A 144179-nucleotide genomic window follows, 5' to 3' on the forward strand; every position below is an offset into this window, starting at 1 on the left:
CCCCAGTGTAAGCAGCGAGGGTTGCCTGGACACAGTTCACCGCTGGGGGAAGTCATAGTGCATCCCTCGGTGACATCAGAAGCCCTTGCTTGGCACATCACGACGGGCCATCCCCTCCCACGGCGCTTGCCCCGGCAGCAAGCGCTGTGGCCCCGGCATACGCGCCTGGCGTTACCGCTGCGCCGGTGCCCACTCCAGTCCCCCACCTCTTGTCTCGTGCTGGGCACCGGCGTTTCGCGCCACTCCCCGAGGCCTTGGCTGCGTCTTCCCGGGACCACGTGCTCCAATCTATGCAGATGCCTCCGTAAGGGCTCCTGTTGCTCAAGAGAGTCCACAGCACCTCCCGCTTTAGCGTCACCGGCAAACTTGCTAGCAGTGCATTCAACCCCTGCTTCTGCATTACTAATAAAAACAGTGAAGAGAACTGGTCCTCGGATTGAACTGGCCCTGAGGAACAGCACTAGGGACCGGCCGCCGCCCAGATGCAGCCCCCTTCGCTACAGCCTCTTGAACCCTGCCGTTCAGGGCTATTCTTTGAACTTAATGTTTTAACAAGACCACAAAACTCATCTCTCTCTCCCGTCTTCTCCCATGTCCACTTAACCAAGTTTCCTCTAACTCTCAGCGAGAGGACATAAAAGTAGCAAACTTCCGGTAAAGGAAACAATATATAACTAATGTAAAATAAGCAAGGAGCTGAGAAACATGACAGGCAATTAATAATTATATCACAAATACAAATAAGCCTAATAATGTTGACAGAAACCCCTTTATTTTTTCCATAGCTATTGCTTGAGCAAGACACTACACATTTCTTGCCCATTAGTTTTTATTCCTTCTGTCTTATATATATTGTTTTAATTGATCACTCACTCTTGTGAATGTTTTATTTTTTTCTATTATTATTTGTATTATTATTCAGCCATCACCAGTCTTAACGGACAGTCTGTTTGATGAGTAACTATAAAGTAGAATGCGTTAAGATGTAGTCAGCTGCCTACACTTGGGTGGTGTCCTTGCTGAAAGCCGTAAGGCTTACTTTGCGAATGGTGTGAGGCCTCACTGAACCCAGGAAAGCAACTCTATCTCCTGAAGAATATCGTCCTCTTATTTGCTAGTACCCTTTTAAAATATTTCGTTTCTCCCGCCTTTCTTCCTGGATCCTGAATGTATTAATGGAGAGAATCAAAGGATTCTAAAGGCCACTACTCAAGAGCAGGTACCATGGGGGTGTATCGTGGCAGAGGGGGCTAGCCTCTGCTCTGCCCATACGGTATTTCCGGTTCCTTACACACAGCCACTACCATGTACAGGAAGGAAATATTTAGAATAGAACAGTCCCAGTTGGAAGGCACCTACAACACTCCTCTGGTCCAACCGCCAGACGAGTCCAGGGCTGACCAAGAGTGAAAGCGTATTAAGCGTGGATGTCATCTACCTCGACTTTAGCAAAGCTTTTGACACCATCTCCCATAATATCCTCCTCGGGAAGCTGGCAGCTTACGGCTTAGACAGGCATACTCTTCGCTGGGTAAAGAACTGGTTGGGTGGCCGAGCCCAGAGAGTAGTGATAAATGGAGTTAAGTCCAGTTGGCGGCCGGTCACGAGCGGTGTTCCCCAGGGCTCTGTTTTAGGGCCAGTCTTGTTCAATATCTTTATCAATGATCTGGATGAGGGGATCGAGTGCACCCTCAGTAAGTTTGCAGACGACACCAAATTGGGTGGGAGTGTCGATCTGCTGGAGGGTAGGATGGCCCTGCAGAGGGACCTGGACAGGCTGGATCGATGGGCCGTGGCCAACTGTATGAGGTTCAACAAGGCCAAGTGCCGGGTCCTGCACTTCGGTCACAACAACCCCATGCAACGCTACAGGCTTGGGGAGGAGTGGCTGGAAAGCTGCCTGGCCGAAAAGGACCTGGGGGTGTTAGTAGATAGCCGGCTGAACATGAGCCAGCAGTGTGCCCAGGTGGCCAAGAAGGCCAACAGCATCCTGGCTTGTATCAGGAATGCTGTGGCCAGCAGGAGCAGGGAGGTGATTGTCCCCCTGTACTCGGCGCTGGTGAGGCCGCACCTGGAATACTGTGTCCAGTTTTGGGCCCCTCAGTACAAGAAAGACATTGAGGTGCTGGAGCGTGTTCAGAGGCGGGCAACGAAGCTGGTGAAGGGTTTGGAGAACAAGTCTTATGAGGAGCGGCTGAGGGAACTGGGGTTGTTTAGCCTGGAAAAGAGGAGGCTGAGGGGAGACCTTATCGCTCTCTACAACTACCTGAAAGGAGGTTGTAGTGAGGTGGGTGTTGGTCTCTTCTCCCAAGTAGCTAGCGATAGGACAAGAGGAAATGGGCTTAAGCTGCGCCAGGGGAGGTTTAGACTGGAAATTAGGAAAAATTTCTTTACGGAAAGGGTGGTCAGGCATTGGAACAGGCTGCCCAGAGAGGTGGTGGAGTCACCATCCCTGGAGGCGTTTAAAAAACGGGTAGATGTGGCACTTCGGGACATGGTTTAGTCTGGTCTACCCTAGATTAGTCTAGAGTGGGCTTGGTAGTGTAGGTTAATGGTTGGACTGGATGATCTTAAAGGTCTTTTCCAACCTAGATGATTCTATGATTCTATGATTCTAAGGGCATGGTGCAAATGCCTCTGGGACGCTGACAGGCGTGAGGCGTGGACCAGCTTCTCCAGGAAGCCTGTCACAGTGTTTGACCACCACGAAAATGGTGGGCATAGCCCCAGGAAAAGGGGGAGAAAGCAGCACTGGTGGGCACAGCAACCAGTTCGTGCACTGTTAGGAACACCGAGACGTTTCCTCCAGGTTTCAGGCTTTTATTTTCTTTTCGTGCGTGACAATTAGAGGGCTGGGAGCCCTTGAGGGCTGGTGCAGGCCCCAGCTGCTGGCCCAGCCCCGGTTTTGGCAGCGCCCGGGGCATCCTTCTAGCGCTGCCGTCGCGGTGGCCTCTTCTTGGCTGGAGACGAGGCCTTGGGGCTGCCAGCCCTCCTCTTTGGGGGTCGCTGTGGCCCCTGAGGGGAGCACTCCCTGCCGCGGCTGGGAGCAGACGGAGGTGCCGCGGCTTCCTGGGGCTCCTGCTGGGGCTCTTCCTGCTCCCTGGGGAGAGGAACGCGGGCAGAGGGGGGGCTGCCGGGACCCCCACGAAGGGCAGCCGCTGAGGTGCTGGGCAGGGCGTCCGCGTCGGCTCCTTCCGGGCTGCCGGAGGGGGCTGAGCCCGCTGTGGGAGACCCCCCTCGGGCGGCGGCGGGGCCGGGGGCAGCGGCAGGGCTGCCCTCCCGCCCGCCGGCAGCATGGCCGTCCCCCAGGCCCAGCAGGCGGCGGGCCTCCCCGCTGCACCGTTGCACGGCGACATCGATAAGCTGGTGCACGAATGTCGCCGCGCGGTTTTGGAGGGTGGCCCCCAGCAGCTGGACCAGGAGGTCTTCGTCCAGCCCAAAGAGGACCAGGAGGGGCACGAGGAGGTCCTCCACGACGGCTGCCCGCGACGAGCGGCTGCCAAAGATCTCTCCCAGCTCCTGACGCACCCAGGGCAGAAGGCTCTGCAGGAGAGCTGGGTGGTCCCGGAAAAGGGACGCCCAGGTGCTGGGGCGGAGGCCGCCCGGAGGAGCCCCGGGCGCCAGCCCTGCAGGCTGTCGCTCCCTTGCCGCGGGGCTGTGGGCAGCTGGACGGCCAGGAGCTCCACCTGCCTGCCGGCCGCCGACTGGTGACGCCGTAGGTGGTGTGAGGACGTGCTCCTCAAAGTCGTCGTCTGCCCGGACCGAGTGCACTATGGAGAGGATCCTCCTCTTGCAGAGGGGGCACTCGGGCTTGCTCTCAGCCCACCGCAGGATGCACGGGTAGCAGAACTGGTGGAGGCACGGCATCACGTAGCTGGCCTCCTCCCAGCTGTCCAGGCAGATGGGACAGCGGTTGTCCAGCTCGGTGGCCATGCCGTGCGCGGGCTGGGGTGGGCTGGGGGGAGCTGGGGGTGTCGAGCCGCTCCCTCTCGCCGGCGCTGCGGCAGCGGGCGTCACGCTGGAAAAGGAGGAGAGGCCACGGTCACTGGCTGGCCTGGGGAGGGCTGGAAGAAATGCCCACGTCCCTCCAGGAAGGCAACCCTCCCAGCTGCCCAGGCTGAGGTGTCCCCGCACAGCTCACCTCTGCTGCTGCGAGCGCGCCTCCGGCGTGCCCCGGCTGCCGGAGGCTGGCAGGGCCGGGGAAAATCCTGCAACGGCTCTGGGGTCGGGCACTGGGAGCTGCAACAAGCAAGCCCCCGAGCACGACACCAGCACCAAAGGCCTCGCTCAGCGCTCCAAACTGCGCGACCTCGCTCAGCTGGAGTGCAGGCGCGAACTGCCTGGGTGAGGCTCAGCACCCCAGTGTAAGCAGCGAGGGTTGCCTGGACACAGTTCACCGCTGGGGGAAGTCATAGTGCATCCCTCGGTGACATCAGAAGCCCTTGCTTGGCACATCACGACGGGCCATCCCCTCCCACGGCGCTTGCCCCGGCAGCAAGCGCTGTGGCCCCGGCATACGCGCCTGGCGTTACCGCTGCGCCGGTGCCCACTCCAGTCCCCCACCTCTTGTCTCGTGCTGGGCACCGGCGTTTCGCGCCACTCCCCGAGGCCTTGGCTGCGTCTTCCCGGGACCACGTGCTCCAATCTATGCAGATGCCTCCGTAAGGGCTCCTGTTGCTCAAGAGAGTCCACAGCACCTCCCGCTTTAGCGTCACCGGCAAACTTGCTAGCAGTGCATTCAACCCCTGCTTCTGCATTACTAATAAAAACAGTGAAGAGAACTGGTCCTCGGATTGAACTGGCCCTGAGGAACAGCACTAGGGACCGGCCGCCGCCCAGATGCAGCCCCCTTCGCTACAGCCTCTTGAACCCTGCCGTTCAGGGCTATTCTTTGAACTTAATGTTTTAACAAGACCACAAAACTCATCTCTCTCTCCCGTCTTCTCCCATGTCCACTTAACCAAGTTTCCTCTAACTCTCAGCGAGAGGACATAAAAGTAGCAAACTTCCGGTAAAGGAAACAATATATAACTAATGTAAAATAAGCAAGGAGCTGAGAAACATGACAGGCAATTAATAATTATATCACAAATACAAATAAGCCTAATAATGTTGACAGAAACCCCTTTATTTTTTCCATAGCTATTGCTTGAGCAAGACACTACACATTTCTTGCCCATTAGTTTTTATTCCTTCTGTCTTATATATATTGTTTTAATTGATCACTCACTCTTGTGAATGTTTTATTTTTTTCTATTATTATTTGTATTATTATTCAGCCATCACCAGTCTTAACGGACAGTCTGTTTGATGAGTAACTATAAAGTAGAATGCGTTAAGATGTAGTCAGCTGCCTACACTTGGGTGGTGTCCTTGCTGAAAGCCGTAAGGCTTACTTTGCGAATGGTGTGAGGCCTCACTGAACCCAGGAAAGCAACTCTATCTCCTGAAGAATATCGTCCTCTTATTTGCTAGTACCCTTTTAAAATATTTCGTTTCTCCCGCCTTTCTTCCTGGATCCTGAATGTATTAATGGAGAGAATCAAAGGATTCTAAAGGCCACTACTCAAGAGCAGGTACCATGGGGGTGTATCGTGGCAGAGGGGGCTAGCCTCTGCTCTGCCCATACGGTATTTCCGGTTCCTTACACACAGCCACTACCATGTACAGGAAGGAAATATTTAGAATAGAACAGTCCCAGTTGGAAGGCACCTACAACACTCCTCTGGTCCAACCGCCAGACGAGTCCAGGGCTGACCAAGAGTGAAAGCGTATTAAGCGTGGATGTCATCTACCTCGACTTTAGCAAAGCTTTTGACACCGTCTCCCATAATATCCTCCTCGGGAAGCTGGCAGCTTACGGCTTAGACAGGCATACTCTTCACTGGGTAAAGAACTGGTTGGGTGGCCGAGCCCAGAGAGTAGTGATAAATGGAGTTAAGTCCAGTTGGCGGCCGGTCACGAGCGGTGTTCCCCAGGGCTCTGTTTTAGGGCCAGTCTTGTTCAATATCTTTATCAATGATCTGGATGAGGGGATCGAGTGCACCCTCAGTAAGTTTGCAGACGACACCAAATTGGGTGGGAGTGTCGATCTGCTGGAGGGTAGGATGGCCCTGCAGAGGGACCTGGACAGGCTGGATCGATGGGCCGTGGCCAACTGTATGAGGTTCAACAAGGCCAAGTGCCGGGTCCTGCACTTCGGTCACAACAACCCCATGCAACGCTACAGGCTTGGGGAGGAGTGGCTGGAAAGCTGCCTGGCCGAAAAGGACCTGGGGGTGTTAGTAGATAGCCGGCTGAACATGAGCCAGCAGTGTGCCCAGGTGGCCAAGAAGGCCAACAGCATCCTGGCTTGTATCAGGAATGCTGTGGCCAGCAGGAGCAGGGAGGTGATTGTCCCCCTGTACTCGGCGCTGGTGAGGCCGCACCTGGAACACTGTGTCCAGTTTTGGGCCCCTCAGTACAAGAAAGACATTGAGGTGCTGGAGCGTGTTCAGAGGCGGGCAACGAAGCTGGTGAAGGGTTTGGAGAACAAGTCTTATGAGGAGCGGCTGAGGGAACTGGGGTTGTTTAGCCTGGAAAAGAGGAGGCTGAGGGGAGACCTTATCGCTCTCTACAACTACCTGAAAGGAGGTTGTAGTGAGGTGGGTGTTGGTCTCTTCTCCCAAGTAGCTAGCGATAGGACAAGAGGAAATGGGCTTAAGCTGCGCCAGGGGAGGTTTAGACTGGAAATTAGGAAAAATTTCTTTACGGAAAGGGTGGTCAGGCATTGGAACAGGCTGCCCAGAGAGGTGGTGGAGTCACCATCCCTGGAGGCGTTTAAAAAACAGGTAGATGTGGCACTTCGGGACATGGTTTAGTCTGGTCTACCCTTGATTAGTCTAGAGTGGGCTTGGTAGTGTAGGTTAATGGTTGGACTGGATGATCTTAAAGGTCTTTTCCAACCTAGATGATTCTATGATTCTATGATTCTAAGGGCATGGTGCAAATGCCTCTGGGACGCTGACAGGCGTGAGGCGTGGACCAGCTTCTCCAGGAAGCCTGTCACAGTGTTTGACCACCACGAAAATGGTGGGCATAGCCCCAGGAAAAGGGGGAGAAAGCAGCACTGGTGGGCACAGCAACCAGTTCGTGCACTGTTAGGAACACCGAGACGTTTCCTCCAGGTTTCAGGCTTTTATTTTCTTTTCGTGCGTGACAATTAGAGGGCTGGGAGCCCTTGAGGGCTGGTGCAGGCCCCAGCTGCTGGCCCAGCCCCGGTTTTGGCAGCGCCCGGGGCATCCTTCTAGCGCTGCCGTCGCGGTGGCCTCTTCTTGGCTGGAGACGAGGCCTTGGGGCTGCCAGCCCTCCTCTTTGGGGGTCGCTGCGGCCCCTGAGGGGAGCACTCCCTGCCGCGGCTGGGAGCAGACGGAGGTGCCGCGGCTTCCTGGGGCTCCTGCTGGGGCTCTTCCTGCTCCCTGGGGAGAGGAACGCGGGCAGAGGGGGGGCTGCCGGGACCCCCACGAAGGGCAGCCGCTGAGGTGCTGGGCAGGGCGTCCGCGTCGGCTCCTTCCGGGCTGCCGGAGGGGGCTGAGCCCGCTGTGGGAGACCCCCCTCGGGCGGCGGCGGGGCCGGGGGCAGCGGCAGGGCTGCCCTCCCGCCCGCCGGCAGCATGGCCGTCCCCCAGGCCCAGCAGGCGGCGGGCCTCCCCGCTGCACCGTTGCACGGCGACATCGATAAGCTGGTGCACGAATGTCGCCGCGCGGTTTTGGAGGGTGGCCCCCAGCAGCTGGACCAGGAGGTCTTCGTCCAGCCCAAAGAGGACCAGGAGGGGCACGAGGAGGTCCTCCACGACGGCTGCCCGCGACGAGCGGCTGCCAAAGATCTCTCCCAGCTCCTGACGCACCCAGGGCAGAAGGCTCTGCAGGAGAGCTGGGTGGTCCCGGAAAAGGGACGCCCAGGTGCTGGGGCGGAGGCCGCCCGGAGGAGCCCCGGGCGCCAGCCCTGCAGGCTGTCGCTCCCTTGCCGCGGGGCTGTGGGCAGCTGGACGGCCAGGAGCTCCACCTGCCTGCCGGCCGCCGACTGGTGACGCCGTAGGTGGTGTGAGGACGTGCTCCTCAAAGTCGTCGTCTGCCCGGACCGAGTGCACTATGGAGAGGATCCTCCTCTTGCAGAGGGGGCACTCGGGCTTGCTCTCAGCCCACCGCAGGATGCACGGGTAGCAGAACTGGTGGAGGCACGGCATCACGTAGCTGGCCTCCTCCCAGCTGTCCAGGCAGATGGGACAGCGGTTGTCCAGCTCGGTGGCCATGCCGTGCGCGGGCTGGGGTGGGCTGGGGGGAGCTGGGGGTGTCGAGCCGCTCCCTCTCGCCGGCGCTGCGGCAGCGGGCGTCACGCTGGAAAAGGAGGAGAGGCCACGGTCACTGGCTGGCCTGGGGAGGGCTGGAAGAAATGCCCACGTCCCTCCAGGAAGGCAACCCTCCCAGCTGCCCAGGCTGAGGTGTCCCCGCACAGCTCACCTCTGCTGCTGCGAGCGCGCCTCCGGCGTGCCCCGGCTGCCGGAGGCTGGCAGGGCCGGGGAAAATCCTGCAACGGCTCTGGGGTCGGGCACTGGGAGCTGCAACAAGCAAGCCCCCGAGCACGACACCAGCACCAAAGGCCTCGCTCAGCGCTCCACACTGCGCGACCTCGCTCAGCTGGAGTGCAGGCGCGAACTGCCTGGGTGAGGCTCAGCACCCCAGTGTAAGCAGCGAGGGTTGCCTGGACACAGTTCACCGCTGGGGGAAGTCATAGTGCATCCCTCGGTGACATCAGAAGCCCTTGCTTGGCACATCACGACGGGCCATCCCCTCCCACGGCGCTTGCCCCGGCAGCAAGCGCTGTGGCCCCGGCATACGCGCCTGGCGTTACCGCTGCGCCGGTGCCCACTCCAGTCCCCCACCTCTTGTCTCGTGCTGGGCACCGGCGTTTCGCGCCACTCCCCGAGGCCTTGGCTGCGTCTTCCCGGGACCACGTGCTCCAATCTATGCAGATGCCTCCGTAAGGGCTCCTGTTGCTCAAGAGAGTCCACAGCACCTCCCGCTTTAGCGTCACCGGCAAACTTGCTAGCAGTGCATTCAACCCCTGCTTCTGCATTACTAATAAAAACAGTGAAGAGAACTGGTCCTCGGATTGAACTGGCCCTGAGGAACAGCACTAGGGACCGGCCGCCGCCCAGATGCAGCCCCCTTCGCTACAGCCTCTTGAACCCTGCCGTTCAGGGCTATTCTTTGAACTTAATGTTTTAACAAGACCACAAAACTCATCTCTCTCTCCCGTCTTCTCCCATGTCCACTTAACCAAGTTTCCTCTAACTCTCAGCGAGAGGACATAAAAGTAGCAAACTTCCGGTAAAGGAAACAATATATAACTAATGTAAAATAAGCAAGGAGCTGAGAAACATGACAGGCAATTAATAATTATATCACAAATACAAATAAGCCTAATAATGTTGACAGAAACCCCTTTATTTTTTCCATAGCTATTGCTTGAGCAAGACACTACACATTTCTTGCCCATTAGTTTTTATTCCTTCTGTCTTATATATATTGTTTTAATTGATCACTCACTCTTGTGAATGTTTTATTTTTTTCTATTATTATTTGTATTATTATTCAGCCATCACCAGTCTTAACGGACAGTCTGTTTGATGAGTAACTATAAAGTAGAATGCGTTAAGATGTAGTCAGCTGCCTACACTTGGGTGGTGTCCTTGCTGAAAGCCGTAAGGCTTACTTTGCGAATGGTGTGAGGCCTCACTGAACCCAGGAAAGCAACTCTATCTCCTGAAGAATATCGTCCTCTTATTTGCTAGTACCCTTTTAAAATATTTCGTTTCTCCCGCCTTTCTTCCTGGATCCTGAATGTATTAATGGAGAGAATCAAAGGATTCTAAAGGCCACTACTCAAGAGCAGGTACCATGGGGGTGTATCGTGGCAGAGGGGGCTAGCCTCTGCTCTGCCCATACGGTATTTCCGGTTCCTTACACACAGCCACTACCATGTACAGGAAGGAAATATTTAGAATAGAACAGTCCCAGTTGGAAGGCACCTACAACACTCCTCTGGTCCAACCGCCAGACGAGTCCAGGGCTGACCAAGAGTGAAAGCGTATTAAGCGTGGATGTCATCTACCTCGACTTTAGCAAAGCTTTTGACACCGTCTCCCATAATATCCTCCTCGGGAAGCTGGCAGCTTACGGCTTAGACAGGCATACTCTTCGCTGGGTAAAGAACTGGTTGGGTGGCCGAGCCCAGAGAGTAGTGATAAATGGAGTTAAGTCCAGTTGGCGGCCGGTCACGAGCGGTGTTCCCCAGGGCTCTGTTTTAGGGCCAGTCTTGTTCAATATCTTTATCAATGATCTGGATGAGGGGATCGAGTGCACCCTCAGTAAGTTTGCAGACGACACCAAATTGGGTGGGAGTGTCGATCTGCTGGAGGGTAGGATGGCCCTGCAGAGGGACCTGGACAGGCTGGATCGATGGGCCGTGGCCAACTGTATGAGGTTCAACAAGGCCAAGTGCCGGGTCCTGCACTTCGGTCACAACAACCCCATGCAACGCTACAGGCTTGGGGAGGAGTGGCTGGAAAGCTGCCTGGCCGAAAAGGACCTGGGGGTGTTAGTAGATAGCCGGCTGAACATGAGCCAGCAGTGTGCCCAGGTGGCCAAGAAGGCCAACAGCATCCTGGCTTGTATCAGGAATGCTGTGGCCAGCAGGAGCAGGGAGGTGATTGTCCCCCTGTACTCGGCGCTGGTGAGGCCGCACCTGGAATACTGTGTCCAGTTTTGGGCCCCTCAGTACAAGAAAGACATTGAGGTGCTGGAGCGTGTTCAGAGGCGGGCAACGAAGCTGGTGAAGGGTTTGGAGAACAAGTCTTATGAGGAGCGGCTGAGGGAACTGGGGTTGTTTAGCCTGGAAAAGAGGAGGCTGAGGGGAGACCTTATCGCTCTCTACAACTACCTGAAAGGAGGTTGTAGTGAGGTGGGTGTTGGTCTCTTCTCCCAAGTAGCTAGCGATAGGACAAGAGGAAATGGGCTTAAGCTGCGCCAGGGGAGGTTTAGACTGGAAATTAGGAAAAATTTCTTTACGGAAAGGGTGGTCAGGCATTGGAACAGGCTGCCCAGAGAGGTGGTGGAGTCACCATCCCTGGAGGCGTTTAAAAAACGGGTAGATGTGGCACTTCGGGACATGGTTTAGTCTGGTCTACCCTAGATTAGTCTAGAGTGGGCTTGGTAGTGTAGGTTAATGGTTGGACTGGATGATCTTAAAGGTCTTTTCCAACCTAGATGATTCTATGATTCTATGATTCTAAGGGCATGGTGCAAATGCCTCTGGGACGCTGACAGGCGTGAGGCGTGGACCAGCTTCTCCAGGAAGCCTGTCACAGTGTTTGACCACCACGAAAATGGTGGGCATAGCCCCAGGAAAAGGGGGAGAAAGCAGCACTGGTGGGCACAGCAACCAGTTCGTGCACTGTTAGGAACACCGAGACGTTTCCTCCAGGTTTCAGGCTTTTATTTTCTTTTCGTGCGTGACAATTAGAGGGCTGGGAGCCCTTGAGGGCTGGTGCAGGCCCCAGCTGCTGGCCCAGCCCCGGTTTTGGCAGCGCCCGGGGCATCCTTCTAGCGCTGCCGTCGCGGTGGCCTCTTCTTGGCTGGAGACGAGGCCTTGGGGCTGCCAGCCCTCCTCTTTGGGGGTCGCTGCGGCCCCTGAGGGGAGCACTCCCTGCCGCGGCTGGGAGCAGACGGAGGTGCCGCGGCTTCCTGGGGCTCCTGCTGGGGCTCTTCCTGCTCCCTGGGGAGAGGAACGCGGGCAGAGGGGGGGCTGCCGGGACCCCCACGAAGGGCAGCCGCTGAGGTGCTGGGCAGGGCGTCCGCGTCGGCTCCTTCCGGGCTGCCGGAGGGGGCTGAGCCCGGTGTGGGAGACCCCCCTCGGGCGGCGGCGGGGCCGGGGGCAGCGGCAGGGCTGCCCTCCCGCCCGCCGGCAGCATGGCCGTCCCCCAGGCCCAGCAGGCGGCGGGCCTCCCCGCTGCACCGTTGCACGGCGACATCGATAAGCTGGTGCACGAATGTCGCCGCGCGGTTTTGGAGGGTGGCCCCCAGCAGCTGGACCAGGAGGTCTTCGTCCAGCCCAAAGAGGACCAGGAGGGGCACGAGGAGGTCCTCCACGACGGCTGCCCGCGACGAGCGGCTGCCAAAGATCTCTCCCAGCTCCTGACGCACCCAGGGCAGAAGGCTCTGCAGGAGAGCTGGGTGGTCCCGGAAAAGGGACGCCCAGGTGCTGGGGCGGAGGCCGCCCGGAGGAGCCCCGGGCGCCAGCCCTGCAGGCTGTCGCTCCCTTGCCGCGGGGCTGTGGGCAGCTGGACGGCCAGGAGCTCCACCTGCCTGCCGGCCGCCGACTGGTGACGCCGTAGGTGGTGTGAGGACGTGCTCCTCAAAGTCGTCGTCTGCCCGGACCGAGTGCACTATGGAGAGGATCCTCCTCTTGCAGAGGGGGCACTCGGGCTTGCTCTCAGCCCACCGCAGGATGCACGGGTAGCAGAACTGGTGGAGGCACGGCATCACGTAGCTGGCCTCCTCCCAGCTGTCCAGGCAGATGGGACAGCGGTTGTCCAGCTCGGTGGCCATGCCGTGCGCGGGCTGGGGTGGGCTGGGGGGAGCTGGGGGTGTCGAGCCGCTCCCTCTCGCCGGCGCTGCGGCAGCGGGCGTCACGCTGGAAAAGGAGGAGAGGCCACGGTCACTGGCTGGCCTGGGGAGGGCTGGAAGAAATGCCCACGTCCCTCCAGGAAGGCAACCCTCCCAGCTGCCCAGGCTGAGGTGTCCCCGCACAGCTCACCTCTGCTGCTGCGAGCGCGCCTCCGGCGTGCCCCGGCTGCCGGAGGCTGGCAGGGCCGGGGAAAATCCTGCAACGGCTCTGGGGTCGGGCACTGGGAGCTGCAACAAGCAAGCCCCCGAGCACGACACCAGCACCAAAGGCCTCGCTCAGCGCTCCACACTGCGCGACCTCGCTCAGCTGGAGTGCAGGCGCGAACTGCCTGGGTGAGGCTCAGCACCCCAGTGTAAGCAGCGAGGGTTGCCTGGACACAGTTCACCGCTGGGGGAAGTCATAGTGCATCCCTCGGTGACATCAGAAGCCCTTGCTTGGCACATCACGACGGGCCATCCCCTCCCACGGCGCTTGCCCCGGCAGCAAGCGCTGTGGCCCCGGCATACGCGCCTGGCGTTACCGCTGCGCCGGTGCCCACTCCAGTCCCCCACCTCTTGTCTCGTGCTGGGCACCGGCGTTTCGCGCCACTCCCCGAGGCCTTGGCTGCGTCTTCCCGGGACCACGTGCTCCAATCTATGCAGATGCCTCCGTAAGGGCTCCTGTTGCTCAAGAGAGTCCACAGCACCTCCCGCTTTAGCGTCACCGGCAAACTTGCTAGCAGTGCATTCAACCCCTGCTTCTGCATTACTAATAAAAACAGTGAAGAGAACTGGTCCTCGGATTGAACTGGCCCTGAGGAACAGCACTAGGGACCGGCCGCCGCCCAGATGCAGCCCCCTTCGCTACAGCCTCTTGAACCCTGCCGTTCAGGGCTATTCTTTGAACTTAATGTTTTAACAAGACCACAAAACTCATCTCTCTCTCCCGTCTTCTCCCATGTCCACTTAACCAAGTTTCCTCTAACTCTCAGCGAGAGGACATAAAAGTAGCAAACTTCCGGTAAAGGAAACAATATATAACTAATGTAAAATAAGCAAGGAGCTGAGAAACATGACAGGCAATTAATAATTATATCACAAATACAAATAAGCCTAATAATGTTGACAGAAACCCCTTTATTTTTTCCATAGCTATTGCTTGAGCAAGACACTACACATTTCTTGCCCATTAGTTTTTATTCCTTCTGTCTTATATATATTGTTTTAATTGATCACTCACTCTTGTGAATGTTTTATTTTTTTCTATTATTATTTGTATTATTATTCAGCCATCACCAGTCTTAACGGACAGTCTGTTTGATGAGTAACTATAAAGTAGAATGCGTTAAGATGTAGTCAGCTGCCTACACTTGGGTGGTGTCCTTGCTGAAAGCCGTAAGGCTTACTTTGCGAATGGTGTGAGGCCTCACTGAACCCAGGAAAGCAACTCTATCTCCTGAAGAATATCGTCCTCTTATTTGCTAGTACCCTTTTAAAATATTTCGTTTCTCCCGCCTTTCTTCCTGGATCCTGAATGTATTAATGGAGAGAATCAAAGGATTCTAAAGGCCACTACTCAAGAGCAGGTACCATGGGGGTGTATCGTGGCAGAGGGGGCTAGCCTCTGCTCTGCCCATACGGTATTTCCGGTTCCTTACACACAGCCACTACCATGTACAGGAAGGAAATATTTAGAATAGAACAGTCCCAGTTGGAAGGCACCTACAACACTCCTCTGGTCCAACCGCCAGACGAGTCCAGGGCTGACCAAGAGTGAAAGCGTATTAAGCGTGGATGTCATCTACCTCGACTTTAGCAAAGCTTTTGACACCGTCTCCCATAATATCCTCCTCGGGAAGCTGGCAGCTTACGGCTTAGACAGGCATACTCTTCGCTGGGTAAAGAACTGGTTGGGTGGCCGAGCCCAGAGAGTAGTGATAAATGGAGTTAAGTCCAGTTGGCGGCCGGTCACGAGCGGTGTTCCCCAGGGCTCTGTTTTAGGGCCAGTCTTGTTCAATATCTTTATCAATGATCTGGATGAGGGGATCGAGTGCACCCTCAGTAAGTTTGCAGACGACACCAAATTGGGTGGGAGTGTCGATCTGCTGGAGGGTAGGATGGCCCTGCAGAGGGACCTGGACAGGCTGGATCGATGGGCCGTGGCCAACTGTATGAGGTTCAACAAGGCCAAGTGCCGGGTCCTGCACTTCGGTCACAACAACCCCATGCAACGCTACAGGCTTGGGGAGGAGTGGCTGGAAAGCTGCCTGGCCGAAAAGGACCTGGGGGTGTTAGTAGATAGCCGGCTGAACATGAGCCAGCAGTGTGCCCAGGTGGCCAAGAAGGCCAACAGCATCCTGGCTTGTATCAGGAATGCTGTGGCCAGCAGGAGCAGGGAGGTGATTGTCCCCCTGTACTCGGCGCTGGTGAGGCCGCACCTGGAATACTGTGTCCAGTTTTGGGCCCCTCAGTACAAGAAAGACATTGAGGTGCTGGAGCGTGTTCAGAGGCGGGCAACGAAGCTGGTGAAGGGTTTGGAGAACAAGTCTTATGAGGAGCGGCTGAGGGAACTGGGGTTGTTTAGCCTGGAAAAGAGGAGGCTGAGGGGAGACCTTATCGCTCTCTACAACTACCTGAAAGGAGGTTGTAGTGAGGTGGGTGTTGGTCTCTTCTCCCAAGTAGCTAGCGATAGGACAAGAGGAAATGGGCTTAAGCTGCGCCAGGGGAGGTTTAGACTGGAAATTAGGAAAAATTTCTTTACGGAAAGGGTGGTCAGGCATTGGAACAGGCTGCCCAGAGAGGTGGTGGAGTCACCATCCCTGGAGGCGTTTAAAAAACGGGTAGATGTGGCACTTCGGGACATGGTTTAGTCTGGTCTACCCTAGATTAGTCTAGAGTGGGCTTGGTAGTGTAGGTTAATGGTTGGACTGGATGATCTTAAAGGTCTTTTCCAACCTAGATGATTCTATGATTCTATGATTCTAAGGGCATGGTGCAAATGCCTCTGGGACGCTGACAGGCGTGAGGCGTGGACCAGCTTCTCCAGGAAGCCTGTCACAGTGTTTGACCACCACGAAAATGGTGGGCATAGCCCCAGGAAAAGGGGGAGAAAGCAGCACTGGTGGGCACAGCAACCAGTTCGTGCACTGTTAGGAACACCGAGACGTTTCCTCCAGGTTTCAGGCTTTTATTTTCTTTTCGTGCGTGACAATTAGAGGGCTGGGAGCCCTTGAGGGCTGGTGCAGGCCCCAGCTGCTGGCCCAGCCCCGGTTTTGGCAGCGCCCGGGGCATCCTTCTAGCGCTGCCGTCGCGGTGGCCTCTTCTTGGCTGGAGACGAGGCCTTGGGGCTGCCAGCCCTCCTCTTTGGGGGTCGCTGCGGCCCCTGAGGGGAGCACTCCCTGCCGCGGCTGGGAGCAGACGGAGGTGCCGCGGCTTCCTGGGGCTCCTGCTGGGGCTCTTCCTGCTCCCTGGGGAGAGGAACGCGGGCAGAGGGGGGGCTGCCGGGACCCCCACGAAGGGCAGCCGCTGAGGTGCTGGGCAGGGCGTCCGCGTCGGCTCCTTCCGGGCTGCCGGAGGGGGCTGAGCCCGCTGTGGGAGACCCCCCTCGGGCGGCGGCGGGGCCGGGGGCAGCGGCAGGGCTGCCCTCCCGCCCGCCGGCAGCATGGCCGTCCCCCAGGCCCAGCAGGCGGCGGGCCTCCCCGCTGCACCGTTGCACGGCGACATCGATAAGCTGGTGCACGAATGTCGCCGCGCGGTTTTGGAGGGTGGCCCCCAGCAGCTGGACCAGGAGGTCTTCGTCCAGCCCAAAGAGGACCAGGAGGGGCACGAGGAGGTCCTCCACGACGGCTGCCCGCGACGAGCGGCTGCCAAAGATCTCTCCCAGCTCCTGACGCACCCAGGGCAGAAGGCTCTGCAGGAGAGCTGGGTGGTCCCGGAAAAGGGACGCCCAGGTGCTGGGGCGGAGGCCGCCCGGAGGAGCCCCGGGCGCCAGCCCTGCAGGCTGTCGCTCCCTTGCCGCGGGGCTGTGGGCAGCTGGACGGCCAGGAGCTCCACCTGCCTGCCGGCCGCCGACTGGTGACGCCGTAGGTGGTGTGAGGACGTGCTCCTCAAAGTCGTCGTCTGCCCGGACCGAGTGCACTATGGAGAGGATCCTCCTCTTGCAGAGGGGGCACTCGGGCTTGCTCTCAGCCCACCGCAGGATGCACGGGTAGCAGAACTGGTGGAGGCACGGCATCACGTAGCTGGCCTCCTCCCAGCTGTCCAGGCAGATGGGACAGCGGTTGTCCAGCTCGGTGGCCATGCCGTGCGCGGGCTGGGGTGGGCTGGGGGGAGCTGGGGGTGTCGAGCCGCTCCCTCTCGCCGGCGCTGCGGCAGCGGGCGTCACGCTGGAAAAGGAGGAGAGGCCACGGTCACTGGCTGGCCTGGGGAGGGCTGGAAGAAATGCCCACGTCCCTCCAGGAAGGCAACCCTCCCAGCTGCCCAGGCTGAGGTGTCCCCGCACAGCTCACCTCTGCTGCTGCGAGCGCGCCTCCGGCGTGCCCCGGCTGCCGGAGGCTGGCAGGGCCGGGGAAAATCCTGCAACGGCTCTGGGGTCGGGCACTGGGAGCTGCAACAAGCAAGCCCCCGAGCACGACACCAGCACCAAAGGCCTCGCTCAGCGCTCCACACTGCGCGACCTCGCTCAGCTGGAGTGCAGGCGCGAACTGCCTGGGTGAGGCTCAGCACCCCAGTGTAAGCAGCGAGGGTTGCCTGGACACAGTTCACCGCTGGGGGAAGTCATAGTGCATCCCTCGGTGACATCAGAAGCCCTTGCTTGGCACATCACGACGGGCCATCCCCTCCCACGGCGCTTGCCCCGGCAGCAAGCGCTGTGGCCCCGGCATACGCGCCTGGCGTTACCGCTGCGCCGGTGCCCACTCCAGTCCCCCACCTCTTGTCTCGTGCTGGGCACCGGCGTTTCGCGCCACTCCCCGAGGCCTTGGCTGCGTCTTCCCGGGACCACGTGCTCCAATCTATGCAGATGCCTCCGTAAGGGCTCCTGTTGCTCAAGAGAGTCCACAGCACCTCCCGCTTTAGCGTCACCGGCAAACTTGCTAGCAGTGCATTCAACCCCTGCTTCTGCATTACTAATAAAAACAGTGAAGAGAACTGGTCCTCGGATTGAACTGGCCCTGAGGAACAGCACTAGGGACCGGCCGCCGCCCAGATGCAGCCCCCTTCGCTACAGCCTCTTGAACCCTGCCGTTCAGGGCTATTCTTTGAACTTAATGTTTTAACAAGACCACAAAACTCATCTCTCTCTCCCGTCTTCTCCCATGTCCACTTAACCAAGTTTCCTCTAACTCTCAGCGAGAGGACATAAAAGTAGCAAACTTCCGGTAAAGGAAACAATATATAACTAATGTAAAATAAGCAAGGAGCTGAGAAACATGACAGGCAATTAATAATTATATCACAAATACAAATAAGCCTAATAATGTTGACAGAAACCCCTTTATTTTTTCCATAGCTATTGCTTGAGCAAGACACTACACATTTCTTGCCCATTAGTTTTTATTCCTTCTGTCTTATATATATTGTTTTAATTGATCACTCACTCTTGTGAATGTTTTATTTTTTTCTATTATTATTTGTATTATTATTCAGCCATCACCAGTCTTAACGGACAGTCTGTTTGATGAGTAACTATAAAGTAGAATGCGTTAAGATGTAGTCAGCTGCCTACACTTGGGTGGTGTCCTTGCTGAAAGCCGTAAGGCTTACTTTGCGAATGGTGTGAGGCCTCACTGAACCCAGGAAAGCAACTCTATCTCCTGAAGAATATCGTCCTCTTATTTGCTAGTACCCTTTTAAAATATTTCGTTTCTCCCGCCTTTCTTCCTGGATCCTGAATGTATTAATGGAGAGAATCAAAGGATTCTAAAGGCCACTACTCAAGAGCAGGTACCATGGGGGTGTATCGTGGCAGAGGGGGCTAGCCTCTGCTCTGCCCATACGGTATTTCCGGTTCCTTACACACAGCCACTACCATGTACAGGAAGGAAATATTTAGAATAGAACAGTCCCAGTTGGAAGGCACCTACAACACTCCTCTGGTCCAACCGCCAGACGAGTCCAGGGCTGACCAAGAGTGAAAGCGTATTAAGCGTGGATGTCATCTACCTCGACTTTAGCAAAGCTTTTGACACCGTCTCCCATAATATCCTCCTCGGGAAGCTGGCAGCTTACGGCTTAGACAGGCATACTCTTCACTGGGTAAAGAACTGGTTGGGTGGCCGAGCCCAGAGAGTAGTGATAAATGGAGTTAAGTCCAGTTGGCGGCCGGTCACGAGCGGTGTTCCCCAGGGCTCTGTTTTAGGGCCAGTCTTGTTCAATATCTTTATCAATGATCTGGATGAGGGGATCGAGTGCACCCTCAGTAAGTTTGCAGACGACACCAAATTGGGTGGGAGTGTCGATCTGCTGGAGGGTAGGATGGCCCTGCAGAGGGACCTGGACAGGCTGGATCGATGGGCCGTGGCCAACTGTATGAGGTTCAACAAGGCCAAGTGCCGGGTCCTGCACTTCGGTCACAACAACCCCATGCAACGCTACAGGCTTGGGGAGGAGTGGCTGGAAAGCTGCCTGGCCGAAAAGGACCTGGGGGTGTTAGTAGATAGCCGGCTGAACATGAGCCAGCAGTGTGCCCAGGTGGCCAAGAAGGCCAACAGCATCCTGGCTTGTATCAGGAATGCTGTGGCCAGCAGGAGCAGGGAGGTGATTGTCCCCCTGTACTCGGCGCTGGTGAGGCCGCACCTGGAACACTGTGTCCAGTTTTGGGCCCCTCAGTACAAGAAAGACATTGAGGTGCTGGAGCGTGTTCAGAGGCGGGCAACGAAGCTGGTGAAGGGTTTGGAGAACAAGTCTTATGAGGAGCGGCTGAGGGAACTGGGGTTGTTTAGCCTGGAAAAGAGGAGGCTGAGGGGAGACCTTATCGCTCTCTACAACTACCTGAAAGGAGGTTGTAGTGAGGTGGGTGTTGGTCTCTTCTCCCAAGTAGCTAGCGATAGGACAAGAGGAAATGGGCTTAAGCTGCGCCAGGGGAGGTTTAGACTGGAAATTAGGAAAAATTTCTTTACGGAAAGGGTGGTCAGGCATTGGAACAGGCTGCCCAGAGAGGTGGTGGAGTCACCATCCCTGGAGGCGTTTAAAAAACAGGTAGATGTGGCACTTCGGGACATGGTTTAGTCTGGTCTACCCTTGATTAGTCTAGAGTGGGCTTGGTAGTGTAGGTTAATGGTTGGACTGGATGATCTTAAAGGTCTTTTCCAACCTAGATGATTCTATGATTCTATGATTCTAAGGGCATGGTGCAAATGCCTCTGGGACGCTGACAGGCGTGAGGCGTGGACCAGCTTCTCCAGGAAGCCTGTCACAGTGTTTGACCACCACGAAAATGGTGGGCATAGCCCCAGGAAAAGGGGGAGAAAGCAGCACTGGTGGGCACAGCAACCAGTTCGTGCACTGTTAGGAACACCGAGACGTTTCCTCCAGGTTTCAGGCTTTTATTTTCTTTTCGTGCGTGACAATTAGAGGGCTGGGAGCCCTTGAGGGCTGGTGCAGGCCCCAGCTGCTGGCCCAGCCCCGGTTTTGGCAGCGCCCGGGGCATCCTTCTAGCGCTGCCGTCGCGGTGGCCTCTTCTTGGCTGGAGACGAGGCCTTGGGGCTGCCAGCCCTCCTCTTTGGGGGTCGCTGCGGCCCCTGAGGGGAGCACTCCCTGCCGCGGCTGGGAGCAGACGGAGGTGCCGCGGCTTCCTGGGGCTCCTGCTGGGGCTCTTCCTGCTCCCTGGGGAGAGGAACGCGGGCAGAGGGGGGGCTGCCGGGACCCCCACGAAGGGCAGCCGCTGAGGTGCTGGGCAGGGCGTCCGCGTCGGCTCCTTCCGGGCTGCCGGAGGGGGCTGAGCCCGCTGTGGGAGACCCCCCTCGGGCGGCGGCGGGGCCGGGGGCAGCGGCAGGGCTGCCCTCCCGCCCGCCGGCAGCATGGCCGTCCCCCAGGCCCAGCAGGCGGCGGGCCTCCCCGCTGCACCGTTGCACGGCGACATCGATAAGCTGGTGCACGAATGTCGCCGCGCGGTTTTGGAGGGTGGCCCCCAGCAGCTGGACCAGGAGGTCTTCGTCCAGCCCAAAGAGGACCAGGAGGGGCACGAGGAGGTCCTCCACGACGGCTGCCCGCGACGAGCGGCTGCCAAAGATCTCTCCCAGCTCCTGACGCACCCAGGGCAGAAGGCTCTGCAGGAGAGCTGGGTGGTCCCGGAAAAGGGACGCCCAGGTGCTGGGGCGGAGGCCGCCCGGAGGAGCCCCGGGCGCCAGCCCTGCAGGCTGTCGCTCCCTTGCCGCGGGGCTGTGGGCAGCTGGACGGCCAGGAGCTCCACCTGCCTGCCGGCCGCCGACTGGTGACGCCGTAGGTGGTGTGAGGACGTGCTCCTCAAAGTCGTCGTCTGCCCGGACCGAGTGCACTATGGAGAGGATCCTCCTCTTGCAGAGGGGGCACTCGGGCTTGCTCTCAGCCCACCGCAGGATGCACGGGTAGCAGAACTGGTGGAGGCACGGCATCACGTAGCTGGCCTCCTCCCAGCTGTCCAGGCAGATGGGACAGCGGTTGTCCAGCTCGGTGGCCATGCCGTGCGCGGGCTGGGGTGGGCTGGGGGGAGCTGGGGGTGTCGAGCCGCTCCCTCTCGCCGGCGCTGCGGCAGCGGGCGTCACGCTGGAAAAGGAGGAGAGGCCACGGTCACTGGCTGGCCTGGGGAGGGCTGGAAGAAATGCCCACGTCCCTCCAGGAAGGCAACCCTCCCAGCTGCCCAGGCTGAGGTGTCCCCGCACAGCTCACCTCTGCTGCTGCGAGCGCGCCTCCGGCGTGCCCCGGCTGCCGGAGGCTGGCAGGGCCGGGGAAAATCCTGCAACGGCTCTGGGGTCGGGCACTGGGAGCTGCAACAAGCAAGCCCCCGAGCACGACACCAGCACCAAAGGCCTCGCTCAGCGCTCCACACTGCGCGACCTCGCTCAGCTGGAGTGCAGGCGCGAACTGCCTGGGTGAGGCTCAGCACCCCAGTGTAAGCAGCGAGGGTTGCCTGGACACAGTTCACCGCTGGGGGAAGTCATAGTGCATCCCTCGGTGACATCAGAAGCCCTTGCTTGGCACATCACGACGGGCCATCCCCTCCCACGGCGCTTGCCCCGGCAGCAAGCGCTGTGGCCCCGGCATACGCGCCTGGCGTTACCGCTGCGCCGGTGCCCACTCCAGTCCCCCACCTCTTGTCTCGTGCTGGGCACCGGCGTTTCGCGCCACTCCCCGAGGCCTTGGCTGCGTCTTCCCGGGACCACGTGCTCCAATCTATGCAGATGCCTCCGTAAGGGCTCCTGTTGCTCAAGAGAGTCCACAGCACCTCCCGCTTTAGCGTCACCGGCAAACTTGCTAGCAGTGCATTCAACCCCTGCTTCTGCATTACTAATAAAAACAGTGAAGAGAACTGGTCCTCGGATTGAACTGGCCCTGAGGAACAGCACTAGGGACCGGCCGCCGCCCAGATGCAGCCCCCTTCGCTACAGCCTCTTGAACCCTGCCGTTCAGGGCTATTCTTTGAACTTAATGTTTTAACAAGACCACAAAACTCATCTCTCTCTCCCGTCTTCTCCCATGTCCACTTAACCAAGTTTCCTCTAACTCTCAGCGAGAGGACATAAAAGTAGCAAACTTCCGGTAAAGGAAACAATATATAACTAATGTAAAATAAGCAAGGAGCTGAGAAACATGACAGGCAATTAATAATTATATCACAAATACAAATAAGCCTAATAATGTTGACAGAAACCCCTTTATTTTTTCCATAGCTATTGCTTGAGCAAGACACTACACATTTCTTGCCCATTAGTTTTTATTCCTTCTGTCTTATATATATTGTTTTAATTGATCACTCACTCTTGTGAATGTTTTATTTTTTTCTATTATTATTTGTATTATTATTCAGCCATCACCAGTCTTAACGGACAGTCTGTTTGATGAGTAACTATAAAGTAGAATGCGTTAAGATGTAGTCAGCTGCCTACACTTGGGTGGTGTCCTTGCTGAAAGCCGTAAGGCTTACTTTGCGAATGGTGTGAGGCCTCACTGAACCCAGGAAAGCAACTCTATCTCCTGAAGAATATCGTCCTCTTATTTGCTAGTACCCTTTTAAAATATTTCGTTTCTCCCGCCTTTCTTCCTGGATCCTGAATGTATTAATGGAGAGAATCAAAGGATTCTAAAGGCCACTACTCAAGAGCAGGTACCATGGGGGTGTATCGTGGCAGAGGGGGCTAGCCTCTGCTCTGCCCATACGGTATTTCCGGTTCCTTACACACAGCCACTACCATGTACAGGAAGGAAATATTTAGAATAGAACAGTCCCAGTTGGAAGGCACCTACAACACTCCTCTGGTCCAACCGCCAGACGAGTCCAGGGCTGACCAAGAGTGAAAGCGTATTAAGCGTGGATGTCATCTACCTCGACTTTAGCAAAGCTTTTGACACCATCTCCCATAATATCCTCCTCGGGAAGCTGGCAGCTTACGGCTTAGACAGGCATACTCTTCGCTGGGTAAAGAACTGGTTGGGTGGCCGAGCCCAGAGAGTAGTGATAAATGGAGTTAAGTCCAGTTGGCGGCCGGTCACGAGCGGTGTTCCCCAGGGCTCTGTTTTAGGGCCAGTCTTGTTCAATATCTTTATCAATGATCTGGATGAGGGGATCGAGTGCACCCTCAGTAAGTTTGCAGACGACACCAAATTGGGTGGGAGTGTCGATCTGCTGGAGGGTAGGATGGCCCTGCAGAGGGACCTGGACAGGCTGGATCGATGGGCCGTGGCCAACTGTATGAGGTTCAACAAGGCCAAGTGCTGGGTCCTGCACTTCGGTCACAACAACCCCATGCAACGCTACAGGCTTGGGGAGGAGTGGCTGGAAAGCTGCCTGGCCGAAAAGGACCTGGGGGTGTTAGTAGATAGCCGGCTGAACATGAGCCAGCAGTGTGCCCAGGTGGCCAAGAAGGCCAACAGCATCCTGGCTTGTATCAGGAATGCTGTGGCCAGCAGGAGCAGGGAGGTGATTGTCCCCCTGTACTCGGCGCTGGTGAGGCCGCACCTGGAATACTGTGTCCAGTTTTGGGCCCCTCAGTACAAGAAAGACATTGAGGTGCTGGAGCGTGTTCAGAGGCGGGCAACGAAGCTGGTGAAGGGTTTGGAGAACAAGTCTTATGAGGAGCGGCTGAGGGAACTGGGGTTGTTTAGCCTGGAAAAGAGGAGGCTGAGGGGAGACCTTATCGCTCTCTACAACTACCTGAAAGGAGGTTGTAGTGAGGTGGGTGTTGGTCTCTTCTCCCAAGTAGCTAGCGATAGGACAAGAGGAAATGGGCTTAAGCTGCGCCAGGGGAGGTTTAGACTGGAAATTAGGAAAAATTTCTTTACGGAAAGGGTGGTCAGGCATTGGAACAGGCTGCCCAGAGAGGTGGTGGAGTCACCATCCCTGGAGGCGTTTAAAAAACGGGTAGATGTGGCACTTCGGGACATGGTTTAGTCTGGTCTACCCTAGATTAGTCTAGAGTGGGCTTGGTAGTGTAGGTTAATGGTTGGACTGGATGATCTTAAAGGTCTTTTCCAACCTAGATGATTCTATGATTCTATGATTCTAAGGGCATGGTGCAAATGCCTCTGGGACGCTGACAGGCGTGAGGCGTGGACCAGCTTCTCCAGGAAGCCTGTCACAGTGTTTGACCACCACGAAAATGGTGGGCATAGCCCCAGGAAAAGGGGGAGAAAGCAGCACTGGTGGGCACAGCAACCAGTTCGTGCACTGTTAGGAACACCGAGACGTTTCCTCCAGGTTTCAGGCTTTTATTTTCTTTTCGTGCGTGACAATTAGAGGGCTGGGAGCCCTTGAGGGCTGGTGCAGGCCCCAGCTGCTGGCCCAGCCCCGGTTTTGGCAGCGCCCGGGGCATCCTTCTAGCGCTGCCGTCGCGGTGGCCTCTTCTTGGCTGGAGACGAGGCCTTGGGGCTGCCAGCCCTCCTCTTTGGGGGTCGCTGCGGCCCCTGAGGGGAGCACTCCCTGCCGCGGCTGGGAGCAGACGGAGGTGCCGCGGCTTCCTGGGGCTCCTGCTGGGGCTCTTCCTGCTCCCTGGGGAGAGGAACGCGGGCAGAGGGGGGGCTGCCGGGACCCCCACGAAGGGCAGCCGCTGAGGTGCTGGGCAGGGCGTCCGCGTCGGCTCCTTCCGGGCTGCCGGAGGGGGCTGAGCCCGCTGTGGGAGACCCCCCTCGGGCGGCGGCGGGGCCGGGGGCAGCGGCAGGGCTGCCCTCCCGCCCGCCGGCAGCATGGCCGTCCCCCAGGCCCAGCAGGCGGCGGGCCTCCCCGCTGCACCGTTGCACGGCGACATCGATAAGCTGGTGCACGAATGTCGCCGCGCGGTTTTGGAGGGTGGCCCCCAGCAGCTGGACCAGGAGGTCTTCATCCAGGCCAAAGAGGACCAGGAGGGGCACGAGGAGGTCCTCCACGACGGCTGCCCGCGACGAGCGGCTGCCAAAGATCTCTCCCAGCTCCTGACGCACCCAGGGCAGAAGGCTCTGCAGGAGAGCTGGGTGGTCCCGGAAAAGGGACGCCCAGGTGCTGGGGCGGAGGCCGCCCGGAGGAGCCCCGGGCGCCAGCCCTGCAGGCTGTCGCTCCCTTGCCGCGGGGCTGTGGGCAGCTGGACGGCCAGGAGCTCCTCCTGCCTGCCGGCCGCCGACTGGTGACGCCGTAGGTGGTGTGAGGACGTGCTCCTCAAAGTCGTCATCTGCCCGGACCGAGTGCACTATGGAGAGGATCCTCCTCTTGCAGAGGGGGCACTCGGGCTTGCTCTCAGCCCACCGCAGGATGCACGGGTAGCAGAACTGGTGGAGGCACGGCATCACGTAGCTGGCCTCCTCCCAGCTGTCCAGGCAGATGGGACAGCGGTTGTCCAGCTCGGTGGCCATGCCGTGCGCGGGCTGGGGTGGGCTGGGGGGAGCTGGGGGTGTCGAGCCGCTCCCTCTCGCCGGCGCTGCGGCAGCGGGCGTCACGCTGGAAAAGGAGGAGAGGCCACGGTCACTGGCTGGCCTGGGGAGGGCTGGAAGAAATGCCCACGTCCCTCCAGGAAGGCAACCCTCCCAGCTGCCCAGGCTGAGGTGTCCCCGCACAGCTCACCTCTGCTGCTGCGAGCGCGCCTCCGGCGTGCCCCGGCTGCCGGAGGCTGGCAGGGCCGGGGAAAATCCTGCAACGGCTCTGGGGTCGGGCACTGGGAGCTGCAACAAGCAAGCCCCCGAGCACAACACCAGCACCAAAGGCCTCGCTCAGCGCTCCAAACTGCGTGACCTCGCTCAGCTGGAGTGCAGGCGCGAACTGCCTGGGTGAGGCTCAGCACCCCAGTGTAAGCAGCGAGGGTTGCCTGGACACAGTTCACCGCTGGGGGAAGTCATAGTGCATCCCTCGGTGACATCAGAAGCCCTTGCTCTGGGATGTCATGATGGGCCATCCTTGCCCACAGCGTTACCGCAGCATCTCTGTCCACTGCAGTCCCCCATCTCTTGTCTTGTGCTCGGCAGCGGTGTTTCACACCAGTCCCCAAGGCCTTGGCTGTGTCTTCCCAGGGCCCCGTCAGGTCGCTCTGGCTGTGGCAGAGGTCTCCAGGCACATATGGCAAGAGGGTTCGCTCTGTAATGCCTCGTGCCTCCCTGGCAGGCTGCAGCACAAAGTCCCGCAGGCTCTCCCCACGGCCCAGCACTGCTGGCCAGCCCTCCGGTCTCCCCTGCTTCCTCCCACGGCAGGTCACAGGCAGCACGTGGCTCGCTGTGGCGGGTTTTCTCCTGTCTTTCCCTCCTGCCCATCCAAACAATTTTGTGTTTCTATGATTCTATGATTAGTTCTGAATGTCAAATCTCTCATCATTGATCAAACTGTGATAGTAAAGGACAATTTCCCAGACCAGCTATCTGTAGCCAGTGTTTTAGATTCATCTTACAGAGTCAGTGTTACAAAACAGAAATTACAATATATTATCCACTTTTATGCCGTGTTTGTACTTTTGTTACTGTTCTTTTAATGGTTAATCCATGGCTATTATCCTATAAAATTGGGAAATGCCTTGCTTTTGGCAACTGAGCTCCACATCTTTCTCAAGTTTTAAGCATTCAAGAGACACGTTTCAAAGAATCGCCCCGTTTACAGAATTAATTCCTGCCGAAACAGACAGTAATCACAGAAGCTCAGCAGTTCAAAATCAGCCTTGATTTTCTTGGTTTTCTGCAAAGCACCTCATAAACTACTTGCTTTCTATAAGAGGGAAAATAAAATACGTTACTTGGTGGTCCAGCATGGGCAAGGATAACATTTTGTGTACTTCCCATGCTATTTCAGGATCCATCCTAAGCAAATGAAAAACAAAGGAAAAAAATTTCAAAGCATTTCCCATCTTTCATTAGAAAGTTTATTACATTAACCTACAGGTATGTGAAGTGAAATAAATGGTAGTGAAGGGCAGAATGATGAACATCAATCATCTTTGGAAAATAGATATATTTTCACAACAAAACACTTTTTAGTTACAGCTAAGAAAAAAAGGCAGGCATACTTGATAGATTTTCTTTAAAAATATATTACAGTTCAATCATATCAAAGTGAAGTCTTGTGGGCTAAAAAACTGGACATAGAAGAGTTAGGTTCAGTGCTCTAGCACTAGTATGAGAGTACCAAATGACAAGATTTTTCTGTACAGTAATAAACACGCACCCATTTGTTTTCAGTCATTTAAGCTACTATATATGCAATCTTTAATATAAAGCATTTTTGTCAAAATTAGCTCTGTATTCTTCAGTCTGGACTTTAGATCTTAAGTACAAGGATTATTTGGACACATATCTAATAAAAAATTCAACTGTAGTCACAGTACTTGGAAAATCCAATATATTTTAAATAACACATTCCCTACTTTTGATTTTATCCTAACTTCACTTCAATATTAACTTGACTTTGCAGATTGTCTCAGCAGAAAGTATGAGTACAATGAAATCTTCTTTCCCCTGTAATCTGCATGCACATCTCCAATTAAAATTAATAGTAGTTCTGTGGGTAGATCTAGATAAGGACAAATTTTATGTGTACCAATGTGTTGTGATTAAAAATCTTTGATATAGTAAAAAGCTTTGAGATTCATTATACTTCTAAATGACCAGAATTAATAAGCCTACATTATTTAAAACCTAAAGTTTATACTCACTACTTACTTTAAAGTCAGCTATTAACTTTGTGCAGCATTTTGCACTTTATTAAACTGAGAACAACTTGCTAGGGGATAGCTATCTCCATTTTCAATGCTATGTTTCTCACTATTGTAATGTGAATATATAAAGGCAAGGCATCTCTTTCCATTCGTTGTCTGTGGTGAAGCCAATTCTTTGAGTAGATGGTGTTTGCTAAAATTATTGTATTATTGTATCAACTTACTTATTAAGTTTCCACCACAATATAGTATGCATGTACAGAAATATTTAAGTTCTCTAAAGAGCTTACTGGGATCTACAAAAGGGGCTATGTGACAGTCATAAGGATTGAGTTGGGGGGTCTCTTAAATTGACAGCAGAGTGTACTCCAGAGCAAGCCTCACTAGCCGTACAGGAGACAGCAGGATTGCCAATTCAGGCCCCACGTACTTTTCTCCTCTGGAATGATACATGGCTATCATTTAACAAGAATGTAGTACCCCAGCAGGCAATCTGTTTTCTCAGTGTCCACCAACGATCATTCACTGAAGTAAATTCACAAGTCGTTTACTTGACCTATCTGTATTGCAAATCCAGCTCAGATATATGCAGACATTGCTTATGCTGACTACACAGCAGGAGTTTGACCCATATATAGAAAGGCAGACTTTGGTAATGTGTATATTTAGAACATACACAATAGGCAAAATCATCAGAAACTCATCTGTTTTCATGAATATTTGGCTGAATATATCACTTGAGGATATGTGACATACTGGAAATTTTCGAACAAATATAATTTATTCAGGTCTTCAGTTTTTCATATAAAAAAGAACTGTTTATATTATGAAGATTAATTTATCTAGTGGTCTCCAAATTTTACACAGAGTAAGAAAATAAATTTTTATGAGCTCACAATTGCTAAATACAGCATTTGCTATTCATGGCTTCAGAGAAGAAAGGTTTTATTTTAAAGTCTGTTTCACACAGTACAAACACATGTATATACCAGTAGCTCTACATGTTATCTATATGCACACAAACCCAATCAACACGTTGTCTAACAGAGGGATTAAATGCTAACTGGCTTTTGGAATCTTGTAGTTAATTTCTGTAATTGCAAAATCCAAAGATAATCAAATTATTCATTCCAAGGATATTCAAGAAATGCCCAGGGAATTGCAAAACAGCCAGTGCTCATGGCCAGTGAGAACCAAGAATGTTACATGGCACTTCATACAGGCATATACATTCTCAGGCTTGGGCACATCCGCAATGATGTCTTTGGATGCAGATCTCTCATTTATCACCACTTCAGTGACAACAAATAAAAGCAAACTGTATTTCCATTTCAGCTCTGGGGTTCCTTTTAAAAAAAATTTCCAAATGTTTAAGTTTTTCTTCTTCCAGTTGATCCTCTGTTGCATTTAGTATTCCAAAGGCAACTGTTTGTGATTTTCTTAGGAATATATCAATGCTGTCACAACAGTGATAATTCTTTGTCTCAGACTGTATTGCAGTCCAGATGTAAAGATGAAAATCTGGCACTCCCTGTGCTAAGCCGGAGAGCATGTACACCAAACTCTTAACCTATTGACTGCGCTTCACATCGTTATAGCGTATCACAGGTCTCATGCCAAAATGTGACCCCAACACAGAAAGAAGAGAGGACTAGTGCTTCCCATTATATGCCATACAATGCAACCGCCCGTATCCTTTTGCATCAATCGGGAATATACCAAGCCTCGGGATGAGCTATCCACAAGAAGCTACAGAGTTACTGTCAGGGCAGGGTAGAAAAGCCTGCTGGAGTGATGTCCCAAGCATGTTAGTGGGTTGCATCACTGACAGCAGCAGCAGCTGGAAGTAACACTGCCACATCCTTTTTGGGTTTCTAAAGGTAACTTCCCACTGAAAGAGAATGTCCAGTCTATATCAACCATTTTATTTTTAGGCTGATGAGTTTGGAGGACAATTTTGCTTCAATGGATGGATACCTTGGCAAATTTAATTTCCACCGAATTGCGCAGTTCATAACAGACTGTTTTGGAGGGAGAGAAAAGAGCCTTTTGGAAAGATGGTCTCCACCAATATAGGCAACAGAGTAAGAGGGACTGTTTTTTACTTTTGTTCTGCATTCTTGTAATTATCCTTGACAAAAACACCTTGATTTTTTTTTTCCCAATTAATTCATTAAGTTAAACTATTATGTATTAGTTAACCACCTCTGATAGGCATCGGTATGACATGAATGCTTACTTTAATCCTCTCCCTCTGCCCAGAGGTCCCTTTAACCAGACAAAATAAAGGCCAGCTGGCAAAAATGCAAAAGAAATGGACACGCAGTAGAATATTCTTGCAATTACAAGCTAGATCACTAGAAACACAGACACACAGCATAAAAATGGAGACACAAGTTAATGAAGAATGGGGGGGTACATGTGTCACATTATTAGCAATGCAAAAGACCAGCTTAAGCATGTATTTCCCTACATCAACTATAAAAAAGAAAAGGTGCCTTTTTAGCAAGTATGCACAGAGATTGCTTAGTTATTTCTAAGAAAAAAAAATCAGAGCACTTTACTATTTTTATCCTATATTACAGTCATAATTACTACCTGTTTATAAAATGTAAACCTTTCCTTGCAGTTAAGATTTACAGCAGTCATCACCTTTGTCCACTCCTTACATAATCAGTCCATGGTGACAAAAATAAACTGATTTCATTTACATATTTTATGAAGTAATTACTGATATGTTATGGGTTATTAGTTGTGTATGGCAAAAATAGTGGTCAGAACTTCAACATATAGAATTGAATGGTAGTAAAAGATTTGTTGAAGGCTGGTGCTGGGTCTGGAGTATTAAGAGATCATGAGGCATCATATAATATTGACGTATGCAATGCTTTTCTCTCCAAAACTATTCAAGCACGGTATGCCCACCACCAGTAATGGACAAAAAAGGCCAGTGATGGATTTCCCAAACAACTGCAGTATTGTGCTTACTTATCCCCATCAGATCTTGTTTCTTAATATGTCTTGACTAAAGAGCAGAATGGAAGGTAAAATTTGGCAAGGCAGTTTTTCTTCTACATAACTAGTTAATGAGATCACCTGTACAAAGTGGTATTTGGTAAATTGCACTGTCCTGGGAGTATTTCTACTCTGAAAGATGACAAACATGAAGTCTATATTTAAAGTCGCTGAAATGGGATGTTATCAAAACTGATCTGCAAACTAGTATTTTTAAGCCAGTATATTACAGTATAAATGTGTTGCATACCTGTTTCTATAAAATTTACTGCCATGAAAAGAAAAAATCAGGATCCCCAGAGTGTGGCATTTGTTCATCTGTCACTTGTATACACAACACAAACCTCATGCTGAGATTCTGTTTAATGTACAGCAATTGTCTGCTGGACAGATTAGGAGCCAAATATGATGGTACACTAGAGTAAGGAGCACAACCATGCCACGTTGCCCCTTGAGAGTCCCACTGTGCTACACATCAGCTTTTGGGGTCATTCACTGCTGACCTCCTTCGTAGAGGATGTGGGGCTATCTCGAACTGGTAGCAAGTCATAGTGACATGGAATATGGCTGTTTTTTGGAAGATCATAAGGATCCTGGCTGAAACGTCCACTGCTGCTGAATGCTCCCTGGACGACACTCACCGTAGGTTCTGTGAGAAAAGAGAGCACATACATTCAACACTAAAAGCGGCAAACAGAAGGCAAACACTGTATTTCATTTCAGTTTGTGTTACAAAATATCCTCTCCTTTCTGCTTCAATATAAAGATTCCTTGTCATGCTGAGTCCTGAAATGCAGGTGTAGAATCAAAGGTTGATGTTAAGGTGTTTTGGTGTTTTGGCTTCACACTGTTTACACCTGTGGGCTTGCAGCAGGGCTCTGCCATGTATATATTTACTGACAGAAGCAAGTGGACCAGCATCTGTTCTTTGTGTGTGGACAAACTAAAAAGAAGCCCAAATGTGGGGCTTTTAATCAAGATTTTATAAAAATCCTTAGAAACACAATAGCAATATTGATGGGTTTCAGAGGAATCTCTGATTGGGGACAGAAAAGGAAAGTGGTATCCTATGACATGTGACATACACTTTATTCCAGTCCAGAGACCATTAGGATAACTACCATTCCGCAAGACCCCAAAGTTTTCTGTACATACAGTAACTACAGTGAGGCAGTAACTAGATAGGGCCCATATCGGTGAAATACTATGTCCGTTGGTGAAGATGGTTTTTGGGGGAGAAACAGGTGTTTTCTATCCTTCCCATACACCTACTCCAGCTGCATTCAGTACTTAACAGCTTAATCTAGAGTTGAATGTCATTGCAATCAAGTGCTAAGCTTATCTTATGCTGTTGTTTAATGAAAGGCTTTCAAACCAGGGAAATTCAGAGGTACGTCTAGGTTATAGAACAGAGCTGAGGGTATTTCAGACTCTGTTCCTGTGAATTATACCACTTATCTCAAAAGAATGAGATTGTTGTTACAGCTTTTGAGCAGAAAATAGAATCTGAATGCATCATCACTTTTCCAGTGATTTTTCATGTGTTTTTATTAAATTGATTCAAAGGAAGAAAGTTCTGTGCTCTTTGTTCTTAACCTTCAACAGCTAGAAGTACATTTTCGTACTTACCAACTTCATAAACGTTCTTATTGGCTGAAGCAGAGCTGGCGATCTCAGCATATGGGGAGTCCCTGCGTGCTGGTGACTTCATTTCAACATAGCCGCATTCTGAATTTTTTGGTACAAGAGCTGGTGGATCTTTTATAGTAGCATATGGGTTCTCAGAACTGCTTAATGAGCAATTACTTAAATTGTTTTCCGAGTTCTTCACTAGATCTGCAAAAAGAAAAACATATTACTGTCTCAAGCATGCTACATACTATGGATATTGCTACTAAACAGGGCATTCTTTAATTTTGAGTTCTAAAAAGTCACTCACAAATGAGTATTTAAATAGAAACCAGTCATGACATTTCAAAATGTTATGCAGCAATTAATGAAAGCACCTTTACTGCTATACTCTTTCATGGGCTTGATCTTGCCATCAGCAAATTCCTGTTGCAAAGTCTGAGCACCTTCAATTCTGGTTAAAATAGTAGCTAGCATTAAATACAGATAATGTGTAGAATCAGCTTTTAAATAGGCACTTCAGAATACTTTTTGCCTTTCCAAGTGCCAAACTGAGGACACTATTAAAATAAGGGATCTAAGACTGTTCCCAATAGCAATGTCTGGGCAGATGGTAAGATGACTTCTAGGGATGGCCTCTCTGGAGCAAAGTTTGAGTATGCAGCCACACTAAAAGAGTAACCAGCTTCTTAGAAGTTTCTGCAAGGTGCACATAGAACTGAAAAGGAACCATCAGGTGGCTTGTCATTTCAGGATTTAACCACAGGACAGATAACTGTAGTTTAAGAGAAGACGTATTTTCTTACGCTGGGAAGAGATTTTGTGGTGTCCGTGTTACTTTGTTCTCTGTGTTGTTTTGTGATATGCTGTGTTATTTAAGCTTTAGAGCTGAGACTTTCTCAGCTTGTTCCCAACTCTGAATATCCAGCATGAGACTGACCTTCGTGAACCTGTCAGTGGATAGGTGCTCATAACTTTGTGACTCCTTTAAGATATTTTAAATTGGGCTTCCCCTAATCCTCCAAAACCAGGAAATATCAGGTATAGTAAATCACTCCTTCAGCTTAATTGTCCTGTATTATACAAAAGGTGACAAACCAGTTGCTTTTGTCTACAGATCTAACTCATTATTCATATGGACTTTTATTCATATGCACTTTTTTATTGTTCGGATATCCAGGCATTCTAGTCACCCCTGGCATACCTTAATCATACAACAAAACTAGTGACACACACCAGTATGGTCCAGTATAAAGTCTTATGAGAAAACGAGATAATTCCAAAGATCAAAATACCATCACTACCCTGAATTTCTGAAGCTTTTAGTTCCTCTCTATGTGTTCATATTTTGATATCCTTTCCGAAGACCTGCAGTGAATGTGATGAAGTACTGCAAGCTTGTAGTTATGCAGTCCCACATTGACCATGCCAGCTGCAAGAGGAATTGGCACTCTTTTAAAGCCTTTCATCAGTGGCAGCATGCATCCTAACCTGGCTCACTAGGGTAAATTCAAGGGCCACCCGCCTTCTGCTGTCTAGAACAGAGCTGTGTAATGACTCAGGCTTTACAGAAACATTGGATGTATGCAACACATACAGGACTTAGAAAGGCTTGGTTTGTTTTTTTTTCTTTTTAAAAAACCCTTCTCTCAAGAAAAAAAAATGCAAACATACTCCATGCATTGATTTAGTCTCTAGGAATAATTTCGTCCAAAATTATTTTATATTCTCTTCACACAGAGATCAAAGATAATTTAGAAGAGTCAACTGAATTTCTACGTCATTTCATCTAAATGCATCAGAAAATAACCTCACCTTTCAGGGACTTTCCCAAATATCCCCTGTCAAGTCCAAAAGCACCTGAGAAAAATGATAGAAAAAACAGAGTAGTTTTAAAATCAAAGAAAAGTGATTAGATAACAGCTTTTAAAGCCTTAAAAATTGCTTTGGAAGTAATTTCTACCTTAGCAGAATAATTCTTTTATAAATACTGTGAAAGTGCCCAGTAGAGGGTTACAGAAGCACTGTTACTATTTGCTTGCACACTTTCAAACAGTAGCTTCCTGAACAGGGAACGTGGTTAAGGTCATAAGGGGCCATTAAATTACCTAGTTTGACCTCACATATGTCACAGGCCATTACGTTTCCCCCAGTTACTCTTGAATGAGCCTAATAACTGCTGTTTGATTAAAGCATATTTTTTTGTCTGGATAAACCATATCTACCAAAAAGGCATTCCATCTTGACCTGAAAATCCCAGGGTATGCAAAGTTCACTCCAATTCTTGGTACTTGGCTTCCAAAGGTAATCACTCCCATTGTGTTGTCTAAGGTCACTCTGTTTCAGTCCCTTGTCCTGCAGGAAAGGCCTAAACACCTAGTGCCTAAGTCTACAGCTTTGCAATTATCTGTTAGTAACAGATTTCTCTCCACAGAAATCCCAATATAAACATCAACAATCAGCAATGCCTGATGACTGTCTTCAGAGACCTGGCACTTACCTGGTTACTAACCCATTCAAATAGCTTTCACTGATATTATGGAGTGCTAATTTTTTAATCAGATTGTATTGTGGTACTATGCTAGAAGCCTTACAAAAGCCTAAAATAATTTTATCTCTACAATATCTCTATAAACAAAATTAATAGTTTCCAAGAACAAAATTACGTTATTTGAGGACACCTAAACCAATTAATTTTATTCCTACTCCATCTTTATTTTTAGTTCTCATGTCAGCTTTTCTGTTGCTTTTAACAAGACTAACGCCTGGGTCACCAGCCTAGAGCTACCCAAGTAATGCCATTTGATCTTCTACAAAACAGACATAGTATTAGCATTCATCCAATACTCTAGGATCTCCCTTTTACTCAAGTTAACCCACTGCAGTGGGTTCACCACAGCCAGTATCAAGTGCTAGTACAAATGCTCTAAGAAAATGTGAAGTTGAACATTGAGCATTATGACTGAAACCCTTTTCTAAAAAAAAACAGATCTGAGCCTGAATTGTGGTTAGACCAAGATTGGTGATGAGCAGGAAAAAAAATGCTGCATACTGTTGTTCTGATTCCCAGAATCTGATACTGATAAGGACCAGAAATGAAGGTAATTAAATGATCTAAATTATACTGCCACTGAAAGTCCCCTTTAAGGCTTTCGCTTGTCAGAGATATGGTCAGTGCAATCCACCCTTTTTGGAATGCGTGAGATGGGGAAAGGATGAAAAGAGAGCAAAAGATAGCATAAAGCGGGATACAGCAACTCGCACCACTTCTTGGAAATTTTTCTTCTTAAGGACAATACTCTGTCTTTAAGCAAACAGGAGTCTTAGCTGGGAAGATGCCCCTAGAATTTACACCTGAAGCAGCTCAGATGATGAGAAACTACTTTTTAAAGCATTGATTCCATTTGGTGGGGATTAAAAAAACAGGATATATGTGACCTCTCCTTTATCTAATAAGAATATGTAATTTTGCCAAAGCAGACCCTTATTGTACAATACCCATTGTATTATGAAACTGATTAATAAGCAAATATTTTTATAAAAATAATTAGATATTTTGCGTATCATGTCCGCAATGGGCATCAAACTGATTCCTCACATCCACTGTTCCTCACAAGGAGCCACTTTTTTATCTCTAAGGGTACTGTCTTAAACGAAGGTCAAACCCATAACCCTGAACCTCACACACAGTCTGACAAGCCTGGCATTACCCTGGGTGGAGAACCAGGAAAACATCTCTGCTTTCCAATCTATCCCAAACAGAATTAATAACATTCACATTCTCCTGCTTTGTTTTTTTTTCTTACCAAGCTCATTGAGGTAGCCACCATGTTTCCAGTCTGCAGGCAGGGTTCCTGTGTAGTCCATGACAGTACCTCGTTTTCCAGGTTCCACATTTTTAAGGTTCACAAACAGCTGATTGGATTTTGCCTATTTCGAAGAAAGACAGGTAATAGAAACTGAAACTGATAAGAAGTTGCTGAATTTCCAGGTGGTATTCAGGGAAAGCAAAAATAAACCAAATATGAAACATTAGGGAACAACGTAAAATAAATCAAAGGCTAATTTACACAGAAGCATCCAGATTTTTATGCTTTACCTTTGCCAGGGTCAGTCTGTCCATGTTGTTGACATGAGGTGGGGTAGTGCATTGAGTTAGAGTATGATAACTAGGGTTAGAGAAATAGTGACTGTTAGCATTTCCACCATTACTGTGAGGGATCGTTTCTGAAAAGAAAAAGAAAGAAAAATTAACAACTAAAATAACATGGCATTTCTTTCTTAGGATATGTTTTTGACAGTGCTGCACTGACTTCAGAATCTGATTTAGCGTTTCTTGAAAGAGAAATCTAAAAATCTTGCATTCATTTAAAGAAACTAGAGATACAGAGCAGTAACTGACTAGTCATGGCCTCAAGTTCAGCAAAGAGCACTGACAAGTGTTACTTGCTAACTTCTTCTGCTGTGGTCCTTTGCTCTCTTTTGCCTCTATAGTATTGTCTTAATTATAGACACTTTTACCATCAAGTTCACAGCAACATTTTCTGGTGCTTCAAGAACACCACCACCTTTGCTGATACAGCTTTCTTGACTCTTGAGAACTGCTTCTGGTGGCTTCTTTACCTGATGCCTTCTTTAATCGCTCTGTGCAAAAGACAGCATTGCCTGAAGTTTCATGTACCCATTGAATCCCAACTCACATGCACTCCCATAGGTTGAAAACCCCTGTTTTGTTTCAGGAGCACTGCTTCTTCCCTTCACTTGTTTAAAACTCAAGCCACTCCGCAATCTGCCTCTTCACAGAACCTTGCCACAGCTAGTGTGAAATCCTGATTTTCTTGCAGCTATAGCAGTCTTCTGTACTCAAGCTGTTGGCAATGAATTTAAAGTCTCAGTAGAAACCATATTTTGCCACACCTTCCAATTCTGTTTAAAAATAGGCACAGAGGAATAGAAATGTCCATACTTCCACTGTTTAATACAGAAAAACATCTGAGGGTGCAAAATGTTACACAGTAAAGCAAGGTTTATGGTCACTTGTTCCTTCCAATTAACACATTTTACCAGGGTAAGCCACCTTCATAGTATCAAAAGCAGAGATTAAAAGACTATGATGCAGAACAAACCAAGCAGCTATATAGAGGCTGGGGCAGCATCCTTCAGAACTTGGGTGAACTGTCTCTGATAGCTGAAAAATAAGCGTACAAGTCTACCATTGCATCCCACTGAACTCTTGTGCCAGCACCAGCACTGTCAGTGTGGTCTCAGGGGCAGCTCTCCTGCGAAAGGCAGCTGAGAGCAGTGCCTCAGTCGTCTTCTTCCTCAAGAGGGAAACCCTCCCCTGCCTCTCTTTCCAGGGAGGCTTCCAAGGCAGAATTGTAGACACCCTTTTCGAAATCAAATACAGTCCTGCTCACAGCAGCCCTCGCTAATGCGAAAAGGTGAAACGTGCACATTCAAGGCCTGTTAGGGGCAGATCTGAACCCCTTCAGAGCTCAGCTAAAAAAGCACAAAGTCAAGAGACAGAGAAGAAAACCTGTTCTAAACGTCACTTACCCGAAATGGTGTAATCTGCATTGATGACCCTCATAGCAGGGGTGTAGGTCACTGCAGGCATATTTGTTTCTTTTCCTTTCTGCTTATGTCTGTAAACGATGAACAGCACTAGCAGGAAAAGCACAACCAGGACAAGAATGATGATGCCTGCTATAGCCCCTATCTGGTAAGAATCAGCAGGGATGGCAGTACTGGTACGGCTCAAACTGTTCAAGTTTCCCACTATAATTACACCAGCTGAAATACAAGAAGAAATGAAAATATGTGGTATAAGTTCAGAGGTCTATGTGTCAGGATCAGAAGACAGTATTTCACTTCTAAATCTTCCTGCTAATTTAACTGTATTTAATAGTGCCAAAATAGAACTATGTCAGAAACCAACATGAAGACAGTCCTAGCCTTAAGGAAAAACATTCATCTTCTTCATAGAAAGAGATATTTTCATGGACTTGAAAAAGTAAGAACATTCTCTAGGCAAAAGCACAGAGCAGGTAAAGCACACGCTCTATCAGCAGCTTTGGACAGCTCAGCACTGTAAAACTTTTCATGCAATCTACACTTGAGCGCTTTGCTCCGATAAATTATCACTGAGGCATCTAATACTTACAAAATCTACAGAACATATATAATTTAATAGAATGCACTATTTAAACACACATGCCTTATCAGATTAATTTAATGAATGATACAGCGATGGCATTTAATAGGTTAATCCAAGTTTTATATAAAACAATTACAATAATTTTATTGCATCTAGGCTTTACCTTGATCACACCTGGCTCCCTTCCAGCCTGGGCTGCAGTAACACGTCCCTGTGATGTGGTCACAGGTTGAGTTGTTCAGACAGTCACATATCTGCCGACATCCATACCCATATGTACCTTGAGGACATTCTGCACAAAATAAGTGCAAATAAAAATCAGACACAGTCCGTACTTCTCAAACATTTTGGTGTTACAGATCTACAGCACCATACATGCCACCATTCGTTTCTAACCGTATACGTTTTTGTACACGGCCAGCAGATGGCAATGTGTTATTAGTGGTAGACCTCTAAGGAAAAGGTTTTCTTAAGAGGAGGTGTGTGTGTCTCTGTGTGTGTCTGACTGTCTGTCTGTCTGTCTGTCTGTGTGTGCACGCGCACAAAGCAAATGAAAGGAGGAGGAAAGGAGGAGGAAAGGAGAAGGAAATTGTATTCAGAAGTGATTTTCCTTTACCTGTAATGTTGCTGCCACTAAGGCAGTGAAATTAGGAAGGGAAACTAAAAAAAACCCATAAACCAAAAAAGATTTAAAGGGTAGAAGACGGCGAAGAAATGGACAAAATGTGAACAAAGTGCCAGTTCAACACCAGAATGCCAGGTCTCCCAGGTTACTCAGATCCCAGTGCTTGAACAATCGTGTAATCATATGAGTGGAGCCTAACATCTAGCTGGTGTCATATGACAGATGTGCTGATGTGGTAAAAGAGCAAGAGATAAGGGCCATGAGTCTAATATACACCACGCATTTATATAAAAATAAAACTGATCATAGGCTGCTTATAGCATACTTTGATACTGTCAATGTATACATTGAGAAACTGTATACAGGAGAAAAATGCTAAATTATGAAGAATAAGCTAATTGGAAGAGGTTTACTCTCCCATAATGATTTGAATTCAATAATTAATTACTGATCAAAGTGTCTCCTACATCATGTAATTAGCATGGTAAAGAATTATCCTACACTGGATGAAAATTATTTCTTTTATACTGCCACCTCTATTACTGTGTGGCTTGTTACATTATTGTAGTTCTGATGGTTTGAGGAACTGTGGTATTTCTTCACCTTCTGAGGTTCAATATTCTGAAATCTCTCAGGAGTTTTGTAACTATATTAATTTTTCTTTTTGTCTTTTTAAAAGAATATAACTCATCTTTTATGTATTCCTAATTCAGAATAATTTACAAGATAATGTAACACAATAGGTGCCAGAGAAATGTTCTTGCAGTCTTGATAAATGCAGACTCAAGTGGAATTTCATGCTTATATACCTTCTCCTTCTGTTGGTTACATTCAATAAAACAAGGTTAGAACTACTGCAGTCAATGGCTGGGCAAAAACCATCACACCATAATGTATTTTGGCATTTTGAAGTCTGAATTGGAACGAAGACTTGATTTTTAAAACTGACATTCAAATTCAGAAATACCAAAACATTTAGCTTAATATTGCTAAATCATTATTATCAAACTATAGGATAAAATATAAATCTATAAAACATAATAATAAAGTTAGATTTGCCAAAGTATTAAAAATTTTTTTTATATCATGACATCAAGAGAGGATCTTAAAAAGTTTATCTTTTCCTAAACATTATTGGTCTTTTGAAGTGAAACATTGAAATCATCAGAGTACGATAAGAAAATTAAATACCTAATAATCACGTTGCCAGCTATTATTTCATTGAAATAAATATATTTCTCTAAACCATTCAGATTTTATTGCAACTGCATTTTTCTTAGGAAAAAAAAATCCACTTCCAAATTTCTAGTGGTTCTACCATAGATGTTGATTAGCCTTAAAAACATAGGTCCTATTTGAGCTGGGGCTAGACCCACTGCTGAGGGAATAAAGTGTGTCTATAGGGACGGTAACCTCCCCTCCCTCCTGTTACAGTGCTGCCAGGTGTGACATATGCTATCTCAGCCACTATGCAGCCCTTCAGATACAGATGCAGCTAAATCAGTCCTGGGTATAGGTAACACATAGGTAACAGGTAGCGTCCTGCACACATCAAAAGCAAAGCCCTCTGCATGACACTGATGCCAAAGGCAGGTTTAAACATTCACAATAGTAGGCTGAATGGATTGTTTGGCACTGCAGTATAATGCATGAAGTGTGGGACCACCACTGTAATATTAGCAAAAGTTGGACTAACAGTTCTGTGCTTATTAGCCTGATTATTCTTTTAATGTTGTACAACATTATACCACCGTTGATGTCAGTGGTGTTATTCTTGATTTTCTTGGGTGAAGAATCACACACATATGAAAACAAAATGCCATCTACTATGCTTTTATAATCCAACTGTATTCTAAAAGTACATTAGGAAGATTAATTTTATCTGCTAGGATTGATGTGGTACTTCTTATCTTTAGTTTTCTAACTATTAGTTTTCATTGTGGTTTATGCTAATGACAATTACTTGGATTCATTTGTTACTTTTACATGACAGAGTTGTTGGGGTTTTTTTTAGCATTACGTCCAAAGCAACTAGAATGGAGTACAAATGCCTCTTACATGTAGCTACAAATTGAAAGAAACAGACATCACAATCATAATCAGTCTTAATAACTAACTCTGTGGGCTTTTATCTGTTTGGAAAAAGCTTAGGTCCAACTCCTGAAGCTCTTTTCCCCTCAAAATTCCCACTGAAGCCAAGAGGTCGTATCACAACACCGGCCAGAATAACAGAGGGTCGGCCTAGGGTTCATTATTTGCTATCAGGCATGAACAATTCCCATCCCTACTCACTCTGCTCACAGTGCTTCCCCATGAACCCTGTGCGGCAGGTGCACTGCCCACTGATGTGGTCGCAGTCGGCTCCGTTCTGACATTGGCATATCAGTGCACAATCCTTTCCGTAAAACCCTAGGGGACATCCTGCAATACAAGGAGGGGGAGGGGAAAAGGAGTCAAACAACTGCTCTAGAAATAAAATGCAAATACTCTGGTTAAATATGTTATTGGGAAGTCATTTCTGCAGCTCTGCTACTCAACATGGCATTCTATAAACACAATAGATCAAGACCTACCCTATTTTAAGTGGTTTAAAATACACATTAGGCAGAAACTACACAAAAATAAGGTTAGGAAATTGTGCAAACAGCAGATGTTCAGAAGAAGGCAGTAAGAAGGGCTCCTTGAAGAAATGGGTTTAAGAAGATATTTGAAAGAGGAGAAAGAGGCCAGTTTGTGAACCAGAGCAGGGAGTCTGTTCAGTGATGAATGAACCTTTGGACGTATTTTCTGCACAGTTGATATTGAAGCATAAAAAAATAAAAATAGTAACATATTGTATCTCGGCTCCTCACAAAGATACCATTTCAGCAGGAAGAAGACATATCACTGCAAGGAGATCATTATTCACCAGCAGGAAGCAAAATAACCATGATAGCTGACAGCTGAACCAGTATAGTGAATGTCTTCCAGAGCTGCATCCATATGGCCCTATAATATATCTGTTATTTCCTGCCATTATGACATTATTCAGTTGAAAAAGGAGAGTTCTGATTTTATGAAAAATGTGTATTTAAACACTGGATGCAAAACACAGTTAGCAGTCTTATTTTTCTTGAGTTCAAAGATAATGGTTCTACCCAGATTACAGACAGTGGGGGTGCCTGGACTGAAGATAAACCAAATTGAACCTGTAATATGATAAAGATAAGAAGCCAACTTTATCAGTATCTATCTCTAACAAATGTTTATTTCTCAAACTTCGTATGAACTCTTACCCAGCATATAAGGAGTGCCATATACCTATACCCAGTCACTACACTGCTTCTATTTTTATTTTAATGAAAAGCTCATGCAAAAAAAATCAGTATTAATTGTATGAAGAAAATTCCAAGACAAATTATAACATTACAATCTAGTGAAGCTAAGTTTCTAAGTTCCAAATAAAATAGCTTCTGTATCAGTATTTGAATTACAGGTGCTGAGCTAGAGCTGTTGTTGCAATTGCCCCCAGAAGGTAGCAATTACAGATGTGAGAGGTACTGTACGATCACTTTGCAGTGACAACAGGGACTGTGCCTCAGTAGACCACAGCCACAGCTAGAAGCTATTCTCATGGCTTCAGTCAGCTCTGTGTTATCTTACAGTCCTGGTTGTTGGGTCCCTGCTGCTAGAGTACTTTTTGGGGAGGTTTCAGAGAGGGAAGGAATTAGATGGCACTGTCATCCCACCATGTGGGGAATGCCTGCAGAGCTGACACCATCCGTGCTATGGACTGCAGCTATAATTGCACATCTGCGGTGGTAGCATCTGAATGTCAGAGTCATTCATTCCCTGTGTGCACATGACAGACTCTTCCATAAGGATGCCCAGCTGCAGCCAAAAATTGTCTTCCTCTGAAGGAAGGCTAAAGAGGAGCCCAAATGCAGTGGCCAGCACTCTGCCAGCGCTTATACAGGAGCCTCCCCTGCAACCACAGAGGTAATGTGTTGGCATCTTCTGGATCAAAAAAGGTTCAGCAGCATGGGAAGACATCAGTGAATGAAGTGTGAAAACACCGAAGAAAAATTCTGTCACTGATTTGTAGATTAAGAACAGGTAACAAAAGTCACTTACTTTGCGTGCAGTAAAGGCCAGTCCATCCTGGGGTGCATTTGCACTCCCCATCATAGGCACTGCAGTAAGCTCCATTATGGCAGTTGCACGTGTGGATGCAGTTTGGTCCCCAGTGGGAAGGTGGGCAAGCTAAAACAACCCAGAGCAATCAATTAATCTCAAATGACAAAGATCCTTGGTACTCACGAATAGAGCTGCTTACATTCACATACGAGCACTGCTTCTTTTGGGGTTTGTTGTGTTTCTTTTAAACACATTTTTTGGGCTGCTCCATTCTGAGCAAAGAGCCACAGATTTTTTTTTTTTTAAACTAAGGAATCATTTTACTCTAGATAAAAAGTGCTGAAAAAGATTAAATGTGTGAACGAAACCAGTGATACATACTTGATATTCAGTAACTAGGACACTCATACCAGCTTTGTCGAGAAAGCCATGTACATTTCCTTTCTTAATTTATTTTTTAATCTACAAATGGCTCAATTGAGCACAGTCAAGGGGATAAGACTTTTAGGCCTCAGAAGTGAAGGACAACAGAGACGGTTGAAACACATGTTATAGCCTATAGCTTTAGACCCAATACTAAACTTACTTCTTCTATTTCCACTGTTAGATTCTATGTAAGTGCCTAAATGTGGTGCACATAATCAGGACTGTACCTTAATTAAGTTAACTCAGCTGCTTCTGTGGGTCCATTAATCCATACAATACTTCTAAAAAACAAGTAATTATCTATAAAGTGGAGATATTTTTCACTCACAATCATGTCAACACGTTATGAGACAGAATTTTACTGACTCCTTTGAAAATGTCATGGTGAATTAATTTGATACTATGTGTTGTCATTAGAATAGTGAAGTGGTTCCAAAATGCTAATTACTATTCAAGGACAGCAAAAGATAATTTTCTTCACATCAGAACATCACTAAGTGCAGACAGTACTCTAAGAATAGCCCCTTTCTGTTGATTCAGATTCACATTTTGAGGTTTTTATTTGTTTCTTTAGTAAAGAGATGCATAATTTAAAAATAGTTTTGTGGAAGTACAACGTGAGTACTTCATAGGAGAGAAGAAACAGGTCAGACATAGAAGCCTTAGCTTTTTTGCTGTGTAAGTTTATAAAGGCTGATAGTTCCTTATTATTGTGTACTAATTTGGTTGTCCAGAGACCTGTCTGAGAGCAATAAAAATTCTTGAATTGTTTAAATGTTTGCATAATGACTCATCTATGTGTAGGCTGTATTTTTGCAAAGTGTTATTTTTGCCCAAATTTCACTCCATTAAGAAATATACTACATTGTATTGAAAAAAAAAATACTCTGTTTTTTGCTGTTTCCACTTCAGCTGTGTGTTATAATGATTTTTATTATTGGTTTTTGTTTGAAATTAAGGGTCAACTAAAAATGAATGTAAGTAACATACAGATGAAAGGTCAGAAGTTTCAAAAAGGTCGCTAGTTCCAAAAGAAATTAATGGAATCATTATTTTCCATGTGAACGAAAGGCCTTTATACAAAGCAAATAAACTTCCTCTGTTACGGTCCATGAGCACAGCCTCAATAGACGCTTCCATTCATATTGCTGGCTCTATTTTCTTGTTATTGATTCAGTGAGTAAGTCCCTCCTCCTTCTAAATACCCCTATTCTGCTACTCTCCCAACCACCTACTTATTTTACCATAAAAACAGGGACCTTTGTTGTTACAGGCTTCCACAGGAACAGGCCCAAGATTTATTTTCGTATCATACTGAGTTGTACATGCTAATCACTTCGCTGAATTTAGCCAGCAAAGGTTTTTTTCAAAATTGACCAGATGTTACATCGCACTGGTACAGAGCCAGTTAACCTGGACCAGTCAAACCATAATGATGCAAACCAATGAGGCATATTATTAGGAAATGCACCTCCCTGGAAACCCCAGCACAATGTCATTTGAATTTTGACATATCAGGGTCTAGTATAGCTTCTTTTATTCATAAAAATGGGTTGACTGAAATTTTGGCATGCGTGTGTTTCAGACTGTGTGGATTTTGGTACCTTATGAAATTGGATATGCTTCTTGTGAGAATTTTGCTTCACATACTTCTTTCCTGTCATTAGTAATTTGCATAGACCCAGCAAGGCATCTGGACAATGCCTAATTATTTAATAAAATAACTCTATAAAACATAATAATATTAGGGCCTAGCCCTTCTCCTTTTTAAGTCAGTAACAGTGTCTTCAATGAGTTTAGCATACCAAGACAACACTCGAGTGAGGCAGAATGACACTAAAATGTGTATCTGTGAAACATTTATAAAAGGAAGAAAGAGAAAAATCCATCAAAAAGTTGTAAGCATTTTAAAAAAGTCGTAGTGAAAAATTTCTTCATAAAATGTTCAAATGTTTAACAAGAATAAGGATGGGTCTTGCAGCCAGAGCACTAACTTGTATCTGAGAAAATCTTGGCTTTGTTCTGAGACTTGCCAGTAGCTCTCTATGCAACTGTAACAAGAAAAAACACACTCAGCTGACTGCCTCAGCTCCTTATTTGTAAAATAATACCTCTGTTATTCGTAAGACTGTCCTGAAGATACAAGCCCTCGGATGTTCACAGCACTACTGTGATAAGACTAATTAATTACAGACAGGCAAACAACAGGTCAAGAACCCTCTCTGCAGTGCAAGATTCATCAAGTCACAGGCTTTTTCATGTTGGAAGAGACCTCTAGCATCACCTAGTCCAACATCCTACTCAAAGGATCTTCAATTATGGTAATTTCACAACCTCTTCCAGGCTGGAAACTTCAGAGCCTCTCTGGGACAGTTGCTGTGCTTGACCATACTCACAGTAAGGATTTCTTTTCTTGTATCTTGTAAAGTCACCCTTGCTGCAATGTGTGAGCACTGCCTCTTGTCTTTTCACAGTGCACTTCTGAAACAAGTCTGATCCAGCTTCTCCACAACTCTTCTTTGAGCAGTGGAAGACTGAAAACTGATCTCTCGTGTTGTATGCCCCAGCCCACTTATTAGAAAAATCACAGTGAAAGTTGTTTCTGATAGTGCTGATGAAATGCAGAAAAGTTTAGGATCTCTTCATTATATACCACGAAGTCCTCATTTCTGACTTAGGCAGTGTTTCTTTACCAAAAAGCAGAGAATTTAAATAGCCAAACCCTGATTAATTGTTTTAAAAATAAAGGGAAAAAAGCTGATACTTACGCTGAGAGCAGTCACTACCAATCCAGCCAGGGTAACACTGACAGGATCTATCAATAGGATTACATGTTCCATTATTGGTGCAGGTGCATATGCCAATGCAATTCTTGCCAAATCTGCCACTGGGACATACTGAGAACAAGTTGCCAGAATTAGAACTCCTTAGTAATAAGAACAAGATTGTATTTTCTTTATTTCAAGAGAAAGCAACTGATATTTGGATCAAGAAACGTATTGCTTAGTATAATGTTAAAGTAAGGCATCACAAGTTCTGGTAAGCCCATTATACATACTCATTATACAAATAAGAATACAGTGGGTGTCATACTTAAGGATCAAATGTTCAAACAGCTTAAGCCTGCTTAAGATTCCTAATTTATAAACTGCACATACTACAACAGAAACCATTTTTGGTTTTACAGTTTCCAAGTGATGGAATGAAAATTGTTACAGTGCTTGGTCTCTGCATCCCATCGGGTCTTTATTACAAGTTGTACCTTCGTTACATAGAGCTCCTGTAAATCCAGGTAAGCAGTCGCATAAGCCAGTAATATGGTGGCAGGGACCACTGCTGTGTACACACTGGGGGCACGTCTGGCTGCAGCGGTGTCCATAAAACCCAGGGGAACAAACTGGAATCAGAAAGAACAAACTGTCATTGCTTCCTGCACTTTCTATACATCCATGAACTACTCTTCAGTGCGCTTGTTCCTCACTTTAAATTAGTTTGCTTTCTAAATACACAAGAGTTGCAATGGTGGTTGTTACTATTCATACAGTTCAATGCTTTACGCTCACAAAAAGGAGATATGCTCGTCTTCCTCAAGGGTTTACTATATTCTAGTTAGTAATAACTTAGCTGACATTCTATTACTTATCAGGCCACACTGTACTTGGGTAATGTTTGAAATGCATGTATACTTTATATATTATACATATTTGGCTATACACTACAACATGAACATCTTTTAAAGCATATTTGAAGAAAAGTAATTTTAAAAAAATAGTTTTATTTGTAGATGAGCAGGATCATCTTAGACCTTGACTTCTTACTTGTTTTCTAATTTGGAATACAAATAGCCATTACTTCACTGCGAAAAATGTACACATGTTTTCTGGTCATCCTTTCATTTAGGTACTCACTGTACTCATTATATGGTACAGACAGCTATGCATCATCTAACTTTTAGAGAACCTCAGACCAGAAATACAGTTGTCCACTTAATTCTTATGCTAAAGGCACTAGTTGCTTTAAAAAAACTAAAAATAGGAGAAGAAAAAAAAAAAGGCTGTCACATAAAATCTCCTTCTTTGTTGCTCTAATCCCTTTCGGCATTTATTTCCCGATAAATTAGAATATTAGGTAATGCATCAAGAGAAATACCTGTTGCACAGCAGCAATTAGCACTGACAGAAACTAACCTGGAAACTTTTCAGTATTTTAATTCAAGATTCAGTCTTTTAATTATACTTTTGACACAAGTTACATGGCCAGATCTCTCTAGAGAGATTAACTTTTCCAAGTGAAACAGTGCCAAAAGGTCTTCCTGCTTACTGAAAAGGCACTTTCTGACTGGGATCCAAATTATTCGTATGACCTTTGTCTTCCCGGCCTCCAGATCATGCATCAGAGAGGGGCCCTGAGAGCCACCGGACTGGAAGCCTCTTGTCCAGGTTATAGGCACAGTTCCAAAACACAGGGAACATTCCTACATGTAGTGTTACACTTAGTCTGCTTTTGGATTAACTGATTAACTGTATGGCCTTTAGAGATTAGATAGTGAGAATAATTACTGCACTTAAAAATGCTTAAGGAATACTAATGCCACACTAATGTGGATTTTAGTAGTGCCATAGGCAATCACATTCTTCAACTTGAAATCTTGCTATTCCTGGACTGTCTGGATTTCATCCTCCTCTGGTTCTCCTTCTACCTTCTAGTAATCATTTCATGTAATCTCCTGCCTTTTAAGCCTTCTTTGGAGGAGCTAGTAGCATCTCTGCTTGGCCTTACTCCACATGCTTCTTGACCCTGTTTCTGGGAGACCTCCTCTGAAAACAAGGCTACCCTCCAAGGGTAGTCCAAGAGAGGACTGCATTCTTCTCTGAACACCTTTCCCTCACAGCTTCAACAATTCACACTGCAGACAGCTAGACTGCTGGCAAATTGTGACAAATCTTCTTGGGAGGGTAGCTTTTTGCACATCATCTTATTTTTGCTTCCCTGTTTCTGTTGCAATTTGCCTCGGTTCATCTGTATCTTCTTGTAATGTTTAAATTTCATAGAGACAAATTTTTCAAATGCAACTATGGGTACCTATGATAGCCTCTACTTACTGTAAAGCCTGATCCCACTGGTCATTCTTTGCTGCTTCAAAATAAGTGTTAAAAAAAGCAATAATTAAGCCAACAATTCCTACCAGACTCAACGGGAAGCTAAGGTTCCTAGCTTCTGAAACTCATGCATATTTTATTTACCTACCAAAATATGTATTACAAAATTGATGTTCATCAATCACATTTGGAAATGCTTGCCTTTAGAATGGAATTCCCTACTAAATTTGTTTCTTAGAAATTCAGGTGCATAATGACATCACAGCACTGACAGTGAATAAAAGTAAAGTTGTACCATAACAAGAAGAGCACTACTAGTTGGAAACATTTGTTAATTACAGATAACACTTATTTCTGTATATTCATACATTTTGACAAATGTCCAATCAAGGAGTGTTTCATAGTACTTCATACGACAATTAACAAAGCATTGTGGTATTATATTCTATGTATTCCAAGTAAGGGAGGGAGAAACAGAGATTTTAAAGCATTTATTTTGTCCTTACTTCTCTGACAAGTGGTGCCTCTGTATCCCGGTGCACACTCACAGATTCCATCATCTGGAGAGCAGGATGCTCCATTTTTGCAGTAACAAGACAATGAGCAATTTGGACCCCACTGTCCTTCAGCACACACACTGTCACAGTGAATGCCTGCAACCATAAATAAACAAAACTGTCAGCCTTTGTAAAGAACTCTTATGTATAGTTAGTTTAAACATTTGGTTCTCAGAGGACTCATTTTTCAAACACAGCTCACAAAACCTGTTTATGAAAATTTCACTAGCATCAGGAAAACAGAACAAGGTAAATTTGCATCTTTGCTCCTGCCTCCCCCAGACCAGTGAATTTCTTTTGTATTCCAGTTTTGTACAAGATGTACATAAGGGCTGACCCTGAGTTCTGTAACAGGAAAACACTTCTGCAGATTTACATGGCATGTAAGAGCTCCATGGGATGCTACCTCCAGGCTTCCTGCCTGCCAATACTTTAAGATCTATAGAGATGAATGCAAACCTCTCAATAGTATAAAGAGTTCCATAATTTTCCAAGACCTTTATACGTACAAAAATTTAAAAAGGTCTTTTATTCCTCTCACTTTTACCACTGGTATCAGTAAAGAGAATTGAAAGTAGAAAGTAATTCAAGTGCAGCAAAATAATGGCTTTTGCTTCCTCCATAACGGGTGTTTCAAAACAGCAAAAGCTTATTTTCAAATTTTATGTTAGGAAAATCCATGACAAAAGGTATTGCAGAAACTTTTCCTTCTGAATGTAAAAATTCTTAAGGTCTGACATAATTTCGTGTAATAATGGGGTGCAGGACACAGAATGATTTCTAATTAGTGGTGAGCTGATTACTGCTAAGCCTCATACCAAATGGAAAAATGTAGCGCACACAAAGGGTTTCCAAACACACCATGTGAGCATTCCAAAATGCTTAGCTGCAACAGTGTTAAGGATGCTGGTCAGTCAGTGCTTTGTCTAACCATTTTTGGCATAAAATTGATTATAAAATGGCCACAACCTGAAGCCCTATACATAAATCATAATACAAACCACTAATTATAACCATCCAATCATGGGATGTTTTTTTTCTTTGCAACACAGCAACATTAAATATAACTTTCCTATTTGTTTTTTTTCACTATCTGCTTTTAAAAAGCACGCTGCATGTTAAATGCCAGCAGGCACCACTGTGGAACTCAGACCGTATTGTGTCTGCAGTACTTTGCATTAACAATTAAGTATTATTGTAGCCCCTCTACTGAATGAAGCCTAAGGAAAAAGTGGCCTGAATCCAACCACAAGCATGTCTTGCTTTGTAAGTATTTCCAGCAAAATATGCCACAGGTTCACTGTCTGCCAGAGTCCTAAAAAGGCAAAACAGTTTCACATGTGACAAGAGAAAAATCTTTTAACTTTGAGGAGCAAAACCTCCTGTTTGTAACAATACTGAAAAATAATTACACTGTTTACTGATAGACCAGACCCATAGACCAGACTCAGAGGTGATCCCTCAACCCCCACAGCATGTGCCTTGTAAAGCTGCCTATATCCAAAGACTAACTCCCTAATTAGAGGAAAGGTGAAACTCCAGACTCTCAAATTGTTTGTCTCTCTGCAAGACAACCAACAGATTGAATAATCAGATATGTGGTTCAACAGATTGCACCAACTAAGGCCAGCAAGAGAAAAAACACTCGCCTTTTAGAATCCAGATGCTAACCAGCAGCAGACAGTACACCGGCCACCCAAAAGCCCTAACTGTGCAATGATCATTGGTTAATACTGACCTAAACCAAATTCATTGTCAGAAAATGACAGGCTTCTTATACCAGTACTTTTTCTTTTTTGCCTGCATAGGCAATGTCATTCTCCTGACTTCATCTACATTTGAGAGGCAGTGTAGAGTTGCTTCTCAGTAGCCTGGGTCAACTTTTTCATTAACTCCCTATTTGTGGATAAACAGATAAAAGAGAGTGGTTTGATTTTGAGAGATGCTAATGCACATGAGCAGGATGAGATCACAGCATTTTTTTAGAAACAAGACCACTTATTTCAGATGCGTAAGCTTGCTCTACTTGAGGTTCACAAATCTGAGAACTCGGGTTTATAAGTCTGTGAAAGCACAAGCAGACACATGCAGATGATTTCAGAATTGAGCCTGGCATTCTGTTCATGTGAGTGTTATCTGTCATATCATACATAGCTTCACTCAGTGAACCCAGCTAGAGAAAAGACATTTTTCACGGAGTCTTAATGGGTTTCAGTGGTGTTCAGTATACAATGGTCACTATTAACAAGTCAGAGGTTGCCAAGAGTTACCATAGTGCATCATCTGAGATTATGTAGACATACAATAACACCAGGCTCAATTATATCGTCTTGATCTGTGCACAGAGGATGCTTTATGACAGCATGGTGTCAAAGGGTGATACTGGGCACACTGGGATAGAAAAGACAATGGGCCCCATGCTGCATAGAGCCATGATACTTAAAAGAACCAACAAGTACCATTAAAAATGAAAAAGGAAAAAGTTCCACCAGTACACATCAGGGAAAATTATCCATTAGGGAAACTGAGAAAATTACCTTTTCTTTTCCACTTTCACCCTTTATGAGGTAGTCAGGTGAAGAATGATATCCTTCTACTTAGCAAAGAAACAGTTTATCCTAAATATCACTGAATAATAATTACAACAATGTAACATACTGAAAGAGTGCTGAATATTACAGCTGATTCACTATAAAAGGAATTTTATTATATTCACTATTGATCATAAGCAAAATCAATTTCACTCCTCTCTGTGTGTGTCAAGAATGAATGTAGCAAAGCAGAAATACTAATTCATTTAGTGATTTATTGCATCTCTACTTATAAAAATAGTTTTAAACCTCACTGTTATTTAAATAAGTTCACAAGACAAAAATGAGAAACTGAATTTCATGTCTTATAGCTGTAAAAATCAAATATGTGTATTTTTGAGAAAGAATAGGTTAGAAATATTAAAAGGATTAAAAAATAAAAACAGAAAGAAAAAACATCCAGACTCTGATGCTTTATATGAAATTTCAGCAAAGAAAGCTGAACTAACTAGAAGTTAGTGAGGAAAAAGAAGCATTTTTACTAGAACTTACAAAGCAAGATTAGACTCAGCTTTTACAACAATAGTATTGACAGTGTATTGGCTTATGATTGCCACAATTTCACGTGTGGATTAATCTCTTATGCAGTGAAATTGGTTTTGATAGGTTTTCATGTTGATTTTGATACTGATAAGGATATCTGTGAGGAAATGTTTTTGCCAGAGCTACGGACAAAGAGCTCTTTGATGGCCTTCACAAGTTGCTAGGCAATAGCTGAATGGTCATGATAAACTTCAGCTAAGCTGCTCTGAAGAAATGCTCATGCATTTAATGCCCAGTGCTTTATGCTGGGGGCCTCACATCTAAATCAGCATTCCTCCAGCATTCGTAATCGCATGAATGAAGTAAATAATTCTTTAGGGATACCAGTGTTTCTGCCCATGCTCGCAGAGTGTTTACATACTCCCTATGCTGTATTTTTAAGTTGAGACTCAATGATCCATCCAAGTCAGATCAACAGAGAGCTAATTTGTTTTAGCACTCAAAGGGGAAAAACATCTACCAATTATTTCTTACCATCTTCCCAGGCAAATTTATTATTGGACTAAGTGCTATTTTCCAGCTTACTATGTTTTCATTAGTCTGATAAAATTTATCCGAACTTTTAAAAGTATTACTTTTTTCATAAAGAACGTGTATTTGCTATACAATTTATCTTCACAACACATGGAACTTTCCAGTGTAGTCTCTCAGAATTAAAACCTATTTGTATATTGGTGTACTTCCTGTATGTCAGAGCTAAACTGGATACACAATAGCCTAAACAAGAGAAAGATCAAGCCCTCAGAATGTGGGGAAATGTTGGTGTCATTAAAGCTAATGACATGTTGCCATTATGGTGCAAGATCTCACCCTTCATATTCGAGAGAAACAAACACTAGATCACTTCTGTTCAAGGAAGCTGAGAATTCTGATTATAGGAACTGCTTCCCTACGTCTCTGTCAAATGATGGATGAGCAGCCCAAAGAAAGAGGAGAAACAGCACAGGGAAGTGGTGAAAAACCTCATAGGCACTATTTAGAAGTACCCTCATTGTCTTTAAGGGAAGACAATTACCTTGCTCCGCAGCTGAAGATCGCCAGAAGACTAAATAAAAGTGTTTCAAATTAAGGAGCTTATGAAAGGATCAAAGATTTTTCTCTAGAAGTTCAGATTGCTGCTTCTTCACTGAAGCAGCAAGAAAGTTTCTGCCCATGAGTTTTGGTAGGAAGCCAGCTACAAAAGCTTCTCAACAAAAACAGCGCTGTATCAGAGTTTGAAGGCAAACATGAGTATCTGCAAATTTTAGTGAAAGAATCACTTTTGAGATATCCCCGGTATCTTTCTGAAGGCCATACTGTTGCTACATACTGTTATCTGCTCCAGTGGTGCTCTTCTTTTAATCTACCACATTTTAGGTAGCCACAAGAAAATAATACTTCTTCTCTTCTTACCTTCTTGATAGGTAGAAAATAAATGTACTTAATCTACTGATTTAAAGTTCTTCTAAAAGAGTGGCATTTCTTCCACGTAAAGACCCACCACAACGCATAGGCGATAGAGATACAGACACAGTGAAGTCCAGACGCAGGGTAGACCAACTCTCTTATTGACGAATCCATCTCCCTAAGTTCGGAAAGTAAATATACCATTTATCATGACACAGTGCCCACATATGATTTCATTTTGCAGTCCACTGAATATTCATCACAATGGGACCTTGTGCTTCAGGAGCCCAGGGGAAATCAGCCAAGGTGGAGGGAAACCCACATTCCTGCAAAAGGTTCTCAGCTTGGGTGCACTGGGGCACCAGCGCCACGCATGCCATTCCAGCAGCAGCTCATTTCTTAGTCTTAAGGTGAGGGAGACCCATGACAGTACTCTTTTATGTCTTTTTTCTTCTACGCAGGAGGGAAAAAAAATGCATACACATTGAAAGCATACACATTGAAAGGAGCAAGGGAGAGTTCTAGTTCGTGCTTCCCAGGGGACCTGGTTATTTGCATCAGTGGGGTGGGTGTCAGATGACAGTCCTCCCTGTTATAATCCAGCAACAAATGTGCCTCTTAGAAATAATGTCAGGAGCACATGGAAAGACACAGCACTTCCTCACAGAAACAACACATCTGGTGGTGGGCAATCTGACTAGCGTCAGCAGGTGTCCAGCACAACAAAAAGTCACCAACACCCTGTCTGCTGTAGCATATGGATGAATACTATGCACACTGGTAAAATGTAGGCTGATATTACTGCATCTGTCTTTTCCATAAACCAATGCTATTGTTTTGGTACAGATAGCAGACTAGCGGTATTTCATCATCCCTGGCACCACATAACCTTTAAATTGATTTTAAAAATAACAAATGTTGTATCAGTATGACATTAATTTCTTCACAAACAGAAAGATCTAGCAGAACTGCACTCAAGAAAACACAACAGTAATGTCTTATCAGTAAGACCCACATTACTGCAATACAGTAATAAACAAACTGCCTGGAGAAAAACCTTTGCCCTTTTTACAATGCTTTAATGTGACATCTCAGTTTGCAGTAATATTAATTCTCTCATGTTTTAGGCAATTTGGAAAAATTGTATTTTGACAGCTGCTTGCAGAACAGATGAAATTAAGGGATGAAATTAACAGTTACCCTGGTGCTTGCTGGATTGTGGTCACTGAGAGAAGCAGTAGAGGTGGCTCTTACATGGAAGTTAACTTAAAGTTTTGGTATAAATTATGAGGAGAATTAATCAAAGTTACCTATTGGGGGAGTACGTTTTCTGTGTCTTTCTTCTGCTTTCTATTGTAATGGTTTTTACTCTCTTCCACTGTCTAGCTATTGCGCTCCCTCCAAAAGAAGAAAAGTTATTTATAAGATACAGTGAAAATGTCAAGGGACGAGAGCGTTTGGGGCAGACATCATCCTCTGCGTGGGTGGATATTTCTCATCTGTGCCATCCTGTCATGTGGCTCCTGGAACATGATGGAATGGTCAGATTGCCAGGAAAAAAACATCACCCTTAACTCTTGCTTTTCTAAGCAGAATTAAGCTGCTGTACAGGGAGCACTTGGTGTAAACTACAGAGAAGGTAGGATTTCTAACAGATGTCCTATAAACAAAGTCACTTTTGTTTACGATGAAAAATCTAAGCATCCTCCTAGGCAACAGAACCTAAATTAAAACCAGAAATCCTAAATTAAAACAGAACTTCATTAAAACAAATTTTAATTATTTCTTGAGTTTTATAACAGCTCATGACAACGCCGTAGTCAATAACTGAACTTAGACTTTCGTTCATAACTAGGACCTAAGAAGCAAAAGATAATACACTAGGCATGGTCAAAAGTAAATAAAAAATACTTTAAAAAAGTAAACCATACAGCATCTGTTGTTGACCCAATGCTCAGTTGCAGCTATATCATGAGACTAAAGTAAAGGGTAGCATGTTAGCTAGGCTGCCTTTTGGCACACGACAATAGCACTTGTGCCCATTTCAGCAGCTTGCAGCTCCCTCACTGCCCGAAGGAGCATGCACCGTACCGGGCCAGTGACATGCAGCATGTTTCCTGTTCCCCCACGTTATGGTACAACTGTGTCATCCAGCAAGGGAAAAATCTTCCACCCTTCATTTATTTCTGCAAAGTTATATAAACTATTCCCTCTGATGAAATTCCTTGGGGAAAGTGTAGACAACTGCTCTGTTCACAGGGCTGAGAAAAATGCTACATTTAAAATATCTTTTCAGAAATGTTATGTAATTTTGGTGACATCAAAACATTTGGGGAAGTTCACCTTGGATTCATCAATTTATTCTTGTTGAAAAAGAAAAAAGATTCACAAGTTCACATTTTTAAGCTTCTTCTAATGTATTTATTTTTTAACACTACCCTCCCAACGGTTTTTAAACAACTAAATCCTTCATTGGGTTTACATAAGCATTAGACTCATCCAAAATCAGTTTCTCCCTCTCTTTGTTTTTTTTGGTAGATAACACTAACCACCAAAAACTACTAAGTCTGATGGTTACTTTAACAAATATAACAGAAAAAAATCTAAGCTATTCTAACATAATTTGTTGCATTTTAGTACCTTCCTATATTTTCGCAAATCCTCCATCTGCTTCTCCACCTACTATGCATACAATTGTGTATACAACCTCCCTTCTTAATCCTAAAATCTAATCCTATCTCTGCAATGTAACATTACAGTACAGCTATTTGAGAACCTGTTTCTAAAGTATTCTCTTCTTTTTTTAATCGTTCTAAATATAAGTATCTACACAAAGACAAGATTCCTCATGGGTATTGCTCTGACATGTGAAGTGTGGGAGGAGGATTTTTCCAGACGCCGAGTATAAAGCAAACTATGCCATTTATGTCATATTGTGTGTCTAGACATCAACATGTTGAAACTAGTCTGTTACACACGCTGTCGTGATGACATCATCCAGGGACGGATACTCAATTTTATCTACAATCACGCACGAAGTCTCTTTCTAGTGAAATCTTTTTCCTTTCTAAACACGAAGACAAAGTAAGATTTCACTAAAGGCAAAAATATTGTCTCCTTTTCAATACCTGAGTTCAAGCACAGTCAAGGTTTGTGCCATGCTTGAAGCATTTGTCACATCCCACGTTAGTTATATCACACTGGCTAGGTAATTTTTCTAACCTGTTCTAAAAAGTTGTTAGATTTTTAGTATGGCCTCTCAAAACTAACTATTTTAATCTGGCTTCATTCATTAACATACTTTTGGTCTCTGATGATTTGTCTCAGTTTTAGAAAACTCACAAGATGTATTTTGAGCAGTACATCTGGAGCTTGTGAACAGCTCTAACTGCCTATACCATGGTTGCTCAAGATAAGCAACTGTTCACATGTTTTTAATGTGGGTATTCTTTGCTTGATACATTTATTAATTTAACAAATGGTATTTTGAGCAGATCCAAATATAAGTTTGAGAAAGTGTGTCCAAACACACACACACACAATTACCTGAAACTACCTGAAAGTAAGAACAGTCATCAAAGGCCATTAACATTAACAAAATAATAATAGATGGCATAATGCCAATAGTATTTTTTTGGAATTCACACAAGTAACTTTTATTATTTTTGCACTCGATGGTAGTCATTTCCCAGAGGCATCTGAGTGGCTGATGGTAAGTCACACTGCAGCTTGCGGGAAGAGAAAAAACCCAACAAACTCCTAGCTCGGTTAGGTGAGTGCTGGCTCTGGAAGCCTCTCTCTTTCACACTGAAAAGGGCAACAATGGGGAGACCTGACGGTGAGACAGGCCTTCTCAAAGAACTTGGCAGAAGCTTAATATACAGACAAATTGCACAAATAAGAAATGGGTTTGGTCTTCCAAAGCAAAGCAGGAGCCCTTCCTGCCCATGTCTGTATCCCCTACAGATTTCTACTTCCTACCCCCCAATAATCATAAAAGTCACATTCATCTGAACAGAAAGTAGAAAAAACACCAATCAACCTGAACTGCAGACACAGAGTATTACGTACTTTGAGCAAAATGCCTGTGGTCCATCTACAGAGCTAGAAAAACAAAAGCATATAAAAATCAAAGTTTGGGGAAAAACCTCAGTAAAGACTGTATCTGAGGAAGTCATAAGCTCTACACAAACTTTTGTGAGCACAATAATTTGCTAGCTTGTCAAATAAATTGCTTGCTGAAGATTGTCTGCTCACCTCCATCTACTATATCTGGAAGCACCAGAGAAAAAAGTAAACAATTATATTATCATCAACTCGCAAGTCAATTAGGAAAAATTTTAACAGTGGATAATAAATAATACCAGGTTATATCTGAAATCACAAAAAAGCCTCCTTTCTTTTCACAGCAGAAGCATGCTTTGTTCATTTAAGGTGTGTTTTTGATGCTGACTTATCATTACCAAATAGAAGGAGTCCATACAGATGGGCGACATGAAATCTGACCTTCACAACACTACAGTATCATAGTGATACACAAAGCCCAGAACACTCTGAGGAGGCAAACTTATAGCATCAATTAATCCTTATTGAAGATGGAAGAGTTTTGTTAACGCTCAGAGCTTAGAAATCTATGTCAGAACTAAAACTGCCTCCTAGAGATAAAGGGAACATTTCATGATAGCTCACCGTTCTGCATAGTTCCATCATGTTTTCAAAATATTGCTTTCCACAAACAAGAAAGTGCAACAACAGTCTCAAACACAAATTTTGATGAATAATTAAATACATAGAGTTCCTAAAACCGCGATGAAAATGCTGGAGAAACTTTGTGAAAAAAGTGCAACAATCTTCATACAGAACAAAATACATGCAGAGAAACTTAATTTTTTCAAATTTTGAGAAATTCAAATGGTAGCACAGCTTTTGCACGACTTGTACTCTTTTTGGGTGCCTGAGCAAAGCTTTCTGAGTACCTGGATTTGATGCTTTACCTGCCAAAACTGCCAGCACAGCCTTGAATATTTACAGTTATTCACCACTTTCATAAGGAATCATACTATGGAGGCAGGCAAGTTTTAAGATATCCCCTTCTATTCCCAGTTTTCTGCAGATCCCATGCTAGACAAAGTTCCCACACCTGTGAATGACAGAAGGGACACAGCAGCCACAGAACTGGCCCTTTTTTCCTTCCAACCCCATGTACTCCTCCTCTACCCACAAAACCAAAAAGCAAGACCAAGTCCCACCACAGTGGAAACTCTCATTGTCCTTCATGACAGTCTCTTTTGTACCTGACCATCCTGGTAGGCAGCGACAGTAACCCGTGGTGGGATGACAACCATCTGCATGGCTGCAGTCACAGCGTTCAGCACAATCCATACCATATGTGCCGTCCTGTGGCAACAAAAAAACAAAACAAAACAAAACAAAACAACCAAAACCAGAGATGTTGACAACTGGGAGTTAGAGGAGAACAAGTTCTGGTCAGTTCTGCCTCAAAAAGCAACCACAGATCTCTCCTGAATCCTAATCCACCTTCTTAATACAAAACGCTTTCTGGAACATTTTAGTGTCCTACATTTTCATTCTTTCATTGAAGAGGGGAAGATAAAGAATTAATTACATTCTCTTGAAAAAATCCCAGACTAATGGACCTGGAGATGGTGACTCAGAACACAGTAACTTACACTACCAGAGGCTGCAATCAAAGCTTTCTTGTACTGTCCCTCTAATTTCCCTTACCACTGAGTTCCTACTCCAGGACCTGGGGGTCCCTTGATGGGAAAGCAATTCAGTCTCCTTTCTGCCTCGGACCCTGAGCTCCCTATATATTGGTCAAAAACAAAACCACATAAAGCAACAATTTCTAAAAAAAGAGTAGTAAAACATTAGATTAAAATAGATCTTCAGTGTGAAGTTTATTGCATAAACAATGCAAACTATACCACTTTGGATTAAAAATCCTTCCTTCTGCACTGCAGCATATAGTATGGTAAACAAAGAAGCTCTGTGGCTATGAAACAGTACACAAAACAAAATTACTTTTTGGCTATGCAACATTTTTTGAACCATCAAGAGAGATTAAAGTTACAAGTTGAACATCCCTCTTGGTGTATTCATCTGTGCCAGAAGAGCACAGCTGATTTTCATGGAACTACATCTAAACATTTGAATTTGCCTTGAATTTCCCTTCTACTGTAGAAGGTGGAACATACATTTCGGGGGTATTTCCATACAAAATCAATCTCAGAAACTGAAAAGAGCAAAATCTTTACAATTGCATTTTCAAAACAAGGCGAAGTACAACAGTAAATTGATCTTACAGAAAAAGTGTCAAAACCAAATTAAAAAACATGGAAAAAAGCCAGTACAATTTAAGGTAATACTTCTGGGGTTACCCACAGCAGAGGCAAAAAAAGGAAAAAAACATTAAAACCCAATCATTTAAATTTGAGGCTAAAAATTTATCTCAGTCACATTAAAAATCAGAATAAAACCTGTATGAAAACTCATCTGCTGTTCTTTGATGTTCATGCCTACATTTCTACCGAGTTCCACAGGATTTAGCTATTCAATTCCCAGCCTTTCAAGTCTGAAGTAGAACAAAATCTTGTATTACTTGAGTATAACGAGCCTTTTGCTCATCTCAACAATATGTTTTTATATAGAGAAAAAGAAAAGATTAACCATTTCCTTTGCATATAATCAGATTTGGAAAGAAAGGAAATCCTCAAATATGTGGTCGAAAAGCAGTATTTCTAGTCTGCTATGTATTTGGACTGAAGTCCAAACTTCAGTCAAATCCTGAGTAACAATCTGGGCAGTGATATTAATTTTCTGAAGTTATTGAAACAAATTGAAATACATTGATTTAAATAAACTCTCTGCTCAAACAAGAAAAAAAAATCAGACAACACTGGACACATTTGAATTAGTTTTCTGTTTATTCTCCTGCTCTGGAATTTTAAGACAGACTATGCATTTGAAATATGTAAATGCTTATACACATCATTTGACACAGAGAGAGAGAGGGCAAGACAACGAGCATGGGCATGCTAAATTATCTGATATAGAAATGCTTTTTTATCTGATATAGAAATGCTTTTAAGCATTATTTTGCTAAATTTGGAACAGTGAAGCAAATGCCATGAAACAATACCTATCTTTTTTAGTAAGTCAGTTTTGGAAGAGCTAATGGAGCTTGGGACATCTCATCATCTTTCAGAATCAGACACTAAGTGATTGATAAAGCTGCTTTAGAAAAAAGAAAAATTAGTCTTCTAATGGAGATGCTTTGTTGGAAACACTGCATAAATGTGCACAGATGGTACTATAATCAGCTTTCCAGAATATTTAGAATTTGTTTGCCACTTTACTCACTATAGCAGTGTATGCCATACCTCATCTGAAAACCAAAAACAACCCCCCAAAAATCACTTCTGAGTACTGAGAGCAGTTCAACAGAACAAGTTTTCATTCAAAACAAATGCGTGGTTTCCAGTCTTACATTGCAGTTCAGCTACTCCTATCATGTTATGGCTCAGTAGAGCTAGTCCAAACTGACAGAAGCTTGAATGTGATATGGGAGGGGAATTTATAAGGTTCATGTTCAGTTCAGGTGATTCCTTTACAATTATATTAAACCAACAACCTGCTATGCAAATAGTATTGCAAAAGTGAAGAAAGGACAGTGGATAGGAAAAGGACAGCAGAAAGAAGTTTATTAAAAAAATGAAGTTTGTTCAAAATTTCCCAGAAAAGTGAAGTCCATCACTGGAAAAGATGGACTCTGGACAACCCAATTTTTCATAAAATATTTCTTTCTTTGTGTACGAAATGTAATTGAAACCAGTTACATAACAAAACAAATCCGTTTTCAATTTTACCATTTTCAAAATTTTGAAATTATATATTTTTATGGCATTCCCAAACTACAGATTACAAGGTGGAAGAGAACTGATGAGGAGCATGCCTTTGTCAACACAATGGTTTCTAATTTTGCAGTTCTCAAAGACTGGGAGATAGTGGAAGTCAGAGTCCCCGTAGGAAGGCAAAGACCTGTCATGGGGCTGGGTAGTAACAGTGCCTTCTCATGTCTGACTAAGAAGGAATGAAAGTTCTTCATTTGTACTGCACTGTAGATAGAAGCTAAAAAATCATGTTGTTTGATGTGGAATATAGTTTTGGTACATTTTTTCTCTAATCATTTTTATTTAAAGTAGTGTAACAAAAGCAGTTTGGATAGTATTTGATGCTGACAGAGAGGGAAAAATTCAGTTCTGTGTTTTCTGACAAATTCTAAAAGAGCTGATGAAAAGTTTGAGGTCTAACTTTAAAGTGTGAAAGCAGAAAAAGTGTTCATCTGTGCATCTTCATTTTGGGTAGTCACTTTTTGTGTGGTGTGGTGTGCTACGCAGCAGAGTTGGTGCATGTTCCTGACCTCGAACACAGTCGTGTATGGGCTACCAGGTGCAGTGCTCCTCAGGGACTTACCCCCATGAAGTCAGAAGAATGACAAGAGCATCTGCCTGCCCAGTATTATCCTACAGTGCAAAATTCAGTGAAATTATTAAACTACCTGGCAAGGGAGTTCGCATTTTTCTCCTCTCCAGCCCGGGGCACAGGTACAGGTTCCATCCAGAGCATTGCAAGCCCCTCCGTTAAGACACTGGCAAGTTAAGTTACAGCCAAGTCCCCAGGTACCACTGGGACAATTTATTGAGCAATCTACACCATGCCAACCTGCCAAAAATAAGAATTAAAGTGACAAATTAATCAGGTTTTCTCCCATTCCTTTCTGAGGACATGTTTCTCTCTGCCTACCATGTGGCATCTCTCGGAGATGCGTAATACCAGGGTAACATTAACTACAGGCTAGTACTACAGGCTAGTGGGATCGAGTGCACCCTCAGCAAGTTTGCAGATGACACCAAGCTGAGGGGTGTGGTTGACACACCAGGAGGATGAGATGTCATCCAGAGGGACCTGGACAAGCCGGAAAGGTGGGCCTGTGTGAACCTCATGAGGTTCAACAAGGCCAAGTGCAAGGTCCTGCACCTGGGTTGCGGCAACCCCCGGTATCAGTACAGGTTGGGGGAAGAAGGGATTGAGAGCAGCCCTGCAGAGAGGAACTTGGGGGTACTGGTAGATGAAAAGCTAGACATGAGCCAACAATGAGCACTTGCAGCCCAGAAAGCCAACCGTATCCTGGGCTGCATCAAAAGAAGCGTGGCCAGCAGGTTGAGGGAGGTGATTCTGCCCCGCTACTCTGCTCTGGTGAGACCTCACCTGCAGTACTGCGTCCAGCTCTGGGGCCCTCAGCACAAGAAGGACATGGACCTGCTGGAGCGGGTCCAGAAGAGGGCCACCAAAATGATCCGAGGGCTGGAGCACCTCTCCTATGAGGCCAGGCTGAGAGAGTTGGGGTTGTTCAGCCTAGAGAAGAGAAGGCTGCGGGGAGACTTTAATGCAACCTTCCAGTACTTAAAGGGGGCCTACAGGAAAGACGGGGAGAATCTTTTTAGCAAGGCCTGTTGTGACAGAACAAGGAATAATGGATTTAAACTAAAGAAGAATAGATTTAGACTAGACATAAGAAAGAAATTTTTTACAATGAGGGTGGTGAAGCACTGGCACAGGTTGCCCAGAGAGGTGGTAGAGGCCCCATCCCTGGCAACATTCAAGGTCAGGTTGGATGGGGCTCTGAGCAACCTGCAATAGTTAAAGCTGTCCCTGCTCACTGCAGGGGGGTTGGGCTAGACGACCTCTAAAGGTCCCTTCCAACCCAAAATATTCTATGATTCTATGATCAGTAGTGTCAGCGGAGGACTTGCCCAGGTTTGAACAAAGGTGCTCAAGGGCACCTTGTAACATCTGCGCACAGCACACATTTGCAGATGGGTGCCAAGATACAAAAGCAATTGATGGGAGATCTGAAATGAAAACAGAGACACCTTGAAATTTCACTGAGAAGTGTAAGTATTCACCATACTGAAAGTATTACGGCATAGCCTGAAAAAAATTAGGAATATTTTCCCCAGACTTAAGCTGCTGCTTTCGTAATTCTTCCACCAGTGTTCAGTACAGATGGTTCTGTAATTTAACAGAAATCTTAGACACAAAAAAAAGAGAAAATGTAAAAGTAGTGCATAAGTTGGATTTCTCCAAGGATACTTAGAAGACCTTTTAGATTATTTCTGTACTTCTCTGCAAATACAAAAAAAGAATGTAATGGCAAATGGTTCTAAAATGCAGCATTCACCACTGATTATGCCTGACAGCGATGATTTGCAGACTGTGCACTGGATAGATAGAAATGTAAATAGATTTTAAAAAATGTGATCATCTATTGGATACAAGAGAAACAGCGTGAGCCAGTCATACGTTATCATCAGCAATGACACAAGCTAAGTTTCTAATTTTGTACCTTGTTTACAGTAAGCGAAGGGAAAAATAATTCTGCACTGAGCCTAATCAATAGACTATGCAAAACACATGTATTGAAATGAAGCTGCCATGTGCCCTGGATTGATAACTTCGAATTTAGGGGTCATTTCAGGAAAAAATGTTATACTATACTAGCTAGAAAACTGAGACACTTTCTCTCAAGTGACCTTCCAGGATTTATAAATTGCCTTCATTTACATGACAAATATTTAGGTTTAGTTTAACTTCACCATTTGCTGTCCTTTTTTTATCATAGTACTACTAAAACTGCACGATGCACAAGAAGATAGTATTATGCATGGCTCAAGGACTAGTTTTTCTCCTCACAACCTAGCTACTTAGCAGTAGCTACTTCAACAATGTTAAATCAGCACCAATGTCTCTGGCAAGAGTAGAATTTGGATGGTCTCCACATTTGCTACACAACTGATTTAATTGTATCAGTCCCTGACAAATCTAGTGGCTATTTGTCTAGGTAACTCTAACACTTCTCCCCGACTCTCAACCTTTGTGTATTTTTATAAAACCAGTTTTAGACAGGGGGGTCTACAACGTAGGCTGGACATGGGATTTGTTTGGGAGCATTCAACAGCCTGTCCTTCTCATCTCAGCAATCCAGCACCACAGCTGAGGGCAAGGGACTTTAAATCCTTCCTCACGGCAAAAGTAAAAAAGAGAACAGGTGTATTACAAGAGCAGATCTTTAAGTGGAGTTTAGTAGCATATTTTGGGTTGAACAAGAACACCATGTGGACCTGCAGACCTTTTTGTTGGGAAAGATCTCTGCAGAACCAGTGCTGGAAGATGTCTAAGATACCTTTGTTCCAGCCAAAGGCATGTGCTACAGGGAGATGGAGAGGTGGGCAGGCACATACAGTTTCTGGTGGAGGTACACTGACCATCAAAATTACTGTTGGGAGGAGAGAGCCAGGCAGAGAGGTGAAGGAGCATGAGTCCACTCACACCAATACTGGCAGATGCAGAAAGTTTCTTGCGGAAGCAGGCCAACTGTGGAGGGTACGCGCTGGGAAGGGGGTTAGGCAAGGTTTTGTCAGAGAATTCCTGAGGAAAAGAGTATTTGAATAGAAAAAATTGCCAGCAGATATCAACATCAGCGCTAAACTGGCAGGAAGAAGTCTGTGCCTCAGTGATGCCGAGAGGTGCGAGGGTGGCAGCCAGAGGTGGTGCTCACCCAGGATGAGGGAAAAACGGGCTGTGTATTTTGACTAGGAAGGCTGACATCAGATAAATGGCAATACCAGTAGTCATCCTAGCAGACCATAGCACTGCCACAAGAGACAAGTGGTGGCCCATCTCAGGGTGAACACTAGTAATTCACCCAGCCACAGTACCCAGCCCACTGAGAACTGCATCAAGGAAACACGAACATGAGATATGAGCGCTCTTCTCTGAGCAGATGTTTTCCTAGTTTTCACCTCCCACAGCAGCAGAAACATAAAGTATCTAGTGATATGGCCTTCAAGATGGTCTGCTTTTTATTAAGTATCCTTCTTCTTCTCTACTTCAAAAACTCAATTTCATTTGATGATTACAGAAAAAGAAAATTAATCTGAAGAGACACTTACCTGCTTTGCAGGCACAAGAACCATCTACTGGTGAACAGATGGCTTCATTTTTGCAGTTGCACACAGATGAACAGTTTACTCCGTATGTCCCCGGAAGACAAGGAGTACCACAAGCGGCACCCTGAATTATACAAAAACAGAGTCTAAAAACTATTTGAGGAGGTTCAGACAGTACAACTAATGAACAACCTAGACTGACTCAGGTGCTACAAAAGCCAGAAAATATACAGCCCATGACTGTCCTAGGCTGTCACTAAGTTATCCTGAATTTAAGGGAGAGGGAGTCCTTCATGCTTTTTAAGTCTACAGTAAGGATTAGTTTTCTATTAGTTGCTGTGAGATCTCAGGTCACATAGCTAACAGCACTTTGTTAGATCAATGGACAGTATTTTCACTAATAAAAAAGCCCTTTATGAAACCAAAACACAGTAAGACAGCAGTTTAATGGAACATAATGTGGATATGTAAAATATTTTTAAGAATTAATTTGGGTGAAGTTTTCACAGTTACTATTTCTCGAAGAACAGTCATACTGTAAAATGTTTTCTGTGTTAGATTAGATTAGCACAGGTAACAGCAAACGTATGTAAAAGCTGCAGAATAATCTGTCCTGAACTGTAAAAACAAATGCTTTTGTCTAGAGTTTCTCTGGATGGAGCACAAGGGCTTGGTGCAGCAAGATAATGACTTAAATCTATTGTTCCTCCCTTTACTTACACCTCAACAGCACACTCTCATTATTATCAATGTCTTAGAAAGCAACTAACTTTTCTTTCTTAACATGGGTTCATTACAGTACCAAGAACTAATCACAAATTTTGCCTTTTCAGGGTCTTACCTTGTAACACACCCAGTGGTACCTAAATATCCTTACCCCTCTTTTACTGTGGTGGAGAAAGGACACTTTGGCATCTTGAAGAATTTGGCACTTAACTAGAGGCGGTAGAGTCAAAAATGGACTGTGAAAGTGAGACTTATTTACCTTAAATCCAGGGGCACAGGTGCATTTTCCAGTCACACTATCGCAGTCAGCACCATTTTGGCAGCTGCAGATCTGCTGACATGACTCGCCGTAGAATCCTGGGGAACATGTCTCATTGCAGTAGAGCCCAGACCAGCCGGGCTTGCAGGAGCATTCCCCAGACATAGGGTGACAGCTGCCAGGAGGGGATGAAAGGATAAATAATTCAGGACTAAATGTGACATCAATATTTTTTTTTCCAGAGAACAAAATGCTGTTATAGATAGGTTGCATAGAGGATCTTGCATGCTATGCATAGAGATGGTTTCACTCCCCAAACCACAGAGCAAAGGGTTCTGTATATGTATCTATAAGTGCATGCCAATTAAGGTAAGAAATGTAACATCATTCAACATATAGACATTTTGGGAGGACACGGAAAGAAAAGAATAGGTATCATTTTTCTATAGCTAGTTGAAAAGAAACCTATCTGAATCACAGTTTTTGCCATAAAGTAGATATCCATGGTTACAAATATTAAGGTGATGAAATCATTAAATTTCCCAAAATGTATTGTTAGGTTTCCACTCCAAGTATAATAGGATCATTTTCATAACACTGCCCAAACTCAGCGGTTTATTGTCTACGAAATACGATGCTTTGGTAAAATAGCGTGGTATCCAATACAAAATAATACAGCACCAATGAGCAGCAAGCACACTTTTTTCTTTAAAATGGTTGAAAAGAGGACAACTGGCATCTTTTTGGGAATGATACAAAATCATTTGCACTGGGCAGAAGTCAGATATACCATCAGAGCAGTGACCTTTTGGAGAGTATCTCCCCTATGTTGGCCATACCTGGAGGCAGACCAGCTGTCCCTACCTGGAACAGCAGTTTCATTGAAGAGCCAGTCAGACAGCTGTTGTCTCATAACAAATGGACATCATCAGCTGTGCAAAGATATATGTGCTGGAAAAGTGGACACAATGAGGTACTCTGTAGCACTCTGGCAGACAACGCACTTGCTTAACTCTCACCAAAGGAAAGCCTTAATATCCAAATCCACTATATTTACAATGGGAAGACTGTTTAAAGATACTAGTCTGCCACTGATTTAAGTGAAGTTCCTTTAAGTGTGCTGGAAAAAAAATGTGCCTTCATCCAGACGCATTAAATGACCCATGACAAGAGCCTAATTTTGCAACACTTGCTGACTCCTCGTGTGGGGGTATGTTTGAAACTGAGTATTTTTCTGACCGTTTGAAAGTTTGAAAAAATACCTACTGCACTTCTAGGTGCTACAACGTAAGTAACAACAGTATTATTTTAAAAAGTTGCAACATAACAAGGGAATGCAATATTATTTGCAACTGCTCTTGGAGTCGAGGGCTACTCTTGTCAAACTAAGAGTTTCCTATTGCTGAATACAAACAACTGACAACATACTGCTGATCAAGGAAAGTTGGAATGTCATTATGCATTCTGCTCTCTATATATTACTGCATACACTATGACATCATAAGTATTTGGTGGTCTTTGAAGATATTAAAATCTCTGACAATATTAAGCTGGTTTACATAAAGTGAGAGGAAAGGTCTTCTCAACTAAATGATATATGCAGAAATTGCTCAAAATTCATGGTGTTCACAGTCAGTCCTAGCTATTTGTTCAGTTCTAAGTATACGTGCCATGGAAATGGAACTACTATCATATAAAATACATGTAAAATTATGAAAATATATGATGCAGCAAGATAATCAGATTTGTCCCCTACTCCTAACTTACTGTAGGCACCCAGTGGCATTTTGGATCCAGTTCCCATGTTCACATCAGTGGAAGAATACAGTGCAGGGAATATGAAAAGATTTTTCAACCCACAACTGAACAGTCATTAAGATATAAATTAGAATATATTTATAACATAAAATTAGTAGTACTGCCATTTTAAGACATAAATCCCAGCATTGTTTGTTGTTGGGTTTTTTTCCTTTCAGTAGAGGGGAAGACCACATGCATGAGTGTGCCTTAGGTATGAAGCAGAGGCACTGATATTCTGTGCCCCCCAGTGAGTGTTACTAAGGCATACTTGCACATATATTGATTGACACCAAAATTAGTATTCCGTAATTTGTAATTAGATGTAGGAAGCTGGAGCACTTCTGAAGCTTTTTGATGGGTTCTCATGCAGTTAGCTTAATTGGCAATAAGATTTATATATTAAGATAGGGAAATAAAGAGATGTTGAGAGATACTGCCAGTATATCTGCTTTTATTACTGGTCTTTTGTTCACACTTTCTGGAAAAACAACCCTACTCTGTACAGAGACAAAAATACTTGTGGGTATGATTTTCATATGATAGGTGTCTCAATACTACAATATGCAACTAAATTCTGTAGCAACCTATGCAATATAAAATTTCCATTAAAAGCTCTTGTACATGTACGTACAAGTCCATTAGAAAAATGCAAAATCACGAGATGCCCAAATCTTGACTTTAAAAACACACCCAGACTATATGAACCGAGCATGTATCACACCATAAAATTCCACTCAACCGTATAGATGTATCTCAGAAAAAGCATGAGACAAAAGAAACCCTGTAAGAGCTCATGTCATGAATAAACCCTATATACCAAATTATTTGATGATACAGAATGACCACAGCTGATCTTACCTACAGGTGTGAAGCAGTGGTGGGTGATCAGCAGAAACAACTTACAAGAAAAAAAAACCCAGGGATATCTCAAATTTAGCTTGGAGATCAACCTGAAACCAGCACCTATGCTGTAACACAGGTGTAACAGATACCCTTTGTAAACCTTCTAGATAAATATGCAGCTACAGTGTGCCCTTTTTACATTTTCTGAATGATCATCAGGTGTCACTGGAGTAAAAGCATGACAAAAACCAGTCTAAAAGGGGTTTAGGCTAGAAGACCATTCCTGTACAAAACAAAGTGACAACATTGACAAAGGCAGATCGAGGTCTTTTTTGCTCATTCCTGCAAACTGGATCTTCAGAATGACGTTATGCATGTTATGAATTATTGCCAAAGCTGTTTTGATGTAATTTCCTCAATCATAAAACAGTAAGAGAAATATGTATACATTTTTGAACTATGGTGTAGCATCAAGTTTTTTTATCTTTAAATATTTGAAGAAAATGGCTAGACACATTCTTGTATACTGCAATTCATGTACACATATTTTACAGCAATATTTTTTGGTGCTAAGAATTTTTTTAACTAAACTTTAGTCCATTTCTATATCTATTGATACTAAGAACATTAGTAATAACCTAGGACTCTAAGCCTACCAACAGCTCCTCTTCGAGGATATCTAAACTACTTGTCATACCCAGATGAAAAAAGCTTTTACAATATCAAGGCCTCTAGAAGTCCTAACAGAATCCTAGACCTACAGACACAGAAAGTGTATCTGAAGAACGAATTGTACCCCCTTTTTCATGCCCTGGGATTATTGGTTGTTACATCGCTGCTAAACGGGTTAGTGCTACGAAGAAGATCCTTTGGCCACAGCCACCCCAAATAGCACCTGTGGCAGGCAAGTAAGGGATAAGGATATTCCCTGATGTGCTTAAAAAGTTGTCTCCTGGCTGATTCATATTTAGTGAGAGATGAAGACAGCCAGATGCAACTGGCTTCTCAAAAGATTCTCAAAAGCGTAAAGTGTCCGCAGGGAGCTTTGTCTTCTATACCATTACTCAAATGCCCTTTGATTTCTGTTATTTGGTGGTCTTAATCACTTCCTGACCCAGGGGGAAGGAACCTATATCTGAAAAATACACTTGTGAAGTCATGAAAATCTTTTGTTTTCCTCACAGATCATTACGCTGAAGCAAATATTCTCCCGTACCTATAGGGCTGTTAAGCGCCTTTTGAGTTGTCATACAGAGGGTAAGTGTTCAAAAAAACACCAGCCATATGCTGCTGTTTACATGTGAACGTTTGTGATCTGATTTGACCACAAGCTGTCTTCCAGCAGTATAAATGAAGGAACAGCTGTGTTGAACATGAATCAGAAGTAATCCCTGTAATACCAGAAATCCTATACGGTGTAATGTGTTCCTGTCAAACAAGGCTGCTACAACAGTCTGCAGAAAAATTTTCAGGCAAGCAGCTAACCATAATTCATAATACAATAGTATTTGGTGTACTAGCATAATTTGAGAGCTAGATAGGTCAGCATTTTAGTGCCATTTATTCTTGAACGCATTGCCCAAAGAACGAATTGCTTGATTTTATATCAAAAACTCTGTATTTTTTCAAAAGACATTTCAAGTAAATGGGATAAACAGAAGTGCAAGCACATAACTGTAAAAGCATATGAATGGAAAGGGAAGAGAATTCAGTTTGCTGTCACATGGTTTGTCAATGAAATGTATGTTGAACAACCCAGACAATCCACAAAGTAATTTTTCACAGAGGCCTAACAGAATAGGTATTTCCATGTATGTGCTTGAGTGCTTTAACATCTCTGCTAAATCCTGACTAAAGGCTTTTGTTTTATCTATGAGGAAAAGTGCATCTTATACAATACACAGCAGCATTCTATGTGACAGTCAACAGTTTTTGCAGATTTCCTTCACAGCTATTTTCAACAGCAAAAATTTATGCTCACAACCCTTATCTAAGGTACTATGATTAGTAATGCAGTTAAGTGTAAGTGAATGTGTAAGTGAATGCACAATGACCAAAGTATTTCATCAGAAGAACTGTGTTTTGTAACAAGAGAAAGCTGTCCAGAATTGTTCTATAAATATGTTGGCTCGCCTCAGCTGACATCTGACATTCCTCCCTCACAGCTGGAAGTTTGTCTCCAAATAGCCAGTTTTTAGATTTTCTTAACAATATGCTGAAACACTGTGAAATCCACAAAGACACACAAAACTCAAAAAGTAGGACTCATTACTGCCTGAATAAGGAGAGATGGTAAAGGGTAAGCTAATTGTTTGCATTTGATTTCCAGGGATCAGATTTTATGTGCTTTCTAGAAAAATCATTTAAATGACACAAAAATGTGGTTTTTAAACATAGATATACAATTGGTAAGGGTTTGGATATTTTGTATTACAATAGTCACCTATACCAATGCTTATACATGTATACAGAAAGAGAAATGGATTCTCCTCTCATGCCTGACTTGTGAGACTATACTTCCATTGATTTCAGGTCAGTTATTTCTCATCTACAGTATGCCAAATATACAAGGGCTGTATGTTATATACTGACTTCATACGGTGAACAATATAATGATTTATTCATGTGGTAAAAATAGATAAAAGGTCACAAGTTGTCTTAACATTTACTTCATGGTCAGAGACCAAATACAGCTGTGAATATTAAGTTCAAATATAGCTGCAAGCATTAAAATTCAGAAGCTCTTTTGGGTTGGTATTTTCTTTCTTGATATGGTTAGAGAATACCAAATACTCTTACAACTCTTTTGCTGCTTCAGTGTGCTTGAAAGAACTAGAAAAAAATCAGGAAATATTTATTTATCAGATTTATAATAATATTTATCAGATTATACTTGGATTTCTGTGTTCTATATAGAAAAAGAAAACAGGCTAAAGGGTGTAAAGCCTACCTCCAAGTATTGGGCATGTGGCAGGGACACTTTTTATCACACTTGAGACCATAAATTCCCTCAGGGCAAAGCCTTGTCTCACAGTGCTCTCCGGTGTATCCTGGTTCACAGAGACAGGCCCCACTAATGTGGTAACATTTCCCACCATTCATACACTTGCAGGTCTCAGCACACTGTACTCCGTAAGTCCCCACCGGACACTCATCCTGGCACCTGTGAGAGAAAGAAAGAAACAAACAAAAATTAGTTTTATTCCTCATAAACTACAGCTTTTGGAGATTTAAGGGAAATATGGTTTATGAGGAAACCCTTATACTGGTCTAAAACGCCTCTTAGTAGAGCAGGAATTTATATAACTTCATATTTAAAAGTGCTTGTCTCTCTGGTTTCTTTTGCTGCTCAGCTAGACAGGCTTAAAAACATTGGCTCTGCAAATTCCTTTGGAAAAGGTCCCCTTTCTCTCCAACAAAGGAGACAACGTTCATACACAGACCACTGCACATTCAGGAACCAGAACAAAACCAAACCCTCTTAAATCAGACCTGAAATATGAAGGAATAAATTTTCAAGTATTTTGTTTCAAAAGCCATCCATCTGTAACTTTTTAAAGTGATCTAGATTCTCCACTTAGCAATAGCGTGAATGGCCAGCAGACACCCGTGCCCCTGCAGACGTTCCAGCCAGGAAGCTCCCTGGCAATCATGCTAAGCAGTCTCCGATGAGAATATTTTCTAACAGTGTTTCCAAACACATGATGTTTCCAGAATACCTTTCTTTTCAGAATTTCATTCTAAGCCTATTTTTTTTGTTGGTTTTGCCCTTCAAAAATTCAGAGGATGACATGGCAAAATCTTCAGGAACCCAAACCGCTTCTTTTCATCTGACTTGTCTAATAGATGAAAGTGACAATTAGTAAAGGACTTGAGTTTAACCCATATGGGAGAGTAGCAATGATTTTTGTTGCTCCTTAAGGAAAATAGATCCTAAGAGACTTCTTTACCAAACTTTTCTTCTTTCATTCACAGAACTTTTAGAAGATAGCTACTTTAGCTAACAGTCTTACTTCCTTAATGTTTTACATATGAAAGACATTATTTAACCTAAAGGTCAGACCATATGTTTAGCTGTCCAGCCTGACTACCAAAAGACAATTTTCTGTATCCTGCTTCTAAAACTTGCAATTCATTTACTAACGAGTTTCTGGATAGCAATTTCATTTGGCGATGTATTAGAGATGCAACATATGTCTGATGTTTTCAGCTTTAACTTCTCTGTGTTTTAAAACTGAATCGTTAAAATTCGGAATGCCAGTACTACTACAGCATTAATAAAGGCTCCAGCACTAAGTGCACTTAAAATATTTGATTATATGTATGAGAGCAGACTGCTCAGCTCAACACTTTCATGCCTCAGAGCCAAGGATGACAACATTTCATAGCTTATGTGTCAGGGAAAATCCCTATATTTTTCAATATAAGCATCTTGTAAACTGAGTTACATTGACATAGACAAAAAGACGATACAACTAAATACCAAAGCTTTAGGGTCAGAACATGCTGACATTGAAGTCCTGAGGTGTGCTGTGAACTCAACAGGTGATGCCAGGCACATAACATCTTCCGCAATTTGGGTACCTATACGTTTTACCAAGTTACAGATTGTACAAAAATATTACTTGATAATATGTCACATTATTAGTGGTTTTACCAGCTTATAACCTGTTCATTTCCTCAGCCCTATAAAAGAATTTCCTTGGTGGTCTCTTTCCATTTTTCTTGCATAGTTGGCTTTTTTGGTATTTTTTTTTTTGTATGACTGGTGGTTTATTAAAGGAGAATTTCAAAGACACGTGATACAAGGCACTGCAAAATGTAACAGAATTTAGCAGAGCCCTTTCACTGAGGTAAAATAGGTATGCATGTTCATTTCATGCTTCTGCAGTATTTGCCTCAGTCTGATACTGTTACCCCAAAGTTTCAAGGTACTCGTAACTCTGCCCTGACTGAAATCAGGAATAAAATCCCCTTTCCTTCAGAGGTGTAGCGCAGTAATAGAGTTAATAACCCCATCTAACTGTTTCCTAATGAAGTTATACAAAAAAAGCTGAGAATTAATTTTCTCCAAATGACAGTCAAGAATCCCAGCCAAATTAGACAAAATTTAACCTTGCAATTTTTTTTTTTTTTTTTTGTAACTGCATCTTCATCAGCTTCTGAAAGACCCTTTTCTACTTCATGGTGAGGACAGGTATCAATCAGAAAGTATTAAGCAGAACTATTATAAAGGTAGTTTAAACTAGATTCCCTTGTGTGAACTCAGATCACCTAGAAACTGTTACATGCTTGAGGAGTCATCTTTTTCTTGCTGTATGACCAAGATCCAGGAGTCACCACCATACTGAAATCTCAGACAAATACTGTTGAACTTACACACAGAAGTGGAGAACAGCTTAGCACTTTTAAAAACTGTCCTTTTTGCTGCTGCTATGTACATGCTAGCTCAGCCAATGCCCACACATTTCTTGTAACATTTCCCTCCCTTGCCAGTCCACTGACATGAAATAAAAACGAGGTCTACAACCTTGCTTCTGACCCATTCCTGTCCTTGGAGTATCTTGAAAAGCAAAATAATGTCATATACAGCCTGTTTTTCAGGAAAAGAGGAGCTCAGACTTGCAAAAGTGATCAAAATGCTGCATTCTGTAAAGCATTTCAGATTAAAGTCAGATTTGAATTCCAAGACAAAAAGATTAATTGCGTTTAGAAATGCGAGTGTAGTGCAGTGTGTAGATTTCCGTATGGATATTCCTTTGATTTCCCTGCTGACTTGCCTGTGTCTCTTTAAATGCATCTACCACCTTCTGCACTGTTTCTTCACAGACACAAATTTAATTTTGACATCCAAATGGCTCTGGACTAACGGTTTCTCTGCTTCACAATTTTTTTTTCCCCTTGTGTCTGGCACAGCTCTCTCCATGTCCTGTGAACACTCGCGTGGGAAGTGCATATGGTTATAATACCTACTATTGTTGGCAGAGATCCCCTGGACTGACCCCAGTGATTAAGCTGCTGCTGACTTCAGCAAATGAGTTGTGTGCTGTTTAAAATATATGCAGAACACTTCTTTCATCACTTTCCACTGCCTTCAAAGATGAGATCTTGCTATATCATCTTTCCAATCTGCCAAAGACGATTTTTAACAATCAAGTCAGAAAATAAAGACGTTTCACTTCTTCGTTTGAACGAAATACTTTAGGACACAAGTCTCCAGCTTGCTCACTTTGAAGAGGCACCAAATGAGCCTCCCTTGCTACTGCCAAACATCTGCACAAAACCAAGAGCTTCCCTCCTCACCCCTTCACCATACCCCAAACTGCGTCATTCTGCAAGCCACTGAAGTAAAGATGCACAGGACACTGCCAGAGCATAGGCCACAGCAGGAAGATCCAAAAAAAACCAAGCAGTTCCTCACAGAAGGGTGATCACACAGGCACTTTTAACTCGCGACCTAGCACCAGCTAAGTGACATGGCAAACCTTTCGTAAGACTTTTTAATCATATAACACGTTTTCATTCTGCTTTCTACCAGCTTCTCAACCTTCTCTGTCGTAGCACCCCTTGTAGGTTCAGCAGTGTGGCAAAAGTAAGTTTTCCTTACCGTTCCCCCGTGTAACCTGGACTGCAATGGCATTGACCTGTCGCTGAGTCACAGGTCCCTCCGTTGTGGCACTGGCACTCCTGGGAACAGTTTTTCCCATAACGACCCTCAGGACAAGGCTGACCACAGACCATGCCCTGCGTGTGTAGAAAAAAAATCTTAATATTAGATTTGGGATTACAGCTTGAATGGACAAGCTTTGTAATGCAGAAAGATCAAGGAGATCTTGTGTCACTTGTCTAGTGCTGATCTTGGAAATGCCAGACTCCTCTTCAGCTTTAAATGCGGGGTATGTTTCAGCACTGGAGGAATAATCTTCTAGGATTTCCCTTCTGGAAGCCAAAGCTAATGAAAAACACTGTATCTCTAAGCAACAGTGAAAACACTTAGACATTTAAGACCAATTGATGTCAAACTCTTCCCAATTTATTTATCAGGAGTAGTATATAACAAGACATCCAGAAATGTCCTCCAGTGCATAGTGGTGTAGAAATCAGTAATTGCCGTAATGCCCCAAATATACTACTTTATTGTAAGTTGGTTTTTTCTGATGAAAGGAAAAGCTGTTTGTAATTTCACTAAAAGCAGCATATCTTAAAAGCTTAGGTAGGATGTCTGCTTCCCTTCAATGGGTTCTGAATTTCTGCACTGTTATTTACATCCTTGGAATTGATTAGATCTGTGTAGTGAGGGGAGCATCAGATCTTAAGACTTTTAAGAAGCCATTTCAAGAAAAACATATTTACAGGCACTTCATCAGACAAAAGACAGGCAGGTATTTCAGCTAACATAAGATACTGCAGAATTTATACCTGGCTACTTTAAACCTTCCTTACATGAAAAGCAAAAAAGGTTACACTGACAAAATTGCATTTCACAGAATTGAAAAATCTAAAACTAGTAAGTAACTACTTGGAATGGAAAATTAGTCAAAGGGCTAAACAGTAAGTTATTAGTTAAGACACACACTAGTATAAAATTTCCATCACTGCTTCATATGCTATCTCATTTTTCATTAGCTGTATTTAGGCAGATAAAGGGAGTCAAGAATTTATGCAAACATTTGTATTCTATGACCAATAATTTCGTTCTTCTAACGTGAAGTGGAATAAAAAGTAAAAATGGCCATAATCCAAGCTACATAGTCAGGTGAGTGGTGCTACTCAAGCACACAAACAGAGATAATAATTTATAGCTGTGCTCTCTGGTTGGTGAAAAACTGACCTCTGCCACAAGTTTTCTCAATACAGTATCTCAGTTATCATGAGAAAATTAGAAGTTCAGTAAATGTGGATTTTCACCCAAAATGGACATTTAAATAGAAAACATTATTAATAAACACTATTGGTAAATACTGTCTACAAATATATTTAAAGAAATTATTTGGGCTTTGATCACATTCCAGCCTTTTGATCACCTTCCAACTCCATTATTTGCCAACTCGGAGCTAGCCGCCTGGCATAAGGAGAGGCTACTTGCAGCTCTGAGGTCAATTCTTCTTTCCCTACCCACTGACAAAAGGGTAGAAAGTCTAAAGATAATGTCGAAGTTCTGATGTCTCATTTCCATCACCAACATTTAACACAGTATCTAAAGGTTTGGGGTTTTTGCCATGCATACTATACATATGAAATCAGGCACAAAACCTACTGCTAAAATATATAAAGGTGTCACTTCCCTATAATATCAAGTTATATCTAGAAATGAATGACTTCCAGACAAGATCTGAAGGATTTTGCCTCATCACAGTACGACTCATGTCTTTTGCTTCCCAGAATCTGATATTGTTAAAAAGGCAGTTCAGAATTGGAGGATTTTCAGTAACAGATGGGTTTGCAAGTATTTTGTTCCAGTCCCTTATGCTAAAATACATTTTTCATTACTCCTGGCTACAGGCAGACCGCATTTGCTATCCTCATTTGCTACCCTTTTCTGATGCTCCCCGAAATCTACAAATATGGAAGTTTTATGGGGTTGTGTTGATTTCAGAAAGTGTTTTTACCGTCCATCCTGGTGGGCAGGCACACTCCCCGGTGACGTGGTGACAGACACCTCCGTTCTGGCATGGGCATCTCTCCTCGCACTGCGGCCCATGCTTCCCAGGGGGACAGAGGTCTTCGCAGCTGGGGAGGTGGTGGTATACAACAGAGACAACTGTTACTTCTGCACATGCTCCAGTCTCCAGCCACCTCTTTATTTTTAATGCTATCGTTAACTTTTCTGGCCAAAAGGATGAAACAGGAAGCAGTCCAGCACGAAGAGATGCACACTGAATATTGTATAGCATCCATGCAACAAATCTAAGCAAACAGACCTGTCAGTCTAGGAATTATTTCTTCTTAACCGTATTTCTACACTGGTTGGTGCTCATTCGTTGTTACTGACAAAGCTCAAAAATCTATTCTGGAAGGACAAAGCCAAATAACTCCACGTTTCAATGAGATTTTCCAAACTCCTAGCCAAACCCTTTTCATGGTGGGCATCAAGAAGCTCCTGCTGCTACTTTTTGTGGCTTTTACTTAGCAGTCCAGATCAAGAGGGCTTTCTCTCAGCTACACATCTGAATGTGCACTGCAACATGGTTTGCCCAGCTCCTCCCTAGCCACCAGCCCTGCTTCCCTGCATTACACAGCAATCAGACCAACAGCATAGTGTTAAACGTTAATCTAAACTTAATTTCTCTTGTTAGCACTATTTAAAACTTGTATCTCTGCCCCAGAAATAATATACCCGCTGCTTACAAGGCACCAGTGTATCCAGGAGGACACCTGCACTCTCCAGTCACATGGTCACAGGTGGCTCCATTTTGGCACTGGCATTTTTGATGGCAGTCATTTCCATATGTCCCTTGATCGCAGCGTTCCTCACAGCGCCAACCCTTAAAGCCCGAAGCACAGTGGCAGGCTCCAGTGATGGGGTTGCACAAGGCTCCATTTTTGCACTGGCAGCGGCTGCTGCAGTGAGGTCCCCAGTGGTCACTGTCACATGCTGAACGGGTAGAAGGAAAAATTTACAGCAGTTTTATAATAGCTCATGTTACAGCACTGAAGATACTATGAGTCAACTGTAAAAAAAAAAAAAAGTTATAAAATGGAAATAGTTATGTAATACATCCTCAGTTCTCCTTCGTCCTCAAGGATCTTGGCAGGCAGACGGAACTTAATTTATGCACACAAATTAATTTCTTAAGCATAAAAGCAAACACTTTAAAATATGAAGCTGTGAAGTAAATGCCAATTCTAGTCTCTTCATTGTCAAAACTCCTCATTATAACTCCCCACCATCAAATAACAGTTATGGTTGCAGTGAGCTTCCATTTACACAGAGAAGTCTTGCAAACTTAAAAAAGTAAAAAAAAGTAGTCTAAAACCATAAACAACTGTCTGAATCCCACAAGGAAGTTGCAAAGCTTACTCAACATAAGATTATGATTTCTTTCAAATCCAGAACTTCCTACTTGTTTACATAGTTGCAAATATTTCCTTTTCAATCTTGCAATATACTGATAGGGCAAAAGAAAACACAAGTGTTTCACCAAGCAATAGAAATTAACGATTATATGGTTAAACTTCATCTGGATGTTACAAATTTGGTTATCCAGTGTGTCTTCATGATCACTCAAATGCATCGTTTCTTGTCTGCCCCAATGCAGCCCATTAAAAACCTATAAGCAAACCACTCAGAGGATATTTCAGCATCAAAAGGAAGAAATGTTAAGGAAGAAATTTTTCCTAAGTGTTTTCCTAAGTGAACACAGGAGTTCTGTAAAGAGCCAGAAGATTAAGGTCACCTGGAGTTCAACAGGAATGTGCTAATCATATGGTCAAATGATCTGATTTTATTTGTATGTTCTGTTGATAACAGCAGTACAACAGGAAAGCCTCAATTGCAGCAACTGGAAGCCTGGGTTCTCCTCTTGGAGACTGACAACCATTGTTCTCCCAGTCTTGCCTGGGGCAAAATAACCAGGCAGAGAACAGGCACACTTTCCTAGGCTAATGCAAAGTAATTCAAGAATCCTCCTCAGGGTAGGAATTATTCAGCTATAGGAGCTGTTCACTCAGACTACACACATAAAAAGGGATTAGGGTCTTTTAAAGAATCTACTCCTTAAGATGTTTTTTTTTCCAGGAGAGGTCACTAGAACATGCATCCATAATGTAAATAGTGCGAGCACCTACACACAATAAAACACAGAGCAGGAGAAAGTATTGTATGCATTATAAACACCCAGCAATACTGTCAAACTGACAGAACAACTGTCCATCTTATTATTGGCATCTTTTTGAAGATGTGCGGTTTTTGTTCTGGGCTATACTACAATGCACTGCTGTCTAAAGCACATAGCATCTCACAAGTTGCCTTTTCCCATTATAACTCAAATTCATTCAGATCTGCTATATGTTTATTTTCAAGATGTCTGTATGGAATAGAAAGTGTAAACCTCATGCTTAACCAGTCAAGGATGAATGCGGCTTGAACATGCTCTAGATATAAAGACATGACAGGCAAGAGAAGACTTACTCTTGGTTGATAAGTGCGAGCTTGTATTCTTCCACCAATAGCTGGAAATGGGGTATTTAGTGCAGTGCAACAACATTCATGTAGCTGCCTGAAGACCCAGCGTAATGAGTCTCAGAGCCACACAGACCAGAAACATCTACTACCATGTATCTGCCATTGCATCCAACACCCAGGCACCAAGACTACCTTGCTACAAACCACTTCACTTGTGAAGCAGCAAAGGCCTTGTACTCTTTTTACAATCCCATCCCCACTCTGCCTCCTTAGGATGTGCCCCGCTGTCTCCTGGAGATTTACTGATGTCCAAGGTGAACGTGCTGTGTCTGTGAACTTGAACCTTTCTCAACTATTTTACTGTAAAACATGTACCACACAGTACATAATGATTTATTAGTTTCCTGGCATGATCTTCTCATTATGTTTGCAGGAAATCACTAAAATAAAAAGCATCATATGGCTGCTAATAGGATTTTCAGTCTCTCGACCATTCTCCCGGCAACAGCCAGGTGGGTGACAAATATTGACTATGCAATTTTTCACTACAGCACAATGGTGAAGCATTCCACCAGGACAACAGTGGCCCCACCATAGTACAACTGCATGATACTCTTTTACACAAGGTCTGTCAGCAGCCTAGCATCTACCTGTAAGTTATGAGCAGAACTGTGAAGAAACTTGCAGGATTAATGGGAATAAATAATAATTTTGAATGAGATGGATAAATCACATTATTTTACTTCTATGTCTTCTGACTGATAATCAATAATGTTCCCCATAAGAATTAAAGTGATTGGTCAGAAATTGATGTTCAGTTTACAATTAAAAAAGAAGAGGGCAAAGGGTAGAAATGTTTCCTGTGGTGAGGTTTGTTTATTTTTAATTAGTTTTGGAGGCTAAATTTACCAACTATTACATCAGACTATTTCTGCTGCTTCCTAGTATTCAGACACTAAGATAGCTGGGCTGGAAATCACACAGCTGCTAATCTGGTGGAATGGGATAGTCTTTGAGTTAATGACTATCATCAGGTTACAGACTGTCAGCTGGAGTTTAATCAGAATAGCTGCTCTGACTGTCCTGACTGCACCAAGGTCACAGGCACACACACATTTGCAAACACTGCATGCACGCACACGCAAAGTGTCAGCTACTGGCTTCTGAACGGATTTGGAATTGCAAATCATCTGTTGCAGCACATAGGGTATATGTGAAAGCGAAGCAAAGTATAGAGACAAAAGCCCCATGTTCAGAGTGGTTTCACCACAAGGACGACGCATCTCAGCCCCAATAACTCCTGGAAACAGTCTGAATCCTGCAGAAATGCAAAACCCAATCAGTAAACCAGGGTTAATTTTCTGTATTGATCATACAGAACTAGCCTAAGGCTGCTCTGTCTGATGCAGAGCAACTTCCTTAAAAAAGTTGTTCTCCTTCCCCTTTTCACATATGTTATATTCACCCTCAAGTTTTTATGTTTTAAACAGAAGAACCAGCTAGCTGTACTGCTCCTTATCAGCTTTCACAGTAGACTCACAGGGTCCTTTCTGTCTTCACCTTATGCTGTCAGGGAAAAAAATAAGATCAAAGTAAATGTTTAACAAACACCATGGTATTAATGCCACGCCTTGTTGTCATTTTTCTTTTTATACATTCTGTTCATCTGGGAATATCTTTTTTGTCACCGCAGTATGTGCCGTGCACATCACACAATGCTACAAATACAGGACAGAAAACTTTTCTCTCAAAAGGCCACTCAATGAAAGCAAAAGTTTGACTTTGGGAAGAAGGGCACTGCATTGTATAAACCCTCATTTAAAATGAGCAAGTATGGTATGAAAATCTAAGACAATACAGGTCTACCATCATAAAGAAATGCTCGCTGAAACTGAGTGCTGAACAACAACTTTAGAAACATAGAGAAGCTCAAGGATTCAGTGGTGAAAAAATCACCTTCAGGAAGAAACTGAAATCTGTGATGCAAATTGCTATCATTTGGGGGCCTTTTGTAGCATCTTTGAAGATTTAAAGTTCTGTATTGCCTAGTATAATAACTTTAATGTACATTGTTATTATGCTGGGCTAGATGTGGTTTTATGCACATCGTTCCTGTGAGCAGTGGTGATTTGCAAATTGGGATGGAAGGAGCCCTGATGTTTTATAGTGCAAGTTATGAATTTTTATAATAATCTGAAGCACATTTGAAGAATATTATTGGTCCTTATAAACAAAGACATTTTTAACTAAATGTGGTCACATACTCGTAATGGTTTTTTCTGCTTTTTTTTTTCATTGATTTCATTAGAAGGCAAGAAAAAGAAAAGTGCAAATGAGTCAGAGTTTATTCCTGACAAACCCACCTTGATCACATACAGTTCTGTACTTCTCTAAAGAATGCCCTATAATGAGAACAAAATAAGGCTATCAAATCAAGTCAAAGAACATTTCAGAAGAAAAACCTCCTTAGGAACTCTGACTTGCAACTATCTTTTAAGTATGCTACACTTTCCTTTATAACGTGATATTCAAGCCACCCAATGTTTATTGCAATGCTTTCAAGATCTTCTCTTTTTGTCTTTCTTTTCTGCTAATGGAGAGGTGAAAGTGAAGAATCACAGCAAAACTAAGATTTACTTCTCTTGCTATCATTTCTTTGTAGCTGTCTTATATGTAGCATCAAGACAACAAAATGAGATTTTGCTCTGGCTTACACATCTTCCTGCAACACACACTGCTGTGTGTTTCTGGAAATATGTTTGGTTGTCACCAAACCAAAGGAGATTCTTACGGCAGCATTAGGCTTGTGTATTTTTATGGTCTTTTAAAACAACTGAAAACAAAACTCCCTACCACAGACAGCAGAAACAGAGTGAATGCTCCCTCACTTGGAATGCAATATTGTGAAGTACAAATTTAAAATAAGCAAACAGTAGCAAATATGCAGAATTCCTCTCTCTCTCCCCCCTCAAAACTCCAACATAATTTCTTCAGATAGGTTCAAGGAGCCACATCCTTTAGTAACTGAAAGTTGATTTTCCTTGCTGCAGCATGTAAAACAAACTGAAGCTGCCCGTAACTTCAATGTCATGGTTGACTGACTTTTCTTCCTTTCTAGGTTGTCACAACAAGGACAAGTCTAAATCTTTATGCCTTCCTTTGCATCCCTCCTTTGACTCTCAGATCTCTATTGCCTTGTCCTTACTTTCATGGCCTTTATGGTCTATCCCACATCTACCGTTTCTCATCCAGCATCCAAACATCAAGCCCCACATTTACATTGCCCATGACATTAGCCCCTTTGTTGCATTTTCAGACTATCGTCTTCCTCATTTCTCCTCAAGTTGCCTCTACAACTTGGCACAGCTCTCCATACCCCAAGCCATAAAACTGCCATGATGTCCTCCTCCACGTCCCTACCTCATAACTCCTCCTTCCTGTGAAGTCCACAAAAAGTTGACATGGCAAGTGTGTCAAAACCACTACCTGCCACAGCCATTTATCAGTGTTTGCTTCCTTCCTCATCTCCTACATGGTTCCAGCTTTATCTCTTTTCTTGTCCTTCAACCACAGGTTCTCTGGGGCAGAGGCAACTTTCTGTTCTGTATTTTTACTTGCAGAAGGAGCCCACAAATTTGCAGCAGACGCAGCCATGAGGTCCACCAAGGAGCAAGAATGACCATCACCTACAACTAAAAGTAGACCAACTGTAACATGCCCTGTTTAAAAACTATTCCAGTCTTTTGGAGCAGAGGATATAAACAAGAAAAGAGTAATATTTCTAGGAGGGCCCACAAGTGACTTGCACTATCAGGGAATAATCACCACTAACAGCCAAGGTTAGCCAGTGTAAGTAAAAGAGGCCAATACTGAGCAAACTTTAATTTATCCAAAGGAGTAGCTGCTGACAATCTTGTTATCATAAATTGCCCTAAGGCTGTCCAGAGTTTAGCTTCTGGAAGAATGACTCTTCCCTCTTGTTCCAAAAGCAAGAAACATGCTTGTCTTAACATAAACATACATTAATGGAACTAATACTTTAGGTATCTAACAGGCAGTAAGTAGAATCTGATGAATCTCAGTAAGAATTTCAAAACAAAACAGAATAACTTTTTATGAAGGCAGCATTCATAGGTGAGAGGAGCAAGCTACTCACCTCAACTCTTTCTCTGATGACCTCAGTAAGGAAACACACCCAGGACAAGTCCTTGTTTTTCTCCATCAACAATGGATGCCCATCTAACTTTCAAGTGTCAACAGAAGGGAAATTTAATTCTAATTCATGTGTTAGCTAGTCTTGTATTTTGCATATCTGAAAATGTGTTTACTGTTTTGCCCAAAGAGAGTGCCATAATTACAATATGACCCACTTGAAAAGACATGGCATACACCACACTCCAGATTAAAAATTTTGTCAGAAAACTGGACTGATGTCCTTCTTGACAGGAAAGAAGGTATTTCACACACCATGACAACAGTCAAATAGGTCATATATTACATTAAGGTATCATGTATGTTCAGTCTATCCAAAATTAAACTTGGATAATACTTTATGGATCCTCAATTACTCTTAGCTGATAAGGACATAAAAAGGCACAGCCAGATAGATGCTACTCTTATTCTCTCTCTTGTATCTTTATTTCTGAGTGTGTCTGTGTTCAGAACAACATTAATTGATTCACTAAGCAAAAATGATGACAAAAATATGAATGTTGTCACCAATCTAAATCCACATCATGCTTATTGGAAAGTTTAGAGAGTGTTCTTGAAACTACTCTCTGCTATTATGGTTAGCTGCAGATCTAAATTGATGGCATTCGTTTCCCTTAGGATATTCCTGCAGGATAGGAAACAGATAATAATTCTCCCAGCTAGAATTTAAACCAAATAGAAGTAAATTCCTGCTGATTCTGAAAGCTATAAATACTCAAGTGTGTTCAAAATTGGACAAGATGCCTTAAGCCCCTAGTGATGTCAACTTGTATGTCACTATGTGTATATCTTGATTGCAAGACAGCAAATGTGGAACATGGCAAACAGAAATTTCAGAGATGAGTCAAAAAAGCCAGAAAACAAAGCTAGCTATTCTGAAAAGTAGAATAAAAACATACCTTAGAAAATCTTCAAAGTCTTATTTAATAAAAACATGAGAATATTCTCCATATATTTTTTATATGCTCTGTTCTAGTCATCTCAGGGTGTTATGAAAATATATGCACAAGCCTATCAGAAAATATATCTTTTTCCTTTAGAGAATCACTCATAATAATTCTAAAATATCAATGTCTTTTAGAGTAAAAGAGTTATTTTACCTACACCCCGGACACAGAAATGCATAGCTGTGTTTTTTTTCAGAACATACTTTCTATTAAATCTGGATTTTCTTTGAGTCTTTTGTTTCTATCTGATTTTATTTGTCATATGGTAGGCTTTTTACCCTGTGGCATATTTTTCATTCTTACTTTTTGTTTTGTATACAAGAAAGGACTTTTATTCAAAATGCTAAGCTTTAATTTAATTTAGGGATTTTTCTTTTTCACTTTGTAAAAGCCTTTTGATCCGTGAAGTGGAAGAACAATGAAAATGTGTTTTTCAGATCCTACAAAAGACTGGAACTATATGCCTTTCACATGCCATAAATTTCAGAAGACTCTTTAAAGTGCCTTGGACATCAGAACACAAGGTTGGAGAATTGCTAAGGAAAACACACACAGACGGCTCTTGGTGTTCATTTCATCCTGCTACAGAGATAAAACCTGTTAAAAATAATCATTGTTATAGGAAAAGTTACAAAATCATGAGAATCTGACTGTACTGTATAAAATGCACTATTGTCCATGATCCCGATTTTGCACAGATGTCCTTGTATGACCATAAATTAGCCTTTTTCCTTTTCTGCAATGACTTGAAGGTCATCTTAATTTTTAAATTAGCAACAAATGTTATCCTTCACATCCATGAATACCTGCTAAGTGAGCTACTGACAATACACAAGTCTGCCAATATATAAGGCAGATTGAAATTAAACCAATGCTAAAAATACTTTTGCACTGTTACTAGAAAAAAAAGATTTACACAGGTATTATTCAAGAAATCAACTGAGGTAAACACCACAAATATACAGAGGTTACAAAATGGTGAAAAGCGGAAACGACAAGCATCCCTGATCCACAAAATGTTTACAAAGCAATAAAATTATCACCATTTACTGCAATGCCTTCCTTCAGTAAATCTCAACATATGTAAATTTAATAACTCAGTTTTGTAGAAAATATATTTTTGTTTCTGCTTTTACTTAAAGATTGGAACTGTAATTCAGCAAAATGCTGAAGCACATCCATAAATTCTATCAATTTCCCCAGAACTGCAAAATCAAAATGCTTTATAGAACAGAAATTATATTAAACATAAGACTAATATAATTTCAAATACATAATTTTACTGAACTCTAGAAAAGCACATTTTTATACCACCTACCATAGTGACACTGTAGTGACTCTGTCAACAATGAAGATGATGGCAACTTCCATTAATACCTATTTTCCCTGTTTACACCTGATCTAACTTGCTGGTGGGTTAGTTTCTCAACCCAAAGATATTCAACCTTGTTAGAAGAGAAAATAAAGAGTTCAGCTGGCAAAACTGAAGAGAAGTCAGTTATGGGAATTACAGAAGTAATAATTACAGAAGAACTAAGGGTAGTGAAGAGTATGGGGAAGACTCATGTAATAAGAAAAGGTTAAATTTAAGACTGGATATAAGGAAGAAATTTTTTACAGTGAGGGTGGTGAGGCACTGGCACAGGTTGCCCAGAGAGGTGGTCGAGGCCCCATCCCGGGAAACATTCAAGGTCAGGTTGGATGGGGCTCTGAGCACCCTGCTCTAGTTAAAGCTGTCCCTGCTCACGGCAGGGGGGTTGGGCTGGGTGACCTCTAAAGGTCCCTTCCAACCCAAAGCATTCTATGATTCTATGATTCTAAGACTGTTTATGACCTGCTGTCACTTTTGCTAACAGGATGCATTTGCGCATGTGGCTGTTTGTGAGCCGGGGTGGGGGTCAGTTCTGCATTACTTGAATGAGCTATTTCTCTGTTTTCCATAAAAGCAAATAGGTCTGTCAGGATACTCTGAAGTTTCACTTGTGTGCTTAGCAATTTCTCAGTTCTGGGAATCAAGCCTTTATGGTGAAAGCATGTGGTTAAAACCAGAACCTATTTCTACAGCCTGTTGAATGGCTTGGAAAACTTAAGGATGAGCTAGCTCTCTAAGCGTATCTTGCAAGCTCTGTTAGTCAAAATGCTTTCAACAAACAAAAAGGAAAGCAATGCTTTGGTCAAAGAAGCTGAATTCAAGATTCACAAGCTGTGCCGTCAGAGAGTACAAGATGCTCCCAGGCATCTTGCCTGGTACCCGCACCAAGGGGGCTGTTTCACTTGGCGTGCAAGCGTGTCTGTGGAAAACAGTCACACATCCACCTCTGCAGGGTTAATCAAAATTATAAGCTCCACTGAGAAACTGGCAGTGCTTGTAACTCACGTGAGTGTCTCACACAAGCTATGCCAAGGGATCCAGTTTCTGCCATATTCTGCATCTGCCAAGTCCCATAAAGAAAACAGTGAGATTTTCATGGAATTTGCGAACTTGACGAACACCCATGACAGTAAAGGAAATCTGACAGTAGCAGAGCTACTGTACCTTAAAAGTTTCCTTAACAAGTGCATTTAAAGGTAAAAAGATGTTTTTCTGATATGCCAGCTTTGAATGCTCAGCTTAATGTATTAAGGAAAAAGCCAGTTCTCTTCTCATGCTTTATAAAACCCTGGAGCCAAATTGTGCCTTAGAGCCACTTGTTCTACCCCCATGCCCTCAGACTATAGTCCCAATGAAATTGTATTAATTACCAACAGAATCAAATTACAAATTAAAATCCAGTGATTCAAACAAGTCTCAGATACAATAAAAATAGAAGAAGCCTATTCACTGCTCCACAAACAATCCTAACATACTTGTCACAAACCAAAACCATGACATTCCCTTTTTGCTTTACTACTCAGCCAGCTGGAGGATCACAAAGGCTATAATCTTTGCAGATGAGTCAGTGTAATATTGATTTTGGCCTTTTGCCTCTGCTCCAGCTTATTCAGAAAGTGTCCTATTGATTTTGAAGGAATTATTTGTGGACTACTAGGCATGAGAAGAAAAACAAAGTGAACGTCCTGATTGCTTAGTGGGGCTCCATGTTAGGCTGCATGTGTATCTATCTTGCATTCAAAGATGCACACATTCAAAACTGACAATCAGGTCCATATATTATGTATTACAGCAAACACTGTTGCAAGAGTGTGAGCAGAAAACAGGCAGAAAACATAATCTACAAATGTAAAACATGGATTGATCATCTCTATACATCTAGACAGCCAACTATCGCTATGTGTTGCAACTTTTACAGAAGACTGCTTTATACACAACCTGTAGTCAAAAATGCTCTTATAACATGTAACAATCCAATCTGACACATGCAAGTTAAAAATTTGATATAAACAATCATCCAGTTTGGGAGGATAAGGTTGTGTTGGTTTGTCTTTTTTTCAATAAAATCTATTTGTTTACATTTTTAATCTACAAACATACCTACCCTTTGTTTCTAAATTTTGTCCTTGACCCCAGCCCAGAACCGATCAACTTATACTCCTGAAGTTCACAAACGTATCTTCAAAGGGGTGCTGACAGCGCACTGGTTGTGCTGATTCACTTGCTCCAAGGCATAGGTTCAACGTGTCTTCTGTCCACTTGTTTGTCACTGACCTGACTACTGTGTTTGGTCAATAAATCTTTATTAGAATAACTTGTTTCACGTGACCATCATCTCTCTCCCTAGAATGGAAGTGTTCTGCAAATGACTGATCTCTCAATCCAAGCAGTATTTCTTTTCAGATATAGGTGCGTTATCATCTCCTTCATCACCTCCCCATGAAATTCACTGCAGTCAAACACTGCCTAATACAGTATATTTCCTTTAACTAAAAAGAAAAGGCCTGAAGAAAAAAATACATGACATATAGGAAATGTTCCCCAAGGAGATATTATTTAATTAGCCAAATTCCAAGACCACCACTCAGGTCTTACTCACAAAAGAATACATCCAATGCTATTTTCCTCTCAGGTGGGATGTAAGGTTTTCAGAAATGCAGAGGATGCGATGAAGAGGAGAGTTATGGGTTGGGCTAGAATTAAGGGCTGAAAGGGGACAGCCTCAGTAGTCTGGTCAAATCTTTATCCCTCTTCTCTCTAAACTGAAAGCACCCACTGACCTAGGCTATTAGGAATTGGATAAGACTTGTCACAAAAAGGAAGTAGTGGTTGCTACAAAAGGAAATGGGAGTCTCCCAAAAAGTTCAGTCCCTAGAAAGGTTATTAGACCATAGCACACAGTGGTGTGCAAAGACTGGGGAGGAAGCTTGCTGATTCAGCTTTTACTGCACAATGCGTGAATTTAGTCCATGCAACCACTATGTCATTTTTGGAGAGAACATTACAGCATTTAGAAAGCACTTGTCTGCAATTATCACCCAGACAGCCACTGTCACATAGAAGCCGTGGCATATGGTTTAAAAATTTATTTTAAACACACTGGGTAAATACAACTGAGACACAACAGATAAAATCAAGCTAGGGATTGGCAGATGGACAGATGCTGCAATAGGACTAACCCTGTTCTCAGATACTTACAGATGAAATTCCTTTTTAAGGAGAGTAATCAATCCTAATACAGAAAGGACAGTATTTTGGAAGAAAAAGTTTAGTTCTGCAGATTTACAGTAAGTTTAGTGCTTAGGTAGAACGGTTGCTTCTGACAGGTTGGTGTCCATGAAAATGAACTGATTACTAGATCTGGAAGTTTGCCTAATATCTCACAATTTGAGAATAATCTCTCCCTTTCAGTCACAATATTTTATTTGGTCATCAGTAACCATCAAATCTCTGAGTGTCTGTCTTACAAAAATACTGGCCTGCTTTGTAATCACTGTTTCTTCTCCATTATTCAGTTACATAGTTACATAGTTAAAATGTTTATATTTGTCGTGGTTTAGCCCCAGCCAGCAACTAAGCACCACGCAGCCGCTCGCTCACTCCCCCTACCCTGATGGGATGGGGGAGAGAATTGGAGGAGTAAGAGTGAGAAACACTCCTGGGGTGAGATAAGAACAGTTTAATAATTGAAATAAAGTAAAATAGTAATGATAATAATAACAATACAATAATCATAATAATGATGATGGTAATAATAATAATAGTAATAATAATATACAAAGCAAGTGATGCACAATGCAATTGCTCACCACCCGCTGACCGATACCCAGACAGTTCCTGAGCAGCGATCGCTGCTCCCCGGCCAACTCCCCCCAGTTTCTATACTGAGCATGATGTCATATGGTATGGAACAGCCCTTTGGGCAGTTTGGATCAACTCTTCTGGCTGTGCCCCCTCCCAGCTTCTTGGGTACCTGGCAGAGCATGGGAAGCTGACAAGTCCTTGACTAGCATAAGCAGTACTTAGCAACAACTAAAACATCAGTGTGTTATCAGCATTCTTCTCCTACTAAATCCAAAACACTGCTTTATACACAACCTGTAGTCAAAAATGCTCTTATAACATGTAACAATCCAATCTGACACATGCAAGTTAAAAATTTGATATAAACGATCATCCAGTTTGGGAGGATGCCTGCTACTAGGAAGAAAATTAATTCTATTCCAGCTGAAACCAGGACAACATGATAGACATTATTACAGTATGGCAATTTGCATGTATTTTTCTTTTATGAATAATTTGCCATATCAACAAAATTATTATTAAATAAACCCGTCTTTTTATTTTATCTCACTGAACGTTCCTGTTACTAAAACTAATCAAGTTGGGGATCATGCAGAAAATAAAGTCAAAGGCAAAATATGAAAATCTCCTGCGTAGGGCAAGCAACAATAAAACAGTGCCAGAGAGCCAAAACCCTGTCACTTAACTGTCTTTCCAACACTAACCACTGCTCTGCAATTCAATTTGATCTGCACTGTAGTTCTCAGGCACACAGATAAGGAAATCATGCACAGCTAGCAACAAACAGCAGCACTCAAACTCAGAAGGACAATATGGTGAAAGCAACATCTTTCTTAAGTTTGTCTACATGGAATGGGATAGATTCCAAAACAAATGTCCCACAAAAACATCCTCTTCCTTAGCCTACCCCCGTTCTCCTAGGACTACACTAGCAATCCAAAACAAATTTCGGCAGTTGCAGTTAGCTCTAACATTACGCAGAAGCTTTTAGAGAATCGCCAACCTCTCCAGAGATCACACTGTTCAAAGGTACACGAACAAAGGCTCTTTCAGCTTTGGCCTGTTGTGCACGCACACCAGAAAGTATTTTTGCTATCAAGGCTGCTGTGACAAGCAATCAAAGGCAACCAACTGAGGAAGAAGCAGAGAAAAAGAGCTGCACTGTATTCAAAATGAATTATACCAGACAGGTAAGGGAAATGGACTCTAGAAAATCCTGTGAGAGGAAGGATTATTTCCAAAGACAGATTTAGAGGTTCCTGTCTCATCTAAAGTGCCCTTTCAGCAAGTTTTGAACTTGGAAATCTCAATAAATAATAGTATCTCCCCATTCTACGTTGTCTAGTGATACACGTTTCTTCTGCACGTTTGATTAGTTACAGAAAAGCTCGATACGTAAGGCTTTCAGAAAGAAAGATAACATTTTTTGACAATTTCTTTTGACAATTCAGCACACTAGATTTAAGATCAGTATTACAGTAACATTGCATTGCTAACTCTTTCAGTTGTATGCCTTACACAAAACTTGATGTTTCTTTAGAGCTATTTATGAAAAGAATCACATCATATATACAAAGTATATACAAAGATTATACAACAAATGTAATAATTTTTATATGGTTATATTCTTCCTTGTGTGATTTATTATTAACTATTTCTATTCACTCTCCCTCTCAAATTTCACAAAATGTGCTGCCTGAACAATAGATCAGTTCCACATGAATCATAGAATCGTTTAGGTCGGAAAAGACCTTTAAGATCATCCAGTCCAACCATTCACCTAACATTACCAAGTCCACCACTAAACCAGTTAAGGGTAGAGCAGTAATTTCATGTTTCCTGGCTTGGTGGCTGGATTATTTATAATGAAAGTAAAAAATGAAGAGTCATTATAGCACCTTGTCTGCAAAAAAAGAACATTTCCCTGGTTTTGTTAAGCAGAAAAAAAATATGGTAAAAATACAACTATATTATTTTTGTCCTGTTGATGATCTAGGTTTTTCACAGTTATTTTTATAGGAATCCCATACTAACTAAACTAGCAGCATCATATCATTGCAAGACACCAAGCTCTGGTTTATGAATTAGAATTTTATAGTCTATGAAATTTAAATTATAAACATATTTTTTTATTGTTGACTAAAATATGTTCCTTTTAAGTGGACAGTCACTAACGGGGACTTACTTTGAACTTGATTGTAATGAAGTATATGGTTGCAATGTTAGCCTAAACATTACACTTCCAAAGACTTTACAAAGGGGAACAGAGAGATGGAATAAATAACAAATTATAATGAATAAAAAAATAAAAAATTACTCTGACAAACTATTTCAGGCAAAGGGAAATAAAAATAACAACTCGTGGTCTGCACAAACGATTACGTTTGACAGAGGAAGGGACAGTGCACAAACATGCCAGCCCTGCAACTGAGGGGTTTCTGCTCTCTGTCCAGACCTTATTGCCTTATTGCAGCCTGCAGTGCCTGGTTTTACACTTAAAGAGTCTAGAAAACAGCGGTGACTAGAAAGGTCATGAACTCATATTATTTTACTACTCCACTTCATGTTTTTAACGTTTTGCTGTGTTCTTGCATCAAGCGTGTGATGGCCTTGATCTTCATAATTTCTTTATTAAGCGTGACCACCTGCTCGCTGGGTTGCATGTGACTGCACCCACACGCCAAACAGCAAAAGGTGCCAACCTGCCCCTGTCTCCTGCTGTGTGTGTCCTCAATACTCCTCTTGCGCTCCCCTCGCCTCCTGCACACACTCTCATGGCAAAAGGGAAGGAGAAGGAAGCTGGAGAAACACGACTAGTAAGTAAGAGTAAAATGGAAAGAGACTGAGCAGACAGGGACCAACTAATAATGCAAGAGGGGAACACAGTGAAGGGAAAGAAGGACAAGTTAGTGGCAGAGTGAAAAAGGAGGATAGGGTTGTGAGGAAGGCTTTGCTCATAGCTTTTAAACATGACCTGGCACCATCATTCTTTACGCATTAGGAAAATAAAAAATTAGAGATTTTCTTACAGTTAAAAAAGTAGATTTTTTTAATCTACTTTACCCCATATACTGAGTTCTGTATTATCTGGCACGTTTCTTGGCACAAAATAGTTCATGACATTTAGTGGTACTACAGGGTAACATTGTTTGCAAGTAAATGAAGAAAAATCAGGTCACGCAGAGTAATCTGATAACTCAGAACAACCCCCTGACCAGAAAGCAGGAGCCCAAGCACAGGATCAATGATAATCTGCCCAAAAGAGAGGACAACACCATGGAAAGAGCACGAGACAGGCAGAAGCAGGTGAAAACTCACCACTGGAGCAGTTGGGTCCTCCCCAGCCAGGCTCACACTGACAGGTGTTCGGAGCAATACAACGACCGTGGACACATTTATCAGCACAATGAGCTGTCAGAGAAGGAAATAAAAACAAGAATTAAAGACAAACTCCTAGCACTAGGAAAAATATTCTAAACTTATTCCTAATCCAGATCTTTCATCTCTCAAATATCTTTTAAAAGCAAAATAAACCTTAGTATGTTACTGTTTGATGGCATCTCTTCAAAACAAATTTTCTTACTTCATTCTATTTCTCCTAAGTTTGAAGGCACCAACTAAAACCATGTTGGTGCTACTCAAATACTTTTGCATTTAACAAAGAGAAAATTGTCCACACCTAATGAAAAAAGAGTCATAGTATGACATAGGTTGGAAACCCATCTAAATATGGTCCTGGGCAAGAGGCTTTAGGTGGCCTTGCCTGAGCAGGGAAGTTGGACAACATGACTTCCACAGGTACCTTCCAACCTCAACCATCCTGTGATTCTCTGAAACAAATTCATGCCAAGAAAAAGATGGGAACTTCTGCATGCATAGAAAGAGGGATTTTCTTGCAACAGAATGGATAAAATACAATTTGCCACACATCAATATTTTAATATTGATTTTTATGAATGGTTGCACAGTTCAAATGAAGCACAACAAAACAGTGATGATGATTAAGATAAGGCACAAGATACAAACCCTATGAATCACTGCAACCTTTATTCTAAGTGCTAAGCAGAGATGCTTGAAATTTTTCTTTATAATTATTTTTTTATGATTTGCAAGCATGAGTTTCTACAATTAAGGCTTACTTTGAAATAGAGCTTTTATTTGAAACTTTTAAGAAAAACTTGAAATGGCTTCAATATCCAGCACATCGATGTAACTGACTCGGAATACAATACAGAATATAAGAGGAAGAATCTACAACCAGCAACAGTTTGCTGGCATCATTTTCAACACGAAACACCCTCAACTTTCCAAAATATATACACTGTAATACTTTCATTCTAGTGTGAACAACAATAAAACTTAAAAAATGTGTACAGAATGAGAATTTTCTTTGTACCAACACTTCCAGAAAAACTACGACAGGAGTCTGACTGGTATACCAATGAATACAAGGTGAACTATAGGAAAAATACAAAGCTAGTGTTTACAAGATGTTTAATGAGACTACACGTGAATCATTTCAGTTCTGAATGGATTGAAAATGCTCTACAGTAATTATGAAAAATACTTGCACAGAGATCAATCACTTATTTTATTAAAATCTTTTATTATCTGGGATCCCAGCCATTAAGTGCGTATTTTTACAGCCTTTAATTTTCATTCTCAACTTTTATTTCTAATAAGCTACTATTCAGATGTGCATTAAAATTATCATCATTAGAAATCAACAGGGAGAATATGAATTTTTAAATGTTAGATGATACAAAATATTAATACAAAGCTACTTCATTGTTCTCTATTTATTTATTATGAAAAGAATGACTTTAAATAACACATAACAATTTTCCGTTAGTCTTATAACTAGACATGAATTACTTGTATCTTTGAAGATTCTTGCCTAGTAAGTGCTGCCTTGGGCACTGAAGCTCTCCCTAAACCAAATGTCTGAAAAATCTTACCAGTAAACCATAAGACACAGACAGTAGCTGTACATATACACATCTCTGCATGTGCACATGTATGAATAACTTAGTGAATACCAACATACTCAATCTGAATTCCTAAGCACTAAGGCTAAATACAATAAAATGACATTCCATCACATACTCTGTGAGACAGATGCAAAGAAATAAAAAAATCAAAATGTTGTAAGAAACTGGACCCAGAGAAAGGTACGGAAGAAGCTCTTTGAGCATCTCCTTGCACTGCCCCTCACGCCATGCAAAGGATATAGGTTGTTCCTATAAACCCTATGTCACAGCACATGCTAGGACACTGTGCCAATAATCATCAATTACTTCCAATAATAAAACAGAACTGTCCTAGAACAAATGTACAATAGATGAAACTTTGGGTCAGTGTTTACAATGCAGAGTCATCTTGCAAATTAGAGCTGTATTCTTTTCTTAGCCACAACAGCATAAATCAACAGCAGCTTCTCCTCAGCCACTGAAGTGGTGTTCCAGTTTTCCAGTACTAGAACATAAATCAAACACAAGTCTTCAAAACAGGCTATCAGTACTAAGTCTCTATAGAAGTTATCTATAGGTAACAATGTCGGGGGTTTTGACAGCCAAAACTCTGCTGACTCTAATGATGAAGAAATATGGGATAACTTCCTTCCACTGAAGGAAGTTGTATAATATAAATTATGCTGCTTCCAAATAAATTCAATTAAGATCAATTAAAATTTTCTATATATACATATATATATGGCATACAAATACACAAATTTCTTTCTCCAAGAAGGGGTACATGTAATGCTTTACTTTGAAGAAGCTAAACTAAAGCCAAGAATGTTTCAAAAAATGTTCAAGATAGACAAAAGAATTAAAGATATCCAGTATTTCTTTTTTTTTTTTTTTAAGTTTCTTGATGTCTAAAAATATATCTGATCAAAGAATGATTTCTTTCTACACTTTGGATATACATAAAAACCTATTTTGTAACCAAAAGAAATTATTCTCCAGACACATTATGGGCTAACTGATTCCTGGCAACTGAATCCTAGTTAACATCCCTAAGAGGCATCATCTGTAAGAAAATTATTGCACCGAACATGGGGATAAGAGAATCAAAATTTACTACATGACCTACAAAAAAGTGTAAAGCGAGGACAACTTGAAAAGCACTAGAACAAGCTGAAAAGACATGAATGACAACAGGGGCAGAGAAAGTATTTTCTCTTGGTTTTCTATGGAATTGTTGGACGTGATACAAGAAAATACTTATGTGCAACAGCAGGTGAAAAACTTAACATGAAGTCTTTTGATACTGAGCGGTGTAAAGAAGCACCAAAAATTCACTGGCAGCAGTAAATTGCATAAGTCATATCTTCTTCTTTTGTAAGGGAAAAATCAGTTATCATACGAAAAGCAGCCTGAGCTTACTCTTGCGTACTTCCTTTTACGTCTTATTTCCCCTTTTCTCCTGTGTCTCATTGTTTTCTCCAAACTCTTCTCCAAAACCTTGCCTTGTCCAACTTACAGGTCTATTTCAGTGGATCATATCCTTTTGTTTTCTTAAAAAACAGGTGGATTTGCTCTTTCTGATTACAGAGTATCAGCCAGCTTGAAGCATCTATAAAGTACCTGCTGTTACCTGTGCAATTCCCTGCAGCAGCCCTTTCCACACCACGCCAGGAGCTGCCCCGTGCTCTGGACACCAGCCCACCGGGCTGCTTGAGCTCTGTTCCCACCTCAGTTGCGGGCACTGGTACTTCTGTAACCAGCTGAACAAACGTGCCCTGCTGAGGAAGCTCAGCAAAGTGAGTCAATGTGAAAAGACGTGTGTAGCCCACCCATGCCATCGACACCATTATTACAGCAAGCTGAAAGCGATGTGAGGCAAGGGCTTGGCCAAATTGCTTGCAGACATGCCTTAGCACCACAGCTTCAGGAAGGGAGTTCGTACCAGGGGGATTAAGCCAGTCACGCTAGAGGCATAGAACATATTATATGATTTGAGGTCAAGTTGCCACTTTCAAACACTGATCATATGTCTCATACCGATATCAATGACGAGAGGGAGACAGTGCTCCAGCTTGAGAGAACACTGCAATTCAAACACCTACTTATATGCTAATGGGCTCCAACATACCCCCTGCGGTGCAAATTGCAGATTTGCTCCTTCATTGCTACACCTACTTAAAGTATTACAGCTGAGTGGAGTAATTCCTGTGCCTCATACGACTTCCACTTCTACTTCTGAACTAGAGCATATATGAAGAGTGGAACATGGGAAGACTTGAAATTTCTGAATGGCATTTTATGAATCTGCTCTCTCTGATTAAGAAAGTGGCATGAAGTTATTTCATTATAAGTCACCACAGACGACATTTAGACAGCTGTGCATTGCATTATCTGATGTTAAAAGAAGATACAGAATTAATTACCAGTAATAAAATTTTAAAAAATACATTTTTATCTTTAATGAACGTTTATGCATGCATTTTAGGATCTGTTTCTTTTTCATTTTGAAAACCCAGATATAAATCAGTTAACATAAACAAAGCTTGAAATATTTTGGCTGTAATTATGCACATAAGTACATGACCAGCAGAATCAAATACGGTTCCGTAATTAGACTTCCACCTTTTAAACAAATCAATCACATCATCAAGTGAACAGATACCTGAAATCATACCTGATTTCATGATATTACATACCTGAAATCTATTATATAAAATTTGTATCAACTTTACAGAGAATTTGTGTTAGGAAGACTGGAGTAATAGTTGAACTGGACCTGCTTTTGGATTTTAAGTAGATCTCCATATTATTTCTTTCAGATACATGACTTCCAACAAAAGAACTCACAAGTACATGCCTGACTGCTTCGTGTTTAGCATTTCTGCTAATACCACTCTAGCCTGATCTGTATACCTACTCTTTGAAAAGAACAAATTGAAGAAATATATCCATTAAAAAAAAAAAAGCTTCTTTAGTTGTTAAAGTTCTCAAAGTTTTCTGAATTAAATTGAATGCACAAACCATGTTAGACTGGAAACAGAAAAAACCCTCTTCTACATATTCCATACGGTTTAACTTCAACTTCCTCAAGATTAATTAAAATAAGCTCCCTCAGCACTTATCATGCAAAATAAAATTCAAATATCTTTTAAACTACATTATAAATGTGCTTCTTCAAATAAATTCTTCAATTCCATACTGCATGCTAGCACATACCTTTTGGTTAATCCTTTTTTCGTATGCTTGATGACCAGTTGTTAAAGTGAGTAATATCCAGTTATGCATTAAGATAGATGGTCTATTTTCTATTTCATGTCTAGAGGAAATTCAACAGGCATAATTCTCCTTTAATGTTCTTAGAAATGTGCTACACTGTTCAGAAACTGTATGTGAAGTTAATGCTCAAGCTACCAAAATGCTACTAGGATCAATCTATCTTCTGCATATATGTCAATCTACAAGACAGCCACCAGAAGCCATCTTAAAGTCTTTGAATTCCTTCATTTCAGAAACATGCTAAAAATTGAATGGACTTTGTAAATGTAAAAAAATATAAAACAGAATATTTCACTTTCTGTAAAACCTTCTTAGTCTGTAGCTCAGCCTAGCATCCATATGCCAAGTCTCCTAGGGATTGCCACTGATATTAAGAGGTAAGTGACAGTAAATTATTTGGCATAAATAAGTGACTAAGTCAATCACTCAACCTGGTATGGACTTTCTAAGGCCAGGAGTAAGTTCCTTTATAGAACTTAAGAGAATGATTCTATTTTTGTATCCACATATAAACTGCATTCAGATCACCTCAGAAAGTCCATCAGATCTACACATTAATTACACGCACTGTAATTTTTAAGAGCAAAAACAAATAATCACCTGAGGTCCAGTTAGCCTACCCTTCTGCACAGATACTGGCAATAGTGAAGTCAGAAGTTTGCACATTACTCATATCCTTTATAAACAGGAGTTATATGAGGAGAGCACAAACCGGGGTAGTACTGACGTACTAACAGATATCTTCATGCTTATAAAACAGTCCAAGTGCTGACCCCACATGATGTTGGAATTAAAATATAATTTTTTTACCCACCTGAAGACAAACCCAAACGCCACAACTAACAAAACACAGAATAATTTTTCTATTCAGCATGACTGAACACTGCTTGCCATAATAAACTCCATCTGCAAGACAACAGATCTATACTGGCCAAAAGTTACACAAAAAAAAGAGTTGTCTATTACAGTATTTATTAACCTCATTTAAAACTTCCCCAAGAGGTTCCCTGAAAAGCTTCCAAGGGCTGCAGATGGAGGGTGACTTCAGATGCCACTTTGTTGCTTACTAATAGTGATGTAAATGCAGCATAATTTCAACAAACTCAGAAACATTGGAGAGACAGGTATCCAAGTTGCTTAACAGACTTCTTTTTTAAACTTCTGATGGCTGTAGTAGGGTGGTCTTTCCCATAAAACTCTTAACAGATATCTACTTCCAGTGTGACTGTTGTCTTCTTATCAATGGCATTGGTCAAAAGAAGATGATGCTAAAATTCTGTATCACAGTTTGGACAGTTTACAGTACAACAGTGATTGTTAATTTGTAAAAGAACAAACAAAACAAAAATTTCCATATGAGTGATAAAAAGGCCTGTTTGTGTATTTTCCATATATATATATACACACACAGACTGAATCCAAAGACAAAACACAAAAGGAATTTTCATCAAAAAGTGAAAACATAACACAAGTTTCACCTGTTGAAAGTTTTCAGGAACAAGTATGGAAGTTATAGTCACAATTCCGCAGAGATCTTGTATCCTAAGATGAATTCAAATTCATCTGTTCAGACCAGACTCCAAACAGCTCAAAAAAAAAAAACCACTTAAGTTTCAGCCAGTGCTTTTCTCTGGCTGTTGGTCATTCTTTTCCTTTGCAAATACAACATTTACAGACTTTAGCAATATGAGGCTGGCACATTCTTGCAATTCTTTATGCAGTGACAAATAATTCTCTTCCCGCTGTAGGCGGTGAAGTGACACTACCGCTAATAAGCACCACCTCTAGGGGAACAGTGGCTGGTAAGTATTCACACTGTAGATTCCTAATTAGTATTTTAAAAAGGAACTCACAAGATTTCAGTTCATCACTGTATGCACTGAAATGTTGAGTCATACCAAAATCATCTACAGAATTTCCTAATTGAGCTTTCTAAATTGAGAAGTCAAATAAAGGAACAAACAAACAACAAACATCAAGAGCACCCCGGTTATTTTAGCCTTTTAGAAGCATTCTACGTTCTTCTCTAAGAAAAAAATAATTCACACTGCATGGAAAATAAAACTACCCTAATGGGAAATGCTGTGCGCATTGTGGAGCAGCAACAGCATAAAAGAAGACATCCGCAACACTTCAAATGGCTTTGATTCTCTTCTATCTTCGCATATAAAAAAGGGGGGAGGTGCACGTGTGTTTTTCAATGTGGTCGCCATTTGCTTGCAGAAAAAGATTTTGTGTTGGCTTTCTGCCAGTGATATTTCTGCTACGATGACATAGGAGAAGAGTCCTCCCCATATCGCTGTCTCTTACATTTGATCTCGGCTGACAGCATCACACTTGCTTTCCAAGTTAAACTGGATGACTAGTATTACCACAGTGCATGCAGGCATCATCTACTCCAGTATGTACAAGTTCACTACAAACACAGCTGGTTGAAACAATGGAAAGCATGAAATATTTGCTGCCTTCTATAACCACTGAGCTTCTCTTTTGCCCTGAATCCTCAGCTCCAGTTGAAGATCATGAAGACTGCAGGTCTCTCAATGCCTTTCAGGGTCAACCACTACAGAATAAATGCAAAGTTAGCTCCACTGAAGGATCTTTATTTTTACATAATTTGAAGTCTGAGGCATTCCAAAATTGCTTCAAAAATCAGAGCAGATATGTCCTGAATATTGGCATTTGGCATCTTTTTATGTAATAACAGTAAAAAATTAGCCCATCCAATGTGATCTGAGTTTACTAGGTTCTGAGTATTACTATGTTAATATAGAATGAATTTACTACATACACTATAGCTATGTAAAAGCTGTAGTCACATAAAAGACTCATCGTCACACTTCTCACATGATCGGTCAAACTGTTATATACTTCAAAAAGTATACTACTTAATTAAAAAATTAAATGTGATCATTCATATATGCTGTATAATAACCAAATGTAGTTAGAAAATGGTTCTTACAAATCTAACACATACACCTTAAAACCAGAAAAAGTTAAAAAAATTGCCAGTCTGATCTCAGACAGATCCATTTTTTTAAAAAAGTTGTTTCTTAAAAATATCATTTTGACCTTGCTTTTTCATGTGCAGAAAACACTTTAAATCAAAAATCTTACTGCTGCATTTTCAAATTCCAGGAAGTGCTGTAAAAAATATAAATGAGGATAGTGTGACATGTTATGACATTCACAGGGTATAATTTTCCAGGGATACAAATAAAACCTGTCGGTCACTTCCAGTATGCACCTCACAACAAGCAGAAAAGCACAAATTAAGACTATTTTCCATTTGTATTGAATAAATAAATTTTACGTACATACTGCTACTGATTTTCAGATTCTCATTTACCAGTAAAGACCAAAGACTTATCCACCACACTGCCGTCTCCTAAACCGGGTTGCAAAATCCAGTAGCAATGACAAATCTCTTGTTATCTGCTATTTCACAGAACGTTTTTCCTGGACAAGCTTCTCCATATCATGAGTGCTATGTTTCACCACTGTCATTATAGCTATAAGGCAGACAATAAAGCAATGATCAAATCTTCATTTTTCTCATTCTTAGCTGAGGAAAAAAAACCAGGTAAAGCAGTGTGCCTTAGAGAATTAGGCTGAAAACCTGTTGTTAGAGAGCCAGCCTTTCACACATGCCTTAGTCCAGGTCCCGCTCCGGGGTAGTGGGAGTGTGCCGGCAGGCTCCCCACACAGACCAGGCACGTCGGGGTTTGACTCGGGGACGTGACGCAGACCTTGACATGAGAGGGGCCAAAGCAGTCCCCAAAACAGCTCACACGCTGTGGCCTTCCCAATAAGCTGAGCTTTTCACTTTTTTCTCTTCGCAAGGCTTGCCAATCGGTTGTCTGTTCAGAAACCGGGTGGCCAGAACCAAGGGCAGCCCCTGCAGTCCAGAGGCTCCAGCCCCTCACCAGACTGTTCTTACAGGGCCCCAGATTTCCAGAAAAAAATTCAACTATACTGCCTCAGTCCCTCTGACATTGTTCATTAAGGTTCTGCAGGTTTTTTGAATCTCTTAGAAGAGCTGAAGCAAACCCAAGGAATGGATATAGCTGTTTTCCACTATAATGCATGCCCTTTCTGTCTCCTAAAATAAAAGTATATGCACAGGTCAACATCACATTACAGACAAAAGATTGCCCCTGATCAGCCTAGTTTTTCAAGGAGATGAAAAGATGAACAGATTTGGTTCCCTGACTTCCAGAAAACTTACCATTGCAGTCCACGCCTCACATGTGCATTCACAGGGACAAATAATTTGAAATACTATGAATTAATTTCATTTTTAGCTGTCCACATTTGCCCATCTCCAAGGATATGCTACCCTTCACAATTGCTTACCTATCACAAGTTCCCTCCTGTCAGTCCTGCCAACACAAGCACGTAGCTACCCAACCTGCTCTATGACTTTGAACAACCTTGTGTTAAACTACTAACCATACACTTCCAGGGCTCTGGATTAACACCTCCTGTATTTTCATTCTGCCTTTCTACTATGCTCCTGAATGAATACCATTTTAAGCATCAGACCTTCCTAGATCTGCACAAAGCCATACAAGAGAGAGAAAGAGAGCTGAGCCAAGGCCACCTCCAGGATCTGGACAGAGCTCTTCCCTCTTTAGACTTAGGACGGTGTGGAGACAGGGGCATGTGCCACATGAAAACGCGGTGCTGCTGCCTTCAAACAGTTGTTACAGATCTCTGTATCTGCAAGAGACACTAAGCACAGGGATCAACCAGGGCCCACACTAAGGAGAAAAACTTTGTATTTCCCTTTTGGTTTTGTACCTCATGTTTATTTACTGTGTTGGAAAATGCACTGACACTTGTGCTGTGCATTTTCCATATGCTCCTTAGTTAGAATCACGTCAAGGCTGGTTACTTAGACATCTGAGATCCAATTATCCTGTCATTTGCATATGCACAACACCAACTGACTTCAGTGAGAGCTGCACGTGCACCACTGATGAATAACTGAGCCCCCATAACCCAGCTTCCACAAGTTGCCCATCTAAGGCGAGTCAAACCAGCATTGTGATAAACGTATGGAATTTCAAAGCAAAAAGAAGCTAAACTTACGGACACACATTTCCCTGCTTTCATAAAATCCAGGGCAGCACTGGGATTTACGCCTGTACATTGTTTTTTCACCATGTCTGTAGGCAGTACGGTAACTGATCCTAAAGAAAAGAATGAATGGCTGTTACATACAATTAATGGTTCAGAAACAAAACAATATATATTCTTACACATTTTAAAAAACATTCAGTTATCAGCAAGAGGAGAGGAAAAAAGCTCAAAGAGACCTTCATTTATCTGTTGCTGAGTTCAAGAGACCTAGTGGTTCCCAAACAAGCCTTATGTCCATGGGTGGCCAGACAGCAGGAAAAAATCTAAAGGATTTTGGCTACTTAACTAATATTCAAACCAGAGCATCACTTCCTTTGCCATCAGCATCCCCTATGGAGGCTAAAGGCTAGCAATAAAAATCAGTTTGCTTGATCATTACAGCTATCAGTTTCCAAGGGAAAGACTTCTGGGGATCGTCCTCCCACGGGTGAGTCAGTTTTCCAGGGGCAGAGGTGTCGTGAGAAGAGAAGTTCTGGTTGAGGCAAGAGAGAGGAGGGCACAAGGGACAGCTCGGACCTCCTGGCCAGCCGGCAGCACTGCACGCCTCTTGCCAGGGGGGCGGCTGCATTTTACCAAACGCAGCCCCACAAGGCCATGGTGAGCAGCAGGCAGAGAAATCAGCACATAAATCCATCAAGAACTGCCGGAAATATAGCTTCCTCCTGACGTGAGCAAGTAGTATTTGTCAGAAGTGGGTTCTCCCACCGCTCTCTCCTCTGCTCCTCACCACGCCCGTAAATTTCCCCCGCCCGGCTCTCCTGGCTGCGGACCACATACTCCACCAAGCAGTAAACACATCCCCACAACACTTGAGGCAGTCTGAACTCCCCGCAAAGACCAGCTCTTATATAAATGGTGCCATAGATAAACAAAGTGCAACCTCTCTTTGAACTCCGTATCTCCTTTTTACGTACTATCCATACTGTTGTGTCTCCTCCAGCTGCTGTGCCCCAGGGAGCCTTTCCCACCACGGATGGTTCATATTTATGGGCATATTCCTCAGAGGAAAATGCTTTTTACAGCTGTCACCAGTTTTTAATCATTCACCCCTTGCTTACTTTCTGCAAGCACAAGGAGTTTCCTTTAACAAATCTTTTTATTTTCCTTTCAAGTAGCTTACACTTTCCCTGGAACGTAAGCAAGCAGCAAGGGGTCTCTCATGACATTTCTGAACAAATACACCTCACAGGGTCTGGGGAATTTAATTCTGTGCATTGCACGCTTTTTCCCAACCTGCTCATTTTCTGTTAGCGCTCCATGGGATGATACACCCCGACCTGCTAATAAAACATATGTGACATTGCTTGCACAAGCATTTTCCAGTCGACACACACCACAGCAATTAGACAGACTAGTCACTACAGCTAATATATCCTACATATCATGCTTGATTTTGACAGACACAAAATCTTTACAAATATCTACAAGATCAGCAGTTTGACAATATTAACAATTATACATCACCTGTGTCGTGTGCACTTAAACCAGTTTAGGATGTCAGTACAACTGGTGTAATAAATTTGATCAAAAGGATGCGGATATGACTCTTGCACTGTAACTGAATAACTGGGGGGGGAGAGAGAGAAAGAGAAAGCAGACAGATTATCAAGCAAGTCCTTTACAGTACAATCTGATTTAAGTATGTCTTTTACAGAGTCCTGGTATAGAAAGGAATAAATATAACAATATACCCATGTACAACAAAAACTCAAAGAAAGCTCAAGTTTAAGTAACACATGAACCAGCTAACTTTATAAAACAGGAGATACCAATTGAAAGGTTCTTCTTCCACCAAGCAAAGAAAAATATATATGCAGAGAGCCATCATGTCTCTACAGTGTAATACATTTGATGAAATAGTACTACTAGACATTTAAAGAAAAGTAATGTAAGCCTAAATTTAAAAAAAAAACCAAAGCACCTGTGTCTCAAACGAGCAGCAAATTGCAGTAGCGTGTAGTACGTGTTCTCCTGTGGCAATAAGTGTTTACTAATATCACTGGATAGCTGGAAAACAGGTTAAGAGCCAGAAAACAAGGTTTCTTCTGTTCCCATACAAAATAGAAAAATCTCACTGCAGTTTATGAGAAACTTCTTTTAAAAACTGTAGCTGTATCCATAGCAAAACATCTTCTTTGGTAGTGGAAAGGTCTGCCAGTGTATTTAGAAACTAAGTGGGTGTTAGCACAGAAATACACCTAAGTAATAATTACTGAAAAATGGTATAACAATTATGCCATCAAACAGCCTTTTCAGCAAACAAATGATAAAATATTAAAGTTCATACCTTATTTTGTTTACTGGCTAATTTTTAACAGAGAACTTTTTTTTTTTTTCCCCAGAAACACTATACTGAAGTCTTATTATTATTTTCTGCCAAATTATAAGCACAGTGTCCTAGAAATAAATCTATGCTTTGAAGTCCAGAGCCTCCAGAGCTGTCAGCAGGGGAAGAGGAACAGAGCCCTGTTGCAAAATGGAAAAATATTGAATTATCCTAGAAAATTTTTCAGCAGGCTGTTTGTGCTGGCAGTCAGTGCTCGATTGCGCAAGAGGGTTAGAAAATATGGGAATGCATGGCAAATTCCTGCAGTAGGACTAATTCCCAGGTCCAGCCAAAACATACTAAGTATGTAGCCTGTCCGGCTTTCACTCACTTTCACTCACACCCTCTTTAACCTCTTAGCACCTATTGCAGGATAACAGCCACAATCTCCTCTTCCTACTGTCATCACCTATACTGAGGGAAAACACATCCAGACCCACTTACTCTAACTGCCCAAAACTTACTTCCTGTTTTTCCTACGTCCAAATGAAGGCAAGCAACCCTAATCCATCCAGCTGTCTAACCTAGTCCGACAAAATGCTGGTGGGGTGCCGACGCTTGCCTGAGGCTCTGTGGTCTTTGTTCAAGACATGGCACGCTCTACCCTGTCTTGCTGTGATTGCGGTTCATTTGTAAAGACTATTACTGGCTAGGGTAGATTTATTTAAAGCATATAGCACTGCCAGTGACAGCAGCAGTAAAGAGCCTGTATCTGGGGTTTTAGTCTTTCATACTTATATACCTTTGTTGCCTGCTCTGAGCAGCAGCATGAAATGTTTCAGTAAGTTTACTTGGAGCTCCTCCCCATTTCTGGGACTCAGCAGAAGAAAGAAAAAAGTTCATGCAACAAAATGGGCACGCTTGCTAGATATATTTTTCTTTCTGCAGACTTTGATTAGTTTGTTTTAAAATACATTATGCAATGTAAATAGTTACTTTTGGGGTTTTTTCCCCATTTTGTTTTCACTACATTTGCTTCCCTCAAAACCACTTTTATCTCTAAGAACAGTAAAAACAGCATACACAATATAGAGCTGTATCCAGTAACATCATAGACACGTGCCTGAATACTGTAAACAGGTATTTAGTATGGTAACTACTTCATATACACACTGTTGTACAAGCCAAATTGTACAGAATCGTAGGGGGAGACTCCAGATGTTTCACATGAAGCTCAGATAAATTCCTGGGGAAAGTCCTTAAGTGATTTTTTTTTCAATATATAGAGGCTTTATAAAAACATAAGTACAAGTTTCAATTTTCTTTGTAAAGATTCAGCCATAACAATCGCAAATAAATGTACAGTGGCTTAGCAGCACTCCCAGTGATTAAACATAAAACACAGTTTACCGTAAATGCAGGAAATACTGATGTCCCCAAGTGAAGAGTTAGACCGTCTCAGGGACAAGCTGATCAATCATGGACATAATAATAATAATGAGACCATAAGGCTTGGTTTCACTACTGTAACTTTTACACAGGAAAAGAAGTACACCAAATGCTTGTGGCTCAACCCCTCTACCCACTGTGGTGTTGTCCTTGCAATTAACATGAAACTGGGTGAACAAACGGAACAACTAAATTGAGTAATTTCTTTCTGTATGTTATAAATTTCTGAACCTCATCAAAAAAATTAAACAACAAATCTTAATTCAGATTCTGTGAATGTTGAATAGGAAAGAATCAGCATAATCAAATTTGGCCAAACTCCAATATGGTTAATTATATTTTGCATATGTAAAAGCTTCTTTTCACTTAAATTGAAAAAAGCTATTTTTATTCACTTCTTGTACCCAGATGATTTTGTAACATTGCCAGTGCCACTGTAGTGTTTTTCGCATCCTAACCCCTACTGCAAAGATGACTGCATTTCAGCCCAGCATGAAATAGTTTTTTACTTATCCATGAACTTACCTTGCCCATGCAGTAATGTGAAATTTTTTTCCCAGTTCATTACTCAACGAAAAGCTTTAAATCATTTAAAATATGCCAAGCAAAAACCACAACAAAATTATTACAATCAGAATTCGTGTCATGTATTTTCCAGAAGAAAATATTACCTTTCCCAGTGGCTACACACATTAGGATCTTCCAGATTCAAAGATAAAGTTGTCCCCATCCAATTGTACAGGAGTATGAGAGGGAAGCCAAAACAGGAGTTCATATGAAGAACCATCTTTCCAAAAAGGTGGCTGTAAGAAAAAAAATTTATAAGACATTAATAATATTATACAAACAATAAAGGAGCTAAAACTATTGACCCATATGTAATCAAAAGATATGACATAAAGCAACAGGTACTTCAAGAAACACACACTGCTTGCCTAGCAACAGCAATATCATGCCTGTTTTTTGGAAGAAGAACCCAAATGGAGTAGTTTCACGTGAGTGGCAGGGTGGTCAGCCAGTGTACAAACTACGTTTCAGAGGACCCACTCTCCCATCAAACTGCAGGCAGCCAGGCTCAGTCTGTTTAGTGATGGTTAGTGCACACTAAATGACAGAGCTGCAGTTCAAAATAAAGGCTGGCATTTGCTCAAGACCGCAAGAATAGAAAGGTTCAGCTGACGACACACTGTCAGAAATCCTGCGCATCACTGAAAAACCCCAGACGCCGCCCCATCTCAAGCAGCATCTTTCATAAAAAGCTCTTCCCCAAAATTACACGCTGACTTCACTACATGGCCTCCCTAAGGATGCCTAGGCACCCGGGGCCTGGGCCAACAAGGGGGTGTGGTGCCCAAGGTCTGCTTTTGGGAAAGGCTGCACCCTAACACCTGGGCACTACCTCGACCTGGGTATCTCCATAGACTGCCCTCCTACAGGGCCCAGGCAACAGCATCACATGGAGGGACACATGTCGGAGGAACAAAAAGCAATATAAAGATGTTCTGCAGGACTCAGGGGGTGGGGTGGTGGTGTTTCTTTTTTAACGCAAATATATAAATGAAATTATATATATGCGTGAATACTCCTTATCAATTCTTCAAGATACTAAACAACGCTACTGGAAGGTGCAATGCAAACTCAGGACTTGCAAAAAACGTCATGTTGCTTTTACTAACTAACCTATAATTCTCATGCAAACAAATTAATCAGGGGAAGGGTTTAAATAACTTTGCTTTACCTTGTTAACAGACAGCCTCACATGCTGTCCTGCATTGTTACTGCTCTTTAACGTTGAATTCCCAATATAGTTTGCAAAAATACCCCCTCCTCTGCCAGTTGTACAATTCCCAAATAGAATAAACATACTGCTCATAAAAAAGTTGTTGTAATAACAAAAATCTAAAATACTGTCCTAACACCTTGACTACGTCTACCTTTGTTTTCAAGTGAATTATTTTAATCTGCATACTGAAACACTTTTAGTCCAACCTGCCATTAATCCACAAATGCCAGAATGAATGCTGGTAATAGGTAATCTGTAATGACTTAAGTTACTATATTTAAGTGAACACTTAACCTTATATCTTCATTTTCATACAAATTTTAACACTATGTGGCTACAGAGATCATAACAAAAATATTATCTCATTGAATCTAATTTGAGTATAGTAGGAAAATAATTTCTAATAAATATGTTTTGAAATAATACAAGTACTTTTAACAAAGTAAATTAACCAAAACCAGAAGTTTCTTACTTCAAATATTATGGAACAGAATAAAGCAAACCACACCCATAAGTTTATTTTAAGAGGAAAAAAGTCCACTGGGCCATGAAAAAAAAAAATGGAGATGAAATAGTCTTACTTTACACCACCTTCTTCAGAAGTCAACATAAAAAAGCTCCCAGAAAGATAGTACTATATTTAAGATACCTGAGGATACAGAGATGATCCCATTTTGCTAAATCCCTCTTGAAAAAATCAGGGCTGCTGAAAGACATTTCATGGTCTGTAAGTGTTTCTCTGCATGCACACTGCATAGCAGAGCAGTCAATGTGCAGTTGTTTAAAAAGCAGTAAAAGCAGCTGTATTTTCAGCCAATAATTTCAACAAAGTGGTGATTTCCCTCATTGAAAATAGTCACTTTGATTATGCAGACTGTAAACTGTATTTCCTTTTTTTCTTTTATTCTCAACTTCAGTAACTTTCCTTTTGGATACATTTAACTAAATTTAAAATTAAAAAAAAAATCATTTGCATGAACCCCCTAGTGTAAAACTTGATTGCATTCGAGATCTTTTGCTTAATTATTAAGGAAAATCAAAACAGAAAATCAGTACAACTGATTAGCATTGCTAGAGTGTTTATATTAGCAATAAAAAATGTAGATGACTCATTTAACTCTTGCCGTCTACAGTTTGCAGTAAGATACCCTGTTCAGAGATTCACTTTTCTTATTATATATTGCTTAAATTATCTCACCCAGAGATACCCTGTTCAGAGATTCACTTTTCTTATTATATATTGCTTAAATTATCTCACCCAATACTACTTCACTATCTACACATACATAGTACCTGTGGTTTAAGTACTAAAAATGCTCATGTTGGAGAACACCTTCTCTATGCAAATTAGTGATTAGGAGATGTATGAGAGAGTAAATAACTCATGCTAAAACAGAAAGCTCCTCTGACCTCCTACAGCACATTGTATAATTTATGTTCCTGAGACATAAACAGGAATTTTGCTACCAGGCAAATTTTGCCACCTTTGCTACGGGAATTTTGCTACCTTTCTACTCCAAGTAGCACCGTTGGAGTCCATTTTCATGGAGGTCAAAGAGGCAAATGGTTGTTCCCAAAATGCTCTCCAATATCCAGCAACACGTTTGCATATAAGGAGCGGGGGAGAAGACATTTTTCAAACTTCATATGGGAGTTAGCAAAATACATTTTCCAATCGTTTTGAGTATTAACCAGCTTATACGACTCTCTCGGTGCAGGTGAAGTCTCTGACTTCACAGCCCGACTGACTGCGCAACAGATTTAACCTAGCCCATGGCGTTTTACTGCCAGGTCTTTCTTCCACTAAAGTACACAACAGAACACACATGTCTCGACAGAACACTATAATCTTACTGTCCATTAGTATTTTTTATACTATTCGAGGCAAAAACTTGAGTTGATAAAGCTGCATCTTTACTCTCATTTGGGCAGGATCTTTAAGGCAGGTCCTGTGCCATATGAGATCTGTTTAGCTCAGAGACTTCCCTGTTTCACTGGACTTTAACACAGGCCCATGGTTTAAAAATGTTAACAGGAAAGCAATGCAGCTGCATAAAGCAACCGTAGACTACTCCCCTAAGTTTCTGTAACCTAATTAAGGAAATTTAGCTCATTATACATTTATTATATCAAAGGAAGATATTAATAGTCATCAATAATAGTCATATTAAAAAATTAATCTGATCATCCCAAGCATATTATAATTACTAACAAGCTCACGTTAAACTGGAGTAACAGGTGTACAGGTATCCCAAAAATATACTCCCATAAATTACAGGTACTGCCCTAAAACACATTTTAATGTGAGCAACTATACAAGCTACATTTGTCTCACTAGTAAGCAGATGAAAAAGCCTGTATGTGCGCCATATAAACACAGACAGTTAACCATTACTACCCATCATCAGAGATTTGTAGGGACTTTCTCTGCCACTACCAACTGTGCTGACAGTTTTGCACACATTTTGCTCTGGTTTGGGTTTTTTCCTATAGAGTTCAGGATCAAAACCAGAGAAAGATAAGGAAGGCAAACAGATGCTTCTCCTCTATGTAGTGAAAATTGAGGCATGATTAGAAATTAATCTCTCCATCCACCCAGAGCAGAGCCACAAGCAAAACTCAGGGTACACAGCTCTCCCTCAGATTTGTCGCAACAAAAGGTAAATAAATGTGAGTGGAACTGGGGGAGCAGGGGAAGGTAAAACAATGCAAAACATAAAAGAAGTAAAGGTTGCTCAAGGCTGCAAACAAGTATTTTTTGGTCAGCAAAATCAAGTGCTGCCCGTGAATTAAGCAGGATTAGAACTGCATGAGCAACAGAGAATAGTACGATACAGTTGCTAACATGACATAACGGACCCAAGACCAAGGGAAATGCTGATGTAGCTTTCTCATTACTGTTGCAAAAGCATTTTTACCACTGCAACATAAAAAATGCAGCAGGAACACGCCATTTAGTTAGAAGACGAACTTCAGAGTAGTAAGAGCTTTTCATACTCAGTCATGGTATCTCTAAGGTTTTACAACACTCATTTCTGCCTTTCTGCAGTGATACGGCACAGGTAACTGTTCTCTGGGCTGTAATCCCATGGGCTGTACTTAATTACACTTACATTGCATTGAACTGCATGTACAGCAAATGCTATTTTAAAAAAATCTTCGTTCTGCCCATCATAGTTAAACTTCCAGACTGAACTGTAAACCACAGAGTCATTACTGCGGAGTCCCTTGCTGATGCCTCTGCCTTCGCACTCCCCAGAGCATGACAAAGCCAGCACCCCATAACAGACTTAATGACCGCTATCTGCAACTGGAAATCACAGCTTCAGATGAGATAAAGACTTTTTCTAAAGATTTTCTGGTGAAGAACTGTTTGGTCCTTCCCTTCCTATGTACGTTACACTCTCCTACTCCTGAGGTTCAGCTCCGCTACCAGGGACACAACTTGTTTATAAAATCGTCTCTTACCCTACTAATGTCAGGCAAAGCAAAATTTGAACCTGGCCTAATCTTGTCAATGATGATTAGTCCCGTGTTAACTTCTGTGAAAAAAAATGATTGCTTTTATTGATTAGATTAGAGAATGAATGGATGAAGAGCAGAGGGCGTTTTTCCTTTGGAAATCAGTAAATCAGTTTGATGCTGTGTCACGTGAAACCTCACTCATAAACCAAATACGAATTAACCTGAATAGGAGCATTATCACACAGACCTTAGGCTGGCTGAAGAAGTACAATTACAGCAAATGCAAATAAAGTGACCGGTCTTTTCTCGAATCCTCAAAATATGTCACTCTGAAGGCGTCATCACCAGTTAGAAGACCTCAGAAGAGACTGACATGCAACCCATCTGGCAAGGCTGAGGCTCTGCTTGGCAGGAAAATCTGTGGGATCTAGGACACCTAATAGGACAGTTTGCTAAATGATAACCCGCTAATGCCCTAAATTGAATGACCCTTTCTCACCCCACCATGATCAGAGATTACAAGGGCCCTTCTTGATGCAGCTCAATCACATCTGACCCTCTCAGTTTGTGCTTCTTTACTTTCAAACCTCACTGCTCATCCGAACATGTGCTAACTGACAGGTATTGCCTTAGCCACGCATTCACTGACAACCTGACCTTGCTGGGTGAATTTGCTAAATATACGACTAGCCATAAACTGTGCTAACCCAATCACTGAGCCCTCCCTCAAAACACAGTATTAATTTCCTTATTTCATACCCTAGCACACAAAAGCAACAGCCCCTCCAGTTTTCCTCTTCACACGTTTATTCCCCTGCAAGCTTTTTCACTCCTGAGGTCCCTCTGGGGGTGGCAGCCATTTCTGCCAGCAAGCCAAGTTTAGGCCTACAAGACAATGCAGCCGCATCCCAGGCTTCCCTTCTCAAACACTAGCAGGTCCTGCAGGAAAAAAAGAGTACCCTTAAGTCACTCAAAACCAGTTATAGCGCAGGCAAAGTCTCAAATCTGAGTTAGTATCTAAGATTCAAAGTGAAACAAACTGACGCATCTGAAGAGCCCAAGGGTGTTGAAGATGGACTAAGTGCAAGAAATGGAAAAACAATTAATTTAGACTGGTACCTGAAGAATAATCAAATCAGAGGCTGAGTGTGCTGGAACAAGTCTCCTTTATGGGGACAGATATACTGCTACTTTTTTCAAGTGTCACATTATTAAGAAAAATAAATCACTAAAGAATTGCCATTTTTCTTCAGTTAAGAGATTAGATAATTTTTACTTTTCTGTCTCTAATTATCAGAGGTTTCTAGGAAAATGAGGTTTATTGTAATCACAATGTTTGTGTACGTGTTCTGGCCTCATGCCCAATAACTTCCAAATCCATTGGTCATTTAAACTGGAGTTAACGGAAGTGAAGAAGTCTTGAATTGTCAAGTTCCAGAGAATCCACTGATAACCCACAAGTCTGGAGGAGGCCAGGCTTTATTTGCCCATAAGTCATGGAAATACCTGTTTTGAAAGCTATGGCATCACGATCCTTTAAGTAGCGTTATCATTTCACAGGCTGCATTCCTTCTAAATACACCATTCCTTCTAAATATAAATGCAATAATACATGACCTGATCTTAAAACAACAGACAGCATCTGTTAAACTGTATTTTGGAGTAGGCACCTTCTACATAAACACAAAAACTTTCAGGTGGAAGCCTGGAGAAGTTGGGAGTTGTCACACTGCGCATTGTTTTGTAAGTGCCAAACAATCCCTTGGACTGCAATTACGAGGACAGTTCCATCTCCAGAATGAAATAAGGCAACTGCGAATATTGGAGGAAGCAAATCTTTAACTCTCAGCCAACGCCTAGCCTTACCCTAGCAATGCCACCCAGCGCTGCGGCACGGTCCCAGCTGGCCCCTCCACAGCACTGCACGCCGCAGCACCGCGCTGCGCTACAGACCCAAACGCACAGCACTATCCCATCACCAGCATAAACTGGGTCCGTGAGGACTCCGTATTCCCCTGCAACTCACTCAGCGGGTTCTTTTACAAGATTTCTTCTTACTGTGAAAGACCAGATGAGAGTTTCCCTAGGATCTTGTGGCCTCTTGAAACCCAAGACTCTTTTTGGCCCACCAACTTGACTTACTGCTATGCAACACTCTCACCATACAGTGAGAGTTTCTGTAGCCACTGAGCTGGCAGGGATGATATATCCATTTATCAGTCCTCTTCTCCCTCAAATCACTATTAAAAGGAGGGGGAAAGAAAGTTCAGTGAAAAGTCAAGTTTGCACGAGGCAAGGAGGCATGGTAAAGACAAACGCCAGCATGCCAGATCCTTTGCAGATGGACTCATTATTATTCCTCTGGGGCAGGCTGCCAAACATCACAAGCATGGGGTCACTTCACTGTAGCTGTCGTTGTCCACTAAATCAGAGCACTGTTCACATTAGAAGATTTTTTTTTTTTTTTTCAGGCAGATAACAAGTATAGGTCTTCGACATGCAAACCTGTGATCATTAAGGTTACCTACAGCACATGGTACTGTATGTTTAAAGATTATTCATACGGGAAGTCAACAGGATGAACTGTTAACAAAAATCTTTTGGCTTAATGTGCTGTCCGGTTATTTTCCACCCAGATGAAAAGTTACCAAATAAAGACAATTAAAGCTGTCTAGAATCCAAAGGATCTGAAAAGCACGCTTTCAGAAAATGAAGTAGCAGCTAGAGCATAAACCCTGACAATACTTCTTTTACACAAGACACTTCAAGTGAACCATATTAAAATTATGTCAGGTAAGTATACTTATTATCTATTTCTGGTCTGGGTATCAGTGGGCAATAATTTATTGCTTTAACTTCAGGCTCTCGTACCAAAAGAAAAGGGGAAATCCCTCAAGATGCTTAATGCTCCTTCGTCCCAAGCCAAATAATCAAACGAGAGTAAGCGATGGACAGCGAAGCTGCATGTGAGATGAGGAAGGACAAACAAAAGGAAATTGTTTCTAAAATGAATTTATAATAAACCAATTTGGTAAGCACAGACCACTGAAAATCTCCACAGGGCATTTCTGTACTGTTGATGGTAGCATTGCCTCAGGGACGTATTTTGGGTAACGGCAACATGAAGCTTGTCACCAGGGGACAACTCGGGACAGAGTAGTTCCCCCTTCTACACACAGGGAAGGGCAGGCAGGAGCCTGATTTTAGAAAAGCCATCCTCAAACACCATCTCTTTCTCCTAAGCGTGTGCAGGTCTTTGGAGGTCGCCATTTCCCAGCTGACTGCCTGTTTGCAGGCAATTTATTGCAGCTGTTTGTTGCCTGCACCCTCCAGCCAGACCTTCAGGGTCTTCCTCCTCCCCTTCCAGCCCCGCTCCACAGCTGCGGATTGCCCCGCAGCTGGCCAGCTGCCCCCAGGGAAGCCACAGGCCACATTTGGGAAGAAAACAGCGGTGGGATGCAGAGACACGTGGGAGCCAGGGGTGGCTGGCGACGGCGCCCAGCAGGGACGAGGCTACCCACGCAGGGACCAGCAGCTTTCAGTCCGACACAGACGGCACCTGTCAGCCCTGGGCACCTCTTCCAGGATGGCGGCTGACAACTTAACAGCCTGTTAACAGTAATGAAAGCCAATGACACAATTTTAAGAGAGCCTATACAGTATACAGAGCCTATACAGTATACAGAGCCTATACAGCTTGATACAAAAATCACAGCCACACAGACTTCCTTTCCCCCCCTTTTCCCCTTTTCTTTTTTTATCAAATAATGTATTCCTTACTTGGACCACCAGTTTTTATATTAATCCCAGGGCTGTTTTAATAATACAGGTAAAGGCTAGAAGGCTACGAGTAAAAATGGCTGAATGCATGTGTTTAAGGGAAGTTCCTTCTCAAATTAGATGTTAGTGGCATGTATGAAAGCTCAACATGATAAGAAATCTGTATCAAATTTTTAGCATAGTCCTTTAAGCAGCTAGAATCAACAGACATCTGATATTTAATTTTTTTTTCTAATTGGAATCATAAGAAAGGGTATTGTATTCATGGATGCAACTGTGAAAACTTTGTGGTTGCTGACAAGTTGCCTGGGACAATCCTGTGGTTGCCTAAATGCACCGATACACTGGTTCCACTGCTGCAGAAATTCTCGTTCATGGTTTTACCCTCTCTTGACCGTAGCTTTTGTGACCCTTTTTTTCCTATTATCTCAAGTACCAGCCTTCCAGACACTGTGTCACTTCCAGTTTTTTGCCAGTGTACAAAGGAGTACAATCACAGGACTCAGGCAATTCCTTTAGCTTCCTATGCAATTTAGGATCCATTTCAAATGTGCCCGCCTTCCTTTAAAATTTAGTCTTCTGCTTTCTTGTTTCAGCCCTCTTCAAAGACTGCCTCTGTTTCTTTCCTTCCCCCATTACATGCATGTTCTCTTTTTCCACACACATTTCCATCGCACATTAGATTCCTCCCTTTCCCAGACACAGCCTCTGTTATAACTGGCAAAATTCTTCAGTCTGCAGCTCCCCACACTTGTCACAGCCTTTCACCGGACTCTTTCATTACGAAAATCAGACATATGAACACCCTCACTTGTTCGTATCTTCTAGTTGCCAACAAGTTGCTATAATTTGTGAACAAATTTGTTGGTAACACTGCTTCAGTACATTTATCTTTGTAAATCATCCAAGGAAATGCCATTTTGCATATAACAGTCTATGGAAAATAAAGTTATCATTCCAGTTAGCTCCTGTTTCCATGATTTAGACTGAGCATTTCACTCCTGTAAATCCTTATCGCAGTACTTTTGTTACAGGCTTTAATTTTCAAATTATCTGCTTTTTTTTAAAAAAAAAAAAATTAATTAACTCTGACGCCATCTCATTTTAACAGCTTCTGAACATTTCAATGCATTACTTACCAGTTTTTCTTCTCCACCTCCAGCAATCTAGTTCAAAGCATCTATGATTTGTTGCATGAACCTCCCACGCCACCCCCCCCACCCCGCCCGCAAAGTAAATCCAAACATTCTGGTGGAAGAATGGGGAACCCAGAAGTGTTTCCTTTGACACTTCCTTCATTCACTTCTTCCATCTTTTATCTTGGTGTCTGCAAAGGTCAGAATGGATGTAGTACTCCTGCATTCTTTCCTCAAAGGGGAAAATGGAAGACCATAATACAAAACCAAGAGAGACTGGTTAATTCTAGTTTTTTTAACAAAACCACAATTAAAGGGACAAATCCTATTCCCATTAAAGTCAAAGGGAATTCTGCCCTGAACAGCTTTCAGCAAGACCACAATATAACCTGATGAGGCCATCCTATAGCACAAGCAACTTTTGTAAGACTGTGGTTTTCACAAGAAAGTGGCTCAACAACATTGGGAGATCCTTTCAGTACATCTTTTGGAGTTGCTAGTAGCTGGAATAAATGGAAGGAGCTCTATAGACCAACACGTGCAAGACCAGACCTGTTTTCCCACCTACTCATTTTATTTCTCACCCATCTCCCTGTCCCCTTCCACCACAGTTGATTTACTACTGCTGAAGGCCCTAACGGGATGCCATCAAGTGATCATACTGTGTCCATTTATACTGGTGGCAGCTGTATATCCTTGCTACTGCCCCAGGAGAACTGGGGCAAGACTTAAGTTTTATTCTAACTATATACCTTTCGTAATGCTTGTAAGCATATACAGTTATGGAAACAATGCTTTTATCTGTGAGCCTTCTCCCTGCCCTTTACTTACTAGCTTGTTTGACTTGCACTGCTCCTTGACATTATGCGGAGACAATTTGGTCTCATTATCCCATCTGTGGCCTGTAATATCTACAGACATAATATGAACAACAGGTTAAGGAGTAACTGAACATTTAAGACACCTAAACTCAACATTGCATTCTTTTTAAAAAATACTACAAACTTAAAACCATGTTTGCAGTTGTATAATTTTAATGCTTAGTCTCCCTATCTGTCAGCAGAGAAAAAAAATATTCTTAGGGAGAAATTCAACTTGCCAGGTGCCAATGGTGTCTGCAGGTTTTCTCTCTTTCATGTGTTTGCATGTGTGTGTGTGTATGCGCACATGTGCACAGGCACACTGGTGCATATACATGCATGCAGGTAAATGTACACAGATAGATTTAGTATACTCCTAGATAAACAGTTGAAGCTGTAAGATAAGATGCTGTGCTTTAGTGAATAAATAAAACCTCTAAGAAATAAAACTGCTACCAACACTTGTGATGGGCAGTAAAAAACCCATGTTCTTTCCAACAATGACAACATAAACAACTTTGTAATTTAGGCATAAAAACACTTTGATACTGAAAGAGTAATTTCATATCAAAGTTCCCAGTTCTGATTTGTATCAGTTTCAGTTTTCTCTTACCACAATTTTTAAGACATCTCAAATCATTAAAGTCTTAAATTAATTTATTTTAATGATGAATCAGATTCTCCTTTAAAAAGAGCGCCTGGTACATCATTAAAAGAAACTAATGAAGGCAAATGCCTTAGAAGTTCTAACAATCAAAAGAAGACTTTTTTGGCTGCAATTAATATCTTTTTTCAAGATAATTTCTCGTATTAAAATATGTTAATTTACTTTGGTTACAGGTTATCTGAAACCTTCCTAAATGTCTGCTGCTAATTCCAGCTGAAGGCAGTGTAATTTGAACACAGAAGAATCAAGACCACGTTTTTATTAACTGGAGCACAAGGCCCTAAATCCCTCAAAATGTTATCCTTCAGGACACATGTTTCCTTCTTTAAACCTGTACCTCTTTGCAGTATGGGTTGTAAAAGGACAGCGGCAGCACAAGCACATATCTGTCATTACAAAAATGGTCTATTCATAGCATTGTCTGACAAAGCACCTTTAGTAACAAGGCACCCTATTCAGAGATCTAATTTTTGCAGACATTTGTATGCCAAATTAAAAAAATCTCTATGATGGTGGGTTTAATGAGGTACTTTGTTATTCTCTGTAATAAAAATTAAAAGAGAGAGACAGAATTCTTCAGCTTAATTGCCGCATCTGTTATTAGGCACTCTACTGTGATTGACTGGAGTGTATGTGTCAGAGACTGTGCCAGAAAACAGGCAAACTTTGTAAGTAGTCTTATAACTTACAGCCCAACTGGCATTAGCAGCATCTCTGTTACAACTTCTGCTGCCACTCAGTTAAAACTACAGGAACGTTGGCCTTGGTTCAGTCATTCATTAAAAATAAAAACAAGTATTGCGAATTGTGCATGGGGTTTTTTTAAAGGGAAATTAAAAGCATTCACTATTTTCAGAAGGAAATGCAGTGGTCATCTGAATGTGTGAATGTGTCATCTCTCTAATGGATGCAAGACATAAGCAATCCAGGGTTTGGAAACTGCACAGGACGAAATTTCACATTCAGTAGTACATCTGCTGCTTTATTTTGCTAGCAGACAAGCAACCAGCTGAGAGGACAGTGAAAAACAGCACAGCACTCGCAGAGGGACTGGACGATCATGGTGAGGGATCTTCTGGGAAGAGTGAAAACAGAATGGACGCTCTCCTCTGATCTGCATGGAAATTTGGGATGAAACCTGAACTCACTCATGAAACGGCTTGTTCTCTCTGAAATCCAGAGCAGCCCAACAGCTCAACACTGCCAGCGTTTGCCAGGTCACCTCACTGGCTGCGGCAAAGACACTCCAGGCAGCTTAGCAGGGTGCTTCGTGCAGAGACAGCAAACCCAGCTTCAGCTCCCTGGCAGCAGACAGTGCAAACGAGTAGGAGAAAGCAAAGCCCATGTAAGGGGAGAGATCAGAGGAGCCACCTCAGGGAACGTCATGATGCTGGGAGGAAGCGTAACCCTCCCTCCTGCCCATGGCCACACGCTGGGTGCTGCCGACAACTGACTTCTGATGACTAAGGACTCAGATTCGTGATCACAACACCTGGTGAAAACTCCACGCTTGGGCTGGCCAATAACTATTACACTGCTTCTACTACCAGCTGATCTCCTTTTGGCTCTAAAAAATCAAGCTCTTAGCATGTACCAGCCCTGACATAGCAAAACGACTCTGAGCTTACACGCGCTTTCCCCCTCGACTAACTGCTTCTTTCCAATTTCACACAGGCTTTCTACTAAGAGCACAGAAATGTATGTTGCTATTGTCAGCAAGGAAGACAGACAGGCCAGCTGCCATATTGCTTAAAATTACTTCTTTTCATCCATTTCATCCAGTAAGGAGCACGGGATTATTTGACCTTCCTTACCGATTTTCTGCGCTGCTCTAGAGAGTGCGAGGAAAGGTAGGAATGTGTAGAAGAGCAACAAAAACTGTACCGATATCCATTGCATCCGCTCCTGAAAGGCGGAAGGATGCCCTTGTGTTGAAAGCTAAAGCAAAGCTGTCTGCCACAGGCTGGGGCAAGCAACGGGCGCTTCGTCTGACCCAACCTATCAGCTGCCCAGTGAACTAATCCATGAATAAATCTCTCTTCTCTCTGGAGGGCAGATTGGGACACTCTAATTCCCTCCCTCCAGGACAGCAAGTGACCGTTTTTTGGAAAGAGTCTTCCCCGACGGGTGAGATGAGCCAGGGCAGATGCTCTTCTGTCACCGTCTGAAGGTCTTTGTTGTGCTCTCAGGAGTCCAAGGCTGCTCCACGCTGCAAGGGGTTCCAGCATGTTTCTGTGTGGCTCTCAATCTCTGGGGTCCCTTTCCTCTCATGTGCCTTTTGCAAATACCTGATCTCCCTCAACCTCTTTAATTTAGCGAAAGATAGGATTCACTTACTTCAGCACACTTATTTTTAGGTATATGTTATGTAATAATCTTACATACAGTATTTTTATCAAAATAACTCCCTATAAGATCTACAACACTTTTTCTAACAGGCTTTTTGCTCTTAAGGCTACTCTTAATGGCCACACTGCATGTAGAAAGTATTTAGATTCCCGCCTAAATGTTTTATCTCATTTCATAAAACAAATCAAGAGCAGAGCTGAAAACAGAATTTAGGTGTGCTAGTCTCCATTTTCAGCCTACCCTTAGGATCCATGCCTCCAGTTCAATATATTGCTACAGTGGCAATAACATGCATATCATGCTTACAGTGCTTACCAGGGGTGTGGCACCAGAATCATGGAATACAGACTTTTGGGTCTTAGACATTTACAAAGGAATCACCACGTACTGTATCACAACTGAGAGAATTTTTAAAGAGATTTGGGTCACCTCTGAAAAGGCCAATAATGCCCTCTTGTCTGTCTGCTTTTTAATTTCTTCATTTTTCCCATTAGTATTCTTGTTGTAAACTGCAATGAAGAAAACCATACATATATGCCTAAGAAAAAACCTCAATGTACTAAAACTTTGGTATTTCCCTGGAGAGAGGCAATACAACAGAAAGCAGGGTAATTTTTTGAAGTGCAGTGAGAGACTCCCACAGGAGAAGAGGAGGAAGCTTAAAGTACATCCTAGGATGCAGTCTCCAGAGAAGTTTCTGAATGCCACTAGACATTTCTGGAATGACTGCAATGGATTTCTACTTCATTCCAAAAACTTCCTACTGAAAACCAAGAGGCAGCAACCTCAGACTTTTTTTTTTACATCTTCTCTCATTGCTAGATGAGAAAGACCATTTCCTCCCTGCATCCCAGCACTACTTTTAGCAAACCAAACCACACAAAAATCTATTTTCTGAAGTTGATCCACTGTCAAAATAAAAATCAACTTGTAAAAGGGTGTGGTACACACAGAAAGGTTGATAGTCTGCAAAGACTTCTATATTTCAGTGGCGCAGACCAGAACCCCAAATTACTGCATCCTTTGAGGTTCACTTACCATGAACACATATCCTGGCTGTCATTACTCATACATAATGCAAATTGGCATGAACTAGTTGTTCAGCAAAAAAGAATGGAGCATATCTTAAAAGTGCATTAAAGTTGCAGAGGAACAATATTGTTCAAGAGATGAGATTAAGTCTCCCAGCTCCTTGAAATGGGTTATGGAGATAGAAAAATCTACTGACAGCAGTGGGGATGCTTAAAGCAAGGAAGCATCTCTCTTGCTGTGTTCTTGTTTCATTTTTCAACAACTATTCACCCAATCTTCTTATTCAATAATTAAAAATGCACTCTTTTGTGGGTTCAGAGTTTAAACAACTTCCCTGGAACTAGTGAAACCCCCTTCTGTTCAGTACCATCTTCTGTCATAAAGCGATGAAGCCCTGTGGCATACCAGCATAGCAGTATGTGCAACGTGTAGTGCCTTTAATCCAAACCGACCCTAAAGCATAAAGAACACTAATGTTGCTACACATTCTCAGCAGAGTCCATTACAGAGCTGGCAATTCTGCTTTTTTCTAAAAGAAAATTTAATAATCTATTAAAAGAGGGCAGTTGCTCTGGCTTTGGTGGAGGCAGCTTTGGGATATCTGGATGACACAGACATGTGTGTTCACAGATCCTACAATGCATTACCCCGGCGATACACAAGGGTTCCATGTTCGTGCACCTCACCACAGTTACTCTGAAAGTCCACCGATTTCACTTGAGTTATTCCTGGTTTACTCAATGCAAGTAAGAAAACCGGGCCCTCAGCCTCTGTTCTCTTATGCCTTTTGTTTGAAAATAAATGAAATTGGCTAAAATTAATTTATATTAAAAAAAAGCATATTCTTTGCACATAGCTAAAACCTTCATGAGATCTACCCCTCAATTTAAAATACGCATTTCGATCTCACTGGCAGGTACCCTTCAGAAACAGTTGTTATTTACAATATCAGTCTGGGGAGGAAAAAAAAAAGAAAAAAAGAAAAAAAAAAAAGATTATAAGATCAAGTTACTCTTCACTTCCAAACAAGCCCGGCCACAGCTGTACATCAGCTTCCGAGCAACTGCTCCGCAAACACACAACAGGGCTTCTGTCTTCCCACAGGGTTTGCTCGGGTCACCCGCATGTGGCGTGGATTAAAGCAGCACTAAAGCTCCATTACTGAGCAGGCGGAGCCGCGAGTTAAACGCACAAGCCGGCGGCGGTGCTGCTGGTAGATGCCCCCGTCCAACGCTTTGTCCCAAGGGGCTGCCCCAGCACCGGGAGGAGCCCACGCATGGCTCTTGCACGGTCTGCAGCCGAGGTGGAAAAAAGGACCCAAATGATTTTTCTGCTTCTATGTTTTCATTGTCAAAGCAGAATGAAGTCAGAGGGAAGGAGATGAGTGTGTTAAGAGGGGTTTTTCTAGGCAGAAAGATGACAGTGAAGAGATAGTCCATGATTTCGGTGGTAACGGAGCAATGGAGTCAGGCAGCCTGTGCAAATTGTGAGATTTTCTTCAGAAACACCCCCGTCAAAACTGAAAACCAGAGGAAAGCGCTGTCCCCGTGTCCAACACCTGAGTACACGGCACAGGGGCTCCCCGTACAGGGATGCCTCCCCAGCCCGCTGGAAAGGCAGAGCTTGTCCCTCGGCGCCTGGGTGGGCTGCAGCCGGAGCACCCGAGCCCGCACAAAGCCCACACCCTGGCCAAGGGTGAAGACCCGAGTCCCTTGCGCAGGAAGGGAAGGAAACAGTTTTACCAGGGCATTCGGCAGACCATCAGCCTTCCTGCACCTCCGCAGGCAAACGGAACAGCCAGCAGGGCCAGGGAGGTGGGTTTTTTCCTCCTGGACTTAAGAGTTCCCCTCTTCATAACTATGACAATGAGAAACTGCAGAGTGTTATATGTATTTTTTTCTTTCCTATGGGTCATGCCAGGAAGACAACACCAGCGCAAAGCAGTGGCAGCAGCCGCCTGGTGCCCAGATCTGCATCATGGCGGGGGAGGGCGGAAATCAATGTCTTTATTGGCATTCTTATGCACCAAAAGCAACCACGTGGTTAATCAGAATCCACGAAAACAAATAAATAAATAGATAAAATAATAATAGTGCGCTGCAGCCAGTGAAACACTCCTCAGCTGCACTACATCAGAAGCTCCCACCAAAGGGCAAAGCAACACCACCCTGCGGGAATAATGGCACCAGGCATTTTATTCTGCCTCTCTTCCATGCTCTCCAGCCAACATACAGCCAATGTGGACAGGTATTAATTACTTCTTAACTGCTTCACCTTTACTGCTTCAAGGAACATGGCCTTTGTCTGGGAGAAAGGACTGTGAAGTAGCAGCAAAGGACATGCAGTCTCCGATAGAGGAACAGCTTAGGGTTTGTGGATATTCACCTGCTCACTCACAAACCATATGAGTAAACAGCTCTGAAAGCAGCATCACAAAGTTAGGGGCAAATAGGACAATGGTACAAATGGGCAAATGGGACTCTCACTTGGGAGTTCACAAAAACTCTGATTAGACTTAAGTATCTGCTTATTCCTCTTACAATTATCTAGATTTTCTATGAAAGTCAACACCACTCTAGAGAGGATATAAACTAAGACTTGTTGAACACAACCGATAAACCTCCTTCCCATCTTTCCACAAAATCTTCTTGAAGTGTTTCAATTCCTGCAAGTCTCCTAGCTGCATCATAAAAAACAAAATTTCACAACTTTCAAAGTTCCCATATTTTGATGTCACTGAGCACAGTAATTTGGATACTTCCAATGTATCAGAAAATACCAAAAGGACAGGAGGACATGACAACATCAAACAGGACCGTGAGAGCTTACATCATGAGAGATAGCCACACCTATACCAAACCATATATAGCAGGCAAGAAGCATACAGCACCATCTCTGTATTAAGCCCTACCCATAATACCTAAAATACATACTCAAATGTCCTTGTCTTTTGTGGTCCCAAACCCAAACATGGTACAGGTGGATGTGATTTTAACAGTAAAGCACACCCAGGACATGAGTTCATTTGTACAAATCCAAACATTAGTATTTGGAAGTAATAATTGCCTTTCACTGAGTAAGAGCCACATGAGAGCTGGGATTTCCGATTTGGAGAGGCTGTTTGCATTGCTGTCTTCAGGAGACAGACAATGTGCTGTTTCACAAGACATGCACTTTTAGGACATTCATAGTGACATTATAATTGAAGAGATTCTTACACACACAAAAAAAAACTATATGGATAATTAAAATCCACTGCTGTCATAAGGCTGTGCAGTGGCCTATGAACATCCTTTAATGGCAGCACATACAGAGATCACAAGCATCATTTCCATAGCGCGTGCAAGAGAAAAGGAAATCCTAACTTCCATGCAGACTGGCACTCTTCTAATACAGTTTAAAAAAATAAAGTACCAATCCCTTTCTTGAGGACTGTTTGAAAAGAAAACCAGCCTGTCTAGACCAGCTTTACCATTTATTCACCTGACTTACTCAGACAGATCACTGGATTTCTTAGACCTAAAATTCAAGACTCCTACTGACACCAGCTGGGCTGTAACCTCAGTATTTCTTTCTATTAAAAAGATTTACTAAAACATGTAAGGTAAACATTGGAGGAAGAAGCTGGTCAGAAGGCTAACTATGCCGACCTTGCTCCCCAAATCAAACACCTCCTCTTTTTTTCCCCAGGAGAAATGAGACTCTTCAAGCACACTAAGGTTAAAGAAAGAAGCAACACCACCTAAAAAACAGCCAGGTGTCAGGCCAAAATTGGCTGGGATTTTTACTGACATGTAAAATACAGGCAAAATCATTAAGCTCTCTAGTTTTGATCCTCAACCACAAGCAAGTGGGCATAAAAATGAATTTGTGAGCAAAAGTGCCAAGTTCATACAGAGTCTGCAACAACTCATGAAAGTCATGTTTTTGGAGCACAGGGGGTGAGTACAGGGAAGGGCTGGCTGCTGGTGGCAGCCCTCAGCTCATGCCTGATGGAGCAAGACTGAGCTTGGCCCCTTGCTGGTGCAGGTGGGAGTAATAAAATCATCAGCTCTTCAGGCACTTGTATTGTGTATTTAAGCACAGCTACCAATACACCATGCTTCTTGACTTCTCATTTGTATCCCAGACACGAATACAGGCTGACCTTCTTCAGATTAATTCTTGATGACACAAAACTCTTAATATAGGCATAAGTAACTTTGGTGATCATCTCTCCCAAAAGTATAGCCAAAAACCCCCAAAGTAAAGCCTAATGACGGAGAACTGAACAAATAAAAGGATGAATTATTTAATATTACTCTGTCACCAGTTGCAAAAAATGCTTTCTGTTCCTCTTTGCACTTCAAAAGCTTCTCTAAAGTAAAATATTCAATAGAAAAGTGTAAACAGAGTAGGAAAAATGTGTCAGTATAAGCAAAACACAATTGCAGAACATGAAATAATTTTATATTTTGAATTTCTGTATTCCAAAAGTGTAACAGTCAGAGCAAAATTAAAAAGCATATTTGAACCCTACATGAAATCAAAGAAATTGAACTCATGGTGCTTTGTTTTTATACCAGTACCAATATACCAACAAACAGGCAAAGACTGCTCTGTAAATGACAAGCTTCCTTTAAGCTGTTTAGGAGCAAATATCATTCAAAAGCAAACACTAGTTAACAAGTTCCTCGATCAGAATAAGAAAAAAGAAAAAGGAAGAGAAGGAAAGAAAACAGAGGGAAAGAAAACAGAAAACAGGAGAGAGGATGAAAAAAGGATGGGGGGTGAGGGGAAGGACGAAAAAAAGCACTGCAAAAAGCACAAAAAAAAGACAGCACTAGCTAGGGAACGAGGCCAAAGTGCCTTTGCCCGGTGTGATCACCAGCGACTCTGGTCATCACAGGGTGCCACCTCCTGCGTGCTGGAGAAGACAATCCAGCCCTCAGGGCTGCGAAGGCGAAACAGTTGTTTTTAAACAAACACATCTCTAATTGAAGAGCTTTCCACTCCAGCTGCCGTATCCTATGTTTTAAGTACATTTACAATGGCTGACGCAAGTATGCTGCCTTTGGGGCCAAGACTGCCGCAGCTTACAAGCTGTCAGGGCCATTTCCTCATGTATCAAGCGCTCTGATTCTTGCCGGTGGTCTTGGACCCTTTGAAGAGCGTTTGTAAGTCACCAAACAAATGCTTCCCACAAACACACATAAGCATTATTTGTGCCTAAGTTGCAGGGATTATAACATGTGTGTTGACAGAGCAGTATGGTCCAAAATTTTGTAAACACTTTAGAGGAAACTGAAACTCAGTTATGTATGCTCAAAAGCACACTGTAAGAAGCAACTCTTGTCGCACGGAGCAAAGGAACTGGAAGATCTGCTTGGTCTGTTGACATACTCTGTCTTATTCCCACCATGTCTGTCCTCAATGCCACGTTACATGTTTTTTTCCGATTTCTGACAGCAACTTCCAAAAAAACATAAACAAATCAATTACGTCATTTCGCGCTTACAGCTCAAACGGACCTTGGCACACATACACGTATGCGGGCGCGCGCACACACACACACATCTTTTTCTTCTTTTTTAACATGCAAGTGCTGCCAGTGTATTCACGTTCACGGGGCGACCAAGCTTCGTCTGACTATTGGCTTTGGGAGGATCTGATGCCAGCCAGCCGTGCATAATAGCCTCTTTGTCTGGCTGTCACATGAGCAGCATTGTGTTACAATCATTGTCACTCTGGGCTTAAACTGCAAGGCATGCTTTCACACAGAACATTCACTTTGGGGGCTCTTTTTGGCAGAGCCCTGCGATCGAAACTCTTTCACTCCTCTTTAGTTCATCAGTTCAGCAATGCCGAAACTTTAAAAGTCAGGATGCAAAAGCTCTCATCCAAATCAACTGATTCTGAAACTTCTCTATGGGTCGCATGAAGAACGGGGCAAGTAACATAGCCATCATCTAAATCGCTGTGCGTGAATCAACACCAAACTCAAGTGTTGAGCAACGGGGTTAATAAAAAATAGACTGCTGTAGTACAAAAGGTCTGAATGAAGCCAACAATAGTGAAAGCATAGAAATAAGTTTGATTAGTTCACCTTTGCAGTATGTGAGGTCAGAAGGATATCACTATGGTAGCAGGATCCCCCTAAAACCCAGTTTAGGAGAAGACAAACAGCATCGCAGCTGCAAATTCTTCCCCTTTATTCCACCAGCTAACAACCACGCTGTTACCTGCATCTACAACGCAAGGCAGATGCACCCTGTAGCCCTAATCTTTAGATACGAATTACGATGGTCAAAACTGCATGTCAAAATGCGACTGCAGCGTACAGCTTCCTCCAGCACGTGCTGGCTCCCTATGGGAAACCCCAACGCATGGGCAGAGCCGGAGCTGGGGAGCTCTCGGGCAGCCCCAAAATCCCAGGCTGGCACCGCTGCAGAGCTGTGGAGTGACTGCAGAGTACAGGCGGTGCACGGCACTGCCAGATCCAGCGCGAACCATGGATGAGGATCTCATCATGACTTTTCCTAAGCCCTTTGATAGCAGAGTATTTTGTTCCAAATAACAGCTGGCGACGGGAAAAATCCCAAGTCAAAGTTATCTTCACCTTCAATGTTTTCCTCCTGTACTCAGAAAAACATCTTCCAGATAAAATCAAAACATTTCCACAAGACAAAGATGAGTAACTTATTAGGTGACAATGTTATTCCTTGCTGTGTAAATCCTTTAAATTCACGAAGTACCCGAAAAAAGTCTTGAAAAGTAGATAAACAAGATTTCTGTATAGGAGAAGCTTCAAAAGATGCTGTGAACACACTGAACTCATTGAGACCCTGCACGGATGTCTTTGTTTTCATTAATGAAAAATATTCTCACAGGGCTAAGACCAAAATATGTTAAGAATGATATCCTCCTGCCCTTAACTGCCTCTCTGGATCATTTTGTGCTGCACATATTTGTCTCATACAGTTACTTATGGAATACAGCACTACTAACTTTGAAGAGAGCTTGCAGGATCTACCCTTAAAGGAGATAAGCACAATGCGGCAAGAACTCATAGCATAATGCTTGCAATGTGCAGAAAACTTTACAAAGCAATGGCTTCTTTTCAAAGGAAATGGAGGTGTACATGGAACAACAAACTGCCAGCTTGCTTATTGTTTTCTGTCCAGTTCATTTTTCTTTCCTTTGCAGTCCATCAGAGTAACGCATCTTCTGCTACACTCAGCTTTGGTATTCCACCCTGCTACTGCTCATAGATGTGTCAGTCATCCTAAACACACATTATTGCTCTCTATTGATCACTTTTCTTTCTTCAGCAGCTTCGACCCGCCCTCCCTCTTCTCTACGTCCTGCACCACTGTTTCAAGTACAGCCTCCCAGACCAGCACTGCCCATGAGACACCCCACCAGGCTGGGTCAGGGCCTCCCAGTCTCATGCTTGGACAACTGCATCCACACCACAAAACCCTGCTGGTCTTCTCTTGTCCAGTGTGACAAATCTACCTTCTGCATCGCCCAGAGGTCATGACTTCTCCAAGCCTCCCCTTGCCTTTCATCATCTCTTCCCACGCCCAACATCTCTCTTACTTAACAAGATGTTGACCCCTTCTTTGGCAGGGCCATGGTACCAGCCCTCATTGGTAATATACTGGTGTTTCAGAGAAGTATTTCTACACTGTCTCCTATTTGAAGACTCTCACCTAAAAAAACCTATCATTAATCCCTTTAAACATTTTAATTTCCATTACTTTTGATGAAGCATAATATGACTATGGCTGACATGTTTTCATTATTTCATTGTCCTTCCTTATTTTCCTACTGTCTTTTGTCTTAAATTTTAGACTATAAAAGGCAAGATAATTTTGCTATTGTTTTTGTGCTGTTGTATAGCTGCTCTGACTGGAGTGGTGGGACACTAGAGCTGTACAACCTAGAGCTGTTGGTGCTAGTGTTTCTATTTTAAATATAAGACACATGAATATGAAGTCTTTATATTCAAGTTTCATTGCAAGAATTAACTTGCATCTCTGCGTGTTCAACAAAAATAATTTGGTAGGCTTAGAAGTGTGTTCTTTTATAACAGCAGAAAAAAGATTAAATTTCTTTCCTGAGGTCACACAGCAAGTCAGTGTCAAAGTTAAAGTATGCTTTCTGCTTCCCAATCTATATTCTTTTGTTGTCTTGCACATCAAAAAGGCTCAGAATTAGTACCTCATTGCTGACTATGGGCTAATTTCTCTGATAATCAGATACAAAACACAGATAAAACATGAAGAGCTGGCTGCCTACATTTTAATATAAACCTAATGTGTACATCCAAAGGCATGAACCACAAATCCTTACACAAGCAAAACATCAATTAAAGACCAGACAGTTTGAATGGGTTAATTAACAAGAATACTGACACAATCAATAAAGATATTTTAGTAAAGCCAATCCCTCCCCAGAATACTACTCCCATTTTTCTGACAGATGGCTTTAGATGGTATATACTCGTTTCATAAGAAAAACATTTGGAATATCAAGACACAGATTCTTCTCATAGATGAAAAAATAATGCAGTTATATCTATATAAGTTCATGATATGCTGATTCTAGCATATGTTTCATATCTTCAAAAGGGGATATGAGTAGCAATTACTGGGAAACTCATCTCTTAATATTAAAAACCAGGGTCAAATTCCATTGCTGACAGTGAGTCGGTAATGTAACTACTGTACAGTGAAATCTGGTGCCACTGGCATTATTCACCAAGGAAGACAACGCTTAATGGCAATAAGGATGTAAGAACTTGACTGTAATTCCCACTACACCATTCCATTCCACATCTAAAGCAAGGCTTATAGTGGATTTTTACTGCTGTACACTGTGTTCCATTTAAAAAAAAGACTCTACTGGATCACATCCATGTTACAGTATTCTCTATGGAAGAATCAACATATCTTTGTTTTGACTAAAATTGTAGCACATATGTGAAGAATCTGTTTATTCTTTTCCCTCCTCAAAAGCCACTTACTTCCTCTAATGAGAAGTGAAAATGCCTAGACAAGAAAACGGTATAGAGACATGGTGCAAAACTCCTGCCAAGTAATCTGAATATAAATTCAAGGGATCCTTACCAGCTGCAGTCAAAAGCCCACTCCAAACTCTGTTAGATGTTAATCAAACTTAAGTATGTTAATGCACGGTTCCCTTCTTTGCATAGATGAGTTAACTGCTTTTGTTAAACTGCATTTGCTTCCCTAGGTGTACGCCCCCATACAGCAGAACACGTCCTTTTGTGGAAAACGTGGTTATGAGAGTCGCCGAAGGACTGTTCACTTGGTCAAAGTCTTCTGTTCACCTGCAGGACAGGAACAGCTCATTTAACCCTGTAACCCCTGGACAGGTCCTCCTGGTGCCCACCCTGTGAGGACACAACCCCACACCTCCAGTCGCATTTAAAGTGTTGGCATTAGATGTGCATATTTTAGCTAAAGCAGCTAAATGGTAAAAGCATGGTGCTACTGAGGCAAAGGCAGTGCAGTTTCTGTCTACTGGGGCTGTCTGTGGGGAGTCAAAACTGGCGTGCAGAGCCCTGCCCCTGGAGAACAGTGCAGACTCTGGACCATTTCACCTCCTGATACTCAAAATGGGGGAATTCTGATAAGTGATTTCCAGGGAAATTAGACAGGTACAACCAGCCTACTTCACACAGGTCACTGAGCAGCCAGCAGCTGAGAAGTTTTTTGCAGGATACGGATTGTAATCAGTGAGCAAGACACAGAAAATTCATTGCCAATCCTGTGAACTGCTCATCTTCTAGCAGAGACTTGCAACACTCCAGACTTACAACAACTGCACCATCCTAAGCAGCCAAAGACAAAGCTATGCCGTCTCCACAGCATATTAACAATCAGTACTAACATGATGCAACTGATCCACCTCTTGTGGGAGCGATACACATTTAAATTTGATTGTATGACAAGGCCACATGGTGATTACAGTTGTCTGTGTAATAATTAAATTTTACTAGATAAGGTCCCATGTTTTGATGCTGTGCAGGTGCATGGGTTATACGAGCAAACAAGCAGAAACTTGGGCCTAAGTTACGTTGTCTGCCCAGCTTATTAAAAATCTGGAGCACACCTGCCCAGCTGGCCTTTTCGACTTGAGTCGGAAAATAAAAATAGGCTTCCTAATACCATTTCATTTGCAGGGCCATTCAGTAGCAACCGATACAGATAACTTGGCCACCCAGGCTGTTATTTTCTTAAATTCTGTCTCCAGCTCAGACAGTTGCACGCCCCCCTGCACTTCAAGAAGAACACACATACCTAATTACATATGCTTTCCTCCTGGTATTGTGTTATTGGGCACAAATGCCATTTAGGGGTGTTGACAAGGAAACTGAAACCTGCAGCCAGCTTTCAGTTTCGGTCTCACATCAGACATGCTGCTCAGTCAAAGCATCTAAGACTTTTCAGTGTAGGTCTGTAGCTTATCTGCTGGGAAACAAATGTCACTCTCCAGACTTGGCTTTTTTTTTGTTCTTCCAAGTTGCTGGATAAAAAGATTTTTTCCTAAATAGAGTCATTATGTTAATCTGCTTTCCAAACTGCTGCTGCCAAAGCTCAGTTACAAACCTGAGAAAGTACGCCATAAAACATCTTCAGTACTGGCGGCATGTTCCAAACTCCCTCTACAATCAGAAGTTGGTACTTGACAAAAACTTCAGAGCTTACACGATTCTGGGAAATACATGTCTGCTTTGACTACATTTAAGTACCCAATGACTGGCATCAACATTTAAGTAATTTCGTAAGATTAACACCAAGCCCTGCATTCCCAGCTCATTCTAGGAAAAGCAGCTGCTTATTTTTCCTAATTGATTTGTGCCTACATTTCCACATCGAGCCTACTTCTTGGCCGAAACACAAAATAGGAAATATTTACACCGCTGTGGCTGTCGCCAAAAGAAAATCCGTACAGGATGCCACACAACTGAGAATTTCTCTAGGCGGCTTCTGCTGAAAGGGGCATGCTGGAACGAAGTCAAGTTATTAAACAGATGTGCATTTTCACGTGCAGGTCATGCTTATTTACGTATATAGACAAACATCCCTCCATCTCGCTATGTACCCTCGTCCCAGTCGCTGTTTAGGACCGCCAAAAGCTTTCCGTGAAAGGGAACGGTGAGATTTAAAAAAAAAAAAAAAAATATATATATATATATATATTTCACGCAAATCCCGTGCTCTACGCAGAGCCTGACAGACTGACTCGTCCCGGCCCCGGAGCCCGTGGCGGGAGGGGCGCGATGCGCGCCGGGGGGAGGCGAGGCGAGCCTGCCCGGAGCCCACCGCCAGCCCCGTCCCCCACCAGCGGCAGCGCGGAGAGAAACGGGCGCGGGCGCCCGGCTGCTGGGCAAAGGCGGCGGCGCCGGCAGCGGGGCCGGCACCCCCCCGCTACCCCGAGGGCACCCTGGCCGCGGGCAACCCCCGCCCCGCTCCGCTCCCCTCCGGCGGCGATGCCGCCCGCCCCGGGGATGCCGCCGCGCTGCTCCCCCGCGCCCGGCACCGCGGCTTCCCGGCGCCGCACCTGCGGGACGGGGCGGGACGGGACGGGACGGGACGGGACGGGACGGGACGGGTCCCTGCCTACCTGTCCCGCGGGCGCCCTCCCCGTCCGAGCGGGCGCCGGGAGCCGCCGCCGCCTTCCGCCGCCGGCTGCCGCGCCGCCGCTGCGCCGAGCGAGGGGCGGTGTGTGCGGGGCGGGGGGGCGCAGCCCCTCCTCCGCCCGCCCGCCCGGCCCGGCCCGGCCCGCCCCCGGCCCCCGGGGCGGTGTCCGAGCAGCGGCGTGTGCCGGCACGACGGGCGGACAGACAGACGCGTAACCGCTTACAGGGTTTTGGGGCTGGTGTCGCCCGTGGGGGATGCCGCCTCCCCGCCTTCTCCTGCCCCAAAATAGCCTCCCTGCGGTCACTTGCAGGCGAAGTGAAAGCCACACAGGGGCTTCAGAGGTCGCTCTGTCCGGCCCGGTGCCGAGCGGGTACCTACCCGGCAGGTGACCGAGGGGTAAAATCGGCAAAGCTCCTTAGGTCCCGCGAGCAGGAGCTGGTCCTCGGCTCCGTCAGGAGACCCAAATCCACAGAAAAAAACCCCGTCATACGCTCCCCTCCGGTACTGCGTGAGAAAGGAAGGACATCATGACTTTTCCACTCGTACGTATTTTTACGCATGTAAGTGGAGATACTTGTTATTCCCGGAATATTTCAGGTAAATCAGACCTGTGAGCCTGCTTCGCGACTAAAGTTGCAGCCTGGAGCACGGGAAGGAAAATGTTTTGTGAAACGAAGCAACTGCTACTTGCGTCTTTATACAAAAGAGACCCCGAAAGAGCCTGACAGGTGTCGTCCCAAGCCCCCCTCCCCCCCCCTTTAGCACAGCCTCTGCACGATAAACAAATGTTAGTATGTTTCAAACATGAAAAGCAATCATAAATAATCTCGTGAAAAAACTAGAACCGGGACAAATAATGAGGACAGTAGCTAATCTACCAAATCAGCTTTTGCATGGGGAAGTCCGCCTTGCATATCTGGTAAGTATTATTTTGCCTATAGATGGCATTTTGCTCTTCGCACTTCACGTACTAGGAAGTTGTGCCATTAAAGCATCTTTCTCTTTTACCAAAGAGCGGGTAGGGTTTTTTTTTCTGCTGATAGCTCAGGCTGGGGTGCGAAAGCTGGTGCCCAGTTTGCGCAGGCCGGGCAGGGCAGGATGTGCTGGGAAGCAGAGACACCTGCTGTTGCTGCAGGCGTCGGGGTCTGAGAAACTCATTCAAGTACGGTACAGCAGCTACACAGTGGGAATAGCTGGAATACTGCCTATAGATAATATCTTCGATTTACCAAAAAAAAAAAAAAGGCGCAAAACCCCAAATTTTATTGTCACATATATTCCTAATCCCTCTATCTAACCCTACTAGTACTAATGGCAGTTTTGCTCCGATCTCAAGCCTAAATGAGTAAAAAACGCTAAGAAATAGCACTAAGATGGAAAAATACAAAAAAAGTAAATTAAATTTTTCAAGCTGATTCAAATTAAGTATCCTAATTACAGCCAGCTTTTTTAAGGCAATCCAGAATGAAATGGTAGTTTTCTGCACAAGGAGTTGATCTAGCCACCTGAAGATCACCAGCATCGGTTGTATGCTTATTGCTTAAATTTGGTTAACTTCATTATCCTTCATGGAAGTATGTATCTGCCCCTCTCAATGTGTGCCTTAAGACTTATTAGTGTTTCAAAATACTACAGTTTCTCCAAACCAGTAAGTTTGTAATTTAGTTGCACATCGCTATTCCTGCAGTTTTAGTGTCAGAAAGATATGTTCATTCTCAGATCCTCAGTTAACATATCAAATGAAGTTATGCCAGTTGTGTGTTACTCCTTTTTGACATCTCTTACAAATTGAAGAACTTCCTCTCTCTTAATCATTTGCTCATCTGTAATGTATGCATATAATTGTGAAATAGTAAGAAAATGCATTTCTATTTTTCATCCTCTTGCGCACTGAGAACGACATTCTTCCGTGAATTGTCTCATTTGCTTTAAGGGAAGTTGTGGAAGAATAAGGAACTGTGTTATAAGAATATGGCCCTAAGTGCTCATTTGAAGATAACTTCCTATGTAGTACACTTGTCATGGAGAGACACGTACAAGGTAGAAAATGAACAACCTTAGCAACAGATGATGTAAGGAGAATATGTTCTACTGATCAACTGGATCACCTTTGATAAGAAGTTCCTTCTTTTTGATTTTTTTGAATTTTTTTTTTTTTTTTTTTTTTTTTTGAGGACCTCTTCAGACTGAACTCTTCAAAGCAGTCTGAAGCAAATAAGTCTGTCTTACTATCAGGATAAGAATTAGTTTAGAGATGTGCAAGACAAACAAATCCGGGCCAGAGCCGAAATTATTTGCTTTAGAAGCCAGTTTCCACATCTCTTCTCAGTCTAAAAGTCCACACTGTTTCCTGGTTATTTGGAACATTATTCTCACCGATAGCAAGTGGAGAACAACAGCAAATTTTCATTTCCACTATCCTAAACTGATCTCCTTAATCAGACAAAGTTTAAAATATTGTTCAGCGAATATGCTCAAAACCAATCTGAAATACAATTCATGTGTCTCTATAAAAAGTTATGAACATGTAAAGGATCAAACGTTATACTAAAATGTAGTCATCCCTAGAAGTTAAGCATCAAGTTAATGTAGTCATCATTGCAAAGGGCACTTAAGCTTACCTGTGGTAAGACACCTGTCTTGGGATGGGGTGCACTGGCCTCTAAAGACGTTTGTCCATCACTACTGACTAGCCATGACTTAGACTGGATATCTTAACTTTTAGACTGTGATAGGTGGCGTGAGCTGAAAGCCACCCCATGTTGGATACTCAGGGACACGCTAGGCCGTGTATCCGGATTGCTGGCCAGAAGCACACACTGAGCTGCAAAGCCTTTCTATGAAGAAGCTGCTGTCAAGAAGTCGTGATTCTCAACAACTAATTGCAGCAATCAAGGAGTAATTCCTGTTCCGAGTGCAGGAGAGAGCTATGTATCTTGAATACTGCGAGATGATAATAATGTCTGACTTGTTAATGAAGCCTGAACACTCTTAAAAATTCTGAGGACTACAGGACAAAGAATGAGACTTATTGTGTCTGCACTCTGCTGTTATCACTAATGCTCTTCAATTCAGCCAATAAGGCTTAATTTCAAAACACTCTAAATGTTTTAAAATACTACGATGCTCATATATGGTCCACATAATTTCTATGTAAGCATGAGTATTTCTCCACACAAGTAACACTTTAAAATAAGTAATAGGCAGCCTCATTCTCTGACTCCATAAGAAAAATTAGTTGTATGATGATGTCTTTGATCTGGTTTCTCTTTGAGTATGGAAAACTTTTAAATTATTGTGTGGAACATCTGGATTCTAGACACTGAGCAGAAGTCACACAGGGGATTGCCTTTGACCATATCAGCATCTCAAGGCCTTTGAGTGCACCCACAAGGGGTTATGAATACACATAAGTGTGTAGCAGTAATGCTTCAAAAGGAAGAGCATAAGTCCAGAAGAGGAAAGGTATTGAACACTGTCTACTGAGAAAAAGAGTTATATAAGCATAAAAATATGCATGTATATAAACAGCACAGAAAGTATTATCTACAGATATACCTATCCAATATTTTCCACTTCTATTTACCAGTTTGCCAGCCAAATTATTTAATCTGAAAATAACTAGATGTGAAAATATATGCCATGACTGATCCAGCTAACACACAGAAACACAATTGCATTCGAACACAAAATTTGCACTCACAGTCCAGATTATGTCTACAATTCCACACTGTCAGGATTTCAGGATGAGACATTCCTTCTCAGAAAATGAGGTATAAAGGAAGGAAGTGGTGTGACTATGAGTTACAAGTGGGTTCATCATTCTTTAACTTTGAAAGGAAGGGAACACACAGATGGGAACGCTGCTGCATTCCCCGAGTGCCTCATGCGTACGCTGTTTTTCAGTGATAAGGGGAGTGCTGTTTGCTTTCAAACGGTAATTGCAGGGAAGAGAAAAAGTGAAAGAAGGGGATCACTGAAATCAGGATGACTCTTCTTATTTGTGCTTTGGCCTTCAGAAGGCAAAAGTGAAATGAAGAGGTGATTGTGGGTTGGCCCTAGACTTGAAAGTAAAGGTTATGGGGAGTGAGGACAGGAGACTGGAGAACCTTTGGAAGAAGGAGCAGGCAACTCAAGACGAGTACAGCAATCTCGTCAGGTCATGCAGAGAGGAAATTTGAAAGGTAAAAGCCCAGCTAGAACTCAATCTGGCCACTGTTGTAAGAGATAATAAAAAATGTTTCTACAAATACATTAACAACAAAAAGAGATGCAAGGGGGGGAACATTGCCACCAAGGATGAGGAAAAGGCTGAGGTACTTAATGCCTTCTTTGCCTCAGTCTTTAATAGCCAGACCAGTTATCCCCAGGGCATTGAGTCCCCTGAGCTGGAAGACAGGGATGAGGACCAGAATGGAGCCCCCATAGTCCAGGAAGAAGCAGTTAATGACCTGCTATGCCACCTGGATGCTCACAAGTCTATGGGGCCAGATGGGATTTACCCAAGAGTACTGAGGGAGCTGGCGGAGGAGCTTGGCAAGCCACTTTCCATCATCTATCAGCAGTCCCAGATCTATCAGCAGTCCACTCCAGGTCCCTGATAACTGGAAGCTTGCCAATGTGACGCCCATCTACATGAACGGCTGGAAGGAGGATCTGGGGAACTACAGGCCTGTCAGCCTGACCTCAGTGCCGGGGAAGATTATGGAGCGGTTTATCTTGAGTATGCTCAACAGGCATGTGCAGGTCAACCAGGGGATCAGGCCCAGCCAACATGGGTTCGTGAAAGGCAGGTCCTGCTTGACCAACCTGATCTCCTTCTATGACCTGGTGACCTGCCTGGTGGATGAGCAAAAGGCTGTAGATGTCATCTATCTGGACTTCAGTAAAGCCTTTGACACCATCTGCCACAGCATTCTCCTAAGGAAGCTGGCAGCTCATGGTCTAGGCAGGTGCACTTTTTGCTGGGTAAAAAATTGGCTGGGTGGCCGAGCCCAGAGAGTTGTGGTGAATGGAGTTAAATCCAGTTGGTGACCGGTCACAAGCGGTGTTCCCCAGGGCTCTGTTTTGGGGCCAGTCTTGTTAACCAAATGATCTTAAAGGTCTTTTCCAATTCTATGAGTCCATGATTCTATGAATAGAACAAAGGAAGCAAGTGGGGAAAAAATACAAATATAGTAAGGAGAAAAGGCCAAAATAATAAACAGAAAGAAGAATTAAACAGAAAGAAGGAGAAAAAAATAAGCAAAATAATATGAAATAGATGATGCAAGAATGGTTTTTGAATTGTCAGGTTCTTCAAAGACATCCATCGTGCATTTCAAGGCAGGCAGTATTTTAACCATCCCTTGTCATTTTATAACAGAAGTATTTTGGGCCTAGTTCTGAGCATGAGCACTGGTGGTAATACTGCTGTGATACATGATAATGATGTGATATCGGAGAGAAACAGGACAATTTAAGAATTGCTGACTCTCCATTTATTTTTGGTGTGGGTTTGGGGACATATCATGACAGATTTTCAAATAAATCTGTAGGTGAAAAAAAAGGATGAAAACTTAAGTACAAAAATGGAATGATTTATAATTTGAAGACATAGGTAAAAAAGACATTCAGTATTGGAATTCAGAAGTTTTCTGCTGTGTAAGAGTTAAAATACATTTTATGTTTACCTTGGAAACAATCTCTCTTCACTTTACAATAGTGACCAGGGACACTATCAGGTGGAAAAAAATACCTGCTGTGGCCAGCAGACAACTACTTAACGTTTCAGGCACAACAAAATATGCACAGCAGACACAAGCAGTCTTGTGAGATCATCTCATCAAAACAAACTAAACTGAAATAAGATATAACTTACAGTATTGGCTTTTGGAGGTGTACAGTATTTTCTGTGTACAAAAATTACCTTTACATTGCAATGATCCTCTTTAGAAAAATAATAGTGTTGCCATGCTTGTGTTTTTTAAGTTAATATAATAGGAAAATCCAGGATTGTTTATCTTACTGCCAATAAGAGGGCAAACAAAAATCTTACATATCATTCTCTTTAGTCTTTTATAACACCATTTATCTAAAAATTCTCAGCTTCTTGCAAGCATTAATTCAGTAAGTGTTGAGATACTTACATTTCTCATACACATTGGTAAACTGAGGCTCAGGCTGGCTGAGTTTAAAACAGGTGTTAGATGTCTTGAATCGTGGTTCCCTACTTGCCAGTACCCGATGACACCTTTAAAATGCTCCAAATGTAACTTTTTCCCCAGAGCTCAGAATTAGTTAGTCTTATGTTCTGAAATCTCAGGATTAAATAAGTTGCCTTGTGTGCTTCTCAGTAAACCTGAAATTTTCACACGCTGTTAAAAAGAACAGCTGTAACAGCATCTTCAGTCTTATCAACAGACATACACTCTTTTTAAAAAAACACTACAGCAGCCTAATGACAATGCTTTTTCTTTTTTAAAATAAGATTTTGTTCTGCAGCTTTCCAGTATGCAGAAATTATAATGCCCAGGGGAGGTATTATACTCCATTCAGAAGCAATACTGTTCAGGGACACTTCTGCTTTGCAGCAGTCCCATCCCCATGGGATGCTCCCCACAAGCTGTTCCCTTCCTTATCTTTTCACCATTCCTCTGCTATTGACTTCATGAAAGAAGAGTACTGAGCAGTTCAGATCACTCTCACAACAGGATAAAGCCTTTCCACCAGTTTACTACAGCTCAGAATAGTGCATAAAGCCTGGTGACTGAAGCCAGAAAGTGATTTCTTCCTACCTCTCCAAAATATGGTCAAGCCTAGCACAGATGACATGCAAGGACACCCTAAATACATCAACATAATCTTGTATTTATCTCCTGCAAGAGGCAGGCAGTGATAGAATACCGAACAGCTAATCTGAACAGCGCAGCAATGCTGCTGTTAACAACGCTTCAGGTCTTTCAACTCTAGCAAAAACGTTTAACGTCTCTGGTTTTTTTTTTTGTCTCAGAATAAAAGCACTCATTTCCACTTAAAAATCAAAGCATCACTTTTAAAGAATGTGCAATGTGCTATGTAATTAACTTTCTCTACTCTAAATGATGATACAGTCCCAAACTGTTCAGTTTAGCCAAGGACAGGTTCTGTTGCAGCACAACAGATCTACAGCCCACCTAAGAAGGAGCTTTACAGCAATGTTTCCAGTTGTACACAAACAATTTTTAATGCAAGGTCTGCAGTAAAAAAGAAGTCGGTAAGACTTCCTGTTGATTTGCTATTTAGTCTCTGAAATCTATTTAATGCAAAGGTGCAAGTTCAGTTTCATTCAAGTTTAGTATTCCCATATAACATATTTAAAGACATGTATTCGGTTTTGGAAGCTAAGCATCTTTCAGCATAGTTGATTTGTTATTTTTCTGTGCTAGATTTTAAACCAGTTTCTGTTGTGTAGAACAGTCAAGTCAATATACGCACAGAAGGCTTGTGTAAGAAAGAAACTATTTCTAGCTTATGCAACCAACCAGTTATGTCCCTAGGAGCAATTAGGCCATAAATAGCATGCAATCACTGACATAATCAATCAGATGTGCTTTACCACATACTGTTGAAAGTAAATCTATCATATCTTCTTCATTTGATAGCTGGTATTATGCTTGTAGTGTAACAGAAATCACTATCTATGATATCCAAATATTTACTAGAATTTGATTTTAAGTCATAGGAACCCAAGATTATATTTTTATATATAAACATATATTTAAAAAATAGTATTTATATATCATGATATAAAAATATTATTTATTATATTGGGTATGAATAAATGTGCAACATTTCTGCCAAGAATTTATCTCCTGATTAAGGCAGCATCCATGGATTTCAAATATGCTTTTGAGTTGAGAGTCCTGATACAGAAAAGGAATACAAAACAGTACCACTTTCAATGGAATAGCTACTTAAATGCTAGCTAACTTCATGCAGAAAAGAAAACAACACACAATCCAAATTTCACTAACATTTTTGGTAATCTATTTTGAACTTCTCAGTTTAAAAGTACGGCTCTAAGGGTACTTCTTAGATAAAATCCCCCCTTTTTTTAAGACAGCATCATGTAAATTAGCAGACCACTGAGTAGAAATAAATACAATGGATTATCATCATTGCAGAAAATAAAAATACTTATTTTTTCATTTCACAGTTTCCCTGTGTGACTTCTTAAAAATAGTTTTTCCATCATTACATGTAAATTTTGGTGCTTTGAAAAACATAGCCCAAAATCTCTCATTGCACTAGGCTCTGATAACCTGCCGCCTCAAATTCTTGAAGATTGCTAGTACAGTCTTCAAATTTCATTTCTGGGAAAATGCTTGCTCTTCTGCAGCAATAATTGTAGGTTTTAAGCCTGATATATTACACATGAATGAAAAAGAATATAAGTAAATGTCAACCATACCAAGACACAACTCCAACCCAATAAAGTAATTTTCATTTACTTGGTGACAACAGGTGAACCTCTGCTCTCTGTACTTAGAATCGTAGAATCATTTAGGTTGGAAAAGACCCTTAAAATCATTGAGTCCAACTATAGTTAAGTGTTGTCTGCCCAGTTACAAACCAGGGACCTTTTGCATGTGAGACAAACATGATAACCACTACACTGTAGAAGCACTCCTTATGTACTTGCTCGCACACTCTGGGAGAAGTGCATATAGTCAAAACAGTCATGGCATATGATTTTATTTATTCACTGTCTAGTGTAAAACTATAATTTTTCCTGTTCAAATATTAGATCCTATGTATGTGAATGATATATATTAGTATATCTGTTTGAGGTGACAGAAATAAGCTCTATAATTACCAAAAAGTTCACTAATGTGGCTCACTACAGAATGTGAAGTTAGTGTTGCCATGCTTGCATTTAGATCCCATGCTAAAGAAAAAAAATCCTTGTAAATGAAGAGCCTTATTTGAAGTTAGATCTGATTTGTGTAAGTAACATTTAAACACTTATGTTTGTTGTACTACATAAAGCCAAATGGTTTTCTTGAACCCACAAGAAGATATAGTGCTTCTCTTGCAGGTTTTAGTACCTTATAAGAACATAAAAT

At 42.8% G+C, this 144179-nt stretch overlaps 1 protein-coding gene across 2 annotated transcripts; it reads right to left on the reverse strand.

Moving 5' to 3' along the window:
- Positions 1 to 31500: 31500 nt before the first annotated feature.
- MEGF10 (multiple EGF like domains 10) lies at positions 31501 to 109163 on the reverse strand. 2 transcript variants are annotated; one of them, XM_075726038.1, is made up of 24 exons: positions 109039 to 109163; positions 106117 to 106218; positions 104602 to 104702; positions 94580 to 94672; positions 79150 to 79396; positions 78411 to 78531; positions 76409 to 76545; positions 72752 to 72964; positions 67159 to 67333; positions 66177 to 66297; positions 62723 to 62886; positions 59436 to 59538; positions 49571 to 49717; positions 47228 to 47362; positions 46734 to 46862; positions 43537 to 43665; positions 41716 to 41844; positions 38962 to 39090; positions 38198 to 38434; positions 36741 to 36868; positions 36448 to 36571; positions 34457 to 34501; positions 32642 to 32848; positions 31501 to 31661 (listed from the first exon to the last, which is right to left on the reverse strand). In XM_075726038.1, exons 1-24 carry the CDS (start codon positions 109152 to 109154, stop codon positions 31501 to 31503), a joined length of 3393 nt encoding a protein of 1130 aa, XP_075582153.1. In that variant the 5' UTR covers positions 109155 to 109163. The 2 variants fall into 2 exon arrangements, with proteins under 2 accessions (XP_075582153.1, XP_075582152.1); XM_075726037.1 differs by lacking the exon at positions 34457 to 34501 and having other exon boundaries at positions 109039 to 109154.
- Between the last annotated feature and the right edge of the window lie 35016 nt (positions 109164 to 144179).

This window comes from Pelecanus crispus, chromosome Z (genome assembly GCF_030463565.1).
Source record: "Pelecanus crispus isolate bPelCri1 chromosome Z, bPelCri1.pri, whole genome shotgun sequence".
Classification (NCBI taxonomy): Eukaryota; Metazoa; Chordata; class Aves; order Pelecaniformes; family Pelecanidae; genus Pelecanus; species Pelecanus crispus.

Coding starts and splice junctions, on each gene's coding strand:
- MEGF10 (XM_075726038.1), bottom strand. CDS start 109,154: ATGGTTCTTCATATGAACTCCTGTTTTGGCTTCCCTCTCATACTCCTG. Junction 76,546..78,410: donor CCTGCCCACCAGGATGGACG/GTAAAAACACTT, acceptor CTACACACGCAG/GGCATGGTCTGTGGTCAGCC. Junction 36,869..38,197: donor TGCAGATTACACCATTTCGG/GTAAGTGACGTT, acceptor TTTTCTTTTCAG/AAACGATCCCTCACAGTAAT.